The sequence below is a fragment of the Melanerpes formicivorus genome, unplaced genomic scaffold (genome assembly GCF_026170545.1).
Source record: "Melanerpes formicivorus ecotype bairdi unplaced genomic scaffold, bMelFor1.0.p_v2 SCAF_12, whole genome shotgun sequence".
Taxonomy (NCBI): domain Eukaryota; kingdom Metazoa; phylum Chordata; class Aves; order Piciformes; family Picidae; genus Melanerpes; species Melanerpes formicivorus.
Window position 1 is genome coordinate 15,977,752 of NW_027142364.1, and position 144,179 is coordinate 16,121,930.

At 44.2% G+C, this 144,179-nt stretch overlaps 1 protein-coding gene across 1 annotated transcript; it reads right to left on the reverse strand.

Moving 5' to 3' along the window:
- Positions 1-880: 880 nt before the first annotated feature.
- EPHA4 (EPH receptor A4) lies at positions 881-120,179 on the reverse strand. The gene is made up of 18 exons (XM_068145474.1): positions 120,063-120,179; positions 119,100-119,167; positions 114,134-114,797; positions 75,319-75,474; positions 59,327-59,665; positions 33,139-33,263; positions 31,788-31,947; positions 30,471-30,582; positions 23,701-23,759; positions 22,806-22,919; positions 22,090-22,275; positions 18,112-18,173; positions 17,363-17,572; positions 14,745-14,894; positions 10,891-11,084; positions 7,454-7,609; positions 6,166-7,167; positions 881-2,959 (listed from the first exon to the last, which is right to left on the reverse strand). Exons 1-17 carry the CDS (start codon positions 120,151-120,153, stop codon positions 7,053-7,055), a joined length of 2,961 nt encoding a protein of 986 aa, XP_068001575.1. The 5' UTR covers positions 120,154-120,179; the 3' UTR covers positions 881-2,959; positions 6,166-7,052.
- Positions 120,180-144,179: the final 24,000 nt, after the last annotated feature.

Genomic DNA, 144,179 nt, shown 5'->3' on the forward strand with positions numbered 1-144,179 from the left:
GCCTATGGTGCAGGCCTGTAGTGCAAGTATAGCACAGTAAAGTGTAGAAGAGGAGAAAGGAAAGGCAGAAGTGCGTAGCAAGGGAACTTCTACAACTTATATAGACTCGGAGTGCCTTGTTGGCATGGCTTCATTGGTTCCCTATGAGTGACCATACATCGCACTATTATAGTTTATTGGTCCAACTACTAATGGCACAACGAGGTTTGTTGATGCAGGTGCATGTCCTGTTGTCCCAAGATAACTTTCCATGTTTATAGCTACCAGTGCCTTGTTTTAGTTACATGCTGCAGGCACAGCACTGTTTTGCTACACTGCTAGCTGGCTCTGCACTTATGCTGAGCATGGCCTACCACCATGTCAGGCTCTAGGCCTGCACTGCCAGATTGCTCACACTGCTCGTTGCTGGCATTGCCACGGGTAAACACCAAGTTAATAGAACATCAATAATAGAAACAGCCCCGTTTCAGGTTTGTACAGCAACTACTTTATTATTTTCAAATGCAAATGTTTGCATCGTTTGCTATTTTACAATTTTACAAACTAGGTATAAAAGACCATAAATAAATGACATAAGTTATGTGTACCTAAAATTCATGGAAAGGGGGGGGGAGTGGGGGGTGGGGTGGGGGGAGGGGGTGGAAATTACAAATTAAACCAAAATAGAAAACAAAAAAAAATCTATTTATCTAACCCAGAGATCATTCAAATGCACGAACCAAGAAATGCTGTTAGATTGTTTTTTGTTTTTCTCTCAGTATGAACTAAGGTATAATATGCCTCATACATTCTAGTTTTAACCACAGTCCTTGCATATTCCAACATACTTGCAGTGATACAAAAAAATAAATGCACTCTCTCTTTATTTGTCAGATTAGTATTTCAGATTATTAATTTTTTTTGTCTTTTGTTGTTTTTTTTTTTTCTTTCTTTCTTCTGGTTATGAAAATGTCACGTGAAAGAAAAATACTGCTTCTCAAGTCCTGCTTGCTGGTGACTTACCAGCTTTTTGTTATTTTATACATATATATTTTTAATACATCAGGTCCATCACAAAATCGGTACAGCGAGAAACCCAGACAAACATCAACCAGTGGTGTGTGAACAGGACAATTGCTCAACAAACAGAGGTGTAGCGTGTGAGGAACTCCTGGTGATGACCTCTTCCCAAATAGGAAGCAGCGCTGTAGCGTTCACTTCCCTTCCATCTCCAGCTCCATCTGGAGCAGCCTTCATTGTTGGCACCTCGCTCAACATGACCGGGCTTGGCCTTGGCCAACGATGTGGTTGTCCTCATGTCCCTTCAACTGACCCTGCCAGAGTGGGCAGGAGTATGGTTAACGATGGGCTTGGAGGGTCAGTGAGGAAGGACAAGAGGACGAAGTAGGAGCACCTTTGGGACGCCACTTCACAGCTCTCTCTGAATGCATCCAGTCTCCCCAGGTCTGGAGGAGCTGTCCTGTGGGAGTTTGCTGCAGTGGGTAGCATGGCCAATGCCAGGCCCCGTGGCCAGGAAGAAAGCAGGGAGCCTGACCAGCCCCCTCCAAATACCCAGCACCATATGTTCCCCGGGGTCTAGCGCACAGCTACACTCAAACCAGCTTACGCTACATTAACAGGGAATTCTCCAATCAGAGAAAGCTTTTCTGGATAGTACCAGGAAATTCCAGCACTGCTCCTTGGGTCACGGAAGAAAGTGTCTCCTACGGCACTTCACCAGCTCCTCATTACCCACATGAGGAACAGGACACATGTCATAACCCTCTCACTGACTACTGTAACCTTACAGGTCTCATTGCATTTTTGTTCCTTATCTGTGCTGGGAGCAAACCAAGTGTTTGGGTTATTACAGGTTAATCACAGCTTGCACAGAACGAGGTGCTTCTGCAAATGGCAGAATTGCATATATTTGTTCTCATTCAACAAGTCTTCAAAAAAAGGCTACTGAAGAATTCAGTTTGGAGGTTACCAGGGGATGGATGCACGGGTGTTGTCTCCATCACCTTGCCATTGAGGACCTGGTTGCTTATGATCGTGAACAGGGCATCAGGATGAATAAATGTTACTTGGGAAAGTCTTTAGCACCCTTATGAATCCCCTAATCCACAACTCCAAAACTAACTGAAATTGCCCATCTCAGGCTGCAGAACCACTCATTAAGGTTAGTGTGACAGCTAAAAAGTACAATTCCAGGTCCAGAAATTTAAACATCTTTTAAGGTGTGTGTTCTGGCTACTGTTGGAGACATGAGCTACTGGCCTGCTCTCACATGAGAGGGGACTCCTGCACTTCCAGGGATGTTCTCAGCACATTCAGAGGCAGTTCTGCACAGGAGGTGAATGGCAGGCAAACGCATGCACACAAGCACAGGTACACACCCTTCCGAGGAGACAATCAGCCATTACCCATTCACAGGAAAACCCAAACCATTCATATCATGGCAGGTTTTGTGTGAAAAGCCACTTCAGCAAGGGGTACAGGCAGTTCACAGGACCTGGGTTCTTTGCTGCGGCACCTGGCCTGGCGTCCATGGCAAGATGTGTAGTGCTCCGTCACCTGCATTCATCCAAGACACAGCAGTGACAGCAGGATGAGGAAAGAAAAGAACAAAATATATAAATAAAACCCAAGGTAGGAAAGAAAGCAGAAGGGGAAGAAAAAAACTCAATCCAGAAGTCTGCAGGGCTTTGACACAGTACATTCCTCAAATGACAGCTGGGTGCTGAGTCTCAACAAGTTCATTAGCTCACAATGAAGATAAAAAATGGAGTGGTGGCACACAAAAAAAAAAGTACAAGTCACTTTCTCTTCAGGGACTGGTGAGTGTTCAGTCTGTGGTTTCCAGAATCAGTGCTATGGAAGACACAACTGTGGATCCAGAAGGCTTTATATCTAGTCTATGTTCCTTCATGGTCAATATGGTCAATAGGATGCGCCATGAAATCAAAATCCAATTTCCCTGCACAGAAAGAAAACACAAACATATTAAACAACAAGCAGGCAGCCAGACACACATCTTTCTGAATGGCTACTCTTGGAAGTCCCAGCAGAAATGCTGCTGGGTGTAGCCAGCCCCTTCTTGGCTGGTGCAATTGCTGCTTCACATGAAAATGAAAAGCTTGAATTCATCTCTGCACCAGTGAAGAGGTGACATGGAATTAAACCTCTCCCCACAGAGTAGAGGAAGACTTCCTAAAGCTACAGGAGCTGGCTTGGGACAGTGAGACAAACACAACCAACAGCTGTCAATGAGTAAGAACATGTTGGCCTTCCTTGCCCCTTTTCCTTCTTTTCTTTGCCTCACTCTATTTCAAAGTCTTGCTCCCATTCCTATAAACAAATATGTAGCCTACATATCTGTACTAAGGGACCCAGGGCTGCTCAGCCTGGAGAGAAGGAGGCTTAGGCGAAGACCTCCTTGCTTTCTAAAACTGCCTGAAAAGAGATTGGGGCAAGATGAAGGTCAGAATCCTCTCCCAAGCAACAAGCAATAGAACAAGAGGAAATGGCCTCAAGTTGGGCCAGGGGAGGTTTAGGTTGGACATTAGGAACAATTTCTTTACTGAAAGGGTTGTCAAGCCCTGGAACAGACTGCCCAGGAGAGTGGTGGAATCTCCATCCATGGGTGGATTTAAAAGCCATACAGATGTGGTGTTGAGGGACACAGTTTAGTGGTGAACTTGTCAGAATTGGGTTAATGATTGGATTTGATGGATCTTAAAGGTCTCTTCCAACCAAAAAGATTCTATGATTTCTATGTGCCACCTAATTTTTGTAACCTTCTCTCCCCTAGCAAACATCCCACTCCAGTGGCTGTCCCCTCACTGGCCATATTTTACCACAGGGAACACAACCATCAACAGAAGTTCTGAGAACCTGCTGTCAGAGCTGCCATCATCATCTTCACTCTATAGGGACCCAGTTTTCCATTTTGCATGGAGTTTTGAATTACAGTTACTAGGCTCCAAGAAAGGAATTGACAGAGTGGCCAGAAAACTGACTGGTTTATTTTCATGTCAAAAGGCGATCTCAACAGAACACAACGGATTTATGGGAAGAGGAAACCTGAATTATCTCTGCCCTTAAGAAGCAAAATAATTTGTGCTGCTGAAAGTCCAAGTGTCAGGTCTTTAAAATGAATGACTGCTTCTGATGTTGCCTGGCAAAATGACACTAAAACCTGCTGGTTTAAGGAGTTTTTCAGAAGAAATCTTAAATTTCATGAAATGGAAAAGCTTTTATAAGTAATGCCGCAGAACAGTTTTTACTGAGCTGTCACGACTTGACAGGATCCAAATTTAGCATCTCATATTCTGAACAAAACTCGTTTGCTGAGAAAGTTGGGGGTGAGGGAGAGTTAGTGGTTAAACTCAGCCACTTATTGTTGAAAGTGACAAAGAGTGACATGAGTGACAACAAAGTAACTGTGACTTGTCTAACTGAGTGAGCTGGCTTGGATTTAGAACAAACGCAATTATTATTGACATATAAAGCCACCAAATCGTTTCTGAATTTGCTGTCAGGCACAGAGTGGGACCCAAATATTACAGATCAAAGAATCAGCCTTAGCACCATCCAAACATAAATGTCATCTTTCTGATGCCGTGCCTGGCTCAGCTAAAACATAATGTCTGTTCTACAGGATGTGTCATGAAAATCCTCCTCCTACCCAGCACAGCACAAGTGGGCCTGATGCTGCCTCTTTTCTAAGGTCACCTCATCACTTTGGTCCTTGAAACGCCTCCAAAAGGCATCCAATTTATAGACTCTGTTCAAAAGGCACAATAAGTCTTCAAAATCATACAATCATAGAATCACTTTGGTTGGAAGAAAACTTTAAGATTAACACTGGGTTACCAGCATTGTCAGGTCATCACTAAACCATGTCCCTCAGCACCACATCTGCAAGGCTTTTAAATCCCACCAAGGCTGGGGACTCCAATATTTCCACGGGCAGCCCGTTCTAGGCTATGAGAACCCCTTTGGGGAAGAAATTATTCCGGATGTCCAATCTAAATCTCCCCTGGCACAACTCAAAACTATTTCCTCTTGCCCTATTGCTTGCTACTTGGGAGAAGAGACTGACTTCCACCTGACTGCAACCTCCTTTCAGGGAGTTGTGGAGAATGAGGTGGTCCTTTCTCAGCCTCCTCTCTATGCTGAACAACTCCAGATTCCTCAGGCACTCCTCACAGGACTTGTTTTCTAGACCCTTTACTAGCTTCATTGCCCTTCTTTGGACACGGGACATGCTTCAGCACTTACATCACTGTCCTTCAAGCCTAAGTGTGTTCAGAGATTTATTACATGAAGCTTCACCCTATGTAACTTAATGAGGATAACCACATTTTGCAACAGTCATCTCCTCTCAGTGGATGCTTTCACTTACTCAACTTTCCATCCATTTATCAAAGGAGTTGGATGGCAGCTTTTCAGGCACCTTGTGTGCCACACTTGCAAGGGGGTGCTTAGACTTTTGCCAAGCCGGCTACACCTGGTCCTCACACCCTGATAATCCAGCATGTGGGGCTGGTTTCAGAAGTGAACTTGGTTCCCACAGCTGATGAGGCTGGATCACTGTGTCTGAGGCATAACACTGCTGCATAACAGATCCATAACCATGCCTGAGACTGATATTGGGCCAAGCCAACAAGGCGTCATGCACAATCCCACTTCAGTCTGCTCCCCTTCCCATAAAACCCCTGACAGCCACTGATACTGATCCTTCCAAAACACAAATAGAGGTTCGTCTGTTGTTCATGAGAGGACAGGAAAAGTTCCTTGTTCTTCTTGGTGTATTTATGAGTATCTGAACTTTATAAAGTTATTCTCGGTTTCAATGGGATCCATATGTGGGGGTTTTTACCCAAAAAATAAGGGCATTCCTCCTACTCTCAGTGTGAATTACCTCCAAGCACTTAGGTCAAGCTCTTAGCACTGAACTGAGTGAGCCACAAGACATACTCCTACAACTTGTCCGCTCATCCTAACATGCAACATCTTGAGAGCAAAACCAGGTTTTGAAACAGTGCAATTTTTACTATCATCAAATAGAGCAAACAATGTGAAACACCAAACAATTAGTATGGGAAACCAGCACAGGTTCACAGAAACCAACTAGGAACTCAAAATCCTACACAAACTGCACTTTTGGGGTTTTCTTACCTCAATGGTGATGAAATCCCAGCACAGTTTAAGGAATAAAGCACCATGAACATGTTGGGCTCTGTACTTCCACTGACCTTCTTCCTGTGGCAAAGGGAGCCTCTTCTTGAAAGAGAAAACAAGTCTGAAGGCTCCACAGCCACGATTGTCACCGCTGACTACTGCCATGATGTTCACAACGTGTCTTTAAGCAGTAGGCTTCAGCACAGCACACCACCAGCCAACAAGCTCCCCAGAAGTCCAGTTTTGCCCAGTAATCCACAAGGTGGGTCCTTTCATTTCTCAAGCCCAAAAGTGGGCACATCACTAATCGGCAGGCACTAATGAGCCACACAATGTTCTCGTTCTCACTGAGGTTTCTGCAAGGTATCAGTGATGCATTGAGTCTGCAAATAATATCCTAGGGCAAATTCTTCATTCCAGTGAACGATGCACAACGGTGGTTTCACCCACAAAGAAAACACTATGGTTGTAATCCTACAGGTCACAGGGAGAAGGGAAGTCATTCTGGTTTGGGGTTTGTTTTTTTTTTGTTGGTTTTTTTTTTGTTTTAAGCACAGTATCTGGCAGCAAACATAGCATCAAAACTTGAACGTGACTTTATATTTATATAGATACACGTATTTTACATATCGTCGATCAACAGAGAAGCGTGTTCCAAGAAACAATTTGTTCCAGGTCTGGTTGAAAATGACGGCTTGTCATTCTCTGGAGGCCCCCCGCTCCCGACACACATGCTCGCTTTCCCACAATCTGTACATCAAGCAATGCTGCAGATCTTGATTTCGACGGGCGAGGAGACGAAGTAAGAAAAGTGCAGTTCTTCAATTAAAGTGCATGGATGAGGTAAACTAATTTCAAGAGTTTTGAGTTTATTCAGTGCTGGCTCAGACGGGAACCATCCTGCCATGCATCTGTTGCATTTGGGTGCGCATCGCTTGAACGCTGCTCAGGATCTTGTTCTGGTGCGCGATGGCAGTGATGCCGATCCTTGCCAGGTCTCTGTGGAAAGCAAGAGAAACGGCAGGGGGCTGAGAAACGTGGATCAGACACTGGTGTGGGGAAAAAAATGTTAAGTCAGCCACAAGCAACATAGCAAAAGCAAGGCAGATGTACAGAAATGTTTAATTAAATAAGCAAAGGCATTGTGGAGGCATTTGAAAGCTCTCCTCCATCCAAATGAAAGGCATTCCAATCCTTTAATGAGTGCAACGATATGCAGCACAAAGCAAAAGAGGCTGATTAAATCCAGATTTACCAGTTTTTTGTTATATCGCTGAGTACTTACTCCTGGTTCATGTGCACCACAGCCTCTAGGGTGGTATAGCCGGCAGCTGTGAAGTTATCCTTGTATCGCTCCATTTTGATGGCTTGGAGCCAGTCACCAACAGAAACAACCGCCGAGAACTCTGGGGAGCTGGGATCCAGGAGGGCTGTGCTGGGTCTGGGTGTCAAACAGGAAAAGGAGAGAAAAATGGTGTCAGCTGGATCAGGAGTCACAAATCAATGTTTGGTTGTCGCAACAGCTATCCTCAATGATTAGGCAACATAGAGGTGAGATGTTGTGCCCAGTGAAACTGGTGGCTCAGCACAGCAGTGCAGATCACTGCAACAAACTAAATAAAACCACAGAATCCCAGAAGGATGGAGGTTGGAAGTGACAGCAGAGTCAACCAGAGCAGCTTGCCCAGGATTGCAAGGTCCAGACAAGCTGGGAATCTCTCCAGAGAATGAGAGTCCACCACCTCTCTGGGCAACCCTATTCCAGATTGTGCATGTTGTCCCTTGTCCAGTTTTTGGGCACCACTGAAAAGGGGCTGGCTCCATCCTCTGGACCCCTACCCTTTAGATATTGATATGCATTGAGATGCACCCCCAGTCTCCCCTTCTCCAGGCTAAAGATGCCTAGGTCTCTCAGCCCTTACTCATCAAAGAGATGCTTAACACCCCTCAGCATCTTCGTAGGACCCACCAGACTCTCTACCATTTCCCTGTCTCTCTTGAACTGGGGAACCCAAGAACAGGATTCAGTACTCCAGACATGGCCTTACTAGGGCAGAGTAGAGGGGGAGGCTCTCCTCCCCCAAATACCAAGTAATAGACCAATTTCTGCTAAGAATTAATTTGACCTTAGGTTTCTCTTTTTGCTTTCAGATCTAATTTGAACCACAATGCCGCTTACAATTTCCACCTCAGACAGAACCAAGTTCACAGAAAGCCCTTTTACTTCATGAGACAAAGAGGATGGCAGAGCTGGAAGGCGTTCAGCCAGCTGGGTCTGTATCTCACCGGCAGCAATGCAAGACCTTGCCAATCCCGCATGTGTCAGACCTCAGCTCAGCAGCTATAGAAACACCACTGAAGCCTGTGCCAAGGAGCTGGGAGCTCACAACCTGCCAGACTGGTTTGGAGGGCAAAACTCAGGGCGGGTTCAGATAAATCCTGTTTCTAGCCAGGTTTGCAGGCAAGCTCAGTGCATTTAATCAAACCCAGGACAGCAGGGAGTTAATCCTCTCTTTAATCAATCCATTCCTGACCCGTGCGTGCGCCAGGAGTGGCAGGAATCAGGCGAGCTTTGATCTTTGTTTGCACCATGGAATGTGCTTCTCATTTTCCCTTACACAGATCTGCGAATAATTATTTGCACAGAATTTGCTCCTCTTATTAATATCTCAGTTTATGATTTCATGTATATTGTAAATCACAGGTGCATGAAGCCATTGTAAATCACTACTGCCTAACCAAACCAATTATCATTTAGCAATTTATTTGAGAGCGCACATCATCAAAGATTAGGTGTGCAACAGCATCGTTATGTCTTGCCTAAGGCACGGAGTACGTGCTGCTAATACTTGGTACAACTCTTTTACTGCGTTATCTAACGCAAGACCAATGATGGCAACCTAATTATAGACAATTATGCTTCACCTATAAAGTCACATAATGCATTCATAATGCTATAAGCAGATTTGAAATTCATATTCCAAAGAGAAGAAAAATAAAGATCTATAAATACCCGTGAACATGAAATGACCTTGAACAGGCTATTAACTCACACACATACAGAGAGAGAGAGAAAAATGACCTTGGAGAGGCTATCAACTTCTGTAAAATCTATGTATTTTAAAAGAACACCTGTAAATTGGAAACAAAGCAAGATGGAGGACTTCATACTGTGATCCTGAAATCAAATTATCACAGCAGATCGTATTGTGATTCTCACCATGCAAATTATTTAAGCCTCAAGGGTAGATACATTTTTGCCAGGTTATCAGTGTGATTAAGGCAATCTAGGAGATATCACAGAATCCCAGCATTTGTGGGGGTTGGAAGGGACCTCCAGAGATCATCTAGTCCAAGTGCCCTGCTAAAACAGGGCCACCCACAGTAGGTTGCCCAGGATCACATTCAGGTAGGTTTGGAATCCCTTCAGAGAAGGCAGCCTGGTTCAGGGCTCCAGCACACTGATAGGGAAGTTTTTCCTCATGTTCAGACGGAACTTCCAGCATTCCAGTTTGTGCCTGTTGCCCCTTGTCCTGTTGCTGGGTACCACTGAAAAGAGTCTGGCTCTTGCCCCCCATCCCTTAAATATTGATAAGCATTGAGAAGATCCACTCTCAGTCTTCTCTTCTCCAGGCTAAACAACCTCAGGGCTCTCCTTTCTTTCTTGTCAGAGAGATGCTCCAGCTCCCTCATCATCTTTGTAGGATACACTGGACACTGTCCAGTAGTTCCCTGTCTTGAACTGGGGAGCCCAGAACTAGACACCATACTCCATACATGGCCTTCGAGGGAAGAGTAAAGGAGGAACCTCGTACCTTCCCTTTTCTTGAAACATAATTTCCCATTATCTTCCCTTTGTTTCTTTTCTTTTCATCTTTTTTCCATATTCACTGTAAGCAAATGTACCTGACAAAGCACAGTACGCTTGGAAAAAACCGAACAAACCCGGTGTAAATTAGTAAAGCTCCTCTTACTTCAGCAGTGTTTCACCACCTGAAACAAACCGCTGATCTGTCCCAACAGAGACAGCTCGGTTTTACCCTGCAACTCTGGGAGTTTCCTTCCTACCACACTTCTTTTGCACGTACCAGGTACACCACACTCAGCAAACAAAACAAAACACAGATGTAATGCGGGATCGGTGGAGACATGAACCTGGCTTTCCACAAAATTAAATTCAAATTCACATAAAAATTAATCCACACCTCCCCAATGCCTGCCAGGCATTGGCTCTAATCCCGTAACGCTCATTTGCAAATCCTACACAAATCTAGTGTTTATAAAACCTGATGATGTACTTTTCCTGCATCAAACCACACCACTCCTCTCAGCCACACTGCATCAAGGCTGCCCGTTCAAGCCCTTTCACGAGGGGAGAGAGGGAAAAGAGGCAGCAAACTTTGCCGTCTAACAGAGCTTGCCTGCAGCAGAACTTCTTTGAGATGTGCTTAAGGCCATGCTGTAAGGGTGCTCGGCATTGGTGTGCTACAGCAACAGCTCTGATTGTTCAGTTTTACTTTCTCACAGAGCCAGGAGAGCCTGGGGGGGTTGAGTACTGTCCCAGCATGACCCCATTGCTCTCCTGTACAGTGCAATATCTGCTGTGCGACCTGGCTCTGCAAGCTTTAATCCCACTGCCACAGAGCTTTAGGTGACTTGCAGCTCTTCCTGTCACCTCCGCTGCACTCCCTCATATATCACCATTACAGAAGCCCAGCTGACCTGGAGCTCTCACTGCCTGTCCTCTTCAAGCTGTTGGGGTTGCGGATGAGTTTGTCCAGCATGTTGACGATCTGTCCAAATTTGGGCCTGTCACTGCGTTCCTTCTGCCAGCAGTCTAACATCAGCTGATGGAGAGCAATGGGGCAGTCCATCGGAGGTGGCAGCCGGTACCCTTCCTCGATGGCTTTAATAACCTATAAATGGCACAATTAGGAAGGCATTAGAGAACATTGGACACTACTCACATCTACCATCTGAGTATCATTTATCCTAGGGCAATCCAAAGTATGGAAACAAATCCACAATTAAGTGAAACAACATGGAAAATTGCACTCAGACTCAGGCAGCTGGTGGTCTCAGAAGTGTCATTTCTCCTCAGCAATTCAAAAAGTGAAAGGGTACGGCATCCAAAGCCAGCATCAGACGCAGCAGGGCAATGCATCACAAAAGAACGCATGGCACACGGGGATGGCAAAATAGCCCAGGCTAGAATTAAGCAACTCTTCTTGCTAGACTGAGGATTAGAGAAACAATAGCTCCCACAGCTCTACAGCCAGCCTTTAATACCTGTCAGTCTGGGAGGCGATATTTTGAAGTTGAATTTTTCTCTGTTATTTTTAGGGTACAGCCGATCATCTCCACCTGGCCTAGCTCATCTCTGGCAGTACTAAAGGCTTTGTAGAGAACCTGTTCTTTTACCATTGTATGCTCTGAACTAAGAAATGCAGCAATGGGAACCCTTCTCTGCAGCTTTATATCAAGGAAGTTACAGAAGTCCAGCACACCAGCTTAAGTATGAACTTCATATTTAACAGAAACCAGCAAAATTCATAAACTGAAGTCATTTCAAGCCCTCCAAGAAGGACTCCAGAGCTGTGATGATTTCTTAGAGACCTCAGGAGAACAGGACATGGCCAGGACTCAACTCTGATATGACAGGGACATGACCCAGAAGACTTCAGATCTTAATTAATCGATATGACTTTGCTGGCAGGATTCACTATGAGACTAGAGACCAGGAGTGCACAGAGACTGAATTGTGCTACATTCCCTCATTCTGGTCTTGTCCAATTAGTGGCTAAAATCCCCTGGGATGACGGGGCAAGGGATATGCTTGTGCTATTCAGTGGCTCTCACCACTCCAGAAAGTAAGAAGAACCTTTTCTTTCTTTTGATTTAATAGACACTGAGAATAATCTGAACTTCACTTCTGAAGCACTGCGAAAAGCACTGCTCTTAACATCGCTAAAGTGGAGAAAAAGCCTTGTCTATGCCATGTACTAAAGAGAGGCTGCAAAGAGAGGGATGTTGGCTTTCACTGTCCAGTTCAAGTCAGCTTTGAGATGGTGCAGCACCACCCATCAGCAGTATACACAGGCCCAACATGCACTCTCTGCACTCATTGCATTGAGCTCTGCTGTGCTGTGTAGACACGTCTGATATAACTGAGACACATCTGGTGTTTTATTTTCTTGCAAAGTCTTGATGACTTCCTGTTAGCAGAGGAAGGCAAGACTGGGTGCCAGAAGAGACATTTCACATCAGAAGGAAATTAAAATTACATCCCTCACTTAGATTAAATGCCATCCACATCCAGACAGTCTTTGAAAACATTCAGCTCCACATAAGGAAGCAGATGACTGGTAAAATGACTTAACCACTCCCATGACCATATATTCAGATTCACATTTTCTTCTGCCTTTATGTTTGCCAATCCCCTGGGAAAAGAATTATGGATAATCTATGTCTCATTTTCACTATAATTCTTTTTTTTTTTTTTTCCCCCATTTAATAAAAATTCTATTAGCAAAAGCTCTTATTAGCATTATTATTAAATACTCTTCTGGAAGAGCAGCCATTGTGCATGCTCCCTCTTGGAATCCACCGAAGTAGTCCAGATGGTACGGTTAAACAGGACATGCATAATTTAAGAATGGTCATTTAGCAAAGCTGCTTTTTAATGTCCTCAGGAGGCAGCAATGCAATTGTCACTAGGATGCTCTGACTGGTACACAGAATTGGATTTCACATAGAATCATAGAAGCATTTAGGCTGGAAAAGACCTTTAAGACCATCAAGTCTAATCATTAACCTGACACTACCAAGTCCGCTGCAAAACCATGTCCCTCAGCACCACATCTTTTAAATCCCTCCAGGGATGACGACTCCAGCACTTCTCTGGGCAGCCTGATCCAGGGCTTCAAAATCCTTTCAAGGAAGAAACTTTCCCTAATGTCAAACCTAAACCTCTCCTGGTACAATTTGAAGCCATTTCCTCTCATCCTGTGACTTGCTACTTGGGAGAACAGACAAACTCTCACATCACTCCAGTCTCCCTTCAGGGAGTTACAGAGAGTGAGAAGGTTTCCCCTGAGTTTCCTTTTCTCTAAGCTGAATGTACCACCAGTTTCCTTAGCTGCTCCTCACAGGACTTGCTTTCTAGACCCTTTACCAGCTTTATTGCCCCAATACCTCAATGTCCTGTACTGAGGGGCCCAAAACTGAACAAAGTATATACCTTATTCTAGATATCCTATGAGACATAAAATCATATATAAGAATTACAAGCATACTGGGGGTTGAGAAATTAACTACTAGGAAGTCCCATTAAATTCAAGTGGGTTTTTTTTAAAGACTTTCTATAAAGTTGATATTTAGTATCAACATTCAAATCTTTCCTGTCCTGACAGGATTACAACCTGACAGTTTAAACAGATTAATCTCCCTTTTTTCCCATTCTTCTTCTTACTTGAATAGTTTACAGTATTTTTCCTAAACTTAAAAGAAAAAAAAAGAAAGGAAAAGTTATAGATCCTAAGTGGAGAATCACTGACCACAATCCAGAATTGATGACTTCACAGTCATAGAATCCCAGCATGGTAGGGGTTGGAAAGGACCTCTAAAGATTATCTAGTCCAACTCTCCTGCTAAAGCATGGTCAACCAGAACAGGTTGCCCAGGATTGCATTATCCATGTGGGTTTGGAATCTCTCCAGAGAAGGAGAGACTCCACAAACTCTCTGGGCCAGCCTGGTCCAGGGCTCCAGCACCCTCACAGAAAAGAAGTTTTTTCCTCATGTTCAGATTGAACCTCTTGTTTTCAAATTGTGCCCTTTGTGCTGTCACTGGGCACCACTGAAAGGTACCTGGACCGCATCCTCTTCACCCTCACCCTTTAGATATCAGCACTGGTAAGATTTTCTGCTCTCAGCCTTCTCCAGCATAAATAGCCCTAGGTCTCCCAGCCTCTCCTCCTCACAGAGATATTTAAGTCCCCTTGGCATCTTTGTAGCATCCACTGGACTCTCTCCAGTAGTTCCCTGTATCTTTTCAACTGCAGAGTCCAGACCTGGACACAATACTCCAGATGTGGCCTCACTAGAGCAGAGGGGAAGAAGAATGTTCCATGACCTGCTGGTCACTCTCTTTTTAATGTCTCTCAGGATACCATTGGCTTTCCTGGCCACAAATGCACACTGATGGGTCATGATGAACTAGCACTTCCAGGGCCTTCTCTGCCAAGCTGCTTTCCAGCAGGTCAGCCCCTAACCTATAGTGGTGCATGGGGTCATTCCTCTCTAGCTGCAGGACTCTGCACTTGCCCTTGTTCAACTTCATGAGGTTCCTCTCTGCCCAGTCTGTCCAGGTCATCTGGAAGACTTCAAGGAAATCTTAGTTCCATAAATGTTCCCTGAGAAAACAGGACTCTACCACCCATATTAACATTTTAAAATCATGGAGCAAATATCTTACAACTACACAGCAACTGGCACAGAAACACATCAGCAGACATCTAAGGACTAAGATAAAAGCATGGGGGGAAAGGGAGAGAAAAAGAAGCTCAGGAGACTCACATCTTGATTGGACATATCCCAGTAAGGTCTTTCTCCGTAGGACATCACTTCCCACATGACGATGCCATAGCTCCACACATCACTAGCTGATGTAAATTTTCGGTAGGCAATTGCCTCTGGTGCAGTCCATCTGATGGGGATCTTGCCACCCTGTCACAAGTAAAAGAAACCACAGGCTCGTGAGTCATTGACCCAGTAACCTGTGCGGCTGTCACTGTCCTTACTCTGCCATTACAAACGGAAAATGGCTTGCTGCATGCAGTCCCAGAATCCTTCAAAAGGCACCCAGTTTCTCTTTTTTCTTGCCACAAACTTGTCAGATCCAACCAGGAGGCAAAACTGCCCATCTGTTTTCTTTAGTCACAAGGAGGAGAAGCTACAAACTGTTAAACGTATTTTTACCAGCCCTCTAACAGAGCTCTGCTCAGAGCTCTGCTGAAGCATGAGAACAAGCTGGGGTTCTACAAAGCCTATATTACAGATTTAGTTGACAAAACAAATAAGTACATGCCATTAATTACTATTTCCTTGCCTGCCTGTCTGACCTGTTTAGCCTGTTTCAGAAAAATAGGATTACCAACATCTTGCTTTTCAAAAAGGTAAAATAAAGAGAGGATAAACTGGGAAGATTTCTGAATACTCTGTGGTGTTTTCCATGGGCAGTATCCCAACTTCTATCAGAGACGGGAGAAGGTGAGCAAGCCTCTGGGCTCTCCCAGTGCCTGGAGGAGCAGCTCAGCATCAGAGCAGGGTATGAGGCTGCTATGATACCTGTCAGAGAGCTGCCTCTTGCTACAAAACTTTCTAAACAAATAAAACCACTTGGGCATCTGTCCTGCACTGTTTCAAAAGGAACTCACTCCATCCTGTTTAGCTGATTTTGCCTTAGCTGAGCGATCCCAGGCCTGAGATTTTGCCTTTTGTTTATGCTAATATGCAAGGTGTTTTTAATTGAGCTTTTGGTTTCCTGCAGTTCCATCTGGGGAACAACTTCAGCTGAACAAAGCTTTTAGGGTTTTTTCATTTTCTTTTATGCTTTTTTGATTAAGTTTATTTTGGTAGGTTTTTTCTCAGCAATCTTCTGGATAGTTTTTATCCCTAAGTGAGTGCAGCGTGTGCATACTTAATGGTTTATTGTTCTAATCTCTCTCTCAAGTGTTTAATATGGACTGATTCCAAAGGCAAGTGAAATCAAAGGGTCCTTCTCCTGGCTTCTTGGGCCTTTGCATCAGGCCCTTTGTGAGTCAGGTTATGGCAGTATGTGCCTGTGTGGCTATAGGGTGCTCTCACTTCAAAGAGTTATACTGGGAGCAGAATATATAATTTACTTTAAGACGGATGCCTTAAAAACTGCATTCTATTGTATCATCTCTGGTTATGAAAAAGCTCTGTTCTCCTTTCAGACAGAGGTGCATGGACATTGTTTATATGTGGTTGTCATTCTAAAAATTGTCAATAAGCTCTTGTATTTAGCTGCTCAAGTACGGTGGAGTTCATCCAAATTTTCCTGATCCTTCATTACTGATACCAGAGGAAGACAATGTGCTGTAAAGCAAATGTCATTGATTCCCTGCAGTTTACTCTTGAGAGCAAACATAATACTATATCTCCACTCACTAAATTCAAAAGGAAGCTTTTCAATCATGTCTGTCTTGCCCTTGGGTGTTTGTCTAAACTTTGATTTCCCTGACTACAGCTTTTCAAACCTCTGCTTCTGCTCCTTCCACTTGCCACCCTGATGAGAAACTCCAAGGCTGGCCAGCATTTAATACTACACAAGTCTATCCTGCCCTGTAATAAACTGTGAATCCATTAAAGGATGAGTGTCAGGATTAAACTGCAAGATCTGAGTGCTGCAAACAAACTCTGCACTAGGGAGAACAGATGGAGAATGGCAGATATTTAAAAACAAAGAAAATAAGCAATTAAAAAAGGAGACTTTAGAAACTTCAACTTTTTTTTCCTTGTCTGCATATTAATTACAGAGGTGTTGGTACAAAGGCTGGTGTGATGGTGGGGATGTTGTTTTGTGGCCAGAAGTACCTGCATTAGTACTATTCCCCATGTAGCATGTTAAAATGGCTTTACCAAAACTAGTTAACAGTGGGGTGCTAAAATATAGATGCAGCAGAAAAGAAATGGGAATGCAGACCTCAAACTTATCCCAGTCCAAACTGTTTAGGTCAAATTTGCTTTGTGAGGGGCAAAAGTGGATTTAGCCTTGATTTTTGTTGTGGTGTATCTACACTTGCATCCTCAGTGGGAGTTGTCACTTGTAAATCATTAAGCATTTCTGTAGACAGCAGAAGGAATAGAAGCCTAAACTCTAATATCTGGCATCAGATTCCTGTCATGGACTCCAAGACACTGAAGGAAACAGAGGAATACCTGGGTCACATCCTCAAAGAAATACTGATGCAGTCACTGGCATAGCAATAGCATTACATCAATTTATAGCAGCTATGAAGGTGAGGCCATTGTTTATTATTCAGTAGAGATAGCAGTCTTCACTTAGGACTGAGATTGGTTTAAAACAAACCATTGTCACCTCCCACACAGTCAGACAAACCCAGCAATTAGGCAAGAAAACCCACTGGACATTTTCTTCCCCTCCTTACCCGTGTGGTATAAGCTGCTTCAGGGTCATCCTCCAGGACCCGGGACATGCCGAAGTCAGACACTTTGCAGACCAGGTTGCTGTTGACCAGTATGTTTCGAGCAGCTAGATCCCGATGCACATAGCTCATGTCAGACAGGTACTTCATTCCCGAACCAATGCCACGAAGCATCCCTACCAACTGGATGACTGTAAATCTGCCATCATTCTTCTGCATATGGGGAAAGGAAGAAAATCACAGAGCATTAAGCTGAAAGCTGCATTATTGCCATCGCTGGAACTGGCAAAAAGCATATCTCTGGATTGCCATCTTCTCTCAAATAAAATGAGATGTTATTTCCTCGCTTTCCTGACTAGTGCCTATAATTCAGCAGCAAAGTAAAAACCCAGAGGTTCTGTCACAGCTCCCAGTGATGCTGTATCCAGTTTGCAATGCATCTGCTTTTAATGAGCCTGTAGCACTGCGATGCTTCAAAAGTGGAGCAAATCAAAACTGTTTCCATTAAACGTGGATTATTTAAGACCTTGCTATTTTAAACATCACATTTAATCCATATCCCTTCACATTTATTTTGGGTTTCAAGAGGAGCAACGCTAGAAAACAGAATTTCCCAAGCACAAACATAATTTCCTTAAAAATGCTGAATTTTCAGTCTCACTCTGCAAAAAAAATAAAAGAGCCAGACTAAAAATGAAAAAAGTGCTTCCCAGTATAAAATCTCTTTAGCTTATCATGAAGAAACCACCTACCCTGAGGAAGGCATCCAAGGAGCCGTTCTCCATGTACTCAGTTATGATCATTACCGGTTTACCTAGAGTTCGCGGAAAGAAAAACACAATTCCTTGATGAACAGCGATGTTAATGGGATAAAAATGGGCTGCACATGATTTCACTGCCAAGACACCTGGCTTACACAATCTAATTTAATTTGAAAAGCACCGAGCTTATGCCTCAGCTGTGGGGAGCAAGAGAAGAAATATTATAGGACAGGAACATTTCAAGGGCTCCATCTGGAAGGTTAACCCTTTGGTTGACTCATTGACAAGGTCTTTAACTAAAGTGGCTCCAGGTCTCTAGGGAATACACCAATTGATAATTGAGAGCAAAGAAACAAAGATCTGTTCAAACTTGACAAAAATCTTTAGGGTAATTAAATTGCTTGCAGACTAGAAAGGCTTCTTCTTTCCAAATGGAATTTCAGAGTGCTTTGGTCTCTCTGCCTCCTTTGAATGATCAACGCTTTAGGCGAATTAGAAACTGTCAGCAGCTACAAGGTATTCCAAGACAATTGGATTCAAGGATGTAAAATCCAAGCTGTTCCTCTCAACTTTCTCTGTCCTGAATTTGTATCCTGTGTCTCTAGTTATTTATAAATGAGCCAAAGCTATTTGCCTTGTGAAGTCAACCAGAGGATAAATGATGCAATGAATGGTGTCATATGTGGGGCACAGCGCTTCAGCAGCACTCAGCTTTCATGCTGCAATGCCTAGAGCCAAGCTGGGCATTCTGAAGAGAAATGTGATGGTATCAACATGGGGATGCTTTCTAGGCACTCTTATGCCTAAACAAGAGCAAATACATAAATAATGGTTAATGCTGTCTTTAAGAGCTTTACAAAGTAATATGACACTGAAACTGAAAACATTTAGGTATATACAAATAAAATCCTTTGTTTCATGAGGTTAAATCATGTTGGATATTCAGCATCTAGATATTTTCAGAAACAGGTCCAATATCATCTCCATTCTACAATATCACCTCAATTCCACAATATCATCACCATTCTACAAATTAACAACAAAAGATGCAGAGAAGTGACTTATCAAAGGTCAAATGGCAAAAGCCCAATCCCAAGATGAATACTGTTAAGACCACCTGAAAGCAAGGGAGCCCCTGATGATCAGCACCAGGCTGGCATAGTAACCCTTCCTCCCAGTTCTGCTTCAGCTACAGGAGCTATAAAGCTTCTTCCTAAATTAATGGCAGGGTGCCAGAGAAACTCTGCTTTTGTGCTTCCTGGAGGAGCTCTGAATAAGGGAATGTTACAGGGGAAGAAGGGTTCAGTGGACATGTCATATAGACTGTAGATAGTTCAGTTCTGTTTTGGCATCAGAGTTACTCAACTTTGTTTCTGTTACCAGTCTGCTCCAGAACAATCAGCTATCAAAATTACCCTACCATGCTGCAGCACTGGGAGTTCCCCGAGTCATTTCTACCTCAATGTTTTTTGACCAAGATGCTTTTCTCTTCCTTTGGCAGGGATTTCTGGTTTTGAAGCAACCTTTTTATTAGAAAACAACATTCTGTGAGGACTGACTGTACTAAAAAATTTATATCATTTCACTTAGGCCAACACCCATGTGTGATACATCACTCATTACTTGTTTCACCCAACCTACCCCTTGCAGGCCCTTTACTATTCCTGCTTCTCCCCCTCTTCCCAACTGATAAAAAAAACCATCTTCCCATTTTGGTCCCATGCAAACTGACATACACATGAAATGCCTGTCTGGCATGTGGGCCCTTGCTGATCTGCATGTGATGGTATTACACAAAGCAAACCGCTCTGGATGAAGGACTGAATGACCTTGGCTGAGTATATGCACCCTTAAGGAAAGGGATGTGATAAAACATCATTCTCCCTCTAATTCACCTTTGCAAGCATTCTTCGGTAGGAAGAGGAAAAACTCCAACCAAATCTGCATGTCACTGTTTCATTTATCCTTTGCAGCCATGACTGGAACCTTTCCACTGAACAAATACAGCTAAATGAGTTTTAATTAACCTTCCTCAATCAAAAGATACTATGTCAACGTAGAAAGGAGGGAAGGGAGACTCTTTCAGTGCATTAACATGTAATTTCATTACTCAGGCACTTCTTTAGCAGGGGAGGGAGATAGAGAGAGAAGTTACCATCAGTGAGTCAATTATTAAAGTACTTGACTAGCAGCCAATAATCTATTCATGGCTTTTTGCTGCCTCTCTCAACCCCCATCTCCACCACTATTTATCTCACGTTTTAATTTTCAGTTTATTAAATGCATTCATTTATCACAGCACTCAGAAAACCTATGGAGAAATTAAGATAAATGCCTTCTTAAGTAGCCCTGTTTACCAAACACACCAGCTCAGAGGTAATGCAGCCAGCTTGCTGTGGAAGCGTCACCGACTGTGAGCCCGGCAATGAAACGCTCTTGGGTCAGGCTACCACCCCCTCGGTGAACATTTCCAAACATTCTCATTTAGTGACAACTGCATTATGCAAATGCAGACAGTCATTTGTAACTGCTCGAGCTGGCAAGAGGGGATCCAGCTTCAGTGGGATTTCAACACAAAGATTCCTGACCATAGCTTCCCCCTCTCTCTTTGTAACAATAATAAAAAGAGAGAATTAGACCTACGAAACACCTCTTAATTTAAGTTTTGAGGCAGGTCCTCAGTAGATGGTAGGCAAAATTACTCCAAATCTTTGTTTTCTCTAGTGGAATTTGTCTTTCAATCAAACATCAACAGACTCTATGAGCCATTTTCAGTGACTGTGGTAGAAAGCACAGACTAGGAGAGGGGAACACAAATGAGCATAGGTAAGATTTCCAGAAACACAAGTGCCAGAGGAAGCATCCAGTTCCCACCAAGCCCAGTCGGGGCGAGGGGGGCTAGGTTTTGTAGTGGTACTGGTGGCTTTGACAACCCTCTGCAGGATATATTTTGTTCTAGCAATATTTTCTTTTTTTACCTTTTCATCCATACCTAATTTTAATTCCTTACTTGATTAATACCCTGCATTCATGTTTATCTTGCACATCATCAGCTGCAGAAGGTCATCTCTGCAAATTCTTCCCTGTAACAGCAGCTTACAAGATCACTGTCTGCTTTCTTTGCTACCCTGAGCATGAGCCCCTGTGTCTAAAGGGGCTTTTGGGAGCCGGCTTTGCCAACATCCTACCTAGGGCAGACAGAGCTGGGACAACATCCACACCATCATGGTGGTCCCCTAACAAGTCAGACCCAAGCATGTCTGTCTTGCAGGTGTATTTTGAGTTCCAGCCCTACAAACAGCAGGCAGCAAGCACTGTTATTCTCTTTCTAAGGTGGGGTTCATGGCACAGTGAGCACAAACAGAATTAACACAAAACCCAAAACCAAACAAACAAAGATCAGCCAGGTACATTCAGCAGAGTGAAGTTATCACACCTGTAAGTCAGAGAAAACAAATAACCAAGTTTCACACTGTAATAGTCCATTTCATTTCAAAGGCTTGCTCCTAACATCTGTGCTTTGTACCTTAAACACACGACTCTCTAGTTTTGTTTTGGTATTTTTTTCCCCCCAACCATTTGAAATTCTTTGCTCACCATCTGCTTTGGCCTATCCTATAACAATCATCTCAGTCTAACATAGATGTGAAAGATGCTGCTTGGCACAGCAAGAAGCATGGGGATGGGGGAAGGGAAGCTAACCCTCGCAGTATTAATTCCCCCTACAAAATCTTGTACAAGCTGCCTACAGATAGAGTATCAGTTGAAACCATAAACCCACTTATAGCTGACAGCAAGATTAATGACTTGTCCTGCACTGATTTCCTCCTATTAGCTATCAGTGGATCTGTTCCATCTGTCATTTCACAGGAGAGAGGGTAAAAAGAAAAAAACCTCAGCACACACCAGCAGAGCCTTAATTTTTCAGTGACTTCTAAATTGGCCTTGTCATGAAAATATCCTACTTACATTTAGTAACTACACCTTCCAAGTGGATGATATTGGGGTGGTCAAATTGTCCCATGATGCTGGCCTCACTCAGGAAGTCTCTCCTTTGTTTATCAGTATATCCAGCTTTTAGAGTCTTGATAGCAACACAGATCTCTCTTTTTCCTGGTACTTTGAGTCGCCCACTGCATACTTCACCAAACTCTCCTTAAGGTAAAAGGCACAAGAATCCATGGTCATAAACATGAAACACAAACTCATGTTGTCAAACTGTTATGTAAGCTCATCTGTGTCATACAAAGCTCAGAGGATCAGGCTGAGAGTCAGCGTTGTTCAGCCTGAAGAAGGCTCCCTTCTGGTGTTTGAAGGGAGCCTGCAGGATAGCTGGAGCAGGACTTGTTACAGGGGCACATAGTGACAAGGTGAGGGGTAATGGCTTCAAACCTGAAAAAGCCAGATTTAGATTGGCTATTAGGAAGGAAGAATTTTTTCCCTATGATGGTGGTGAGGCATGGGAACAAGTTGCCCAGACAAGTTGTGGAGGCTCCAAGACTGGCCTTGACCAACCTGGTCTAGTAGGAAGTGTCTCTGACCATCACATGGGGTTGGAACTACATCTTTAGAGTCCCTTTTAACCCAAACCATTCTGTGATTCTATGATTCTCCGACGTCATGTATTCTAGAAGCAAATTTAAACCTATACTTAGAAACAAAAATGCAAAAGTACTGGCACTTACCCACACCAATAACTTTTTCAATCTTTATGCAGGAAGCATCAATTTCTTTGGCAAATTCCCTCACAGCTTGGTTCGGATCCTCATATGTAAAAGGATCTACATATGTTCTAACACCTGCAAGGCAGAAATGTTTGATTTGAAGTCGCTGATCTACATGCTGCTGAACACAGAACATATGAGACTGAAGCCTTAATGATATACAACAGCAAAGAAAGTGTACAATAAAGATGCACTGTAAGCCAGCAATGACTTGATGAAGAAAGGAAGGACTTGATGTATTTCTCCTCTGATGCAGTATTTTTAATGGAAAAGTTTAATATTTCCCAATAGTGATGTAAGGAACCAGGCTTTTGCCAACAAATGAGCTTCACAAATCACTGCCATCACTAAGAGGCCAACAGCCTGTTTATGGACCTGTGAGACTAAACCACATCCCATTTTCCTTTGGAGAGCCAAGAAATTCTGAGCTCAGGCCCCAGGTTTGGTGCCTAGATGACTCAGTAGGATTCAATCTGAGGAAAAGGGCAGTAAAGTTCACATCCCCTTTCCTTCAGGATTGACTCCAGCCCATCCAAAACCTGATTTATCAGGGTATTGTGGGGAAAAAATCATTCTGAGATATCATGAGCCAACAACAGATGTCTTTCAGTGGAAAGGAACAGTAAAAAAATCTGATGAACCTTTCTCCTGCCTGTCCCCTTGAAACTTTTTACCCAGATGCTTCTATTCTCCTAGTTACTAAAGTACATAGTATTGAAGAAGGATGTTTGCAAGAGAGAAAACCAGAGATATATTCATCTCAAGAGGAATGTCATCCCTGATTCCCCAAGCATCACAACATGGGACATGTTTTATGAAGCAAATCAAAGAATCCAAGTACTGCTGTCTTTTTTACCTTGGTTCAAATGTTTCTCTTCATCTGCCTCTTGCTTAGCCTTGCTGTACTTACTGCGCCTGTCAGAACAAAAAAGAGCATTTCAGTTCAGAACAAGTATCTTTTGAGACAAGCTAAATCTTCTTGACCTGCTCAGACTTGAGCTGCTTGCACCTGCCATGACCTGTGCTCCGCAGCTTCCCTCCAACAGCCCGTGACACACCATACACCTACCAGTGGGGCAGGAGACTCCTCGACTACTCTTAAGTGTTACTGGCGTCAACAAAGCACTGAGAAAAACACAAATCTATTTGCATCTCAGCATTTAAAGAAAGGCAGCTTGTGTTTTGGCTACTTTGCCTTCAAATGAGTACTTGCAATCCTGTGCAAAAGAGGGCCAGATTGATTTTTTACCCCAATTTTATATATGGAATTAAATACTATGAGAGAGGTGTGCTGCTAGATTGATTTTCAAACACAATTAGGAAATGCCAACACCAACCCACTTATGGAACTGTAAATTTAAAATGCAAGCAAGTCTATTAATCCAGAAATCAGGATGGCAGCAAAAAAAACCCAAACCAAACCAAACCAAATCAAACCAAACACCCTTGATCTTCAAAAATGCAGATCCAGATGATTTTATTTTATTTAATCATTGTACAATTGAAGGGAGTGAAGAACTCCTGACAGCAGAGCTCTTCTACTAACCCTCTCAGCTAGAGACTATATAGCATGTTAACTCTATAGATGACTATTTCTACACCTGAAGACACAATATTGGGGTTGTTCAGCCTGGAGAAGAGAGGGTTCCAGGAAGACATTCCTGTGGCCTTTCAGCACTTAAAGGCATCAGTCAGAAAGATGTGGACAGACTTTTTAGCAGGGCTCGTTGCAACAGGATACAGTGTGATGGTTTTAAACTAAAAGAGAGAAGGTAGATGTCCCATCCACTGAAACATTCCAGGTCAGGTGGGACAGGGCTCTAAGCAATCCGGTCTAGTTGAATATGCCCCTGCTCACTACAAGGAGGTCGAACTAGATGACCTTTAAAGGCTCCTTTCCACCCAATTCATTCAATGATGCTGTGATATTGTACCCAGTTATGTATTGAATTAGTTCAGTAGGATTCAAAGTTCCCCATTATCTAATGGTATGAAGATGCAGATTTGATTTGGGCTTTTACCCATCAGTCATTGAGAGTTCAGAACCATACACAAGAACAGATGCTGCTGAAGAGAAGGGCTTGGTGATCTTTGCTCCTCAGTTTGCCTGTTCCTATGGAATTCCAAGTCTCCCAGTGAGTCAGACCCACATTAGCTAACTGGCTGGAGTCTGGGTTGGAGTGAAGAAGAGAGAAGGCAGAAGGAGATATCAATCGTGGAGAACAAAATTCAAGATTGGCATTGCCTGTAGCATGAAACCACTATGTGGAGTGGGGCAGGAGATGCCCACACTGCCAGGGACACTGGGCTGAGACTCAGAAAATGGTGCATGGGTAATGGAGGAAAAAGAGTGGGTGAGAGAAAGACCTGCTGGGAAATGTGAGTTAAAAGGGCTCAAAAACTCAGACAACAGGAAGAGAACTTATGACTGAGAGCCTTGCTTGCAGCAAATCTGCCTGAGTCTCTCCATCCCCCTCCCTCCAGCAGAACCCTTCTGCCCTTTAGCAAAAAAGCATCCAGCTTCCCACTCTGTGCCTGGGGAATGGCAGCTTCCCATTGATGTCAATGGCTGTTTCCCAGCCTCTGTCTTTGCAGTCTGTTAGTGCTGGTGTTAGAAGTATTAGGCTAATAATAAAAACTATAAATTAACCATGAAACAGGGGGAAAATAAATCTTGTTTGACCTGTGAAGACTACCAGATCTTTGAACCAAACCCCACAGCTACCAACAACACCAACAGAACTTGAATTTAGACATAAAAAGCAGGTATACGTCCAACCATAAATGGTTGGGAGCTTCTTCTCTTGATGAAAGTCAATTAAACACAACTGGCTCCAAATCACAAGAAGAGCATTATTAAAAACTACACTGGATCCAAACACCCATTTAAAATGTTTGCTTGCCCGAGGCCTTACAGCCCTGGTATAATACAGCTAAATAACATCTCTCTGACAAGGAAAAAGCCACAAGATCTGAGACTGTTTAGTCTGCAGAAGAGCACACTGAGAATCACAGAACAGAAGAGAATCACAGAACTGTTTTGGTTAGAAAAGACCTAGAAGATCATTGAGTCCAACCATCAACCCACCACCACCATGGCCATTAAAGTATGCCCCAGTGTGTCCACACGTTGCTTGAAGACCTCCAGGGATGGTGACTGCACCAACTCCCTGGGCAGCCTGCTCCAGTGCCTGACCACTCTTGCAGCAAAGAAATTTGTCCCAATCTCCAAATAAAACCTTCCCTGGCACAATTCCAGGCCATTTCCTCTCCTTATATCACTTGATAGTAGGGAGAAGAGACCAATCCTCACCTCACCCCAACCTCGCCCTCTACAGGGAGCTGTAGAGAGCAATGAGGTCTCCTCTCAGCCTCCCCCTCTCCACACCAACCAACCCCGGCTCCCTCAGCTGCTCTGAGAGGGAATCTTCTCAATGCATATCAATAGCTAAAGGACAGGAAAGCAAGAGGATAGGGATCAGGCTTTTTTCAGTGGTGACCAGCAACAAGACAAGGGGCAACAGGCACAGACTGGAACTCGGAAGGTTCCATCTGAACATGCAGAAAAACTTCTTTCCTGTGAGAGTGCTGGAGCACTGGAGTGGGCTGCCCAGAGAGGTTTTGGAGTCTCCTTCTCTAGAGATATTCCAAACCCACCTGGACACTGTGATCCTGGGCAACCTGTGGATGACCCTGCTTCAGCAGCAGGGTGTGAATGGATAATCCACAGAGGTCCCTTCCAACACCTACCATGATGAGATTCCATGAAAAGAAGTATGTTCTGGGTGAGAAGGAAGAGGCAGCACAAATCCCACCCAGCACCATATGGGATCAAGTCAGCTACAGGAATACAGAGATGGTTTCAGGTGTTATACTTCTCTCAGAAGAAAGAGAAAAAACCCAAGATTCTTCATTTTAAACAGGACACCTTTAAATTGATTTTATTAAAGCCTGGCCACAGATGGGAAATGTGAAACACAAACAGGCTTTGCATGAAAGCACTTTAAGTATGAGAAAATGTTCTTTGTCTTAAAAGTACAAGCACCCTAACAACAGATAAAAAATTCACCTACCCCCACTAAAACCCAAAGACATGCAAAAAGCAAAGGGAAACAAGGGGATTACTGTTCAAGCAATATAATTGCAGCTTATTAAGTTTAAATAATACCTTCCCAACTAACTACCTACTTCCACTTCTCCCTGTGTCACCTGTTGACCTCTCTCCTTGGCTGGGGGTCGGACACTCCTGTCTCCTATTGTCCCCAAGCCCCGCACCATGGAGCACAGGGGGTGGGAGCTGCCTCCCGGGGCAGCTCACCTGAGGGGCAGAAGGAGCCTTTGTCACAGATCTGAACACTGTAATTACAGGGATTATGGTGGTGGTGATCAAATAGCCAGCATTTGGGAGAACACAGAGGCTTTCAGAAACTGCAGGGGTCAGGGGCACAGGCAGATCTATAGCTGGGGACTGGTGACAAAGAGGAGGGTATGAGCATGCAGCGTGAGGTGGAGTAGCTGCTGCTCCCACCTCACCACCTACTTTCCATGCAAAAGAGAGGCTGGGCATGCTGCAGGGCTCAGGCATCAGGCTGGCAGAGTACTCAGACACCACAAGCAGAAAAGTGGACCACATTTGTAGCGTTCTGTCCAGTTCTGAGCTCCCCAGTTCAAGAGAGAAAGGGAACTACTGTAGAGAGTCCAGATGAGGCTACAAAGATGATGAGGGGACAGGGGCATCTCTCTGACAAGGAAAGGCTGAGAGACCTTGGGGCTGTTTAGCCTGGAGAAGAGAATGACTGAGAGGGAATCTTCTCAATACTTATAAGTAACTGAAGTGTAGGGCATTAAGAGGATAAGGCCAGTGGCAGAAAAACAGGTAATGAGCACAAACTAGAACCCAGAAAGTTCCATCTGAACTATAAGGAAAATGTTCCTTCTTGTGAAGTTGCCAGAGCCCTGGACCAGGCTGCCCAGAGAGGTTGTGGAGTTTCCTTCTCTGTAGAGATAACAAATCTGCCTGGACATTTCAGTCCTGGGCAACCTGCTGTGTGTGACCCTGCTTTAACTTGGCTTGGACCAGACAATCTCGAGAGGTCCTTTCCACCCCCCACCACACCAGCATTCTGTGATTCTGGGAGATGCATTCAGCTGCTGATAGGAGCAGAAGACAAATCAATCTATCCCTTGGAAGAATTTGATAGACACTTTTTGATGACCAGAGGATTCTGTAGGACCATCTTACTCCACCCAGGCTGTCTTAGAAAGCTGCTCTTTTCTGGTTTAGACTTTGCCAAATCTTTTGCAACTCTACTTGAGACACTAGTTTTAGTCAGTGTTCCTGCAGTGCATGGTTTAGAAAAACACATGGTATCTCCTGGACTCTGCTCTATGGATACAATCTTAACCTCAGTAAGCTTAAACTGAGCTTTAGGCAGATCAGTTCTTATGTTAACACAAACACTGTGGTCACAGGCCAGAACCAAACAGCTTGAGCTGCCTGAAGACAAAGTCCTTTAACAAGTTCTGTTGTAAAGATGAATCTGGAGATATGAGCAATGAAAAAGTGTAGTGTTAAATCAGTAATAACAACCCAGGGTTCAGAAGTGGGCACCTAGAGCATACACCCCAGCTTCTACATTTGGCTCAGGGATACAGAGGGCATGTCTGCAGGCCAAAGCACAACTTTGATTCTACAAACATGACTTTCAGGTCATGGCTAGATTACAAAACCTCCTCCTGGGGACTGCATGGACAGAAAAAGCTTTTTCTCATCTGAAGTAATTTTGGAACAAAGTATAATTATTTTGCTATTAACTTCTGCTGGTGTAGGAACATCATGAAGCATCCCCAAAGCCCACACCTCTAAATGACATGAGTAAAGTGGTTAAAATGGTGAATATTAAAGTAGATTCTGTTTATTGAGAGCTACTGGAGGGCTGTGCATTGAGCAAGGATACTAATTAGCAAAGCACCATGCATTAGTATGCACAAAGCAGTTTCACTATCCTAGTATTTCATTCTTATTACTAAGTCTTTCCCCATTCACGGCTTCTCTGAGACCTACCAGTGCAGAGCTGCATGACACCTCTGAACCTATGTCCACCAAGAAATTTTCATCTTGACTCCCACCAGTGCTTGGACCAGGCTTTTGTCCCAAGTGCCCATATGCTCTTTGCCATGTCTTTGTCCAAGGTGAACACTTGTGGGCACATAACTGAGAAGACAGCCTGGGTGGTGAGAAGACCTGGCTGAGTGCAGACCCACATCAGCGAGTCTGTCAGATACCTGGCTCCAGGCAGCCTTTCCCCTGACAGCTTTATGGCTGATACTGAAGAGAATCAATATGAGGGCAAGGGGTTGACATTTCATTTTCTAAGGAGTGATACATTGAGGGCCAATCACCAAGCAGTGTTTATCAGCCTTGGGAAACGATGGGTTTTTATAGGGGGAGGAGAAGAAGGAATCATCTCAAAGCAACTCAACAGGCTCAATTCTCCAAGGTGGCGACTCATAATTAGAAAGCCAATGTATCCTGCTATCAATCCTGCCTTAAATAATAAAGTGATCAATAAAAGCAGAGAGGAGATTAAGTCATCAAGCTCAGTGGTGCTATTTGCTGTTGCAATGACTTTTAATAAAGCTGTCTCTCTGCATCACATTTTCATATGTTCTGCTCTCCTTTCCTCCTGTCAGCATTGAGAGCTGAACACCCACAGAAAGCTGCAACAATACATGTCTGCTTGCCAGATATTATAATCACAGTGACTTAACTTCTCTTTAAGACGATTTAAAGCAAGAGCAAATCAAGAGGAATTTCTACATGTTTATGGCTGATGCCATTAAGCTCATCAACAGCCTGACAAAATATGCATCTCTCAGACACCAGGCTTCAGATGCAGCAATGCTGTGTCCACTTTTATCTCAGAATTACACTGAAGCAAAATCGTGCTGACCTTTCAAAATGAGTCTGAACACAAAGATGAAGACAGAAGGCTCATGCTGTGCTTCTGCTACATTCTCCTGCAAGTCACAGGACTGTTTCTGATGCCTGGGTTGAATGCAGGAGATGGAACAAGTACTTTGGAGAAGATTATGGTCCCATTCTGATGAAATAGCCATCGATCCAGTCTGCTTGCCACTGTGTGTGATGCTGAGTGACTGTGACTTCTGTTTTACAGTCATATCCACTCACTCTGGAAGGACTAACCCAAAAGACTAACAAAGATTCATACAGACTAACACAAAAATCACAAGCAGTCTGATGGCTTAGCTGGTAACAGTGAAGCTGTTTATTCCCTGCCTATGAGGAGTCACTCCAAGAAAATCTTCTGTACCCATTAAACTTAACTTCAAGTTCCACTAACCACAAATCTCTAGCTGGCTTGCTCCTCAATACCCAGTTATTGCAATCAGTTTTGCATTTGAAGGGCAAACAGAGCTGGAACTATTGCCATTACATCACATGCTGCTTGGTACTAATGTTGAGAAGATCAAAGCTACATGTGAGAAGGCTTGTAATGCAAATTCACTGTTTATGATGCTAATCAAAGAATTTAGCTTTGTTTGGAGAAGACAAAAAACTCCTTCATGAAAGAGAGAAGGGGAGACAGAAGCTTAAGCTCTTACCTCCTGCTGATGACAAAGGCTGCAATGAGAATGACCACAAGAACAACACTGCCAGCCACTGAGACAAGCAGCACTGTGGGATTGGTACCATCGCCAATGATGGGGGAAGGAACTGGAAACAGAAAAAGGAGCATTAGTGTCAACCTAGGTAGCACTGAGGGAAGTTTTCTGGCTTGCAAAGGCAGTCTAGAGTAGCATTAAAATCTACTTTCAGGCCTTTATTATATAGTTATTCAACATACTTTTCCAGAAGGGCCCTAATTTGCTGAAGACATGGCGTTTGATAATGATTTGGTGAACATCAGTTCACTGGGAACAAGTGAACAATCCCCTGCTTGCTACCCTTCAGTGTTATTAAGAGGCTATAGTGGCTATTTTGGTTTTTTTATCTCTTTTCTAAAGGCTTTCCACTCTTCTTTCCTCCTCTTTTTTCTCTCTGTGGGGCCAGCTGATCACTTGCCAGCTGACACAAAGAGAACAAATTATTTTTAAATATCCACCCTCTTCCTGCTGAATTATCTTCATCTGAAGGATGTCTCTACTATTCTTCATGACCTTAGATTCATATAAGCAGACCTGTATGTCCAAAATAAAACAGACTTGGTCACATTGCCCTCCTGACACTGAAAAGCAAACATTGTGTGGGCTAAATTCGCATGTTTCCTCAAGCAAAGTGAAAAGCTCTACTGACAACATAATTGTTTTCAGGTTAGCTGTTATCAGTATCACTGAGATTGGAAGAGACCTCGAAGATCATCGAGTCCAACCTGTTACCACAGACCTCATGACTAGAATAGGGAGGACACTACTGCCCACTTCAGGCTTGAACTCATGACCATCCCATTAAGGGTCTTGTGCACTACCAACTGAGCCACATCAACTGCTTTCAAACATTCTGTCTTCATACTACTCACTAAGGAAAAGTGCAAATATGTGAGCTGATGCAGGACACTTAACTGATGTATTACAGGCTCTTGCAAAGAGGACTATCAGGGTTCTACTCTCCTGCAATGGAGATATTCCAAACACATGTGCAAAGTAGATATAAGCATCAATGGCTTCCAGGTGTTTATAGGATGCATGTCCTGACGCCACAATAAAGAATTTCCATTGCTAGAATCCAGAGTGTAGCACATCCAAAAAGAGGTCTCAGGTCAGATTCATGGCATCACCAGCAGTCATGGAAGAACAGCATCCTTGAACGTACACGCCAACATATAGTACAAGAAACCATTGGTAAACTCCCAACACACAGCTCAGTTACATCTGCACTCTTTACTTAGGGAAAGACAAAGAAATCAATGGGCATGTCATTACCTGTGTTAGTTGTGAACTCAAATGGCCCACTGAAGTCTCCATAGCCTGCTGCTGTCCTTGCCCGCACATGAAATACATATGAAGTCAGGGGGTTCAAGCCTTTGATGTCCGTGTTCCTGGAGGCTGTCTTCACAATGCGATAGCTGCGCTCATTTTGGTCCTACCAACAAAGAACAGGAGGGTGATCAAGTGAAAATGGCTCACTGCATGTGAACCATGGAACCCTGCTTCCTTGCCAAAACTGTCATAATGAAAGAAGGTGAGTAACAGGGTTGGAATTCTCAAAATACATCCTGAGGGCTCCTGCTGTCGGCCTTGCTCAATACCTCCTGAGCTGCCCGCTGCAGGGAGCTCTGAGCAGGTCAAAAAAGGAGTTGAGGAGGTAGGTCTGATGCTCATATATCACTGATTATTTAAGAAATCCTGTAATGTAATCCTTTGGAAAACAGCCAATCCTTCAAATAGAATCCTCTTGATGAACAAGCAATATTTCACTCACACATACTGGCACTTTCTTTTTCGTCCTACCAGGCAGAAGCTATTCAGAAAACCAAACCAAACCAAACCAGCCCACACCAAAACAAAACAAAATGCAAGGCCTATAAAATATCTTCCAGAAAGTCCAGTCTTAAACATTGCTCTATTTTTGGATGCAAAAACCCAGCAGAAAATGGAATAATCTAGCTTCCCTGCAAATCAGATGTTAGGGAAGCAAACAGGGATTATCTTTATCAAAACAATTCAGCAGCATGCATGCACACGTGAGAGAGTCTGGACACAAGCAAGACCAGGTAATTGTTCATTTCTGCAGAGAACCTTCAAATAAAATAGCTCTTTTCATAGTTCCATACCTGAGAACTCATTTGTAGGAATAACATCTCCCTCTACCTTGGAAAAGATGAAGAATGTAATTTTCTTTCCTCATTCTCTATTTGCAGCCATCCAGCCCACACTATTGCTCTGAGCAGAAGCTATCGGCAAACATATCTAATTATTATTACTGTGTTAGATACTTCATTATTATACTTCTGTCTATGAAGTAAAGCTAATGTCTCACTTCTGCCCAACATTATTGATTCTCATTATTAATCTGCTTGCTACAAAAGATGAGTTCCTAGGCAGGAAAAAAATAACAAAATAAACTCATACCATGCAGCTGGAACAGCCTGTGAATCTTATTCTTTCAAGGAACCATTCAAGTGCATGAAATCCTTAATTGGATTTTATGAAACTGAATCTATTTGCTTTCAAATGATGGAATTCTATCTGGAAGTAAAGTGTGCTGGAATAAAGTAAAAAGCCCTTCCCAAGCCCAAGTAAAACTCCTGACTTGTCCATTTCTGAATGGTACCTTTTCATAGTATTTGACTTCATACTCCAAGATGACTCCGTTTGGCCTGTCAGGTTCCAGCCAAGCCAAGGCAACGCTGTGCCTGGTTATCTCCTTAGCCTGGATCAAAGCAATGGGGGATGGAGCTGCCAGAAAGAGAAAATAAATAAATATAAGCAATATTTTAATGAGGAATGTGTATTGTGAATCAGAGCTTTTGCAACATGAGCACTACCAAAACCTGTGTTTTTCTTGGTGGGGGGGGGAAGGAGGTCAGAAGCATTAAACCTTTTTCCTGTCGTCTCTCACAAAAATACATTTAGTCCCCTCTAATAAAGCTTGTACTGGAGCAATACTAAATTGGTGCATTCTGAAGTAACAATTACACTTGTCTAAACAATGCTACTTTCATGATGCTCAGATATAAACCTCCATAAGAGGTGACAGTACTAAAAGGGTCTGCCTTATTTTTGTCCTTTGTTAGGCACAGCGCATGCAGACTTCTGTTTTGCTCTTCTTCCATTGCTTGAAATGAACTGATGTTACTTCATCAACTATTTGCCTGAATTATGAAATTCCTGAGGGACCTATCTGCTTTTCCCTAAAGATGATAAAACATTGCCACTGAGTTAGAATAGAATTGTTAGGGTTGGAAGGGATATCAAGGACCATCTAGTTCCAGCCTCCCTGCTATTGCCAGGGACACTTACACAAGATCAGGTTGCCCAAAGCCCCATCCAGCCTGGCCTTAAAAACCTCTAGGGGTGGGGCTTCTACCACCTCCCTGGTGCAACCTGTTCCAGTGCCTAACCACCCTCATGGGGAAGAACTTCTTCCTAACATCTAATCTCAATCCACCCATTTCTAGTTTTGTTCCATTCCCCCTAGTCCTATCATTACCTGACACTCTAAAAAGTCCCTCACCAGCTTTCTTGCAGGTGCCATTCAGAAACTGGAAGGCCACAATAAGGTCTCCTCAGAACCTTCTCTTCTCCAGACTGAATAGCCCCAACTCCCTCAGTCTGTCCTCATAGGAGAGGTGCTCCAGCCCTCTGATCATCCTCGTGGCCCTTCTCTGGACACGCTCCAGCACCTCTAGATCCTTCCTGTAATAGGGCCTCCAGAACTGGATGCAGTACTCCAAGTGGGGTCTCACCAGAGCTGAGTAGAGGGGGAGAATCACCTCCCTCAACCTGCTGACTACGCTTCTCTTGATGCAGCCCTGGATGTGATTGGCTTTCTGGGCTGCAAGTGCACACTGCTGGCTGATGTTGAGCTTCTCATCCACCAGCATCCCCCAGTCCTTTTCTTCAGGGCTGTTCTCAAGCCAGTCGCTGCCCAGCCTATATCAGTGCTTGGGATTACCCTGGCCAAGATGCTTTGCTCAGGTCCAGGTAAATGATGTCAGTTGCTCAGCCTTCATCTATTAATGTTGTGACCTTGTCATAAAAGGCCACCAGGTTTATCAGGCAGGACGTGCCCTTGGTGAAGCCTTGCTGCTTGTACCCAGTCACCTCTTTGTTATTCTTCTCCAGGAGGATCTGCTCCATGATCTTAGTGGGCACAGAGGTAATAGAAGATAACCAAGACTGGTCTACTGTCCACAAAAATGGCATCATCTGACCCATGTGTCATTATTATTGATGCAATGAATAAACCAAACAGGATTATGCTGCCCAGGGTAAGGGCTACCCAATCTCTGGGAAAACTCTTCCTAGCAACAAGATGAAACTCAAAGATCCTTTAAACTGTATCTGTGCACAATAATAAGGGCTGCAACGAAGATGATAATGGAAAACATCTCATTGTGTGCCCTACACTTTCAATAGAGCCCCTGCTAATGCTGAAGTTCAGGGTTTTGACTGGCTGGAGGACAAAGCGTTCTCCCTTTGACTATGATAGCAGAGATTCATGGCTGCGCTGGGGGAACGGGTTTTCTAAAGATTCATGAACCCGGCTGCCCCTTCCTTGCTGTTGTGTTGTTGTGTGGTCACGTCTCTAGCCAGCTGTTATCAAGCTCTTTTGATGCTGACAATAGCTGGTATAAATGGTGGAGTCTCCAGGGATAAAAAGGGACATTCATGAAATTTTTAATCTTATCTAACAAAGCTGTCCTGTATAACCAGAGATTAGAGGTCTTCCCAAATTGAATATATTTCTTCCTTTGTCCCCTGGAGCTGTAGCCATGTTGCTCTTTTTTTTTTCCCCCCTTTGCCTTTTTTTCCCCCCCTTTTTGTTTCTTTTCCTGCCCTTAACTTTGGGATGAATCTCCAGGAAAATATTAAGAGAGCAAAAAGTATCCTTGAAAACTACCAAGAAAGGCAAATAAATAAAAGAGTCACAATATATGAAAGGAAAATTGAACGTTGAAAACCTCAAACCTACTTGACCATATCAGACAGTTCTGATGGAAGGGAAAATCACCAGTAGACGCTGCACAGTCACAAAAGGGTGTCTCCTCTTGATGTGAAACCATCAGGGAGCTGCTTCCTGATTTACTGTTTGACAGTTTGGCATCTCTGTTAGAAATGCCTCCAGAATCTTTCTCTCTTTTCCCTTGTCTGTCTCCCACATGCAAAGGCAAATACTGGATGACAGAGGAGACTATATATGCAGCCAACAGGGAGGATCCTGGTGTGCTCCATCACATTAGATCCATGGCATGACTGAGAACCTGCTTAATAACCTCATGGGTCTTCACAACCTGACTTTTTTTTCCCCTTCCCATTTACAGCAAGAATACTGCTCAGCTAATAAATTACAAGTCAGATTTGTTACCTTAAAATGCACACACATTACTGATGAACCAACAGGAGGGAAACCTGCTTAGTTAATCAGTACCTCATACAGGGCAGACAGGCAATTCTTTTTACTGAGCATCTGTCACTTATGCTGGTCTGAACACAAGAATTGCAGAGAGAAAGTTCCCTTTCTTCCTTTTATCCTCTTTTCAACCTCCTTGGTTTCCCACTTTATTTCTGCAGGCATTTATATTGGAATTTATTGAGTCCCTCAATATTGGGCTGGTAAGTGCTGTATGAAAGTGCATTTCTTCTCTGTTGTAAAATGGCTGGTTGCAGCAGAAGAATATATATTAACTGCTCCTTTGGGTGAAAGACGCTTAGTTTTATACAGTTTAACAAGTGCTTTCTCATCTCTCTCAAAAAAGGACAGCACCACACGGCACTGGAATAAACAATGTGCTCCTGTCCTCCAGGACACAAACAGGACTTGTGTGTTAATTTCTCTGTCACAATTACAAGTCTGTGTCCCTATTTTTTTCCTTTCTGTCCTTTATATGCTAATTCAGCCTACTTAAATATTAATCTCTTTTGTCCTGCATTCTGTAGATGGAAAATTGGCTTCTGTGTCATTTTGTTCTGTCCATTCTGCCTTTTCACATGCTCTATAGAAATCCTTAGAGTGCCCAAGTCCAGCAACAGCATGAAATATCAGAACCGCAAGAGGCCTTCCAGAAGCTCTTTGACATCTCTGCATCACACATGGTCTGCATAATGGTCTGTGCAATAGGATACTGGGCTGCAGGTCTGCAGACCTGGAGGAACTGGGCTCAGTAACCACAAGATGTACCACAGATCTCACTGCATGGATAAGATACTACAAAAATTTCTCTTGCTTCTGCAAATAGTCCTAACAAGCAGGGCTTCCCCCCAACCGCTGTTTTCCAGGATCCACCAGCTGACTGAGTAGTTGAAAGACTGGACTTCTGGAAGAACCCCAGGTCTGAGTCTCCCGGGACATATATTACCAGAAAGATGTAAGAGTTTGGTCAGTGGAGTCTAGAACAAAGAAAACCACCACTGCCAGCTCCCCCTGGCAATTCAGGAGGCAGGCAGAGCCTTCTGGGTGAGCTTGTGCAAAATATTCACATTCTTTGTTCTTCTCCCTTATGCCTTTATATTGTCTCTTACAGGTGATGTGAAACTAAACACGTAACAGGTTGTAAAATGATGCTTTGATCATGAGCAGAATAAAAGACAGAATCTTCTTGTCTATGTGCGTGGGGTAACAGCTCATTATATACACACATTCCTACGCAAAACATACTGAAGACAGCTTGACCATGCACACAATTCAGATGTTCACAATAAAATCACACAATACTTCAGAAAGAAAGTAGGAGATTGCTTTTTCTTCTGCTTTTTGCACATTCCTCCTCCCCCCTATGTGGAAAGGAAAAACTTGTTTCTCAGTCACCACTGCTTAGGACAGCAAGTGATTCTACCACATGAAAAGATCCTACACCTCAAGCTCCAATTCCACCAGAACAGCCCATTTCACCAAGACAAATGACAAGGTATTTTGGTGTTTAAAAGAGGTCCCCTTGAACAAAAGCACCAAGTGTGACTTTCCCTAGTTCAAAGCTCAGCAGTTCCACTCCCTTACAAACCCCACTCTCTACTGATGTGAACGTTGCAATTTTCTTTTATCTACTTCCTCAATAACCTGCCATTAAACACCTACTAGTAGTTTTATTACTGTGGTTCAGAGCTTGCGGCCTACAAAGAGAGAAAGAGCACAGCTGTACTCCAAAAACTTCACCCAAATGCCATAAAGCCATGTCCCAAGGCTAATAAGTGCTGAATTGTAACAGTTTTGGGGCACTTTAAAGGATGGTAGAAGCAGAGTGTCAGCTTTTCATTACTGGTTCAAATTAGGAGAGGGAAAAAAGCAGGAAATAAATAGATGCAATAAAGTCCCTGCCATGTAGGCATCCGTGAGTGAAAACAGCCCTTTATGAAGCCACAACACATGAGCACTCAGATATCAAAGATACACAATGCCCAGTGTTTTAGTGAAGATGCCTTCTTAACCACAGCAGGGTTTACTTTCCACTCCCCATGATTTGAATTTAAATGGATCGTGTTTACTCAAGGGGTCCTTCACTGATTGAAAAATATACCCACAGTTTGTACATTATCTCAGCTAAATTCAAATAACATATTTAAATTTAATTACTTGAAGCTTAGGGGGTTTTCATGATTTGCTTCTTTTATTTCTCCCCCCCCCCCCCCCAATTGCACACAACACCACCACTTATTTGTTCTTATCAATGGCTGTGTGCTTTGTCAAGCATCAAAATTAAATGCTTGAAAGCGCTAATGATGTTACTGTGATTAAGGGGTTTTACCTTCCAGGGTAGATACTAAAAGCCTGCTCCATTATTAATTACTTAAAAAAAAGAAAATATCCACCAAAAACCTGAAAATTTAACAGTGAAGAGAAGTCCTCTTAGAAATCAAAACAAGACAATAGAAGATATTCTCTTAATTGAGACAAAGCACACTTAAGGGAACCCAGCACATTTCAGCTTTTCTTTCTATTTACCTCATAATAGTGAATTTTACATGGGAGTCTCTAAATTATATTCTCAATTAATGTCCCAGCACAAAAAGGATGGACAACACAGAGAATCAAATATGGTTTTAATCATGTCTAAAGGCAACATCCTCTGGGCCAGATTCTGGCACTTTTATTCATGTAAGAGAACAACTTACTCTACTGCCTGCCACAGTGACTCAAATCAAGCTAAGGAGAAGTACCCAGCCCTGTTTAGTTACATTGTGGTGGGCTGAATAAATCAAAAAGAAAGCAGCTTTACTCTTTCCTAAATGGTTGGTGTTCATTTCCTCTTGTCCAGGCAGAAGGGCTCCTGTTTCTGAGCACCACCCCACTGTGCTCCGAGAAATGGCTTTGCAAACGAAGGAGAATGTATTTTGGCTTAACCAACTCTCTGAATGTATGTACAGCATATACACAAGTCATGTATGTACACAAGGATAAACCATGAAAGGCTGCTGCATGTGTGAATCTATGTGCATGCACAGACTAGATGCCTGTGCACGTCTGAAGAGCTGAGCTAGAGGCTGGCATCCCAGTTCTTCTCTGCCTGTATGACAGCTATGCCTTTCTCCTCAGGACCAGCAAATATGTGGGCTGGAGATTCACTTTAAAAACTAACCCCAAGCATATTTTAATTTCTTTTATTATTCCCTCTAAGTGGAGCAAACATTTGTACCAGTGACAATCGGGCCAGGTTTGGACTTAGACAAGGACCTAGAGGCTTGATTGCTCAACTGAGCCATTGGAAGCTTCCCAAGACATTCCCAATCCTCTGTCTTCCCACCGTCTGCCTCTCCCTCCCCCAGGAATGATGACTGGCAAGGAACACCTCCCAGCTTGGAAACTGAGACACGCCAAGATCCAGGCCAGCATTTCCAGGCTTTAGCATTCAAAGCAAAGACTTTAAATCTACACCAGTGGAGTAAAGTGCCCAAGGTTATCCACCCACACGTGAAAATCCTGGCCGAGGCAACGTGAAGCAGCATGACAGCTGAACTTGGCTTCTTTCTCTCAGTGCCTTCCATCAGCTGTAATACTGCTGCACTAACCCTTGCCTCCCCATTACTAGAAATTGTGCTGCTCAAGAAAAGCACTGGCTCAGCCACAAAATACTCATAGGACACTTTCATCCCAAAATGACAGGCACAAGGGATCTTCCCTTTCTTTCCAAGCTCCACTGCCAAATTGCTCCGAGAAAGAAAAGCGGCAAGCTCTCCAATCTAGGGACCAGCTCTCATCAGTTATGTTTGCAATGATGTGTTCATCAAGACAGGGGCTGGAAAATAAGCTTTTAGAAGGCTGTTAACACAACATTATTATATTTTAAACATTTCCTCCATTTTCAAGTTCTCATTTCTTGCCTCTCCCAAAAGAACCTGAGCTGCAAACCCTGCCAAACCACAAAAGCTGGCTTCAACTTGCATCAAATCAAAAGCTTGAAGGAAAACCCAGGCTGTTAGCAGCAACAAATAGTAGTAGCTGAGGATTGAGTGCTGTATTTTTGCCACCCTACTCCTGCTTCAGTTCTTGGAGACATGCAATGTCTGCTGAGTACCCACAAAGAGCCCGTGTGTTTTCTGAGTTGCCCATCCACTTCTGTGTCAGTTTTAACACAGACAGCTTCAGCATACCAGAAGCGCTCTAACTCAGGTAAAACCAATTACAGAAGCTGAGGTCTGACCACAGTTCCTTGTGGTTTACACCAGCAACTGCAATGAGACAAGGGATGATGAAGATGATTTTTGCACACCCAGGAGATGGCTCGTTCTGGCTGTTAATTTCCAAGGAGCAGCTCTTGACAGCAAGACATTATTTTGAAGTACTGGCCCTCCAGTTCCAAAGGCCAAATAACAGTATCAGCTGATGCAGTGCAAGTCTGGAATAACTCGAGAGACCTGAATCTGCAACCTGCAATCCCAAAGATTGCCTTAATCCCAGGGACTATTAGAATCTACATAGCATTTAGCAAGAGATCTGTATTACAACTCAAGCATGGGGGCTGTTTAGTCTGAGAACTGCTTGTTTTCTTTCTGCTAGCTTGCTAAGAAATCCTGTTGGCATGTTCAGACAAGGATAACTTCATAGCTGCCAACAGAAACATGGCAGAATATTGTGTTTCCTGTATGTATGAATGCCAGCTTAAAACAAACAGGAAAACAAGTCTTGGAGTTGGAAGGCAATTTATAAAAAGCTGTCTGAATGTTACAATCACTTAAAAACCCCAGCACTGAAACACTTCTAAATGCTTAAACTAGAATGATTAATGCAAGAAGGGTGAACATCCAGAGCCCTGTGAATTGCTCTAAGAAACTTTAGAGCAGTAAACAATTTGAGAAGATGGGGAATTAGTCAGCAGCTGTCTGACCTGAGCAGGTTTGGAGCTGCTGGTCACAAAGCAGGTCATGCTGCAGTTACTCTTCCCTGTAGTTGAGGTTAGAATCTGACCCAATATAAACAACAATAAATTTTGTAGCCTAAAGAAACCAGTGTTGATGCTCCACTGCATTATATTGGACTGAGAAACACAGAGACAATGGCCGTGCAGTCCAGACAGCCACAACTGAAGCCAGCAGGAACAGGGAAGTGATTGTGCCTCTGTACTCAACACTGGTGGGGCCACACTTCAAGTATTGTGTTCACTTCAGGGCCCCTCACTATAGGAAGGACACATTGAGGTGCAGGAGTATATCCAGAGAAGGGCAACAAGGCTAATGAAGGCCTTTGAGCACATGTCCTGTGAGCAGCTGCTGAGGGAGCTGGGGTTGTTCAGTCTGGTGATAAGGAGGTTGAGGTGAGACATCAGTCTCTACAAGTACCTGAAGGGAGATGGGAGAGTGGAGGGACCAGCCTCATCTCCTTGGTGGCAAGCAATGAGACCAGAAGAAATGGTTACAAGTAGCACCAGGAGAAGGTTAAGCCAGATATTAGGAAATGGTATTTTTATTGACAGGGTTATCAAATAGTGGAATGGTTCCCCCAGGTGGAGTCACCATTCCTGGAGTGTTTAAGCAGTTTTTGGAACTGGTGCTTGGGGACATGGCTTAGTCTTGAGCCTTCAGTGCTGGGTCAAAGGTTGGACTGGATGATCTTGAAGGTCTCCTTCAATCAGATATATTCTGCGATTCTATAACCCTCAGGAGTCCTCCTTTAGAGCCTGAACCAGCCACGCTTTGAGGCAGGATCCCAGGACACAAATTTGAGTTGGAATGCTTGTTGAACACACTACAATCATCCTCTTACTTCCCAGATGCTGGTCCAGCAAGCAAAGACCACCAGAACCCAGTGATGCTGGACACAACATAGAGCAGCCCCAGAGTATAGCGGCACTGAGGGAACAAGAATGAGAAACCAGAGAACATAGCCTCCAGTTATTAAAACAGGCAATAACATGGGAAATGAAGCATTCACCAATCACTCCAAATAAGTAGTCTGGAGCAATCTAACCCATTTACACCATCTCCTCAGGGTACCTACCTCATCACCACACCCTGCAGATTCCTCTTGGAAGCCTAAGGTAGCCATCAGAACTAATTCCTCCCCAGAAATATCCAATCCTTTGTAGTTTGCTGGAGTAGGTTCTGCCAACCTGCCTTAGCAAAACAAACTACCACTTCTCCTTCAGCTCTTTCCACAAGGACATTAAAGCTACATCAGATCCCCAAAATGAGATGAATACAGGGGGAAACACAGTGACTAAGGATGAGGTACTTAATGCCTTCTTTGCTTCAGTCTTTAGGAGCAGGACTAGCTGCCTTCTGGGTAGCCAGCCCCTTGAGTTGAAAGACAGGGATGGGAAACAGAACACAACCTCCATAATCCAGGAGGAAACAATGAGTGACCTGCTGAACCACCTAGATATACACAAGTCTATTGAGCTAGATAGGTTACACCCAATAGTGCTAAAGGAGTTGGCAGATGTGCTCACCAAGCCAGTCTTCATGATTTGTCAGCAGTCCTGACTAACCAGGGAGGTCCCAACTGACTGGAGACAAGCAAATGTGACACCTACCTACAAGAAGAGCCAGAAGAAAGATCTGTCTAACTACAGACCTGTCAGTGACCTTAGTGCCAGGGAAGGTCATGGAACAAACCAGCAGGAGTGCTATAAATACCATATACAAGAAAATCAGGCCTGTCAGTATGGGTTCATGAAGGACAGGCCCTACTTAATGAACCTCATCTCCTTCTACTGCAAGGTGACCCACTTGTTGGATAGGGAATGGCTGTGGATGCTGTTTACCTGGACTTCAATAAAGCCTTTGATACTGCCCCGCCCCCCCAAAGCATCCTCATGAAAAACTGGCTCCCTGGATGGGTGTCCACTCTGCTGGATCAAACACTGGCTGGATGGCTGGGCCCAGAGAGTGATGAGGAATGAAGCTAAATCCAATTGGCAGCCAGTCACAAGCGGTGTTCTCTCAGGGCTCAGTGCTGGGGCCAGTCCTGTTTGATATCTTTATCAACAGCCTTGATGAAGAGATTGAGAATACTCTCAGTCTGCAGATGACATCAAGTTAGGCAGGAGTTTGATCTGCTGGAGGGTATGAAGGCTCTTCAGAGGGATCTGGACAGTCTGGATCAATGGACTTCAGCCAAGCATAAGGGCTTCAACAAGCTCTGAGTCCTGCATTTGGATCACAGCAATGCAAAGCAGCTGTTAAGCTGTTCAGCAGAAAGGGACCTGGGAATGTTGAATGACAGCTGTCTGAATATGAGCCAGTGTGTATCCAGGTGGCCAAGGAAGCACACAGCATGCTGGCCTGCATCAGGAACAGTGTGGCCAGCAGGACCAGAAAAGTGCTTGTTCCCCTGTACTCAGCACTGGTGAGGCCACACATTGAATACCAGGTTCAGTTTCGGGCACCACAGTACCCAAGAGACATTGACATGCTGGAGCAGGTCCAGAGAAGGACAAGGAAGGTGATGAAGGGTCTTGAGAATAAGCTTTATGAGGATAGACTGTGGGAGCTGGGGGTGTTTGGTCTGAAGAAAAGAAGGCTCAGGGAAGAGCTTCTCACTCTCTTCAATTACCTAAAGGGAGATTGCAGAGAGGTGGTTGTTGGTCTCTTCTCACAAGTCACAACTGATAGGACAAGAGGAAATGGCATCAAGTTACACGAGGGGGCATTACATAGTGGGAAAAATATCTATAGCCAAAAAGGTTATCAAACACTGGAACAGGCTCCCCAGGAAAGTAGTTGAATACCCTGGAGGTATTTAAAAGCTGTCTAGGTATGGTGCAGTAGCAGCCCTGATAGAGTTAAGATAATGTTTGGAACTTGATGATCTGAAGCTCTTTTCCTACAGGCTGTGATTTTGTGAGATCCCTGTCCCATTCCTCAAGCCTTTCTTCACATGAAGCTTCACATCCAGCTACTCCTCCTCCTTTTCCCATCCTGCCCAGAGTTAAAGATACACACACCTACCACTGATGACTCAACAGACAAGAGAGGGTAGAGCTGTTCTTAAATTATCAATGACCAATAACTTGTGTACCTGTGCCTGAAAACCACTTCCATGCAGCTTTCCAACCACTTACAGTAGTGTATCATGACACATAAAACAATACTGAAAATACTGACCTTCTGTTAATATCCCCCAAAGTGCAACCCTTCGTCTCAGCTTGCAAAGGACAGTTTTTACCTGCTACCTCATGTCTATATCCGTCAGTGTAAAGTCTCACTTCTGCTCTTTGGTCCTTTCTAATAGGAACTCCTGGCCAACTCCTGGCCAAGCTGTCAGCCCATAGCTTGGATGGGAGCACACTGCACTGGGTTAGGAACTGGCTGGATGGCCGAGCCCAGAGAGTGGTGGCGAATGGTGCCACATCCAGCTGGCGGCCAGTCACCAGTGGTGTGTCCCAAGGATCAGTGCTGGGCCCTGTGCTCTTTAACATCTTTATTGATGATCTGGATGAGGGCACTAAGTCCATCATCAGAAAATTTGCTGACAACACCTAGCTGGGGGCAGGAGTTGATCTGCTGGAGGGTAGAGAGGCTTTGCAGAGGGACCTCGACAGGCTGGACAGATGGGCAGAGTCAAACAGCATGAGATTGAACACATCCAAGTGCCGGATTCTGCACATTGGCCACAACAACCCCATGCAGAGCTACAGGCTGGGGTCAGAGTGGCTGGAGAGTGGCCAGGCAGAGAGGGACCCGGGGGTATTGGTCGATGGCAGGCTGAACATGAGCCTGCAGTGTGGCCAGGCAGCCAAGAGGGCCAATGGCATCCTGGCCTGCATCAGGAACAGTGTGGCCAGCAGGAGCAGGGAGGTCATTCTGCCCCTGTACACTGCACTGGTTAGGCCACACCTCGAGTACTGTGTCCACTTCTGGGCTCCTCAGTTTAGGAAGGATGTTGACTTGCTGGAGCGCGTCCAGAGAAGGGCAACAAAGCTGGTGAGGGGTTTGGAACACAAGCCCTATGAGGAAAGACTGAGGGAGCTGGGATTGCTTAGCCTGGAGAAGAGGAGACTCAGGGGTGACCTTATCGCTCTCTACAACTACCTGAAGGGAGGTTGTAGACAAGCAGATGATGATCTCTTCTCCCAGGCAGCCAGCACCAGAACAAGAGGACACAGTCTCAGGCTGCACCAGGGGAAGTTTAGGTTGGATGTTAGGAAGAAGTTCTATACAGAGAGAGTGATTGCCCATTGGAATGGGCTGCCCAGGAAGGTGGTGGAATCGCCATCATTGGAGGCTTTCAGGAGGAGACTTGCTGGGGTGCTTGGTGCCATGGGTTAGCTGTTTGGGTGGGTTGGATTGGTGGATGGGTTGGACGCGATGATCTTGAAGGTCTCTTCCAACCTGGTTTGGTTTATTCTAAATAAAGTTTATTATTCTAAATAGTGAGAGGATGGGGGTTATCCCAGCAGTTATGGAATAAATGGGGCAACTCATCTCCTAATGCTGTTCTTGCTTCCTGCACAGTTACTTTTTATTTACTTGCAACACAAATGTCTAGATGATATATACATATATATATATATATGTGCTAAATAACTTCCTCTGTCACTTGCTTTTAGCATTAAGAATATTAGATTTTGTAAAAAGATCTGCTTAAGAGCCTTTTTGAAACCCAGACAAATACAAGCCTCTGCCCTATGCATGACTTAGTTGTTTTGGAAATAGTGAAGTATCTCCTAAACAAAATTAACAGATGCCTGTTATGACTCACTCTGCCAAGGCAGCATTGACTGCTAGTTTAATAAATAGATTGGGCTACATTGTCTCATCCTGGCTTCCGAAGTGCTACAGTAATAGCAAAGTTAGACTTTGCCATTTGGGTTCCTCAAATCAATCACCTGAAGTGAGAAATTGCAAGACTCTGGGAGGAAGAAAAACTAAATTAAAATTGTTTGTAATTTTATTAGCTGTGATACACAGCTCCAACAGCTACCTCAGGCTAGGTCTCAGACATGCCCTCCCGATCCCACGTCCTGCTTTGAGCTGGAAGAGAGCTAATTCAGTTCAGGGATTTGATTTCTCAGAGACAGCACTTTCTGAATTTCACAGCATGTTCTCACAGACAGAGACTGCTTCTAGCAGTGAGAGCACTGGTTGTTACAGTGCCTGCCCACAGCATCAGTGGTGAGGATGATGTCATTACCATCAGGGGGTTGGGTTTGAGGTTGGTTTGTATCTATTTGCATCCATTTTATTTTATTGGTGCTATTTCCATTAAAGCTGGTTCGGTTTTCTTTCCCAAGCCATCAGTCTCTCTCCCTTATTCTCTTTGGGAATGGAGAGGAATTCATAAAAAAGAGCATCTGTCACATACACAGTGGCCAACCCAGCCCTAAGCCTCAACCATCTTCACCACCCAGAAGAATCAAACCCCAGGAATAACCCAACAATATAAATTAAAAAAATACCACCATCACCACCCCACCCCCCAAAAAAAGTAAAATTATCACAATTACCATCTCAACACTTGACAACAATTGGTTTTGAAGCCACCAAAGTTAAGGAACTTCAGAATAGAATAGACCAGACCAGGTTGGAAGAGACCTTCAAGATCATCGCGTCCAACCCATCAACCAATCCAACCCACCTAAACAACTAACCCATGGCACCAAGCACCCCATCAAGTCTCCTCCTGAACACCTCCAATGATGGTGACTCCACCGCCTCCCCAGGCAGCCCATTCCAATGGGCAATCACTCTCTCTGTATAGAACTTCTTCCTAACATCCAACCTAAACCTCCCCTGGCGCAGCCTGAGACTGTGTCCTCTTGTTCTGGTAACTACTTTCAGCTCCATCAAACAAAAGAGGCTGGAGCGGAAAATGTGCATTTACACATGTACCTTTCAGCTGAAAGGCCTCTAAATTGTACTTGTAGTTGATATTCAAAGCATTCAGCTAAAACTCTGGCAAACTACCTGCTGCACAAAGGCTAGATGGACTCGACATGATATAATCTCTGCCATCAGGATGTTGAGGAACTCTTGAGACTGAATCAAGGCTTAGGTTTTCTGGGCCCAGATCAGTAGTACTTTGTGAAGGACACTGGTGTGATAGCACATGGGAGATCCTCAGGTCTTCCCAGATGCTGCAAGACATGCTGCCATACTGTCCATCAAAGGTCCTCTACTTCACTCTGTGCTTTTGGAAAAGCTGAACTGCAGCACACCTAAATCTTACACTTGGAGCTCCTCTGGCAAGTCCTCTCACTGGAACAGAATTAAGCTCCCTTTCCTTCATCTGCAAAAGGCAGATTTCTTCAGGAAATTAAAAAGCATTAATAGACCCAATGAGAGAGAAAACAACATTCTGCACACAGTGTGGCTGCAAAAGGCAAAACTACCTGAAGCTTGATAATAATGGGGGACAAACTGGGGAAGAGCCCTGAGCTTCCTGAAACACATAAACCTTAAAATTAAAGTCTTAGTTCATGATGTCAGCAACAGATTACATCATAGATGGCACATAATTAAACTTACAAAGGGGTTCCATTATTTCGCTCTTATGCCGGATACTGAGAACTAGTGCATTATTCATCTAAAAAACTGTGTCAATTAGGAAAAAAAACAAACCCAAATGGAATAAGCAATTAAATATTAAAGGTGGCTGCCTTGGTGGAACACAGTCAGAAAGATAATTGGCAGAGTTTCCTGTGCAGTGCAAGCGCCATTACACAGTAGGAACAACTTCAAATCCTAGAATAAGTAAAATAACAAAATCAAGCTCACGAGGTTGCAAAGAGTTGTACAAAGAACCCAGCCGTGTTCAGTTTCTGCAGGGGCACTGAGCTACGGGCTGGGGAAGCCTGGAAAAACAATAATCATAAAATCATGAACTCATTAAGGTTGGAAGAAACCTCCAAGATCATCAAGAGTCCAACTCTTAACCCAACCCTGCCCAGCTCACCACTAAACCATGTCCCTCAGCACCACATCTGTATGGTTTTTGAACACTTCCAGGGATGGTGATTCTACCACTTCCCTGGGCAGCCTGCTTCAGGGTTTAAGCACTCTTTCAGTGAAGAAATTTTTCCTAATATCCAACCTAAACCTCCCCTGATGGAACAGAGTGATTGCCCATTGGAATGGGCTGCCCAGGGAGGTGGTGGAGTCACCATCATTGGAGGTGTTTAGGAGAAGACTTGGTGGGGGGTGCTTGGTTACATGGTTTAGTTGGTTAGGTGGTGTTGGATGATAGGTTGGACGCAGTGATCTCAAAGGTATCTTCCAACCTGGTTTATTCTCTTCTATAAGGCCATTTAATTGTTTAGGTGGGTTGGATTGGTTGATGGGTTGGACACGATGATCTTGAAGATCTCTTCCAACCTGGTTTGGTTTATTCTAAATAATGGTTTATTCTAAATTTCCTCATACCCTGTTACCTGAGAGAAGAGATCAACTCCCAACCTCCTTTCAGGTAGTTGTAGAGAGCAATAAAGTCTCCCCTTAATCCCAAACTAGCTCAGCAATTGCAAAGGTGGGTCTGTATTCTGAGACATCCTTCATGATCAGCTCTAGATTGGCAAGAGGACATGGAGACCCCACAGCAGCTCCTGATGAGATCTCTGCAGCAGGTCATTCCTCCCCACCAAGACTAGGACCCCAGAGGGAACCCAGAAATGCATAGGCTGGGTACTGTAAGGAAAAATACAATCTTCATTCAAAACCTACAATCCAAGATTTATTCCTCATGAAAAGCATTATTTGATGCTGTCTCTCTCCTCACTGTAAGGTTCATAGGGTTGATGTTAATTCAATTTATTCATCAACTGATCCAAAACTTAAACTTTTCTCATTTGATCCAGACAAAGCTGGTCACTTCCATTAAGGATCAGACTGAAAACTAGGTAGGAAATTCGTGTGAAACAGCCCCTTCCAACACCTGATGTTCACAGCTTGTTGGGTTAACAAATATCAATACAAATATTCCCTGGTTAAAGACAAACCTTTGTGATTGAGCAGTGCTCAAGCCTCCCTTTGAGCCCAGTCCACCTCTTCAAATCAGTTCTTCCCAGCACTTCCCTAATTGCCATTTTAACCTTAACAAAGGCAGAGAGCTGCAACGCTCTTGGAAAGGCCCTGCCAGGTGTGCACATCACAGCTGAGTAACCCTGGAAAGCCCACAAACCTCTGTAGCTCCTGGAGGATTCCCCTTGGCTGCTCTGCCCCAGAGTGCCTGGGGAGCTAGAACACTGCAAGATTTAACACTCAGCCACTTCCATATTCTAGTCACTTTGTCTTATTGATGTGCACGCACAATACCCTGATAAACTAGAAGGGAGGCTGCAGCCATTCCATCTGCATTCCCTTTCATCCTAAGAAAGATAAATGGAGACTGATTCCGAGGACAGATTTAAGGAATGCAGTATGTTATCGAGACAAGCGCAATCTTCCCAGGGAGCCCTTGTAGTGGGTTGTCTTCAGATCATGCCTTTATTTGTTTGCTAAAATAAATAGACACCACACCAAACTCAATCTGTACATGACATCTCTCCCAGCATGCTCTACCTCCCTATATTTGGCTTAGGCAAAACTGTCCACTGCTATTATTTATTGACAGGACCATTTTAATGGCACAGAGAAAATTAAAGGTAACAAAAAGCTAATTAAAAACTTCAGTGCCTTCCTTCCAGTCTGGTGTGATCTATGGAACAGAGAGACATTTATATCCACAGATTGCAGTTTAAAGGTTCTTCTGTTTGTAATAATCCACGGCTCTTTTGAGTGGGTTTTAATGCAGGCAAAACCAAAAGAGATTTTATGGGAACTGTATAAGTATTCCATAAAAGAAAAAAAAAATATAAAAAGGAATCAGTCAATTGTCTTTTTAGGACCAGGCAATAGAATTTGATAGCAGAGATAAAAATTCTAATAAATTCTGCAGGAACAGTTCATACAGCTGAGACAAAAGGTATCATTTCCTTTAAATTAACAATAGGACTTTTCCATAAGGGATGATTTGACATATAAATGACCAGAAGAATAAAATGCTAATGTTTGAGGTTCTCATATCTCTCTAGATTAGATTTTAAAAGATAAATCCAAAATCATGATCAACTTCTGTTGTTGCCGGTTCGTAACTTTCAGTGAGCCCCAATGCGTTCTCAGAGCGCCTTACTAAGAGTTCTGGGACTCTGCTTCTTGAATTTAGTAGTGAAGGCAGATTACCTTAATTGAAGGTGACGCCATGAAATCCTTCAAGTAGATGCAGAGAGAAGCTATGCATTTGCCTGCTTTGTTTGGGAGGGGAAGCCCACTGGAGCCCTGCCATGATAATAAAGGGCTCCCTGCACACCCGTTCACACGTGGGGCTAAATGTGAAGTGACATTTCTCAATGAAAGGAGCAGTATTCACTCGTGTGCTCAGCATTCTGATGGCCACCAAAAGCTGGCAAACATGATTATAGAGATCCAGCAGGCATGCCACAGCTCTATTTAGCCCTCCTGGTTTACTGCAACACTAAAAAAAAAAAAACAAACCCAAAACAACACAACCAAAACTCAAACACCACACACCCCCACCACAAACAAAAAAACACCACACCAAAATAACAAAACACCTAACAAAAAGCCCCCAACAACAACATCACCACCCCCAACCAACCAACCAACACTAAAACCCCAACAAAACCAAAACCAGGCTGCCTTGAAATGGCATGACTTCATGTATATGGATGGACTTGACATACTTCGTCCCTGTATCAGGAGCTGTAAAACATCTGAAGCAAAGAGGGTTGCTTTACCCACCCTTGGGGTCAGTGCAGCATCCTGCCCCTGAACTACAAGCCAGTTCAAGGACTTTAGGCTTCAGGGACTAGTGATGTTTATTTGTGCTACTCTGTATGGCATTTTAATTAGTAACTGTACGGATTTCAAGCCTCTGAATGGACACACAGGGGCAGTTGTGCAGTCCAGCTTTTGTGTTTCCACTCCCTCAAAAAAATCTCATTTGAGGACATCAGCGGGGGGCTAATGGAAGCTTTGATAAAGTTCTCCGAAGCCTTTTATTGTTGCTCAACTCCAGACTGGACTCTGCTGTCTCTCTGGCTGCTTCCCAATTAATTTAGTTGGGCTGCAACAAGAAGAAAATTTAGAAGCCAATCTAAACATTTGATTGCCACAAACATTCTTGGGCAGAATCTCCTTCCGCATGACAGTATTTCCTTGCCAGCTGTTGAAGAAAGGGTTCAGACAGGACAGCAAGTTTCACGGATGTGAAATGTCAGTGAGGGGAAACGTGCAGTTAGTTCAGAGCACGAGTTCATCCACGAGGATGATCAGAGGGCTGGAGCACCTCTCCTATGAGGACAGACTGAAGGACAGACTGAAGGAGTTGGGGCTGTACAGTCTGCAGAAGAGAAGGCTCCGAGGTGACCTAATTGTCGCCTTCCAGTATCTGAAGGGGGCCTACAAGAAGGCTGGGGAAGGACTTCTCAGGATCTCAGGTAGTGATAGGACTAGGGGGAATGGAATGAAGCTGGAGGTGGGGAGATTCAGGCTGGATGTGAGGAGGAGGTTCTTCACCATGAGAGTGGTGAAACCCTGGAATGGGTTGTCCAGGGAGGTGGTCGAGGCCCCGTCCCTGGGGGTGTTTAAGAGCAGGCTGGATGAGGCTCTGTCCAGCCTGATCTAGTGTGGGGTGTCCCTGCCCATGGCAGGGGGGTTGGAACTAGATGATCCTTGTGGTCCCTTCCAACCCTGAATGAAACTATGAAACTATGAAAAAATGCAGGGCCTCTGCAGCTTCACCTCTGTCAGTTTGGTAACTATTCATCTGTACCAACATCATCGCTGAGACCAGAATTTGACCCATTTTGATGCCTCCTAAAAATAATTGTGTGTAACTTAAATATAGTCAAAGCTACTCAGTCCTGAAATAAAACACTTGGGTTTCCACACCCCTACCTCCCTCCCCACCCCCACCATTTTTCCTAGCAAACCATGAGACCTTTTAAAAAATGTGACCAAACTCTTACTTAAATGCTGCAATTATTTCTTGGCTCTGACAAGCAACTCGTCTAAGCTGTTCACTGAACCCTGAAGCTGATTATTTACTGAGGATCTTTAGAAAGCACTACTTTTTTTGGTCTCCCTTCCGACCAAGACTTGTATCCCCCACCTTGAATACAAATTCATGGAAATGGGTGGTGCAGGCAGCTTTGCCAGCAAGCAGTCAGTTGTTCATTTCATTATTATTTCTTTGTGGAAAGCTGTAGTTACCTTAAAATAAAATTTAATCCCTCCCAACAATAGTTTTCCCAGATTTGTTTGTAAGAAGGGAGCACGTATGCATGGGACGACTCATTTATTACAGACCATCAGATAAAGCCTGAGCAGGAACACAGAGTTGTTAATAAGAAACTCCCATTTGCATCTCCCACCTTGGAGAAGCTCCTTACTCCAAAAACATTATCTTACACAATTAAACGTGCAATAGAAGAAATCTGAAGCAGCCAACACACAGTTGAGGGTCTGAGAAACCTCACACTCAGCACTGAGATCTGCCCATCGAAAAGCATTCCCAAAGCATTTGCTCCCATGAAATTCCCAAATTTCTTGCACTGGAATCGCTTATCTCTATTTCCCACCGTGTTTCTGTTCAAAAGGCTCGTAGTTTCCCAAAAGTCATTATTTGGTTTGCTTCAGAAGTCCTCGCAGTAACTCCCTTCCATGTAAGCATTCAGACAGCAGAAGCCAAAACTCAACTCTTTTGGAGAAGCAAAGCGAGGAAAGAGCAAGACAGGTCCTTGTCCTGCACAACCTGGCAGGTCACCTCACTGACCAGGGCTGGGGAACAGCTGCAACAGCTGACAACGTTCCAACCCTTCTGTTTGAAAATGTGTGTACAGGGAGGTGGGAGGAACTGTTACTTGTATCTGGCAGATAAAGTGAAGCCTTAGAAACCACACTGATTTAGATTCAAAACGAGAAAGTTGCATATAATTAGCCTGGAATTCTGAAAGATGCTGCAACAAATCACTCGGAGTGTCACGCTCACTGATCACTCCTTGTTCAAGTCCCTGCTTACTAGTTCTGAATCTCTTTCCCTGTTGAATTCATGCCTGACAGTTCCATCTGAGGAACAAGGAGACTACTGATCCATCATCCTTAGCACAAATACCTTTAAAGCAAAATAAAACCACCCCTTTGCAACTCCCCTTTTCTATTACCCTACCATTCTGCAGGAAGGAAAAAAAAAAGGAATGCAACAGTGAGAAGCATCATATACACCCCTCCATGTTCTGGACATCTGGCACAGATCCAGATGTTTGCTAAGAGATTATTGTAAAGCAGCCTAGAGGAACTGGGTGGCCAGGGTTTTTTGAGTGTTTATACACACCCAGCTACGTGCACAAGTTTCCTCCTGGGTTCGTGTGCCTATAAAAGGACTCCTGGAATAGGGTATTTGTATCTTTTGGCCACAGGGAACAAGTAACTGGAAAGGGTGGGACGATGCTTATAGCAAGGACTTTGAAGAACAAAATTGAATTGACTCCTGGATATCTGGGAAGGCTACATGCAGGCATTGCTGTGTCCAGCATGCTTGGACAGAGACACAGGCTCAGCCACCTTCACAGCTTCCATGTTGGACCATCCAACTCACTGCAAACCTCATCACTTTCCAACTGGAACAAAACAGTCCCCTAGAAACAGCCTGTCCCAGCACCTTAAGCCTGCCCTCCACAACGCCCTAATCCTCACCAGCCACTACCCCATCCTCACATCATCCAAAGGACCCCAACAGAGAGCTGCATTGGAAAACCAGCAGCCGTGAACAGAAAACCTGTGTTGGCCTCCACATATCCTTAGCAGACACTAGAGAGAGTTGATGTTAGAACAGAAAATTTACTTATTTTGCCAGCTCATGCTATTTTAGAGAGCCTGTGAAACCATTTTGCGACTGTATGATGAATCTTGTCTCCAAGATCCCCAGCTATTTGGAGATGAGGTCTTCCTCGGGGTTATACAGCTTTTCAAAACCATGTTTCAAAACAACAGCTCACCATCAGGATTGCATTAAAAAAGAGCAGTCTGAACAGCTACAGATCACTTGAGAGCAACAGTAATTTCTTTTACCTATCAATAAGATTCTCAACGTGCACATAAATATCACCACATAAAGTCAAAAAATGTTACGTTCGCTCTCAGCCAACTGAAATGATTCACTGTTATTTATACTGAAACCAGGGCTAGACTCAAAGAACACGACAGAGTTCAGAGAATCAGATGGATCGATCGACCTTCAGAGTACCTGTTAATTTTATTTTGCAGTTGTAGTTTAAGGGTATTCATGCAGTCACCCAAGGAAAGCTCTGCGCCTGAAATCAGCTTAACAATATCTTTTGATGTTTCACCACCGAGCAACTCTTCATAGAGAGGTTATAAATATCCAGGGAAGCAGCGCATTAAAAAGAGAACAGTGAAAACCTTTGCTTTCCTGGACATGGCATGTGCTGCTTTTGATCTGCCTGAGCAACTATTACTTTGTCAATACGAGGAGGGCACACTGACCAAGGGCAATGTCTGCCCGGGAGTTTTTACTGCTTGCGCATCGAGCGCCGCACAGGCTTAAACCATGCCGGCAGAATGTGAGGCCTTATATGCATTTTCTGTGCTGTGCTGTACAACACGTGAGGAATGCTAATCAGCCTTTGAATGCAAACGTGGGCTTTCAAAGACGACCCACTGAAATGCAAAATGGGAATGTATATTCCCTTACCAAAAAGGCCAGAAGAACTTGTGAGTCATCCAGAAGCAAGTAATTCCCCATTTATTTCCTCCTCCTCACCATTTCTAACTTAAAACACAACAACACTCAAAGGATCTGGATGTTTCAGATTTTTTTTCCCCCCTTTCAGCAATGGAATTAAGCACACAGACAACAAACAAACGCAAAGGCTAAACAAAACCAAGCCGAGATTTTTCTTCCCTTCAGTGTATGTCAGTATTTCAGGTTCATCACAGTTTTGCCACCACACTCAGCCTGTCCCAGCTGAATACTGGATTCACGTGTGTCTTTTCAGCGCTGCTCAAGTCCTGGTGGCACCGTGACCCATTTTAGCTCCTGCCTGGCGATGGATGCTGAACTACCTCAGGGCTCTGAGTGATGCTGAGGGACCAGGGGAGCATACAAAAGAGGGGGGAGGATAGCAGCAGAGACAGCCACACTGCACTGTCTCCAAGATGAAGCAGCTCTGAGACAAGCGAACAGACAGGCAGACAGGCAAGGTGTGGGGATCAGAGACAAAGGAGTTGGGGAGAGAAGCAAAAAAAGAGTAAGGGGGGAAATGGGATTGAGAGCCTGAGATATTCATAAGGAAGATTAGTTCTTGATCCTGAATATAGGCACCTTGAAAACATTCAGCCTGATGCAATGGGAGAAAGAGTAAGTTTATTTATTTATACTGTATTTTCATCCTAATTGGCACATCCTCCCTCCACCTAGCTGTGCTGGCCCACTTAAGGCAACGCTGAGCCTGAGGTAACCTAACAAGGTAACAAATCAGCAGGCAGCCTGTTTACTCAGAAATACCAACCATTTCAACTCCAACAAAGCAAAGGAGCAAGGAGGACACCCACCCCTCACAAAACACCAAAAAAAAAGGAAGGAACCGAGCAAGCAGCATAACAAGTTTGGATTTTAAATCTCATTTAGAGCATGCATATGCTCTTCCCCTCCTCACACTGCCTCATAAACATCTTCAGAATCCACAGAAAGCATCAGTCCTTGTGGTACTTCCCCCTCAAACATGCATGTAGCAGTGAACCCGGCTGGCAGGCTAGAGATCAAAACAGCTCTATTGCAAGCGTTAATAAAACCACAAACTGTTCAGTGACTCTTCAGAACAACCCCAAAAGCTTCCTGCTTGCTGTGAACAAGGTCTTTTCATTGGGAGATTCAATTTTGAGCGGCTTCACAGCCTTATTTTTAGCAGAAAAATAAAAATAAAAGGGAGCCCAAGATTTTTTTTGAGCTGTTCATCTACCTGCTTGAGTTTCCCGCTGAAATGAGCTTCTGCCAGCAGCACTGCATGAGCATTGCCGGTTTGCATCTCTTCCACGAGTCATTTAACATTTTTAGAAGACAGACAAAGTGCTGATTTCAACTGAAAACCACGAAAGGCACCACTGCTGGTGGAGACCCTTGATATCAGCACTTCCCAGAGCTATGGGCACTAGCTTCAAGTTTCAACAGCTCACTATCCCACTCTTCATTGGCTTAATTTCTTTTGACTCTTATATGGCAAAACAGGGCAGGTTCTCATCTCAAAAAATTATTATAGTAAACATGTGGAAGAGTGAGCTGAATTCAACACTCAAAATTCTTACATCACAGCACTGAAGTATTTCACAGGGTTTTGATCCTGATTTGAATGGCAAAAGCTTATTTTCCTTTAACCATTTTTCTACAGTGCTGGAAGCTGAGGAGTTTCTACACAAAGGGGATAAACTGGCATCTTTCATTATCTCCAGGAATAAAATGGTAAAGGCAAACACAAACCCACCTGTGCTTTTCAACCACACCTTTTATGTCATTGCAATACATTGCTTCATTTTTGTGCTGGATATACCAGTAACTGATTTCTCATTGCTTTCTGTCCATCTCTGAACACACACTTTCTTCTAGAGGGGTTGGCCTCAAAGTGAGCAAACACACAAATATGATATCAAAAGCCATGCTCTACAATTTCTGTGTATTTCATTCTGATTATATGGTTGCATATTTGGAAGGTCGATTTAAGAGTGCTGCCAAAAGGAAGGATTCTCTGCTCCCTTGCACACTCAGCGCTGCTGAATTTAACTCAAAGATGCATCTCCTGCAAACAATTCCAGCAGACTCCCTAGGCAACGACCCAAAAGCACTTCTCATATCTAAAGAGCTACATTAACAGCACTTTTTTTTTTTCCCCCCTATCAAATACTGGAAAGCACAAGGATAGACAGCAAAGCCATAAAGTCATTCACACATTTTCAGTGTTGGCAGTTTCATTTTTATTAGAAAAAGAGGGGGGAAAAAAAGAGTGCTGTTAAAAGAGGAACTTGGCTCTAATCTGGATTAAGAAATTGCTGCAAAGACTCCAAAGTGCCTTTAAATTAGTGCAAGAAAAGTGGAGGATCAAACCCCAGCCTTGTGGCCATGGCCTGTTGCGACATGATTTCTTTCATTATAAAATGAAATATGGCAAAAGAAAACGAGTGGCACAAGGATTTAAATGCACCCCAGATGCACATTGACAATGATTAAACAGATCAGCACTTGTAAAACCCAAGGGTCCAACTTAACAAACCTTTACTCAGGCAAGCAGCTTCCCCGAAATCAATGGGGGTATTTGCATCTGTAAGGACTATTTATCTCAGCTGAGATCTGTAGGTTTAGGCCACACATTTCTAGTTAAACACTCGCTGCAGCAGAACGCACAAAGTCAAATGAAGAACGGAGAACACCGACACCTCAGAGTTAATTTCCATTTGTACCAGCAGAGTTTTTCTCCGGCCCTCTGAAGCATTTGATAGACTGGGCATGTTTCTAAATTGGAAATGTTGGCAAAAATACAAATTGCCTGACGTGAACGAACTGCTACTCATGGATAATAAACAAAATCAATTCTTATTTGCATATTCAATCAGATTTTGGTTTGCATATTAAAGCAGAAGATGGTAGAATTTTCACACGGTAGATGGATCCTACTCACTTATTCATGCATGTATGCATCCTCTAATCCTTACACATGCTAAAATGAGTCAGAAATACTCTTTGCTGGGCTTTCACAGCACAAAAACACTATCCCTGCTGCTGTTCTCAGCCTTCTCTTTTCATACAGTGTATGACAGCATTCTCCCAAGGCTCTGGAATAGCCCCTGCTCTCTATTAGTGGCCTTTTCACTAGGCAAAGTGATAGTTTGAATTTTTGAATCATAATTTAGAAGGGATGCTGTCAACCCTACATGTAAAGAACAAAACACACTGGAGCAGACTTTTAAAGGAGCTTCAGTGTAGATTTAACAATTCTGCTTGTAACTGTCACTGCAAAGTTGAATCTATCTCCCCCTGTTAATAGTGAAGTGCTCTGGATTGCAACTAAAAATGTGTACAGTTAGACTATGCATGCTGGGAATTCAAAACCAGTCAAATACCACAATTCAAGCTATTTATGTAGTCCAGTACTAACAAAATACACAGCGTTAATTGTGGAGATTGAAGAAAACGAGTTAATCACTTTTGAGTTTGAAACACTGCCACAATTAATATCATCCCATACACAACAAGTAGAAGGATAACTGATAAGCCTGTAAGCTACCCTCTGAAGTAGTGAATGCCCGCAGCATCTGTGGGACTTGAAGGCAATCAGCGCTGTGAGCAAGTCAACAACAGGTTTGACAGTCTTGGAGACAGTCTGACAGTCTGGGTATCTCATCTGCATGTAGAAGGGTGTCATATTCAAATGTATATAATTTTGTGCACTACGTTAAAAATTGCACTGGAACCCTGTGCTAGCTGCAAACAAGGAAGGTTTTCATGTAATTAAAGAATAAAATCATACAAACGATCAAAACTGAACTGCAGTATGCTGCGGCAGCCTGCACTAGATCAAGCACGACTGAAGAGCAGCACTGCCTAGGGTACGTGAAATAATCGGGTATGAAATAGTAATGCACTCTCCCAGATGAGTGGCATGCAAAAATCAGCCAGCAGGAAGATGAAAGCTCATCTTCATGCCAGCTCTGATCAATTGAAACGTAGTTAGTGGCAGTTAAGGAGGTGTTTATTTATCAGTGAGATAGGATCTGGACTCTCTCCTGCGCAATCTGCTCTGGGTGACCCTGCTTTAGCAAGGGAGCTGGATCTTCAGGTATTCCTCACAAACCCCATCGCTAACTCTTTGATTCTGTGAATGTGCAGAAGACAGCAAGCAGGCAGGCAAGCAAGCACCAACTCACTTTTCTTTCTGAACATTACACAGTGCTCTTCCGACAGAAACAAAACCCTGTGCTCCTCCAGTGAGTATTTTGCCCTCTGTAAACATCAAAGGTATCTTCATACCCTTGTGGAGGGTCTCCCCTGCAAAAGGCAGAATTGCTAGTGGCCCAGGCTCAGTCCTCACACATCAGCCAGGGCTGCTGTGCTGTTCTGCTTCTGCAGAATGCCTCCCAGTGTCCCTGCAGCGTGCTTTGCTCCCAGCCACAGGAATCAAACCCTCTGCTTTCCCAGCTTGCAAGAATTTAAACTATCCATACAAACAACCAGAAAACGAGGGTTTGACCCAGTTAAGCATCTAAGGGCTCTGTGCATTCATTTGCTAGTGCTAAATGCAACGGAAATCACAGATTTCCTAAAAACAAGCAGAGGAGAGGCAGAGTGTTTGTGCTTAGGTTCCTACCTGCTTGGTTAGTCGTCACAGTGACCGACACAGCTTGGTCCTGGCTAGGATTCTGTTTGGACACTCCATTCACCGCCCAGACTTCAAAGGTGTAGTTCGTGTGTGCCAGGAGGTCAGTGATGGAGACTTTGGTGGTCTTCAAGTCATTCTGCTGAGGGCTGAAGTGCACACCGCTGCCACAGGACCGGCAGCGGCTAAGGTCACCGGCACCGCACCTCTTGCATACCACGTTGTAGGAGATGTCCTCCCGACCACCTTTGTTCTGGGGGGCAGTCCACTCCAAGTTCACCGATGTCTCATTGACATTGGAAATCAGGTTCTGGGGAGCAGATGGAGGGCCTAGAAAGAAAAATTCCACGTGGTTTTAAGTAACTGGGAAAAGAAAACCAAAACCACAGCTTGACACTTACAGAGTCCTGGTTGATACTGCAAGTGTGCAGCTCCCACTCGAGTCAAGGACAGAGGGGACCACACAGAATTTTACTTCTCTTTGTCAAATGATGGTGAAGTATTAACAGGTAGATCAAACTTTGATATCTTTACTTGATAAATTGACAGTATTTTCCAACTCTAAAGGAACCTGAAAGCCCTGCACTGCAATTAAACAAGAGTGGGGTTTTTTCTTAATTATTATTTACATTTCTTATGAAAAACTTAAGATCTCTGCATTTTACATTTATTTCTCATTGTCTCCCAAGTAAAGCATCAAATGCACAAACTCATGCTTCACTTGAGACTTTTAAGGTCCCCCATTACCTACAGGCAGATTTTCCCTGGAATTGTTGATTTCCTGATATTTCTCTCTTAGTCATAGCAGCAAAACGTTTTCTGGCTATGACATCAGCTCACATACAGTGAACACTTGGGCCCATCACAAAGGGAGCTGAACATGATATTTTGGGATGCAGAAAGAAGATTTGAGTATAATGCTGGACACAGAACTAAGGCTTTGAAACAGGGAGAATAAAGGCCACGACAGGGGAGTGCTAGAGAATGTGAAAGAAGTCAGGAGGAAAATAGAGCAAGCAGCTGACAGAAGAACTGATGAAAGAAAACTGGTCAGGAACAAGAGACCCTACAGAAAGCTTGGAAACAAGACTGAATCACAGACACAAGGTCAGCTTTTGCACCATGGGGATGGGAGACTTTAAGACTCAAACATGCTGCCAAAACAGTTCCCAGCTGGCTCCAGCATGGGAACTACAGGATTTAGGAACAGAGACAAAGGCAGGCTGCGGAGGACCTCTCTGGGCAGAGCTGGGTGCAGAGAAGGGGTGACAGAGGTAAAGCAGGCAGCTCCTCCCAGCACTTTCAGCAACTTGCTGCAGGGACTGTGGTGGTTGTTCTGCCTCCAGTAGTGCCCTATGTTGCTCTGCAACCAAAACACAGGCAGAAATCTTATTTGCTTAAACTCCTGCAGGCCCCAAACCAATAAGCACACTGAAAATGCATAAGAGCTAAATCCTGTGACTCCATCTAATTTCAATAGAGTAGAGATGAGAATTTTTACTATCCTTAAATTTAACAAGGGTGATTCAAAGCAACCCCTTAAAGTAGATGGGTACTTTACACATCACAAAAAATTTCACTGAGCATTAAAAAGATGATCTCAAAGGTCTCTTCCAACCTGGTTAATTCTATTCTATTCTATTTTAAAAGGCAGCTTATTCTGGGGCAAAACACAAGGACTTCATATGCAATGCTTTAGGATTGGACATATGGTAAAAACTGCATTGAATAGAAAGGAAACAGTGAAAATGAAGCTTGAAAGATACAACAATCCAAACAGAAACACAGGAAAACCAGCATCCCTTTGTAATTAGTCATAATCAGAACTTTAAATACAAGTAACACTAGCAGAAAAATAGTGGAAATAATTCTGTAGGAAGTCACAAATTCAATTTTTATTCAAGACACAGGAGAGCTTGTGAAAGCTTCTTAAATCTGATCAAAGCATATCTGATGGCTGGAATTTGAAGGAGGTTCAACCAGACCTCCTAGCAGAAGAGGAAAGGAAAGAAAACCTGGCAAATTTCATTCCAGGTGTTCCATGTCTGTTACTTATAAAGCATTATGAAACTGGAAAAAGATTCATCCAGCACCAACAGTTTTGCTAAGTGTATAATTAATTTATTGATAATTTCTCATATGCCAAAGGTATCAAACCAGCCATCAGGCTGAGATGGGAACTGAACACCTTATGGTAATTTCAGCAGAATTTCACCAAGTGACTCAAATGCAGCAGTGAAAAGGTTGAGCCATTAAGAGATGACTATGTTGAAGATGAATTTTGGCTTCTGCAATCCATCAGGTGCATCTAAACAGCAGCCTGAGACCTGAGCACTCTGAGGATGACATGGTTTGGAGGACTGCATTGTGTCCCTTGGTTTGTGCTTGAAGTCACCAGAATCTAACACATTCAACAGGAGCAGAACTTATCTTTCAGGAGAGGCAGATAGGTTAGGAAGAGAGTCTTAAATTACACGGAGGTCAGATGTATTTACTTATCTTCAGTACCTCAATGAAATGACTTCTAGCTTGAGTCAGGATTGTTCCTCTGTGCTCACTTCAGAAAAAGGCAATTAATATATTCATTTGGAAAAGAGGGAAATCCTCCCTTCCTGCCAAACCTTTGAGTTAATCAGGGCTGACAGGTAGAATTACTGCAAGGAGAAGAGAGCCCAGGCAGCCCCTGTGCTGGGGGCCCTCCCGCCTGCTCCACCACAGCCCTGCCATTCCTGACTTTTATTTATCGACTGGCAACACTCAGGACAAAACCCTTTGAATCATAGATCAGTTACCAAACACAGCAAAAGCCATTTCCTGCTCAAAAAAATGCTTAAAGACCAGCAGAGAAAGAAAAGGGAAAGAAATGGCTTTTAATCTCTGTCCATCACATGGAAACTGAGGTGTAGAGAGGGGTGGTGAGACAACATGGGCATATAAGTCATACCCTGCACACCATGGCATCAATGACAGCTATTCCAAGTTTCAGCCCGGTACCTATGTCCCACAACCAGCTCTCTCTCACCCAAGAGGTAGGTTTGCCAGCTCCTCCGGGCAGCAGAAAGTGGTCTCTGTTTTGCCTACAAATACACAAACCTCCTTTGCAAAACTACACTGAGTGCAATAGGGTGGAAGACACTCCAGAAATCATCAGCTCAAGTGGCAAGACAGGAAATGCTGAACAGGAACTCATCTAAACCTTGTCTAACCAAAAACTCCTACCCAAGTGCCTTACTAAGGCTCTCTCTTCAGGACAAGTCAGTGCCCAAAGCTGGTAACATTTGTCCCTCTGCACTACCAAGGAGGCTGAACAAACAGCCTCTGGAGGAAACCAGCAGCCTCAAGAGACTGCAAGCCCAAGTCCACAGAGGTCTGGTCTCGCCAGAGCAGCTGTTGAAACCAGTGAGAGCTGAGGATGGCTGTCCTTCCAGAGTACCTGGCAGCAGCAAGCCCTGAACAGAGGCTGCTCCTGTGAGAAATGGCAAGAGCTTTACAACAAGAAAAGGAAAAGGCATTTTCTTATACTTGCTGCAATCACACCAGTAAGAGCACAGCCTCAGAGCACGGCCAGGAGAGCTGAGATAAGGCAGTGCCAGCACAAACACCGCCTGTCCCCGAGCAATGCCCACCCCTGCCAGGGCTGCCCACGTGTCGCGGATAGTTGTGAATCAAAGCACTCCTGGGGAGGAGGGCTCACACTGCCACACTCACAGCCTGAAAGAGGCGCCGTTTAGCTCAGATACAGCAGGCAGCTTGGGGTTAAACTCAGACTTGCTCTGATGTCCATTAAGATATTTTCCAAGGCTCTAGGTCCAGTTTCACATGGGAAAATGTGCCAGAATGAATCAAGCTCCCGAGAAGCCAGAAGTCAGTAATTAGTATGTGGGACAGGGCATTGCAGTGTCTAAACAGAGACGCAACCGAGCGGAAAACCAGGGAAGCAGATGCTTGCAGGTCACGGAGATGAGTGCAGCACCTCCAGCATGAAAAGGAAGATGCGGGGGAGTCTCCCAACACTGGGCTGACAAGCAAGGGGAAAAGCAATTTCTTTTCTTGCTGGAGCATAGTTATCAGTGGAGCTGTTGGCACGGGGAACAGGGAAGAGTTTCAGATTGATGGGCCTCGTTTCAAATGTTGAAACACAGGGCGTATCTGCTCTTTCAGCGGCCATCAGGATTTGCTTTTTTCTGACAGCAGAGCCACTGCCAATAGATGAGATGCAAACCCTTTCAGGGCCACGGCAGAGGCTGAAAATGCCGGCACGGTTTCAAGATGAACCCAACTAGCAGGATCCTGCAGGAACAGTGTCCTGCAGCCAGACCTGCTCCCTTACACAAACCTTTCTGTCGTCCTGCAAAAAAAACCCACCTATGGGGCAAGTGAGAGGGAAGACAGAGCTGTACCACTTAAACTGGTGCCAACATTTGTGATTTTGTTCTGAATCTCATGATTTATAGTATTTTTCTAAAACTCCTGCTGATGGAAGGATGCCGTTGCCTGATGCTGATGGAAGGATGCTGTTGGCTCTCTGGAAGCACAGATGCCCAGAAGAGCTTAGAAAACATGGCAATCCATACAGGAAAAAAAGAAAATAATCAAGAAGTTTGTAAAACAATGAAGTTCATTTTGTAAGGTTTGGAAGACAAGTGCTCTCACTTCCCTTGCTCAAGCAACAGACAATGAGAGATGGATCTGCAGAGCTGTTTGCACCTCTCACTGCAAAGAGGACACAGGGCCTGGAAGCTGGATCCCTCACCCAACCCCTTTACCAGGCCACAGGAGAGCTCCTCTGTGGGAACACAAGGATCGGAAGTTTTTCATTTGATTCCTTCCTGCAGGTCCATAAATCTTGCTTCACAATAAACTCATCAAAATCAACTGAGCCATGAAGCAAATGGAAAGGGCCTGGGTGGAGCAGTTCATTGTGTGTTAGGACTGAAAGAAACACTGAAAAGTCTGTTTAGCAACTAATAATCTTTGTCAAGCTAATCTTGCTACCTTCCTCAACCCTCCTATTAGGTTTACCTAAATGTATTGGGCAATGTAGGTTGTTTGCCATTCTGTTGCTGCAATAAGCTATAGCTGTGATAAGTCTGTCTCCTTGAGCCACAGACAGATGTCTGTCTTAAGGACACTGTTTGACCCCATGCCAATGAATTCTCAGGAAAACTAGAGCTTTTAGGAGGTTAATAGTACGAGTACACTAAAAGGACTGATGTGTTGTCGCACTCACCACCATCTCAGGCTGCATTTTAACTTTTTATCCATGAATATTTCTTTCCCTTCCTTCCCATGAAAGACTCCAGTCCCTCTCCAGTCAGAAGCCTCCCACACACCACTACCAGTCTGATAAGAGGCCTGATGAAGATCACGACAAGGACACATACTAATCTCTGATGAGCTTCCTCCTGCCTTCCAGAGCTCAGGACATCTCTGTGTGCTACACTACCCGTGTGCCAGCTTTCCATGGATTACAGGTCTCTGTGGGAAGAGTTAAGGACCCTCTGTGATTCATACCAGGGGCCAAGCTTGGTCTAAGCAGTAGACCGACTTACATAGCAAGTTCTTCGCCATGGAAGCTCTATGTGGGACTGAACCAGCATGTGTGGAGGTGCAGGTGGCAAGGGCCCATGGCTGCAAAGCAAAGTAGGCTGCAGACTAACCCTGGGCATAACAACATTTCATCAGCAAACCGTTCATTTGCAAGGAAAATAGTGTTTTGCATTTACATCAGCTGCCCTTCAACTAAGGGACTGCCAGAGGTTGTTGGCTCCAAGTTTGGCTGCTGTTCAGATGCCATCCTGCTGAGGAAGTTATCCCAAAGCTCTTTTCTTCCTGACACCAAATGATAAGTTACAGAAAATAGATTTAGATGTAAAGAAGCTTTTTACACTGAGGGTGGTGAAACACTGGCCCAGGTTGCCCAGGCACGTAGTACATGTCCCATCCCTAGAAACATTCTGAGTTAGGCTGGACTGGGCTCTGAACAACCTGTTCTAGCTGAAGATGACCCTGCTGACTGCAGGGGGTTTGGATTAGATGAATTTTAAAGGTCTCTTCAAACCCAAACTGTTCTGTGATTCTATGAACTGAAGGCGATTCAGGCTAGTGGAACTGGCAAAATCATTCTCCCAAGGACAAGGAAAGTCTATCCCAAATGCAAGGAACAATTTCAAAGGCAAACATCACAAAGATGATTAGATGCAGCCAAGTGAATATTCTTGCTGCCCTCAGGGGTCTGTTGAGCCCAGCCCTTCATGCATGCCAAAAGGAAACTGCAGGAACCAGGACCCTCATGTGCCCAGGGATGAGGTTTAACCAGGCTGCACTGGGATTGCAAGTTCTGTAACATTGCAAGAGGGCAGCCCTTCCCTGACAAACTCCATAGGCTACAAATCTGCGTCAAAGGGCCTGCTGGAGCTGGGCTCCAAAAGCTGGAGGAGCTCCAGCAAGACAGGCGCAATTTGTCAGGCATTCAGACAGACGCCAGCCAAGTCAACACCCCCCCCAACTTCTCCCTACAGCTGTACACCTGACCCATCTACACAACTGAGAAAAACCTCTGGAAACTAACCCTGGGAGCTTGGAGAAGAAATGCAAGCACAATGTGCTGGGGAGCTGTATTTAAATGGTAATGACAAGGGGTTTAATATCCCTGGTTTTACATCTTCCTTTTTTATTACTGATCTGCCCAGCAAGGTGCTGCTCTAGAAGTCTCCGTGGGTGTATGCAGTAAATTCAATTACAGTTCTCTACAGCTGGACCAGACAGACTTGTTTGACATAAAGAATACTGTCTTCACTAAACCAGTTAATTCAGTTCAGCAACAGTGTATGGTTAGGAGGCGTGGATTAAAGGACAGTGGAAAGAGAAGAGAAAGAAATTATTCCCAGCAAAACAGCTCCCGAGTGACTTTGTTGACCAATAAAATGCCAAGAAATAAGGCAGTTTGGCTCTCTGCTGCCCCACAATGCCAGAATCCCATGTTTAGACAACTAGCAACTCCAAATTTGGGGCCAACAGCTTTTGTTCACCAAACCTATGAGTAAAACAAAACCAAAACAAAAACAATTTCTCCTTTTGTCAGAAGCCCTGAGGGCAGAGCACTGAAGATAAAGTACTGGGCTTTAGTTTGGCCAGTTTTATCAGTATCCATTAATTTACTACTTCCTCAGGTTGAAAAAAAAAACCAACAAAGCAAACCCAACAACAACAAACCACCCCAAAAACCCAACCACCTCAGAACAGGGTTCTGATCCTTAATGCCTGTAGAGGGAATTTAGCAGTCATAAGAAACCCACTCTGATGACCCTCAAATGAAGCACACTCTAGCCCTGAGCAGCCACCTACCCACATTCTTCTGCCATAGCCTATCCCCTGGCAGCAGACTCCTGACCAGGAGCTCCTCTTTCTGTGCCAGCTCAGTCCTCAGCCATTAATAGTGGTAGCGGATGATTCTGGCAGCAACATCACCCATTAAGAACTAAACTGATGTTATCAGTGTTTGGACTGTAACCACATCTTTTTACTACTAACCTATGGTATGGTTAATATTTATTACCTTGAAAGGTCTGTCTGGGGAAGGAGAGCTATTAAAAATTCAAGCTGAAAGCCACACTCTCCATGGAAGTGCTAATGGAGATATTCCAAATACACACCCTTCAGAAGGCAAGCCTTCGTTACGTGCACCCTGCCAGTCAGTCAACAGACCAGTGCATTTATACCCTCTTTTAAAAGGAAGACCCTTTCAAAAGGTATGTGTGTGACTCAGTAAACAAGCAGGATGAAGCTTTCAAGCCCTGGAAGGAGAAAATTATGAAAAAAACAATTTACTCAGACTGTGTGTGCACACACGTGTAAAAGCACATTTATCAGGTACCGGATGTCTCTGCAGCCAGGGCAATGGATAATCATTCTCAAGCAGGTTGTCACCCTGCATTCGCTCTGTGTTTGCCTGACAGTGTGAAATCGGAAGGAAGCTTCATTGGCAATTCCCACCAGACATCAGAAAACCTCAAGCATGTAGAAAAGACTTTAATCTTCTTTAACCATTCCTGCACTCTCCTTGAGGAAAATATCACCTCTCTTTTCTGAGGCAATAAAAAAAAGAGTCGACCGTAGTTTGATAAGGATTAAAAATTATTCTAGGAAAAAGAAAATTATACAATAACCTTGGTTCACCCTCAGACTGAGAAAAACCCTATAAACACACTGTTAAATGCAGAAGAGTGCCAGCTCCGGGTGTTTGTTAATCCAAGTCAATCAAGGCAGACCAGCAGGCTTCAATGGGCTTGGGACCAGGGCTGACAAAAGGATCGTCTTTATGAGCCTGCTCCAAAGACGCTGACCCACTTCATCTCCAGCGCTTTCAAAGGGATCACAGGGTATTCAGAAATCTCGAGCTAATTTGCTACATAATAAACAAGATTCATACAAGAGGGAAGGCTGCTATGACTCACCGTCGTTTAAAAGGAGCCTGGTATGAACTGGCCTGTTTGGAATCGGCAGCTTGGCCTTGGCTATACTACAGAGGAGCAGTTAAGTCTTTGATAAGTTACGGCAGCAGCAGGCACCTGGGAATAAGCATCCAACTGCCTAATAGCAAGAAAACCTAATGAGAAATGCACTATTAGAAGCAGTGGAAAGTCAAGCACATCTGCTATATAGGATCTGAAAGGCAGCTTTTGTGTACAATGCAGCAGGAGGAAAGAGAACAAATAAAGAGGTGTGAAAAAAAGAAGAGAGCCTTATAATAACGAACTCTAAAGATCTTTGGGCGCATCTACAGAGAACAAGGAGATGTCACTGGAAGTCCTTCACTTGCCTTTGAGTGAGGCAGACTCTGTTGAGGCTTTCAGTTGTGTTGCCAGCCTTGCCAATGTGAGCACACTGCTCCTACTCTTTCAACGAGATGCCTTTACTGTACAGATCACCTTAAACAACTCTAATCAATACTCTCTAACTTGATCGTGATGCTAAAATTTGCCTCCCGGAAGGCCAGGCTGAGTGTGAAACAGAGTTTGCTATTTTCAGAGTGAATGCAAACAGTAATTATTAAAGAATCAATCTCTTTAAAGCCTGTAAGTTCCCCCACTAAAATGTCTGGCAAAGCAGTGCCAGGCACAGCCTTCAAGAAAAAAAACACTGTGGCGTCTCCTCTCCATCTCATAAAGCTTCATTAAACCTGTTCAACTGTGGAGCTGTCAATAATGCTTCAGGATGTGAGCTGTGAAGCCTTCGCATAAGCCTTCGCTGTTGATCTTTAACCATCTGAAAGGCAACTCATAACACTGAGTAAACACCTGGGCTGTGCAAGTTTAGGCTGAGAAATAAGGCCCATACTTTGCTGTGACAAATGTAGATGTTGCTGCCACTAATTGCTTCTTTAAGCAGTTGTGGATGGGGCTCCTGTTGCTGTGGGTTCGTTTACACAGGCACTGACAGTTCAGACAACCTCGCTTCTTGTCAGACTGGCTATTCATGACCATTTATCATTATAGATTATGCTTTTAACAACTGTTGAGACCAAAGTCAACAGACTGCAAGATGCAGCGGCCACTTAGAATATCAGTCATCTGCTCTACTTCCATCCCCTCCTCCTGTCTGCACATCACAACTGGATTTTAAATACAACAACTGATTTGGTAAACAATTCTTAAGTTACTCAGGCAGGACTCTTTTGACTTAATGGGTGAGAGCCAAGCTGGGGATCTTGGGCCAGTGCCAACAATAAAATGCCCATTTCACTGCCATGTGTGATTTCCTGTTTACATGCCAAAAGAACCATGCTTGCCAGCTTCACAATAGGCTTTGTCCCTTCCACAACCCAATTGATGTTTCCTCTTCTCTCCAAGTTAAGCAAAGAGGTCCAGTTACCGCTAGCAGAGCTGGGGGAAAACTGGTGTTTGCAGGTGCCACCCCACAGGACCTGGGTTTCTCTTCCAAAGACCATCACAAGAACAGTTTGGATCACCATATATGCTATGTCTATGGATCACCACACAGACAGCATCTACTCCAACATGCTGTGCTGTAGACAATACCACCTGTGCTCACTCACCCTCTTGACACAGAATTCCACTGTGGCTACCAGGTTATCTAACAGTCTGACAGGAAAGAAATCCTACCAGAAAAATAAGTTGTTCTGTCATTGGCCCAGCAGCTGAGCTTCTTATTCTGTTAGACCTCTAATTTACTTCAACAACTCTACAGAACAGGGTCTCGACTAACCAAATCAAAGCCCCCATGTAATTGAGTAAATGTCTCTGTTAATTTAAGGCTCTGGCCAGAAAATCAGAAGACAGCTAATAAACAGTCACTATTTAAAGAAGTGATGATTTTAAGTCTGCTGATTATAAACACACATTGTCAAATCACTCCTGTCTCTCCTCTCAAAGCCATAACCACTCCCCTTCTTACTCAACATCATCTCCATTCCTTCAGCCCATCACCCCAGATGAGGGGAGACAGCCCTCTCCTTTGAGATTCCCATCACTCACAATCCCTTTCTCTCGCTCTGGCAGCGATGGATGGTCTATTTTCCCAGCCTATGAGGGGAAGGAATGAACAAAAAAAAAACCCACAAACAACAACAAAAATAATTCTCTTCCTGTTACCTCCCCTTCCCCTCTCACAACTGCCATGTTGCACCTTAAAAGGCATTCTGACATCGAGTCACATAGTAAACAGCCTTATATGATGTTTTAACAATAATTTATATAAGGTGCAGACATATTACAAATTTGAAGAATTATGCTATAGATTTATCTTCTGAAGATCAGAGGCTGAATTGACATTTACTTTATGTTATAGAGAATGGGCTCCAAGAGCAGAGACGGGACTGAATTAGTGCCAGAGTAAGAGTGCAAACCTCAGGCAGGAAGCAGAGCAAACCCAGTACAAAGCTCCCTACAACAGGCTAGCCAGCGTGACAATGCTTCATACCTTGCTTTTTCACTCTTCTAAAAGCTAAACCAGTGATAATCAGCGTCTGTCTGGAAATTTAGAGGAGGCATGAGAAGCTAAGCTGAAGGAAAAAGAGCACATTTGTTTATTTAGAAGTCTAAGCAATCATAATAAACATATGCTCAAATAATCAGCTCCTGTGTAATGACTCATTTGCAGCCACAGTTATTAGGTAGGTAAATTCAGCCTTTTTTGAAAATGCAGGCCAAATATTTATCTCTGAGATATATTAAATGCAACACAAGATTGCACTAAGGGCATACATGGGGCTGCAATGCTCACAAAACTCAAGCCTTCAGATCTTTCAGACCTTTTTTAAGGCCTTGACCTTGGAAACAAACGAAGGACAGTGTTATTTTAATGCACATTCAAATTTTAACACCACAGTCACACAGCTCCAGTGGAATCCACGTTGGGTTTCCACTGTAGATTGCTCATCATTTCATTATGGTTCATTATGCTGATAACTGTCAGAAAGCATTAGAAGCAGGAGCCTTGAGTAATGGCACTGAAATGGTAATTTAAAAACAATATACTTTCTGGAGGAAATACAGCAGTGCACTAAATTCAATTAGAAGAGGCGAATATAAAGACAAGTAAGTGATGTTTGCTGTTTGAAGTCTGCCTCTTTGATTTCTCGATAACCTAGCGAAAGCCCTTTTAAAGCAAGCACTTTTCTCTTGCATCTCACTAAATTTGCTCTCATTATCTCTAAATTTCTCCAGTATAAGCCACCTTAAACACAACTGCCTTAGAAATATTTTGGGCCACGCCAAAATATCAATCAATCAGTCACCGTTGGGGTGGCACAACGGACTGAATTATTCAGGGTCATTTACTGAGACAGATTTCAAGCTGGACAGTCCATGCTGGTAATCTCTCTTTTGTAATGGGCTCCCAATTAAAAATCATTAATAATCTGGATCGAACAGACAATCTAAACACTACAAAACTGTCCTGTTCTCACTCATAATGCAGGCATTGTTTGCTAAGGAACAGTTAGAAATCCTAACTCATTAATGGTGAGGACCCAGGACCAACACCCATTAACTTGGGCGAGGACTGCACCTGCCCATACCAAACCACCATGCACAAAGCATCTCCTTACAGAGAAGGAAATCCAGGGATAAGGACCAGGATTGAGACTGATTGATTTCCAGCCTCTTGGATTTGTGTGTTGGTAAAGCAATTTATTCTCCATTAGACTGGTAATCTTGTGAAAGAGTCATTCTCTCAGCAAGTACTGAACTATAATGAAGGTCTTGAACCTTCTCTTGAACAGTTGCCTTAACATTATCTTTGCAATGCTTCCAGAAAGGAAACATGTCTGTGTTTTCCACAGTTTATGTTCAAGTGTTACAGGTCAATCACATCATCTCCATGCCCAAGCACACAGCTGACGAGCACTCTGTGCTTCACAGCAGAAAGCCTAAACTCTCAAGTGAGGCCTAAGAGGAAGATACCGTGCAGCTCTTCTCCTCAGAGGCCACAGACATGCAGATGTCTTCCCCATGAGGCAAGTCTAAGGGTAAAAATGCATAAGTAAACAGGTGTATGTCCATGCATCTGTGTCTGGCCTTCCAACACAGCCCACTCCATTGTATCCTATGCTCATATCCTGCCATGTTCTACCCCTATGTATATGTGCTTTAAACCAGATATAACTACTCACCATAGCAGAGCTAAAATAGAGCAGAATACTACAAGCAGAGTTTGAGTGATTTGTTTGGTAGGATGCCTGGTTCTTACAACTCCACAATGAATGGAGAGGTCAATGAGAAAACTGTGGAGAACCTCTCTTGACCAGCACATCAGTAAGTAGGTGTTGCTTTTATGATTTACCATGGGAATTGTGAGAAAGGAAAAAGAATGCTCCAATTTCCTTTCATCCATGAGCACAAACAGGCTAATGGAAAATCCTAACGGTCTTCCTCCCTCAACCTAGAAGGCAAAGTAAGTGATGAGGCCAGCTAGTTTATTACTAAAGGAAATCAATAACCAAGGGTCAAAGCTTTACAAAAACACATCCTATGAAGGCTGAAGTTCTTCCTCTCAAAAAGTGTTCAGAAATAATAAAGCAAGGATCAATCCCCAGTCCATTCCAGGTGTTGTCTCCAAATGACCCAATGTTGCATTTATTCACCCGGTCTAATAGTTCACCAAGTGAACAGAAACCTGATTTTACAAGCCAGTGGAGCAGAGTCTATCTGTTTGCTAGAAGAATGGATCTCAGATACTGTGTTTTATTTCTTCATTAGTGTGCCGTCACACTGAGTGATTACCAAATGCAGGGCTGAATGAGAATACCCAGGTTAAAGAGAGCATAATGAACAAAGAAGGTGCCTGATTACTATGGCTGTCAGCACAAGGGAATTGGGTTTGTCACCTGGTTTAACCAACTGGTAAGAACTGATTAGAGCCTGAATCTGTCTGAAGGAACCTTTGATGTTTACGCTCCCTTGTGTCTCCAGACCTTGTCAGGAAAGACAGACAAAAGGGAGGAGCTTCTTCCAAAGGGGCTTCCTTCAGCATAGGCCTAAACACTTTGTCACTCATCTTAAGCGCATGGGTAGAAGGCTACTCAATGGGGGGACCACAGCAAATCATTTGGGAGCCTCCTGCACCCCAATGCAGAGGTGCACCAAACGCAGGGCTGCATTTTGTGCACCCCAATGCAGAGGTGCACCAAACGCAGGGCTGCATTTTGTGCACCCCAATGCAGAGGTGCACCAAACGCAGGGCTGCGTTTTGTGCACCCCAATGCAGAGGTGCACCAAACGCAGGGCTGCATTTTGTGCACCCCAATGCAGAGGTGCACCAAACGCAGGGCTGCGTTTTGTGCACCCCAATGCAGAGGTGCACCAAACGCAGGGCTGCATTTTGTGCACCCCAATGCAGAGGTGCACCAAACGCAGGGCTGCATTTTGTGCACCCCAATGCAGAGGTGCACCAAACGCAGGGCTGCATTTTGTGCCTGTGCAGGTACCACCATCACAACAGCATTCAAACACTGCTAAGGTAAATCTCAAAGACGAGACATCAGTGAGCACAGCAGTAAGTGAGGGAATAAAGTGGCCCTAAAAGCTAGCTCAGAAATAACTTCCAAATATTCCTGCACCTTGAATCACAAAAAAAGAAGCCCTTAAGCTACAGGAAAACTCCAATCTGAAATGGGACTTCCAGAGACAGGACTGTGGATGAGATTCTGCACACCAAATCCTCCTAGAGTGATGCAGAGATAAAGACTGAAGCCAGCACCAAGGTCCCTGCCTTTTATTCCCTCTTTCTATTTTCAGGGTAAAAGATCAAGATCAGGGACTTCAGCTTTAAGTGGCCTCAAATAGCAGGAATGGGGAAGGGTGCCAGAAGCAGGCCCAGGACTTGACAAAAGAAGAGCTCATTTTGCAATATAAGCAAACATACATCTCATTTGCTCACAATTTCCCCATCTGGAAGTGTTTTGCTCTCTCCTCATACATTTACTCACTGCACATGTCTATTTAAATTCAACCAGTTGATCACTATTTTGATTTCAATTTGATCAGGATATCACTCACAGGGCTTTAAGAGAAACTTTTCCTGGTATAATGTTATTTAGGGTGCATCATCTGAACAATAGTTTTATAGTTGCAAAAAGACATTTTTTGAATCATAATGGTCAAGCTTTATGTCTCCTAGTGTAAACACACTTCAGCAAGGTTTCACAATACAGACCTTCATCCCCAGTCAGTTTTGGCAAAGGATATATGGACCCCTCTACTTTCCTGCTAAGCCAAAGCAGCTGCTCCTGGCTATGCCCAAACCTGCTTAACCACCACACAGCAAAACTCACAGCTGAAAAAGAGATCACTGAATAAAAGCTGGAATCAAGGGGCTATGCAGAAGGGATGAGTGCTGGCTTAGTTATAGACATACTTTGTTTCTGCCATGTAAGGGAGAAATTAAGATTTATTTAAATGTGAGTCATCTGTCCAAAATTAATTTGGAATATATTAAAATGTTACAAAAGAAATATCTCAGCCTTCCCTCACTCAGAGGCACACACACACACAGAGACTTTCTACATAAATATACAGCTGAACTCCCCACAACTGGAAGCATTTCCAATAGCTTTCAGGGAAAGCCACACATGGATATCCTCTGCTAAAACACAGCCCTTTCACTTACTGCCCCAAACCACTCTCCTGCTATAGACATGAAAACTATAGATGATCATGACTTAACACCAAGGCATGCCTGGAACCTCAGGTCTTTGGCTGTGTGAGCCATTAACCAAAACAGAGGACAAGGAGTTGTTCCAGCAACCCCATGCACGTGCTCAAGTGCACCGTCCTGCCTCTTCTCCCTGAAACTGAAGCAAATTCCATTTGCTGTACATTAAGTGTATTTATCAAGAGGATAAAATAAACCCTACTTGGGGGTTTTGATTCATTAAGGCTTAAGATTTTTTTATTACCACCCCTTTCAGAGGAACACTTTGATGTTCCTAAGGGTCAGCAGCTATATTTTGAACAAATTAGACAAATGAGATTATAAATACAACCAATTTACCCTAGGTCATACTACTAAGGGAATAGCTTTCACAATTTTGGTAACTGTCAAGCCTTAAAGAGACAAAAGGTGACGTGATGTACTGGACAGGTCCTCAGGCATGAACTTTGACTTGTATTTTATTTCCAACTCTGTTACTAAGGTGTGCAAGTCACTCCTCTTTTACAGTCCTGTCTCCTCCCAGTCTCCTGGTTTATTTAGGCCACAAGCTCTCAAGGGTTGGTGTAGCCATCTCACTGTTAGAAATTCAGTGCTGAGGACTAACACTTTCTCTCCCAGAAGTGTGAGCCATAAAACAAACTGCATCTGCAAAGGGCTGTAAGAGCTACTGAACATTGCTCTCAGAACAACATAGGACTCTTCTTAGAGACACACATCTCCAGGTAGTACTGCCTGCACACATACTCAAAGACAGACAAGAGAGGAAACGGTTGATTAAAGGGGAAGGGACTGTTCAAAGACCAACTTACGAGTGCAGGGCATGGAAGCAGCATCATTTTCAGCTCGGAAAAAGCCCCGATCGCAGGTGCAGGAGGTAGAGCCTTCCCAGATGGAGTAGCTGTGAGGCGGGCATTTGGCACAAGCCACATCTGTCGAGAGAGCCTTGTAGTATCCGATTTTGCAAGCTGGATGGAGAAACAGGAAGGGAGAGTGTTACTTGTCCAGGCTGTGGTGATAAATTGCTAGCTTACTTATTCAAAATCAAGGCAGGAGACATTTCAAAGAGATCTAATGATGTCCTCTTAGCCCCAGGTGAAGAATTAACAATCATCACATGCTTAATGAGTAATCCTGTGTCAGGGGATACTGATTCCTAATTCCAACAAGAGCCATTTCAAAAGCTGGCTTGGAGATTGCAAAAAATATAAAAATTATGCTCTTTTATTGACACTGCCAGAAAATCAGCTGCCTCTTTGTGCCTACTGTGAAGTTGCCTGTTGCTTAACCCATGTCCACCTGCATTTACACACACACACGGAGCATAACAAAAAGGGAGCAATTGGTTTATTCTATGACCACTTAAGGAATGGCAGCTGACAGTCAGACACTGCCAATTTTTAAGAGGAAGTGGGACAGGAACCCACTGGGATTGGCAGCAAGGCCCTCAGCCCAACATGCCCGGAAATGGCACATCTCCTCCTGGCAAGGCTGCATTTATTTGGCTGCTTCTTCCCAGGGGAGGAAATCAGCCATACTCTCTCCTCCTCAAAGCCAGGCACAGCAGTGATTACACCATTGCCACCAGTCCCATGTGCAGCTGGCAAGCTCTCAGTGACATCACCTTCAGAAACACCATGCTTACATGAATGGCTACTTTTACATCACTTGGAAAAAACTCAGTAGCATCATTAATAACACATTTTATTGGTGGCTAACAGGTATGTCATCCTAGAAATGTCTCCCTTGGCTAAACTACCAACATCACCACTGGCTTTCAGCACTTCACAGCACAGAGAAAACACCCAGGCAAAAAGGAAGTGTCGTTCCCAGTATTTACCATGTCTCACATCACATCATTTATCACCTACGCAGCTGTCAGGGTTTCCCTACTCTGCACAGGCTTCAGTACATGGGGTGCAAGCCTCACACAGATGGGGCTCATCCATTCAGTTGCAGAATCACAGACTGGTTTGGGTAGGAAGGGACCTCTAAAGGACCAATCCCCTTCCAGACAGCAGGAACATCTTCAACTAGATCAGGTTGCTCAGAGCCCCAGCCAACCTCACCTGGAATGTTTCCAGGGACAGGGCATTAGCATCTCTCTGGGCAAACTGAGCCAGTGTCTCACCACCCTTCTGTTAAGTCTAAGTCTCCTCTCATTCAGTTTAAAAAAATTACCCCTTGTCCTGTCCCAAGAGGCCCTGATATAAGGTCTGTCCCCATCTTTTTTGGAGACCCCCTTCAAGTCACCATCCCTGGAGGTATTCAAGAGAGGATTGGACGTGGCACTTGGTGCCATGGTCTAGTCATGGGTCTGTGTTGATAGGTTGGACTCAATGATCCTCGAGGTCCTTTCCAACCTAAGTTATACTGTGATACTGTGAAGTACTGAAAGGCTGCAAATAAGTCTCCATAATCTATTCTACCCTTCTCTTAATCCTCTCTTCTTTCCTTCTGTTATGAAGGCTCTCCAGTGGGAAAGGCAAAGGGATTTTGGCAACACATTCAATAAAACAGTAAGTTACTTCACTTTTATTAACCAGTATGGAATTTCCTAAATTTACAATGTGTACTGGGGAGTCTAGTCCACTGTTCCTGGACCAGAGGGTCTTAACACAAGCATTGCTCAACCAAGCAAGATTTATGCTTCCAGAGTTTACTAGCACCATGCTATTAGATAAGGTTCAACTTGCAAGGTGCTTTTTGGCCATGCTTCAAACCACCTTGGGGTTTCAATTAAAATCAGAAGCCACAGCTTTGGCAGGAAGAGTAAAGGAGGGTCAAACCCAGGGTCTCCCCACACTGGAGACAATTAGTCCCTGAACATGAACATGAACCCACCGCAGCCAAGCAGCCACACTAACTTGTGTGAAATAGCTTAGTCTGCTTGTGGTGTGAACTGCTCAGAGAAAAAAAAAAGAAGAAAAAAGAAAAAATATCCAGCATGGAAAACTACCTTTCATTTTTTGACACAATTTGCAATATCTGGTTGTACTATTGCTACACATCATCTTGTGCCTGGCTTAACAACAGCAGCAGTCAAGGGGCAGATGCTGATCTCAGATATTGTTCCTGGTTTCCTCTGTCACAGTTCAACTCAGCAATACAGATAAGCCTCTATGTGACCAGGAAAGATCCCAACAAGCAGAACCTTGCTGCCATAAAGACAAGGCATGAGAAAAGAGAATAAGGGGAGCCCAGGCTGTCTGGTCTTACCCACAAAATTCTTTCTATTATTCAGTGTTTTAAAATACAACACAGAACCTCTAATGTCACTGCTCACAGAAATTATTAAACAGATATCTGCCTTCAGCACCTCCCTGGTAATAAAACATGCAGATGATAAAACAATCCAGTACAAGGCTGAAGATCCTGATTGAGCTGTAACATACTGATGGAAAGGCAGGAAAATACCACAAGTTTTGTGACCATTCCTCCTCCTCACTGTCTTTTCAGGCTCAGTATTTTAAAAAGCAATAGATGGATTCAGTGGGTACTCCAAGGTCAAGAGTCTGTACTGCAAGGATATATTCCCCCCACCTTGGTTTAATTTGCTGTATTTTGTTTTCTACTATATTAAGCCAAGATCATTAATATTTCAAGCCCTGAATAAAGCTCTCCAAATGCAGTGGCTGTTCCTGAAGCACACACAGCCATTTTGCTTCAAAAAGCACCTACACCCAAACACTTCATTTTCTCCATTTCAGCGTGCTCCAAGATTCACCCACCACATTTCAGCACGTGGCATAAAAAGACATTAGAGAATGTGTTGTATTAAACCAGTAGCTCTTTGCCCTTAAGAGCTCTGGGGTGCTATGCCTTAAGAACTCACATCTAATCCTGTAAGTAAAAGCTGCTGGTTGCGTGAAGTCCTGCTGACACACCTATTACAGCCAGCAGTGTTACAGCTGCAGATGGGCTCTTTTGGAAAGTTGATTTAGTAGGCAAAGGAGAAGCTTGCACAGAACCTGTTCTCTGAAAGTCTTTATTGCTTGCTCATGACAAATCTTCCTGCGGCTGCTTTTCTAAGAAGGATTTGCTGGGTGAGACCTGGCATGAATGGGCTTCTTGCAGGGCTTTCGAAAGATACCATTGTCAAAAGATTGCTTCACATGTGCAATGCAAACTTGGAATTCAGTTCCTTAGCTTTGCCTTAATTAGTTCTGTTAGGTTGGTGGGCTCGGGGGGTGGGTGGGGTGGGTGTTATTGGCGGGTTTTGTTGGGTTGTTTTTGGGGGGGAAGGGCTTTTTTGGTTTGGGGTTTTTCTTTGTTTGGTTTTTTCACTATTTTTTAACTAAAATCTTTTCTCACATTCTGATCACCCACAAGATTACAATGAAAACTCAAAGAAACTATTTCCTGCTGGAAATACTTCATGATATCTTTGGTTTCTAATGTTAAAATCTATTTGGTTTCTGTTTCTCTCAGAAGGAGACAACATTTGTCAGATGCTGCTGGTCATTATTGTATACCTCTTTCTTTTTAGATTTACTACAATCATACATGTTAAAACTGCGAACTCTGCTCTGAAGAATCTTGGCACCTCAGTGTAATCTGGATAGCAGTTTCCCCCAAGCTGTTCTTCCAATTGTATTTTCTCATTAAAACCTGATTTTCAAACTTGAGGTTTGCTCAAAAAAGATCAACACATAAAACTAAAAGAATGCCTCTGTGGACTGCAAACTCTGCCTGCTTGGTTTCTCCAAATCATGATTTTTCTCTTAGAAACTTTCAGGAGGCAATTTCACTATTGAACAACTCATCTTAATGGAAGGGGCTCTACTCACACTCTATTTAGTCACAGCAAACTATATGGATTGAACTGGATTGAACTCATTTTTTGCAAGCTTTTCTCCCTTTTGTGTGTGTGTGTGAGGTGTTAAAAAATTACTCCTGCTAAATTGAAGTTGTTTAAAAAAAGATATCTTCCAATCCATGCTCTTGAAATCGTTCCTTCACCCTTGTTAAAACAGCAAGGCATCTTTCCATCAGTTTGGAAAAGGCTTGACCTGCTTAAGAGTTCCTCACACACACAAAGCATAAAGCTTTGCAAAAGCAAAATCATCCCAATCTCTGTTGATGAGTTCCTAAATCATTAAAACTACACTGCATAATAAAAACTGATAATAAAAATCTGTGAGCTCCAAACGCTCTTTCCTAGTCCCTGCTCCTCACCCACGACAAAAGGGAGGGAAGAGATTTAGAGTCAGGCAGGGCTGGCTGAGCTCTGAGCAGGAAGTCGAATGGGGACCGTCACAAAACTGCAGCATGGTAGGGGTTTGAAGGGACCTCGAGACCTAACCTCCCTGCTAAAGGCCTGTCACACACAGCAGGTTGCCCAGCATGCCATCCAGGCAGATTTGGAATCTTACTAAAGACGACTCCACAACCTTTCTGGGCAGCCAGGTCCTGGGCTTCAGCACCCTCAAAGGAAACCAGTTTTTCCCTCATGTTCAGGTGGAACCTTCTAGGTTCCAGTTTGTACCCATTCCTCCTTGTTCTGTCACCAGGCACTACTGAAAAGAGTCTGGCCCCATCCTATTGCCCTTCACCCTTTAGATAGTGATCAGTATTGAGAAGATGCCCTCTGAGTCTTTGCATCTCCAGGCTTAACAGATCCAAGTCTTTCAGCCTTTCCTCAGAAAGATGCTTCAAAAGGTCCAAGCAAACCAGCCCAAAGGTGGCAGCTGCTAGGAAGCAGCTCCTTCAGCAGCCCTGACAACCAGGGACCACAGCTGGGAGAAACAGGTCCTGCTTGCTGCCTCATCCTCTGACCAAGAAAAATACTGACTTCCAGATTGGGAGCTAATAAACAGGCAGAGAAACACAGTTTTTTCTCAAGTAAATGTAGTTAAGTCTATGAACTTAAAAGAAAATTGGACATAGATGTTCTAAGTGCTTATTTGCTGCAGCAGCAAACAGCAGTCATGTACAGAGGGGAGGTACAGAACAGGCAGGGGAAGAGAAGAGGCAAAACATTTTTAAAGCAATGATTGTAGCCAACTTTAACGAAAGCCCCTAGAACAGCATTCTTGGTGAAATGAAGAACAATGCCAAGAATTTAAGAAAAGATACTTCAGTGTCAGGTTTATAAATTCCAGGGAGCAAAAAAAAATGTGTTTAAAGACTTGGGCAAAAGAGATACTTTGATACCACATTTCATGGTTTTTCATCCCTGGTTACTTTTGCTACCGCTCCTCCTCCTCTGGAAATATTTTAAGCTCATGTTTTAACTGCACCCCCCCAGAACAAAAAGTTACTTTTAATTTCCCCCACCCCCCCTTATGTTCTTATGCTTGAAGAGGATGGATTTTCGTTCTCAGCTTGTAACAAAACCACATCTGCCAGCAGCATCTCCTCAGCTCTCTTTTACTGTTATTACCATTTCTGAGCAGATTCTTGTGTGTTAATTATAGAACGCAATTGTTTGGATAGTCTCTTTTGATGAGCTTTCTGCCCCGCACCATGAACCCCTCTGTTATTGTACAGCTGTTTTACTTCCAAATGCTCATCAGGGTTGTCTAATTGTCAAGCTGTCCCAGCAACTAGTTCTTTTGACCTAGAAGTCAAAGAAAGGGAGTCACCCTTGTCTCCCCGACATGAATACCGCAGGAGTCCCAGTGGCCCCCTCATACCGACAAGACAATGCCTTTCCAGATCATTGCCACTACAAGCATAATTGGGTTTGGGGTGAAATGAGAAGATTTTAAATAGGATGAATTAATGAGTTTCTTGTAAAATTAAGTCATTCTCCTAGTCCAATCTAATTACTCACTGTAAGGCCCCTGAGGGTGACAAATAAAGATCCTTAGAAGCCGGAGGGGGTGGGGGGGGGGGGAAAGAAAAAGGGGGAAAAAAGAAAAAGAAAAAAGGAAAATCTTTCTCTTGAGCCTTTCTTAAAAGTCAAGTTGTAGAATTGGATGTGATGCACCAAATGCTGTTTCCAAATAATGTCAGGCTCCTTTGATGTGCATATTGTAAGATCTTTGCCTCCTGCTAATGGCTGTGCGATTGCTACAAATTAAAAGGAGTTCCCCACATTTAACTCGTATCCCTGATGAGAAAAACCAGTATTTCTACACACTAAGAGTAAATTTCTGCTCATGAATGACAGGAGGAAACACAAACTAGGGACGGAGCCCAGACTGACTTTGGGGTGCTTCTGCTCCATGACTAAGTACAAACATAGGAAGTTCAAAACAGAAATAGAATAGAGTTAACCAGGTTGGAAGAGACCTTTGACATTGTGTCCAACCTATCATCCAACGCCATCAACTAAACCATGGCACCAAGCACCCCATCCAGTCTCTTCCTAAACACCTCCAGTGATGGTGACTCCACCACCTCCCTGGGCAGCCCATTCCAATGGCCAATAACTCTTTCTATGAAGAACTTCTTCCTAACAGGAAGCCTAAACCTTCCCTGAAATAAAAAAGGGCCTCAAGACCACAAATCTACTAGGGTGTGAAACCCAAACTCTGTTTAAGCCACTGACAGTGCACAGGGGTACCTACATTTGCAGGTATGCAGGCAGGCCTTCTGTGCAAAGCTGTAGTCCTTGGTCACTAGGTCTCCCTCACTGAGCAGTGGGACCACCTTTTTTTCCCCTCAGCAGCAATCTGCTCATGAGACAGCTACAGGCACAAGCAAAACCACAAGGTGTATGAATCATGGAGGCCCGGGGTGCCCAGGGATCATTATCTTAACAACCTTCCAAGTCAATTACCAGACATTTTCACCTGCACTTGGGCACCACATACTGTGTGCACAGACCTCTGGCACCACTGGCATCATTGCATCTCTGAATCCTTGCTGTAGAGGTAGCATTTTTTGGAGCAACACTGTGTCAGTTCTCCTGGGATTTACACAGAGAAATGCTACCGTTATCTGCTACAGAAACTTCTCAAGCCAACGTGTATCTCATACAAAGAGAAATAGAATTATGCTGATTAGCCCTTTAAAAAGCTGCAACCTATGTTATCAGTCACCCTTTTCTGAGGAAACTAAACAGTCAAAAGCATAAAAGAAAACATTAAACACATATCCAATTGCTATGTTAAATAAGTTCAACAGGTACGTGTGGGGGAAAAAGATGAAAAAATAGCTTTTATTCTTATAAAACAAGAATTGTTCTGAACTTCACTGCTTGGCTAATAGATCACAACTGCTGAAAAACTCCACCCTTTCAAAAAAATACATAAACTTCATCGCAGGTATATGAATTAATCGCTTTTGTATTCATCAGCCAGCTTCGCTATAGCTCTGGTATGGAGGGAAGAGGATATAGTTGGGGGCAGGTTTGACACATTCCACAGGCTGACTGCTGCTGATTTTTGACAGGTGCCTGATCGTGCATCTGTCAACACTGCTTGCATACACTGCTTCCTGCTCTGTGTTAGAAGGCAGCTGAAAAGTCTCAAGACACAGTAAAACTAAAGCTAGTCCCTGGACAGAATATTTGCTGCTCTGGGGTTTAAAGTGAATATTACGAAGCTAAAGATCGAGGGGCAGGGTGAAACAATTCCTGACTGCGGAAAGAAACAACCCACCGGAACTCCTTTCTCTGTGACAAGCCAGTGCTTTGAACAAGGAAGGAAAATCCCAACCTGCTCTGCTCTCTACAGGAAGATCTCTGCTAGGACTGGCAATCGCGAGCGAAGCGGCCGGCACAGGAAGGATTGTTTAGCCTTCAGCGTCCCCAGGACGTGTCCCTTCCCTTCCAGGGAGCTGTAGGCTCTAACTCAGCAATTAAAACAGACAAAACTCCACATTTCAGCGCTTTAGTACAGGGCAATTGACTGCTGAACAGGGGACTCAGCACCTCAATGGTTTGCATTGTATTTTTTTATGTATTTAAACAATACACAGATGCTCCGGGGTGATAAAGACCCCCTGCTCAGAGCCAGCAACTGTGGCTGCGTCCTTTTTCAGAGCGGAGAACTAACGTTGCCATCACACTTGTGCAAGTGCTAAAAAGGATCTTTTAAAATCCTCCCGCTGGAGCCAAGCATTTGGATGCTCTCCATGTCGTAGTACTCAAGCTGTCAACCGTGCCCTGTTGCAGACTTCATCTAACCTGGAAAGTTTAATCACCTTGAGACAAGCTGTGAGATTTAAGAGATGAGTCAACTAATCGGTTTCAAATAATTATTCCATTAGAAAGCACGAGCTGATGGGTTTCCCTCAAACAAAAGCAGCACCAGCAGTCAGAGATCCAACAGATTTGTAAACAAACTAAGAGGTTAAGTGTTGTTTCTAATAGATAAAATACAGAAAATCGTGGGAGTTGGTGTTTAAAATTTCTTTGTTTACGGGGTAGGGGGGGGAAGAGGAATCATTGCTGAAGTTTTACAACATACTCATGTGCAAGCCGATTAATTGGCCTGAATATCCACATTAACAAGCCCTAATCCTCCTGTCAGGAGACCTGCTCACAGGCTTCTCTCCCTAGCCCTGCAAAAGCACTGTTCGGAGGAGAGATCAGTATCTCAAAGCACTGTCCAGCCAGCAGGTGATTATCTCCCATCTCCTAAATCTTAACAGCTCTGTCAAAAGGCAATTAAACCTCCAAGGTGAGATGAAGCCAATGATAGAGCACAGTAGCAGCCTGAGCAGTTTGACATGGAAAGGTGTAACGCGTAATTGACATTGTTTAAAATGTTTATTTGCTCCTCCAACGAGCATCGGCTGAGCGGCTTGGGCTTGGAGCGTTCTGGTAGGGTATTAAAGAGCATCTTGTGGCCAAGAGCAAATGGTACTCCTGGGTACTCTGGGGTGCATTAAGGGGAGTGTGTCCAGCAGATCAAGGAAGGCTCTCCTCCCCCTCTACTCTGCCCTGATGAGACCTCACCTGGAACATTGCATCCAGTTTTGGGCTCCCTAGTTCAGGAGGGACAGAGCTCTAACTCAAGAGAGTCTGATGGAGGGCTACAAGAATGATTAAGGGACTGGAGCACTGCCTGATGAGGAAAGGCTGAGAGACATGGGGCTTTTTAGTCTAGAGAAAAGAAAAGTGAGAAGGGATTTAATAAATGCTTATAAATATCTGAGGGCTGGGTGTCAAGAGGGAGGGGACAGACTCTGTTCAGTTGCACCCTGGGACAGGACAAGGGGTAATGGATATAAACTACAGCACGGGAGGTTGCACCTGAGGACAAGCTTCTTCACTCTGAGGATCACAGAGCACTGGAACAGGGTCACCAGAGATATTGTGGAGGCTTTCTGGATGCATTCCTATGCAACCTGTGATAGATTCTATGATCCTGTTCTGGCAGGGGGGTTGAACTCGATCTCCTGAGGTCCCTTCCAACCCCTACAATCCTAAAACACGATCTAAACCATTATTTTCAGTTAGTTTAGAAACTCTTGTATTTTATCCATGCTGATGAGCCACTGTGAGTTGGCTGAAATAATTATTCCATTAATACCCTTTACAAATTGTCTCCTGTCAAGAATTTGTGGATTGATCCTGCACACAAATCCTTTAATGCTGTCTCCTTTGTGCAACAGAAATTTCACTTCACAGCAGAACTCGGCCTTGCTGCAATGTTTTCTGCTACTGTTTGAACGTGGATCACGACTGAGGGAGCCACGTCATGCCAGCAAACGAAAAAGTAAGGTTTTCGGGGATTTTCTTTCAGTCTTGGGTTAACTGTGAACAGCCCAAAACAAAGCTGAAGCTCCCATCTCCAGAGCTATAGAAAGATGCCTTAATATGGTTTAATCACCACATCCTCTCTAAATGGCTGTATAACATTATTTAAAAGGAAAAATAAATAAAGAAAAGCTATTTTGGTCTCCCCAGAGTGTTGCTTGACACAAAGGTTTTAGAAGATGCCTAAATATAGACAGTTCTAGGGAGATCTGGGTCTAGGCAAGATAACTCTGCACTATTTTTGACCATTTAACAAAGATGCTGGAAATACAATGGCTTCAAACACACACTGCTTTGGCTCCCCCCAGCATGGCAGAAAATACACAGAGGTGCTTCTGTGAGACTCCCATCAACACCACTGTGAAAAACCTATCAATCCTCTTGTAACTAGTACATCAATCAAAACAGTGGCATGCAAATCATGATCCATTAAGTGCTTCATACTTGATTACCCAGGACAGTTTAGAGAGGGTCATACATAGATGAGTCGCTTCTCTCTTCTTTGCCCTTTGCTATTTGGAGCATGTGGCCACTTTATTACCAAGGCAAAGTTTAGCAGGAAGCTAAGAAGAAAACAACAGCTCAGTCATTTGTCCTTTTCTCCTTAAATTTGCTCAGGGTCTATTTTCCTTTATCCTGCATGGATCACACTTTTCAGAAGACTCACAATATGGTAGGGATTTGGAAGGGACTTCTGGAGATCATTTAGTACCAACTCCCCTGCTAAAGCAGGGTCACACAGAGCAGGTTGCCCAGGATCTCTATGTCCCAGTTTGTGCCTGTTGTCCCTTGTCCTGTCACTAGGCACCACTGCAGAGAGTCAGGCCCCATCCTCCTGATCCCTTTCCCTTACATATGGATCTGCATTGGTAAATCTCCTCTCAGTCTTCTCCAGGCCAAACAGCCACAGGTCTCTCAGCCTTTCCTCGTCAGAGGGCTACTTCTGTCCCTTAATTGTCTCAGAGATGGGGCATGTGCAGGTGCACCCTTGTTTAAACACAGCGTCATTACCAAAGACATTCTGAAAGACTCAAACCACTCAGAATTTCTCTAGAAATTTTGTACTGTGCTGTGTAATAGAGATTTTTTTCCTTGATTCTTTCCTAGGTGTGATATTCAGGATGAATATTTATCTGCTCCTTGCTGGGCTCACCAAATCCCAAACATGCATCTGGAAGCTATCCTCCTACACTTGCTCTCGTTTATGGTCCGATATCTCCACAACAGGGCTCAGACCAAGAGGAGAGTCACCCAGGTCCAGCTCCTGGCTCTGAGGACAGCTTGCCTGACCTTCCTCTGCGTGTATCTCAGTATTAAGAGGAAAAATCATTCAATCCCTTCCAAGGAGGTCTGGTTTCACCCTCTGCTCATTAGCTTCCAGCTATTCAACTTCCATCTTACCTCCTTGTGGATCAGGAGAGGTTCTTGTGCATGGACAACCCTTTCTCACAGAAGTTAATGGCAAGAAAGAAGCAGGGAGCAGGGCAAGAGAGAAGGCTGTTCCTTCAGGCCCTTTTATTTGAAGGGTGTAACGAGAGACAGTGCATAAACTCCAATATCCCTGCCTCAGTTTACCCACTTAAAAAGTGGCAATAAAACTCACAATAGATACACCTAAAAGCTGTTGTGGGTTTAATTGAGCAATGAATGTGTACGGAGCACTGGGAAATCTCCAGATAACGAGGTGCCTGTGCAAGAGAGGAGGTGATTACTCCTGATCAAACAAAACCTCGTGGCAACAACCTGGCATGCTCAGCAGGGAATATCCAGGGCTGTCTCAACTCTCCTTTCACAGCCGCAGTAGAGGGAAGCTGGTGGAGACTGTTTACCTGCTCTTTTGCATTGCAGGCTTTGGCAGGATGTTGGAGAGGATGCAGAGAAATGCTTGCATGGGCCAAGTGCTCAGAGCTGTGAAATACAGTCCCTACTTAAAAATCAAAGAGCTGGGAAGCTGCCCCTGTCAACAAGCATTTTAATAGAAAAGAAAACTTTAGCAAGAATAGATGAAATCTCCCACCTTAGGGTGATCTGGGTGGCTGTGAGGAGAAACACCTTTTGGCAGTTCCCACATTCTTTTGTCAAACTTCTGTTGTCTGGGAAAGAGTGGAGTGCCAGAAGCCCTTGCAGGGGAATACCTTGGCTGTTTCAAGCTCACTTGATTCAGAGCAATAGCATGTTTATCTAGATGTTTGGAAAGTTATTAATGAGATCAGCAAATCCTTCCCATGTGTAAATTATAAATCACCTTCAGCAATGCCATGTAAATTATCAAGTCAAGTGAAAACATGCTCATTTATCTGTGACAGTCCTTTATCACCAATAAATAAAAGCAAGAGAGGGAGTTATCTGGGAAGAAGCATATCATTCATAGTGCTGAATCTACTGGGTCACAAAACTGTCAGGGGCATTAAGATGACCTCAGTGCCAGGGAAAGTGATGGAGCAGATTATCCTGGCAGCAATAACTGCGCACCTGAAGGATGGCCAAGGGCTCAGGTCCAGCCAACATGGATTCAGGAAGGGCAGATCCTGCCTCTCCAACCTGATCTCTTTCTATGATCAGGTGACCCGCCTGGTGGATGTGGGGAGGCCTGTGGATGTGGTCTACCTAGACTTCAGCAAGGCCTTTGACACCGTCCCCCACAGCAAACTGCTGACTAAGCTGTCAGCCTGTGGATTGGACCACTGCACTCTGTGCTGGGTTAGGAACTGGCTGGAGGGCCGGGCCCAGAGAGTGGTCGTGAACGGTGCCGCATCCAGCTGGAGGCCAGTCACCAGTGGTGTCCCCCAGGGATCAGTGCTGGGCCCTGTCCTCTTCAACATATTCGTTGATGATCTGGATGAAGGGGTAGAGTCAGTCATCAGCAAGTTTGCAGATGACACAAAGTTAGGGGCAGATGTTAGTCAATTAGAGGGTAGAAAGGCTCTGCAGAGGGACCTCGACCGACTGGAAAGATGGGCAGAGTCCAATGGGATGGCTTTCAACAAGTCCAAGTGCCGAGTGCTGCACTTTGGCTATGGCAATCCCATGCAGAGCTATAGGCTGGGGTCGGAGTGGCTGGAGAGCTCCCAGACAGAGAGGGACCTGGGTGTGCTGATCGACAGCCACCTGAATATGAGCCAGCAGTGTGCTCAGGTGGCCAGGAGGGCCAATAGCATTCTGGCCTGCATTAGGAATAGTGTGGCCAGCAGGAGCAGGGAGGTCATAGTGCCCCTGTACTCTGCTCTGGTTAGGCCGCACCTTGAGTACTGTGTCCAGTTCTGGGCCCCTCAGTTTAAGAAGGACATTGAGACACTTGAGCGTGTCCAGAGAAGGGCAACAAGGCTGGTGAGAGGCCTTGAACACAAGCCCTATGAGGAGAGGCTGAGGGAGCTGGGATTGTTTAGCCTGGAGAAGAGGAGGCTCAGGGGTGACCTTATTGCCCTCTACAACTACCTGAAGGGTGGTTGTAGCCAGGAGGGAGTTGGCCTCTTCTCCCAGGCAACCAGCACCAGAACAAGGGGACACAGTCTCAAGCTGCGCCAGGGGAGGTTCAGACTCGAGGTGAGGAGGAAGTTCTTCACCGAGCGAGTCATTCGGCATTGGAATGGGTTGCCCAGGGAGGTGGTTGAGTCATCGACCCTGGAGGCGTTCAAGGGGAGATTGGACGTGGCACTTGGTGCCATGGTCTAGTCATGGGGTCTGCGGTGTCAGGTTGGACTCGATGATCCTCGAGGTCCTTTCCAACCTGGGTGATACTGTGATACTGTGATACTGTGACTACTACCAGCAGGCCAAGGGAGTTTCTCATGCCCCTCTACTCTGCCCTAGGGAGGCTACCTCTGGAGTATTGTGCCCAATGCTGGGCTCCCCTGTTCAAGAGAGACAGGGAACTACTCAAGAGTCCAGGGGATTCTGTAAAGATGCTGAAGGGACTGGAGCATCCCTGGCTAGGGGAGGCTGGAACTGTTTAGCCTGCAGAGGATAAGATTGAGAAGGCATCTCATCAGTGCTTATCCATATCTAAAGGGTGGGCAAGAGGATGGGGCCAGAGTCTTTTCAGTGGTGCCCAGCCACAAGACAAGGGGCAATGGGCACAAACTGGAACACAGAAGATTCCATCTGAACATAAGGACAATCTTCTTTCCTCTGAGGGTGTCAGAGCCCTGGAAGAGGCTCCCCAGAGAGACTGTGGAGTCCCCCTCTCTGGAGACATTCCAAACCCACCTGGATACTGTGATCCTGGGCAACGTGCTGTGGGTGACTACTTAGCAAGGGGGGAGGGTTGGACTCAAAAAAATCCCCAAAGGTCCCTTCCAACTCCTGCCACATGGAATGCTGTGAACAGAAATAGGCAAATGAACAGCAGTGGTACTGCACTGCTATCTCAACATCCTGAAGGTGATGGCAGCAGTAGCATTCCACTAATCTAAGAGAAGGAAAGTTGCATGCTTGCTGTCCAGGCTGTGCTGATGAATGGTTTCCACCATGCTGACACTTCTGTGCTTGCTCTGCAAGGGGCAGAGATTTCCTCCAAGCCTGTACTCAGTGCCTCTTCTCATCAGCACATCTCCCTGAAAAGTGAAGTAAAGCACCAGATGGACAGAGGCTGGTCTGGGGAACCTGTTTTAGCAGGACCAGCAAGCAGGAGGTTCAGAATAAGAACACCCAGAGAAACACCAGTTCTGTGAGTAGCTGCTGTAAGTTCTGGATAAAAGGAATTACAATGTGAGCCAGACTTAGCTTTTAAATCCTCTCCTATCCTGTATGCACAAGACACATCATGCACCAATTCCTTTTAGCTGATGTATGGTATCTTTACATCACAGCTCTGCCCATCCATCTTCAGGGCCCAGATAACCCACAGATTTACAACACCCCTGCCCCTCTGATGGTACAGGATTTGGCCCAGTCATGCAATGAGACATCACCTGATAAGATTTGAAAGGAAGCTTGTTTCTAGAGGCAGGTATTTGATGAATGCTCTAAGCCAAGGTTTCCTTCCAAAGTGCCACAGAAAACATCCCTTTGCATGGGAATGTACAGTAAAAAAGAATACACAAAATTAAATAAAACCATGAAGAGCTGCAGAAAGTGATGTTAGGCATGAACAAGAATAGTTTTGGTAAGTGTCATCTTGCCCACCTGAGGTTTTGCCAGGCAGCTCCAGGGAGGCTCTGAGGCAGACACATCAGGGCAGTGATGGGCACAGTGAATTTGGAGAGGAGTGACAGAGACCCTCTGGCTCACCCCAGGTTAAAGATCCACAGTATGAATACATCCATACTAGAGCAAAACCACAGGGCCTGAAAGCTTACAGAGTGGAAGTACCTATTGCTCCCCCATGAGATGGGTGCTGCAGGGAGCACATGGATCTAGGCATGATAATGCAGCTCCAAGACAAGACAAGACCCAGCACGAAGAATGAGCCCATGGCCAATCCAATCACTAAAGCAAGTTAAGACTTCTCCAGTGGCTCCAGTAGCAAGCACTGATGTCCAAACAATGAGTTTCCTCCCTCTCTCCACTCAGATCACTGGAGGCCAGTCCCATACCCAGCAGGAGCAATAAGCTGTCCCCAGCAGGGCTGTCACATTACCTGAAGCCTTCTGAGCCCCTGGGTCACCAAAGCAGGTACCTAGAGGGGTCAGCACATGGCCTGGGACACAGACCAATCTCCAGAGCCTCTGCCCTGGCAGCAGTGAACACAGGAGAACAAAAACATCTTTTTAAATTCCTGCTGGATGTCACACAGCTGCTAATCAGGAGAAAGTGATAAAAGACACTTTTGCCTCTGATCTGGCATAGCATCCATCTCCAACAAAACTATTGGCAAGTAAAGCAAGCAACACTCCGTTTTGGCTCATGGGCCCTCATAGCTGACATGACAGAGCTACTTATTCAAATATCTACAGGATACAAATTAATGCAAGATAATAAGCAGAGAAGTTAATTGTGATAACCACAGAGCTATTTAGAAATGGCCAAAAGCACCACTGACTTCAGTCCAGGCCACAAAAATTCACTCTAGCAAAGGCATCAGGCAGTGAGGCTCACCAAGGCTTCACTCGCTCTGGCGCTGACATGTGACTCACATCCGCCTCCATCACCCTGGGCTGCTTCTGACATGAGTTATCAGTTCATGTTTCTTCACAGAGCTACTTCTATCTGCTCTCACTATACAATACTGAGACTTAATTTTGCCTCAATAATTAACAGGATGCTATCAGCAGCATCCAAATTGGATCTAGGATAGGTTTAGGAGATTGAGGTTTTAAAGGATTGTCAAGGAAGTGCTCTTATACCAGACCAACAACTGTACTTGGATAGGAAAGATCTCTAGTTTCAGCACACCTTTCAATTTCAGGGGAACCCAAATTCATATGGAGCAGTCTCCACTTCCAAGCTTCAGCCAAAAAGACCTGAGGCAGAAACATTCCCTTTTTCTCTCTGCCTTTGTCAACTATCAGCAAATTCATCCAAAACTAGAGAAAACCACTCTGCAGAACTAGACTGCTTTCTTGGTGCTTCTGTGACTGTCAGCTTTCAAGGCACCACACACTTGTGGTGCCTTGATGATCCTCAAGAGCAGCCCCAGCAGCCACCTACAACCAAATGAAACAACTTCTCCACGCTCACCTCACAAGGGCTATTTGCACTCTGCTTTTGACCACTCGAATGGAGTTCATCACAGATTTGTTAGACTTCCCCAGGCAGAAATCCTTTAAGGACCACCATTTGTTTGAGTGTGATTACCTAAAGCTTCATTAGCCTACCCAAAGTCACAGGAGAACCTGCTCTTTCCAAAACTAGCAACCAGATCAGCATATTCTTTGCAAGCAAGGAGTGTGGTAAATTACTTAACTCTTTTGCCTGCATCCAGTCATTAAGAAACACAGACCCACACAAACCCAGGATTCTAACAGAACCAAGACTTGGAATTTGCACATCAGAGCTTGAGGCAGTTAAGTAGAGCAGGAGGAAAAGTGCTGGTTGCAACAAATTGGTTATTGAGTGCCTGATGTGTCAAGTTTACTTTCTAGATGTATTTTCCCTTTACAAAGGTGCTTCCACTAATGGGTCAGTAAATTTGCACTGTGCCAAGCAGAGCCCTGAATACACAAGATCAGCAACCTACTAGGGGAGAGGGGAGATGGGGTTTTGGCTATATTTTATTCCTATGCATTTGCTTATATCTTGTGAATGTGCCACTTAATGGTTTGGGTTTTCTTTTTGCTTGTGTCCCATGATGACTTGAAGACAACCTGTCTTTAGAAAGACCCATATAAGTCACCTTGGCAACATTAAGTGGATTTTGACATTGCAAATGTTAGTGACTTTATCCTGGAATACACAAACAGCTCTGCTCATCCATACAGTGATTTTAGGGATTCAGAGGAACACAGGGTTTGAATAATTGACTAAAGGAGAGCAAATTCCAGGCCTGAATTAGATCTCCCCAAGTCAGAGTGCCTTAAAGCAACAAGGAAAGAAGGAAAGTCACTCTCACATGGGAACCTAACACTGGACTCATCCATGGCCTGCAATGCCATGACCACTGGTTAAAGGCTCCTTGGATATGGGAAAGTGACACCAGAAGGCCCCTGCTCAGCCTGTGTCCCAAAAAGCCAAAGGCATAGGAGTCCAGACCAGGCTCCTTCTCCACTGCACCCAGGACCCTCAGACAGGACCAAAAGATCCTGAGTCTAGAAGACAGAGCAGCTGCCCTGGTATATTAAAAAACGTCCTAGAACTGCTGTTCAGAAACAACTTTAGCACCCAAATACTTTCACAGTTACCTGAACGCTTGCAGAGCTGCTGCTGACTCATCAGCAAACTTCTGCAACCAGGGATGAAACGCAGTGCCCCAGAGCTTGTCTGCCTTGTTACACACACAGAGCCCAGGACAAGGAGCATTTGCAATTGAAAGCACTCCCAGATTCAAGGTCAGTTTTCCATTTTCAAGAATTCTTCATATATGCAAGTCTAAAGCACTGACAGCAACAGACTGATTTGCTAGCATCTGCCTCAAGAAAACAGAGATGAGAGCGAACCTTTCAGCTTCTTGAGGGGGACTTCCCTCTCAGTGCGAGTTACCCTCTTGTTAAACAAAGTGTTTTGCAGTAAATCACATGGAAATGTGAACTCAGCAAATGCCAGAGGCAATGACAGGCGGATATAAATGACAATTAGGAAGGTGTGTCCGGATGCTTGAGGTATGAGCCATGATAACATGCTTGCGAAATTTCACCTGCCCAGATCAGGACAGAGGTTGTGGCCTTCGGAAAAAAAAAACCTGAAACAAATCAGCTGTGCTAATTAAAAAGAAAACTGTCTGAAGAGACATTCAAATATTCCAGCCTCAGCAGGGAATAAAATCTACAGATTGTGGGAATTAGTCTGAATCAGACCTCATTAAATGGTCACAGCGAGGCCGGAGAAAGGCAGCACAAGCCAGTGGTTACCACAAGCACCTCTTTAGCTGGTAAGACAGATTTCTTTGCACATAATCATTCATTCGCACTCAGGGGCTGCTGTAATGGATTTATCTGTTCATCTCCTCTGAGCTGGTTTTGACTTCAGAAAATATATAGAACTGATAACAATCCTTCAAAACTCTGCGGAAGAAAAGCAGACAGACATATTTTAGCTGATTAAATGTTTAACGTTAACCGCATCCATTACCAGCGGCAGCAGCAGCTAAAGATGACTAACAAAGGAGAACACAAAATCACATTACTGCATTCAGCAAACCTTCAGAAAAATGCTGCTTTTCACAGTCAAAAATAGCATACCTTACCAGCCCAGATTTCATCAGCTCCTTCTGTCAGCAGTAAAAGCTGTTTTCTAGGCCACAGCGTTTTCCATTAATGCAATCTGATTTGCCACTGCCTTTTTAGAAAGCTAAGGTGAATGCGCGATAGGGAGAGAGGGCAGTCGGGAGTCTAGAAATGAAAGTCTGAAACTCCTCATGTAGGGCAAGGTCAAAGAGCTGCCTGTGGAAAACCCCACACAGAGGGACCTGCACACCATGTTCTTCTATCAGTGCATTCCCAGGAGCTTTACACTAACAGTATTTTAAAGAAACAGGAAGACATTTCTCAGCAGACGATTTTAAACCGTGGAGATAATGACTTCTCATATAGCTTTAGTACTGCTTATGCTTATAAATAAGCCACCTGGGTAGGTTTATCTCCCACATTATTTGGTCTTTAGAAGTTCTGATTGTTGCTCACATTGATCCAAGCATTATATCCATTTCCAGCCACAGAGAGAAGAAAACGAGCGGGTTTGGGGAAGGAAGTAACGAAGCAAACAAACTATACACCATACAACCACCTAATAGTATTCTTTAAGCTACAATATCACAGCTAACCAGGATAAAATCCTGCCTTCCCGTTCCTAAGAACTGTGGTACTATAGAAGAAGTGACAGAAGAGCTGGTGGAGGTTTTTCATAGAGACAACTATCATTCATGAGCTACTGGCAAACTAAACAAAAATTAACAAGCTCCATAAAGCAATTAAAATTCAAAGTGTAAAGCAGACATGACTCAGCAGCTGATCACTGCTCCCATAAAACCAGCCTAATAACACACATGGTCTGAGTCTCCTTGCATTGGCACCAACATAAATTTAAGCAGCAAATGGAAATTCTCATCATTAGTGGAGTTTCACTAGGAAAAATTATAAGGCAGGGGAAGCAAACCAAGTCACAAGGAAACAGATTTGTGCATGGCACCACGTACGGTTATGTGAGGTGTCCCTTGAAGGGCCAGAGAGCAGCTACCAGCAGTTTGTTGCACAATCTGTGCAGCGAGTGTTGGTTTACCAAAATCTCATTTTTTAAGGACAATTAAGTGAGCATATGTCTCCTTGCAGTAAAAAAAGAATACCAATACACCACACACCTGGAATGGTGGTCTAAATATTCTCCAGTGGGTTAAAAAATAAGCAAACAACCCCCTCCAAACAGCAGAAGAGAAAACGTGAAAACTCCCATTTTCTGGATTTGAATCCTGTCTTGTTACTGGGAGTACAGCCTCCATCCCCTTTCTGCATCAACAATACAACTTGCTTACAACTTGTTGTATGTGATTCAATCCTGGCAAAAAAGTCATTCTCATTCTAAACTTGTAGCCCGCTGAAAAGTTTCAGAGATGTTGTAAGACTCAGTACAATAAAACAACTGTCCCTGGTCTCCTAGATAACAAGCACGGCTTTTTTAGTGCTTAAAATAATTAATATGCATTCCATGCATATCTAAAGACATCTTTGTATCGTTTCTTTATAAAGACAACTTTGGCCCTCATAGAAGAGGCTGCTCGTAGTCTTAGGTAATGCAGAGGATATGAATTGGGCAATACCTCACACGTATTTCAGAATGCTAATTCAGATAGAACCCAGCTCTCCCCTCACTGCCTGGCCACTCTAGAGGGGGGCCACAACAGCATGTTCTGCCCTGAATTTCAAGCACCCTGTAATGTCACAGAGTGGCTCGAGTGTAGCCCCTGAACCACAACATCTGATGGGTTAAGTTTTAATAACCTAGTTTATGTGCCAGATGTCATTGACAGCTTGGGATTAGCTTTTAACTTTGGACGGAAGAAGAGAGTTCAAAAATTAACTAGACAGTCCCTGCCAATATCCATCACCGAGCCTCCGCCAGGAATGAAGCAGCTATCATTAATTGCTTATGCAGCTCATATCAAAGTTAGCCCTCAAAGCCATGGTATTAAAGAGTCTGTGCTACATAGTCAGCTGGGACACCACCTGCCTTCAGAAAACGCAAGCAGGATGTTTAAGCAAATGGAACAGCCTATGCATCAGAAACCTCTGCAGCTCAGGTTTGAGCAGAGGAGCTCAAAGCAGCCGAGGATTTGCATGACTGCCACTGCACCCTTTCCTCCCTTCTTCCCACCTGGAGCCCTCCCTGAGGCTGTGCCCTCAGCAATGCCTGAAGGACGGCTGAGGAGAAAAAGCCAAGCCTGGCTCCAGCACCACCCTGCAGCACAAGCAAGTGAAGGAAGCAGAGCAGCGGTCCCCCTCTGAAGTTGGAAGTTGCTCAAGGAGCCCAAGGCTCCTGGATCAAACAAGGCAGCCTCAGGCTTTTTCTGATGCGTGCTCGTTGGTACCAGGTTTTCAAGACGATAAAACCTATGGGCCTCCTTCCTTCAAGGGCCTTCTTCCTTACCATTGGGATTGCAGTGTTGAATCAGCAAGGCTTAGGGTGCTTCAGGCAAAGGAGAGCCCCGTGGGAAGAGGCATGATTTTATACCACTTCAAAACCCACATTTTAGCAACGTCTGGTCCGTAGTTCCACTCCTTCCCTTCAGCGTTTTCCAGACCAGGACCCAACAGTCAAATGCCAGTTTGAATACCTCTGTTTGCACTGCTTCTGTCGTCCCAGCACAGCCAGCAGCTCCTTAGTAATGCTTACAACATTACCACCCCTCATATATTCACCCTTACGCTGTCTTTCCTTTCTCAAAATGAAACTTGGTTAAATCACCACAAAATAAACACTAATGACCAGAGAGTCTTTTTTTCCTTTAAATATTTTCCACAGGCAAATATTTTTGGTGACTTCATTTTTCAGAGCAGAGCAATCACATGTCAGCCCACAAGAGACCACTTTCAGCTTTTATGTGCTTTTCTTACACGCACAAATAGATACACAGAAATTCAGACAGAATTCAGACCATCTTGGTGGCCCACAAGCTCCCTGCTTGTCCAGCACACACCTAGCAGCTCAGGTGAGGGCTTTTGGCACCTCCACTCTGCTGACACATCCTTTCGTCCTTTCTCACTGCTTAGCAACATCACTGTTGACCCCAACCCTCATTTCCTGCCTCTCCTTCCCTGTTGCAATGACATTCCCAGCAAGAGCTTTAAATAACAGCCTGGGGTACAAGCACAGTGACTAATTCTTTACATTGCCAGTCATACAGGGTGATCTCCTCACAGGCAACGGCACTGACAAGCCCTTCCCGCAATACCCTATTTAGCAGACATTTTTCTCCGGAAAGGTGTTCCTCAGCATATCTTAGGGCAATTAGAAACCCAAATTATCTTCTCCTTTCTCCTCCCAGTCAACAAATGGCTGTGCCCTTGAAGCAGAGCTAATCCAGCTTGCTGAGCAGCAGAACAAGTAGGGCCAGCTGCCCCACAAAGCAAGGAAGCACTAAAGGACCTTGGCAAATGTCCCCATGGGATTCAACTTCAGCTGAATCTGCCTGGATATGGCAGGATTGCCCTGCCAACAAGGTCAGGCAGAAGTTTCTCGGTCAGAAAAGCACAAAACTAGAGAACCAAGAAAGACTGAATTTTAAATGTGGAAGAATATCCCCATGGAATACGCAGCTGATGCCTCAAGATGTCACCCTGCTGTTCCCATAACTGTTCGGTGGTTTTCAGACAGGGTTAACTGGAGAGGCACTACAGAGTAAATCACCTTCAACCCACCTCACACAATAGAGTCAGATCCTAACACCAGGTAAACAGGGTCACTGTGAACTTGTCATATTTTACTGCCATATTTTATTACTTTGGTATTGCAGAACAACACGTTCAACCTCCCATGAGAGCACTACAATAGTCTTTATGAGTTAAGAAACTTTAAAGTGTTAATACTAAAATCAGTGGGATCTCTCAGCTGAAAAATACACTTCCAGTTTATTAAAAACTAAAGCCCTGTGATTTGGTAGCAGTCACATAATTCAAAGGAATAATCCGTCTCTGGCCCTTCACTAAGCTCAGGAGTTCGCACTAGCAAACAAAATGAGTGCTGTAGGTTGAAGCTACTCTTTGATCTGGTAAATACATCCATAGTGAATTCAGGTTCAATTACAGTATTTAAATTTATGACAGCTACAGTGCTCTAACAAGTTAGTGACAACTGCCAGTTTCATAGAGAAAACATGCATTAACACGCACAAGCTACAAAAAGAACAGTCAATTGGCTCTCTCTCTCTATATATATCTCAAGTATGCTTTGGCAGTTCTGTACAATCTTCTACATGTGTTTGTGGATACATTTGACTGTAGTTACTATGGCCAGCCCACTATTACCAGTCTAAAGTGCTGAAATGTATAAAATGAGCTTTACCAATACTTGTGCGTGCGCTTCCATGGGCGCTCAAATGCAGTCATCCTTACTGCTGAAATTTCATTTGCATGCAAAATACCTCTGGTGCAAATTACCAATAACATACGGGAGCCCATGAAATGTTAAAGACTTCAAAGGATGAGAGAAAACACTATTTGCATTTTGGGCCTGATCCAAAGCACATTAAAGTCAAGGGGAGTCTTTCCATTGGCCGCAACAGATGTTCTGACTTGAGGAAGTTTTGATGCAAGTTACTGACATAACAGTAGATCAACACAACCACAAAATCCACTTTCTGAAGCAACTGAAAGTTAACTTTGCTAAATGCTGATTTACTACTCATTGTCAGCCAGTTGTGTCTCAGCTGATCCTGGACAGCCTTTGCTCCTCTCCTGCAACACCCTTCTGTTTCATACCTCACATTCACTCAAATTTTTATAACACATTCTTCTCTTACTATGGTTTTTAAATTCTCACTCTGCAGATACTTTATAGTTGGCAATACTGTTATTTAATTCCATAAAAGTGACTTAAAACCATAAAGAACAGACAAGACCTCCAGGATCAGCAAATTTAATGATTAACCCAGCACTGTCAGGTCATCACTAAACCGTGTCCCTCAGCATCACATCTACACACCTTTTTAATCACTCCAGAGATTTGGACTCCACCACTTTCCTAGGCAGCTTGTTCTCTATGAGGAAAGGACTTAAAGGATACTATAAAAACTACCAAAATGTTTGGATAGATACTCCCCATAGAGAATATAGATATCAGCTGTTTTCAACCTTCAACCTCTGCCAAGATGCTAGTGGTTCTCCTCACAGGAGTAAACTGCTAGCTGAGAATAATCAATATTGCTTCAACAATCTCTGTTCTATTCTGTCAATGATTTAATTCAGCTTCTCATTTGGCCTGAGCATAACAGTGCCCTTTACACCAGGGCAGGAAGAAAAAAACCTGTCCATGTAAAGGACTGAAAACACAATGAGATAAAAGCAAGCAAGTGACTGGACTTGCAACGCTTCACGTACCAGGTTAAGAAGTAACACCAAGTTTATTTAAATAAGCCTGAATGATTTATTCCTTTTAGAGTGGAACATTTTTCCTTTCAAGTCCCCAAATGAAATGAACTAGTAAAAGGAGCATTTCTGTAGCACAAACATCATTAACAAAATACCATATCCATTCTCTACATGGCACCAGTAAGCAAAATCAAACCCACTGCAAGAGAACAAATAAAATGCACTAGGACTTAGTGTACATTTTTCTTCCTCTCCATACTTCAAAGCCATAAGCACTCCTCATATTTCACAGTAAAAGGTTTTATTTCTTGTTTCCCGCAGCTCAGGTAATGATATCGTAATTCAAAGGTGGTGCAAAGCTGCCTATAGCTCTGACCTCATAAACAATTTTAATATCCCTTCTCCACATCCCAACAGATATAGGACTGGCCCTGAGCAGCCAGCATCTCCTTGGTAGGTACCTGCTTATTCAACCGGTACGTAAGCACATACTCAGCACATTAAAACCAGCCTGGATGCAAAGAGCAGGTTTCCCTCTGCGTGAGGGAGGCCAGCTTTCAACAAGGTAAGATCAAATTTGCCAAATATCTGAGGTGTGTGGGAGGGAAAGGAAAATGAAGCCAAAACACAGCACAGGCTCACAAAGAAAGGTGCACAGCTCTCTGTCTGCCACACATCTATGCTGGGCTTCCTGAAGTGCCAGAGCTAGAGAGTTTCAGGATGATGAAAGCAGAACTGATGCAAACAGGGGTGGAGGAAGGATCCAGACAAGAGCAGCATTTTTCCTTGTCTTTCTTGCAAGCCTGTACCAGAGGCAGAGCTCCTTGAGAGTGCTCCACAGCAGGTCTGCCACACTGTATCATCACCACAGATAAGGAGAAGACACTAAAATTCATCTTAAAAACCTCTTATGCAGATCCACAGTCCTTTGAAAAAGCCAAAGTTGGTTCATGAAATCATATAAGCAACCCCTTCCAACCCAAAACATTCTAGGCCACCTAGTCCAAACCCCCATCAGTGACTAGGGACATCTTCAACTATAGCAGCTTGCTCAGAGCCCTGTCCAACCTGACCTTACATATTTCCAGAGTACATACCACACCTCTGGGCAACATGTGCCAGTATTTCACCACTCAGTGCAAACAAATTCTTCCTCATATCAAGCCTGAATCTCCCCTGCTAGAAATTTCACCCCTGTGCTATTACAACAGACCCTACTAAAAAGTTTGTCCCCATCTTTCTTACAGGCTCCAGTGCCAATCTGCAGGGACCGGAACAAGCTGATCAGGGATATGCAAGATGCTTAAAGAATCCACTGAAACTAGCTAGTCAGTTAACTGGGAAACTGAAATGCAGGTAAAGAGCTCTAGCAGCCAAGAGACCTCCTGGGGAAGTAAGAGGTCAGGAAACAGCACAATCAAGTCTCTATTTCTAGGTCAGTGCTCAAGAGCAATCTTTCAGTACGATGATGGTGATCCCATAGCAACTGTGCAAGAGCATTTACCACAGGAGATGAGGTTGGAGACTACCCCAGCTCATCTATTCCCCTGCCCCACAGGAAGATAACCTGTACTTAACCATGCTACTAGATGTCTAACTAACTATGAAAATTCTCCAGTGCAGAGATCCCCCCACATCCCTGGGCAACCTGCACTAGCGCTACAGATCTGTGATTTGCCCCCCCCACCTCCCCTTAAGGTCTAGCCTAATCTTCTCCTTTTGCAATTTCCTGCCATGGTGCCAGCTCCATCTTTATAACCACCTTCGACACACACTTTGGTTACACAAGCATGAGACATTTCAAGGTATCTCCAACACTAAGCAAGTTCAAACTTCCAACTCCTTTAAGACAGCTGGACAGTAAGTGCCAACATAAGCAGAAGGGAAGCCTCAGTCTGCATGAGGGCTACAAATCCATCAATCAAAGTTTGGACTACTTAAAAAGACACTGCCTAGTATTTCAATTATTTCCTTCTGGAATAAGGCCAAAACACACTAGTTGATGTCAGCAGGTAAGACAACCTACCACTTTCTCAAAACCCTCTGAGGAACCGATTGAAAAAAGTGCTCTCTAAGAAAATGTATTTCCCCTTATCACATGTACTTATTTGTTATTGAAGGTCTGTCTGCTTGCAAGATTCATGATGCTGAGCTCAAGGCAACAAACAGTTTATTCTGAAAAGTCACAGACTGAATGAAAATAGAGGAATTACAAGCTAATACAGAAAGAAAAGGCAAGTCAAATCAGCACTGGTGCATCTTAGTAGTATCTCTATAGAGCATCAACAAGGCTTAGTAAAGTTCATTTTATACCAGGATTCTGGTTCTTTAGACTTTAAAACAGAAACTAACAAGCAAACAGCTAAAATCTGCCTGCAAGAGGACAAGATTTATTCACCAAAACCAGCCGTGAGGCTTGATCTTCTGAGTCTTTGGCACAACTCACCCATAGCCTCACCTCCACAGCTGACAACTCCCTGTACAGAATCAGGGCAACAACCAATCCAAGCCTACAGACCATGGAAGGTCTGGGAAGCATCAAGAGCCTTTTTCCAACACAGTGGCAGGAAGAAGGAGGAACTTTCATCTTTTTCATCATAAGTTGCCAGAGCATCACGTCTGTATTTGCTTCAGATTATTCTATAATGGACAGATCCTGACCTTTGTTAGATTTCAGCAACCCATTTTACTCTGTTCAACTGATATGGGTACAGTATCTCATAGAATCATGGGTTGGGTTGGATGGGACCTTTAAAGGTCATTTAATTCAACCACCCCTGCAGTGAGCCGGGACACCAACGAGACCAGGCTGTGCAGAGCCTTGTCCCGTCACAACAGGCCCTGCTGAAAAGTCTGTCTTCTTTTTCACAGGCCCCATTTAAGTACTGAAAGGCCATAATAAGGTCTCCCAATTTGACCTAATTGCATGTTAAAGCCCAAATAAGTTTCTCACACCCTGAGCTGAGACAGGCATCTTTACCTTGCCCTACCCACAAGTCCCTGTGACAGGATACTTCTGACAGATAGCAAATTTCTGGAAAGTTATTCCTTCCAAACAAGCATCTTCCTTGTTATCTGGCTGGGCCGAAGGGCAGCTCGCAGTCATTTATGACAGAGGCGGGGAGACAAGCGAACTGCAATTACTCAGCAGTCGTTAAAATGAAAGCCTCACCTTTAATAATTGCACAGTCACATTTCTTTGCACAGGGTCAACCAGAACTCCGGAAGGGAGACTCACTGATTGACACAAATATGTTTGTATTTCAAAGGGCAAACTACAAAGTCAAATATAAGGCAGTGTTTGCACAAGAGTTAACTTGGCCACTTGGCATTCACTGAGAGCTCACCGATCCCACAGAAAAATGTCTCTCCTTCCCTGTGCTACACTGCGTTTCTAACTCAGACTTTAATACAGGTATACAGAGAGGTCAGATTACCACCATCCCTGCAGCAGGCTGAAGGCACAGCCACAAAAAAGAGGAGTTAGTGACCTTTGAAGAAGTAGAGCAATATGGTGGGCTGAGCTCCCTCACCCCAGCATCCCGAGTGAGCTGGCAGCTGGCAAGAACTCAGTGCACATCAGAGCTGCAGGAGTACTCTGATTGTGACAAAGGCCAAAGCAATGCCCAACCGAACAGGAAAGACAGACTTCCTTTCTCACACTTTCATACCACAATTACAGATCATTCTGAACTGCTGTGTTCCAGTGCAGCCTAAAGGGAAGATGATGTGATACTTAACAAGGTCACACACTGCTCTTAGGACTATACCACTCCTGATAAGACAAGGGCAGATCTCTGCAGTGCTGGGTAAGACCCACAGTGTTTCTCCTTCAGCCAGCACTGCTCTTTCACAGTGGACAAGGTCTCCTGCACTTTTCTGGAGCTACTTTCAGATGGGCCCATGCTCTTTCCTTCTGCTGCTGCTCCACACTACTGCAATGATGATAGGCAGATTTTCTTCTCTTTTCTCTCACAAATTAAAGCGTTCTATCCATCCTAAAGCCATAACTGGGTGCTTTCACAGTGCCCACAACCCTTTGAGCTTGCTTTCCCAAACTATTGGGTGTGTTGAATTCAAGGTTACCCAAGTACATTAATCGTGGATACATTAAAACTGGGTATCAAGTGCATGTCTTCAAAGAGCCAAAGAGAACTTGAAGGTGAACTAACTAAATAGGTAAAGAATTTGCACATGGGTAGATTCAGCCAAAAAAGGCTGGAAATAGTCTCAAGGGTGATTAATGAAGCACTTTAAGTTATGTACACTGACTTTACCTCCTTTCAACCTTCCTCCCCACACAGACAGGCCTTTGAACCTCAAAGCATTACGAACAATGTACATTATCAGCCATGTCTATACATATGCATGTGTGCCCAGTAACCAGTGATGGGTCATGTCCAGCCTAAAGCACTGGATCAAGCATTTTAACCTTGTATGGATTTCCAAGTAGTCCAAATTTGGGTCACCCTGACAGAATCACATCTGGGATTAGTACAGGAGCGTTTCTAATGTACCATGAGAATGACTTCAGCAACCAACCTGCACAGAAAGTTTTCACATTAAGTGTAACTATTGCCACTCTGAGATTAAATATTACCTGGAAAGCACTCTCATTAACTGCAGAGTCCTTGATTAATGAGCAGGTAGAACATGTACAGGGACCTGGTCCCAATTTTAGCTGTCTTATTAGCTCTACCCTGGGCACTTCTGATCACTACTGAAATGAGGAAATCCAAGAACTAATTATAAGTGGACAAAATGTGTCAACCTAGTAACTGTATTACGGTATTTCAGAGATTATGGGGAGGTTGGCAGGTGTGCAAGATGCAAACCAAAGCCACTACAACGAAGCTACAACACAACTCAGCTATCTTCTAGCATCTCTGGTGTGCAAGACCACAGGAAGCCTCTCAAGAAATAGCCTCTACTGCAGTAGTTGAAATTGCACTGAGCCATTCTGAAATTGTTTGTTCATTGTTTTAGTGTTGATGGACACAGGAGGAATCTGAAGGGATCACCCCACTCCCACGGAGGGGTGGAGGGGCTGTCTCACAGACATTGAGCAGTTCAGTATCCAGAAAGCCACAGACAAGGGAGAGTATCCCATTTGGAGCTCCTGGAGGGTACTGCTGCAGGTCTGCAGGGGCTGCTGACTACACACTGGGGAAACCAGAACCAGCTTCTTGGGTTTGTCAGCAAACAGTTGTATCTAAGCATCTCCTGCTTTACTTATCCAGCAGCCACTGCCCCCGAGCATTTCTGTGAAACAGCAGGGACTGCCCACACACCCTCTTTTTAATCTGTGTTTACTTGTCTCTCGAAAAAACCCAAAGGAATCCTTTACACACAGCAGCTAAGTACAGCAAAACTGAATGCTCCAGCATCTGAAGAGAAGTTCAGACAACTCCTGCCCTACCGTTGATCTCCTGCTTCTCCCTATGCTTCTCTTCTAATCATCTCCATAATTACACAAGCTGCCTGATCTTCCCAAACTATCAGTTCCTCCCAAATCCATCTCTAAAACTGCCATTCTTGAAAAAGCCTGGACACTGGATCAAGCCATCTCAGCTCAGTGTGACCCACATAACTGCTGATGGTTTCCCCAGAACACAAGGGTGCAGCTGGCCAGACCCCAAGCGAGGGCTACCTAGATCCAGTCACAGCCAAGAGAAGGAATGGGGAAGGTATTGATCCGTCCCTTTTAACATGCTAATTTGCCCAGCGGCTGCTTCGGTTATTGCCAGGCTGAACCCTTCAAAAGGAAACCATTTTCAAAGCAGTGATGTCTTTTTCAGCTGGGGAAAAACTCCTAAACCTGAAAACAAATGAATTCAAGCACCAAGTTCACAGGAGCACTGGCCACTACTCTCTATTTCCCCAGACAGAAATGTTTTATGTATGGAAAGACAGACTTCTTAATTAAGGCTATTAAAATGTGGCCTGGCTAAAATCCTCTGGGATTTAGCATAAGAAAACCCACACCCCTTCAGTGCACGCTATAATATATAGATTGGCTGTGTTAGTATGAAAAAATAGCAACAATTTGACTATAACCTATTGAAGTGCTCCACTGATTTCCTCCTCAAGCACTTCTCAGAAGAGTTAAACGTTTCTGTAATACGGTTTCTGTAATTCAGCATCGACAGTGGAGAACATGTTGGCCTTTCTTCACACTGCTAATGGGGAAAATAAAGCCAATTGTTCACTGCCTTCAGAGAGCCAAGAGCTCACGGCGAAGGCCAGACAAAACCCTCGCTGTGACAAAGGCATTATTAAAATATTTCAGAAAGTAGCAGTTTTATTGACCAACGCCTCTGCAACCACACACAGTCTTCAATCTCTGGCTAAGTACAATGCAAGGCCTGGATACAACGGCAGGATTTAATTAACGGTGTGTGGAAGCACCGAAACGCGTTACGTACACGCAGACAGAACAGAAATCGATTGAGTGCTGCGCATCCGTGTTTGTGGCTCGCATCACGCTGCTAGTAAAACTGGAGATGAGCTGTGAAAACCAGGAGAGCTCTCCAAGCTCAGGGAGAGAAGTTGTAGCTCTGCCCCACAGCATGTTACGCTGCTTTCAAAGATTAAAGGGCTGAAAACTCAAATTTTCCTTCAAGCATGTCACTACTTCCAAGACTAAAGTGAGCCTTGGTTAGCAAGGAAGAAGAGCTGAACCCACACGAAGCATAGCCTCAGCCACCAAGCTCAGGCTACTCTTCCAAACGGAGCCAAGACCCAGCTGCACCTGCAGCATTAACTAACCCCTCCATGATCATTTGCCCCACAGCTGGAGGGAATTTGGGATGCTGCTGACCTCTAAGTCCTGGCCACAGGGGATAAAAAGCCCATCAGAAGCCATGGGATAGTGTAAGCAAATGGAGGGAGACATCTGTCAACTTGATGCTGACTTCAGAGCAGGCGTCATTGGAGCAAACTTATTCACAGAAACAAGGCATGGAGAGATAACACCAAAACGTAGGAACAAAAAGGAACTTGTTTCCTTGCCACTGAATTGTTCACTTTATGGGACTTCATGCTGAACGGTATGAAAAAAATCCAATTTGCTTTGAAGCACATTAGTCTAACATCCTAATTACTGTTTACATTGCCATTTGCCTTCTATTAAGAATTGAATAATTACCCAGTGCTCCATAGTTTAAAAATACAAGCAAACAGGATTATCTGGGTAATTAAGACACTGTACTGCAGCTCCACAAAGTATTCACATCTACAAGCAGCAGCAATAGTTATCGATTGCCTTTGTTCAAATGATGTCCGATGTGCGAGAGAGGAACTCATTAGAGAAAGGTGACTGATGCCTTTTGACAAACATGGAGAAGGGAAAAGCCACCTTGAAGCTAGGACACTGGGCTGAGTCTTCCCTCTGGTCTCATCTGAGCCAGACATCCTGCGTGCCTCTAGGAAGTCACTTAGTCTTCCTCCCTTTATCCCCTAGCTGCCACAGCACAAGAGCATCGCTCTTCCTCCTCCTGTGCAGAGCTCCACCATAGCCCAGCCTGCCAAAACCATAGCCCCTCAGCAGCCTACAGGACACTGCACCCCCATAAACACAAACCTTGTTTCTGAGCCCACCTCCTCCAGTGGTTTTGTACAGGTTAATGCAACTGTACAGGTTGCTTTAATGAGCTTTAAACCCACACATCTAAGAAAAAAAAAAGTAGAGCAGCAAACCAAGTTTTCTCTAGGCACCCACCACTAAATGAGGCAAAGCAAATGCAACTGTACAGCATAGCTGCCCCCCAACCCTTAATAGCCCATCCATATTGTACTTTAAACAGCATGACCTCCCTTTCTCAGTGACTATTAGGACAAAAGCAAAGTTTCTGCACGTTCCTTTGTTGTTTTAAAGAGCCTTTCCTCCATTTAATTACAGCACCAGATTTCACACTGCGCAGTTTACTACCCCTGTGAAATTACCTTCAAGTTAAACACTAATTGGACATCCAACAAAAATGAAAACCCCCCACAATCTTGTTTTTCCTTCTGGTTTCTTATAGAACGGAGTCCAAACATGATCTGGGATCCCAACTTCATACCACTGATTTATAAAGACAAAATGAAAAGCAAGACTTTAAAGAAGTATAGTGCATTTCTGCAGCATGTGTTCTAACTTACATCAATAAACCTTTCAACAAATCTGTCCTGAGCAAGCCTGTGTTTTGGGAGCATTTAATGAGCTTCAGCTTTATTCCAAGCCAAAGGCAATTTTAAGTAAAGTTGAAATAAAGAAAGTTAAAAAGGAAAGAAAGCCACTAAAACCAAAAATAAAGCAAAATGTGGGTTCTTGTGTAATCATGAGGCTTAAGAAAGCAGAACTTTCCTTGCAGATTATTTTCTTTCAATAAATAAAGGCAGCAGATCATTTGTGCATGTTTACCCAAGTGCTACCAGCCCCACCGCACCAAACCACAAGCACAGGCCAAGTCCATTTTTGCTGCCCGCCCAGCAAAGCAGAGTCCTACACCAGGGCTGAGCAGGACACCTTAACAGAGAGAAAAGAACATAATGCAGCACTTTTTTCCATGTACACACCTTCATACACAGCAGAGAGGGATCCCACATCCCAAAGATGATCATTCTTCTGGTTCAGGCTGTAGCTACAGAAGGGCTTCAGGGTCAGAGAATCCCACCATGGTGTACATTGGAATGGACCTCTGGAGATCATCTAGTCCAACCTCCCTACTAAAGCAGAGTCATCCAGAGCAGACTGCCCAGGACTGCAAAATCCAGGTGGGTTTGGAATCTCTCCGGAGAAGGAGATTCTACAACCTCTCTTGGGTAGCCTGGTCCAGTGCTCCAGCACCCTCACAGGAAAGTTTTTCCCTAATGTTCAGACAGAGCCTCCTAGATTCCAGTTAGTTTCCACTGCCCCTTGTCCTGTCACTGGGCACCACTGAAAAGAGACTGGCCCCACCTGCCCTTTATATATTGGTAAGCGTTGAGAAGACCCTCCCTCTGTCTGCTCTTCTCCAGGCTGAATAGTATCAGGACTCTCAGCCTTTCCTCTTGAGAAATGCCTCAGGCCCTTCAGCATCTTTGTAGGGAATGGGCTCCCCACTGCACACTCTCCAACAGCTCCCTATCTCTCTTGACCTGGGAAGCCCAGAACTGGACACAACACACTAGATGTGACCTCACTAGGGCAGAGTACAGGGGGGTGAGTACATCCCTCAACCTGCTGGCCACATTTCTTAATGCACTTCAGATATTACAGGTGAACGTGCAGAGGCGTGACACCCAAGGCCTGCAGCCCCACCAGCAAGAGAAACGGCTCTCCCTGCACATCCAGCCATCATGTTACAGACAAGACCACTTCACACATCTGCTTGAAGCAAGCAAAGAGGCTGCAGAGATTGCATTACAAATGACAACTGGATATTGTCTGGAGGAGATCTCCAGACACCATGAGTGCACTGTGCAAATAGGACACTCTCTCTTAAACAAAATATTAAATAAATAAATGAAACCAGAAGCCATTTGCATAAAATCCAAATCTTTGAGCTCTGCATAAACAGAAGGAGATTCTGGCGGGCACTGCCAAAGGAAGCTCTTATCTCCTTTGTGAGATGGGGAAGTGGGTGTGCTGCTTTGCATGAGGGTGTATACAAAAGATGTTAATGAGGAATTTGCTGCATGCAAAAGGCGAAGCGGCAGACAGCTGCCAATCCCCTTTCACAGGGAGGGCTTCCTTAGTCTCCAGCAGGAGGAAAGAGAAGAGAACCAACATGTTTGCTTCCCAGGGAAGTGAAGCAGGCTCTGAATATTCATAAAAATGGCCATTTAGTCATGGGAGTGTTAATTGTCTCTGATTCACAAAACGGGGTGACCTCACCTGCTCCCCACAATGTATCGAAAGGATGTGGCATAATGGAACAAAGCCAGATAAGATATTTATCTCACAAATATGGGGGGCTTTTTGAGGCAGCCTTGAAAGACTCAAGTGTACTGCTGAGCATTTCTTTAATCACTTTTCACAAGGGCAATAAAGACCAAGCTCAGTGGAGCATATTATTAGAGAGATAATAACCCTCACCCAGACAAGACCTAAATACTGAAGTCACCACACAGAAGATATCTGAAAAGTTTTGCTTGTTGGTTTGGGTTTTTTTTTATGGTTGGTTGTGTTTTTATTTGGCTGGGGGGTTTTGGTCGGTTTCTGTTGTGGGTTTCTGGTGTGTTTGGGGTTTTTTGTTTGTTGTTTGTTTTGTTTTAAAATAAAGAACACACACACAGACAAAACCCAGAAGAGACTCTATATGCTCCACCAAATACTAAGAAATTCCTACCACCAGAAGAGCTCATCTGGCTTTGATTCTGAGGACTGCTTTTTTTACTAGCAACATGGAGAATAAGAAACAGATATTGCTCCCCTGTGCACCACGAATTCAGAAGGAAGCAATTCCAGCCCTTCTCCAAGGGATACACGAAGGGACAATTGCTTGACAACTGCAGCTTGGCTTCTGAGGGGGCCACAGAGGAGGAAAGCAACAGAGCCTGCAACGATGTTTAAATGGAGATTGTTTAAATGCACCAGGTGGTATAAAAATCATCAACCCTTGGAAGATCTATTGAGCTACACAAGAACATAACATAACCAAATCATTCCTTCGGCAGAGAACCAACTAAATTTGGTTCAGACAGACTGTTTCAGCACCACTCCCATGTCCCTCCTGGGAGCTTCCATTTTCTCAGCTCCTTTAAAAATGTAACATGTTGAGTCTGTACATTTTTTTTTTCCTCCCTGCCAAAAATAATCAACCTGGAAGAAAAAGAAAAAACCAACCCTTTCTGAAATCTCAGATCTGCACTGTCTTAGTCACCCTTCTGATTACCCTCTTGTGCAGACAGACTGCTCAATGTTATTCTGACAAAAAAACACACCACACCACACACACACCACAACTTGTCTAAGACTAAAATGGGAAAGCACACACAAATTACTTCACTTCCCCACCCCTACAAAACCCACCATCCAAAAATCTTATCACAGAAGAAAACATATAATTAGACTGCATCCTTCTGATGTAAACTGAACTGCTGCTCTCACTGATCACAGCCACTCTTCAAAGCAGCCGAGATAAGAAGGATCTTATCATTCAAATTACTACTTCTTAGGGATGCTCTTATCAAAGTTTGAAGGAAAATTCTAAAAACAGCAGTGATAGGAAACTAGGACTGAGCCATATTTTACAAGGCTCTGGATTTTCTGCCAATTGGCCAATTCACAACTCAAAAAAGCAAGTGTAGATGAAGACAAAGCTGTTGGCTCTCGTAACCTTTGCAATATCACAGTCAAAAATCTCAACTGTCTCACATATTTATACAAAATGGCAGGTCTAAAATTGAGATTTGTAACTTCACAGCAACAAAATCATCACAGATGGCTACAGTCTATTGCTTCTTTAATCCATCTTTTCTCTCTTCCTACTTGTTTCCCCCCCCCCCCTCCTCCTTTGAGTTCCAAAGATACGTGTTTTATCATAAGGAAATAGCAACTAACTCCAAACCACATCACATTAATGTGTAACAAAACAATTTACATAAGAAAGATGTATACAAGTGGAATTTAAAATTGCTTTGTCTCAAGTCTGCCCTAAAGCACTAATTACTTTCGCCTTGAGATGAGTATCCCAACTAGAGGCACATGTTCCACCAACAATATTTCACATTTATGCTCTCCTAAATAGACAGCCATTAACATGAGGAGTTGGGGGGAGGGAGAAAAAGAAAAAGACAGTATCAAGCTGTGGGGTTCTAGCATCAGTTCACAGTTACAAAGAATCAGCGCTCACCTAATATTTCCATTGATAAGGACTAAGTTTGTAGAACCACTTCTGAGAAGTTTCTCCAACAAGTCTGGATTAAATACTTGGCTCTTTTCTTTTCCTGCCCTGGGTTTTTGCACATATAGATGCACAGAGAGATGTTCAATAAGCCAATCAATAAAGTCAGATGGGGAAAATAAAGAATCACATAGCAGAGGAAGAACTGCTTTTGTCACCACATTTGAATACCTCTAACACCACTGGCACAATTCTTTAAGAATCCTGATCAAGGTCAGGGAGTCATTAACTTCCACTACAAGAATCACTTTAGACAAAGTGGCTTCCCATCAAGCTTCCCACATGCATCAGAAATTAAGCAAAAGCAGCTCAAGGAAAATGTGTTATTTACAAATCAGGAGGTTGAGAAAACCTGAAGCAGGTTTTAGGGCAAGCCAAGCAACAGCTTGTCTGTCCCAGGACTGTGTGGCAGTAAGCAGGTCCCAGCAGAGGACAGGGAGCTCTGAGGTCTCCCATGGATCTCCCAACAAGTGCAAAGTGATCCACTGGTCTAAACTATTCCTGCCTACTGAGCTTTTGTCCAACATTTAAGATCTTAATCAATCCTAACTCTGACCCTAAGATCACAAGGGAAGATGGATGAGGAAGCAGACAACCTCTGACCCTTCCTTGTATTTGTCCTGCCACAGTCAACTTATTGAAAAACAATTGAGGTGGAAACTGCTCACCAGCTCCAGCCAGCACCCTTTTACAGCCTTTCCCAACCCAGTCTCTCCCCCCGCCTCCAAATCCTCCGCACCAAAACCACAGGAATCTTCCTCACTTCATCCTCCTCCTTTCCTCTAAAAACCTGCTGGAGCAGAACATTTGCTGAACTATGAAGTGAAGTGGGGAAAGAAAAGGGGGAACCTCATTCAGCCATGTCAAAGGCCAAATTGCTTTAACAGCCTCACTGGAAACCAAAGGACAAGCTGCAGAGTTCTGTTAAACACGATGAATCCATGAAGAGGAGCTTCCCAGCAAACTGTTCTGGCTGGAGAAAGGCAAATGGAGAGAAGGAAACCACAACAAACCACTGATGAAATAGGTCTAATGCTTTTAAATTACATGCTGGCTGGAATCCTCTCAAAATGACTGGTACAAGCCAACTTCCCTCTGGACAGCTCAGGAAACAGAGCAGTTGCATCTCCTTTGTAAATGCAGCATCATCTGATCTTCGTTTTACTTGGGAAATGGAACTGGGCGTCCTGAGCCCAAACCTCCCCGGATACAGCTGAGAGCTGGTATGCAAGCTGATATTCAGCCTCAAGGTCTAGTCCAACACCATAAAAATAAATTAGAAAAGCAGACCACTATCACCACTGCCCACCAGCAAAACCTCAAGGGCTTTCCCCAAACAACACAGGATTTGTTAGGCAATTAGCTCATCATCTCTGGGCCACTGATGCTGAAAAACAGTAGATCTGTGTCAATCAGAGTGACCCAGAACTGACCTAATAGGCCTTTAGGAGGCAGAATAATCTCTCTGCAATAAACCACGATGCTTCCTCCCACCTCATTCACTTCCTCCTCTCACAAGCCCTTAAAGGTGTAAGATTTACCCACGAGTTAGAGCTATTAAGCAGTAACAGCATCTCCCCAGTAGTACCCAGTCAGCACCACAGCCCCAGTTTTGCATGTTTAACAATACACAGGGGGTTTTTTGAGTTCCCATCTCAGGAGGTTACAAGAAAAAGACAGAGTCATTTATCTCAGGCTGCCCTGTCATCATGCTGCTTGTCTTTCAGGTCTCTCTACAGCCCTCAGTAATATGGTGCTGATACGGCACACTTAAGTTTTTTTGCATGTAACAGAAGCACTAGAAATTGACGCTCAGGTTCACATTTAGCAGTTCTTTCCTGCTAAACCTTAATTTCCATGCATAAAAATGCAGTTCATATTAACAGCAAATTATCATTTAAAAGAAATGAAGGAGGACATTCAAGAGAGACTACTGAGTGTAGCACAAAAGCAGACAGCTACTTGTTCAGCGAGTTCTCCGTCTCGAGATGAAAAAAACACAACCTAGTGAAAAACGCACCAAGAAACCACAAAGAAAAGTTGTCTGCCTCCAAAGAACCACAACATAGTTCCAAACCCACTAAGGAGCCAAGCACCATCAATTCAGCACCCAGAAAAATTAAGACCACTGACCTGTGCAAGAATCCATTTAAGTTTGATTTTAATTTAAGTCTACATGAGCAAGAGTTTAGAATCCGAGGCTAAAGCTGTTTTATTTATAAACTCCCTTTTCTAACCTTTTACAACTTCTTTTTCCAGAAAGGGGAGGTGAAGAGAACGTAGTATTGAGGCTTTTTTCTTTTCAAGATAATCTCCCTTTTATAGGAACTTTAATCCCTAATTCCGTGGCACACAGGATAGTGTGTGTGGGAGGGTGGGGTGGAGACTTTTTAGCATTTCTAAGAGTATCCTAGCACCTCCATTATTAAACTGACAATAGAGACCCTCTGAGAAATGAAAATATTTAACAAAGGCAGCAGTGTCAAATATCAAAGGGTGTTTAGCACTAAAAATTTGCAACAAGTAAAACACCAAAGACTTCCCCTTCCCAAAGTGGGAAAATAATCCAGCTAAAACTTCAGCTCCCCCCTCCCGAACTGCTTCTTAGCCCGCTGCATTATCTAAAGGAGACTTCACCAGAATTTCCTGTGTTTTGCAAAAATTCACTTCAGCTGAAAGGTGAGAGGTTTGTCTCTGCACTGTTTCACAGCCATTCACATTTTAGTAACCACCGTGAGCCAATTCAAATTTAGGTGCCTGCTAGAAAATGTGTTTTGCCTTCTGCCCATCATGGCAGCAGCATTTGCTTTGCATTAGATAACTCTTGCCCTTGCCACCTGGACCCTTTGGACTACTTCATCAAATCCCTCTGTCCCACCACATCCCACAGGGACTGCTAATTACTGGCTTTACTCCATTAACTCTCATTGTCGATTCCATTACACATTCAACTAAGCCCTAACGAAGAGCACAATATGGCTTATCCTACCTTGGCATTCTCCATTGCGTTCTTCATAGCCAGCATTGCAGAGACAGTTGCCAATGGGCACCAGCCACTCGCCATCTGCCCCACAGTACATTTTTGGCACATCCTTCTCTTCAGAGTTGTTGACACAGGAGCCACGAACCTCCACTAGAGAGGAGGTATCAGCCCCAGTAATGGTGTCGGGAAATTGTGCCAGGTTTCGAACCGTCAACGGGCACTTCTTGTAGAAGACACGGACAGACACCAAAGCAATGCAGGCACCAACGTCCTGAAAAGCCAAGTAAAACCCTTTCTTGCTGAGTGGTCCCACATCTCTTATCTCCGTATTCAGCTTCATGATCCTGTCACCGATGTCCACCTGGGTGAAGCTCTCATCGGCAGCAATGGTGTCAATCTTGGCAAACTGGCTCTCTCGGATAAAACGCTCCTTATCGTTGTTGGATTCATAGTAATAAAGGTTGAAAGTCTCTTTGCAAGTTCCCATGACACCCGGCAGGCTGTTGCAGTCTCTTAGCGTGAACTTGATTTCGATATAAACCCTCTGAGCCCCCTCACGGGGAATCCAATCAGTTCGTAACCAGTTGTTCTGACTGGGCTCCATCACATTGCAGACTTGATAGGTGCGGATCGGAGTGTTCTTCTCATCCATAATGCTTACTTCCTCCCACTGCCAAGAGGGAAAGGGAAGGAAAAGCACATTGGTTTTAGAAGGAACAACGGAGCTTCAGAGCAAGTGACTTGTGTTTCCACAGCTCACATGGAAACCATTTTAAAAAGGGTAACAAACAACCACCACCCACCAACCCAGCAAGACCAAGCCATAGCCAAGACCTCAACTATGTGGACATTGAAAGAAGAATCCATTCAAGAGAATCAAACTTCAAATCAAGCAATACCTCAAGGAGCAAGAATGTGTTTTAAAGGCTCTCTGAACCAATTCACAATTGTTACATTGACCAAATATGTTTATTTGCACTGCAGTCCACTGAACCCTGCTGAGATCTGGGCTACATTCAACACTTCAGACTCATGGTGCAGCACCAACTCTGTGGTGCGTCCCCTATGGCAGACAAGGCAGGTAACACAGACCCCACCTGTGTGCTGAATTAACAGTTGGGCCTCAAACTTAAAGGTCTCACAACCAAAACAATTCTGTGATTTTAAGTGGAAATATCAGTGAGAACCCAAGGCTTAGTCATACAAACAGCCTGGAACAGAGAGTAACATCCAGGTTTCTGGCATCGTTACTATGAATTTTGTGCTCTTAAGGCGCTCCGCACTATTTCTCTAAGCTGCCAACTACTTCACTGGGCTGGCAATATCTCAGACACTCTGCAAGCTTTCCTTACTTTGGAGTTGGACAGAAATAGCTGCTTATAGAGACTTGGGTTCTTGACTCAGGTGGCACACAGAGATAGAACTGTCTACCACCAACCTTGCCATAACTCTGCTATACAAACAAAATATCAGTGGGAAGGTGGGAGAGAGGAGCATTACACACCTTGTCTTAGAGGAAACATCAGGAAATAGCTAAATTCATATTCCCCAAACCTCAAAAAGATCAGCAGAATAGGCGAGTGCTGAAATGTTAAGGCTTTAAAAACCTCTTACAATTCCTCAAACCAAGTTCAGGCATCTTCAAGAATGACAAACTAACAGGCAGTATAATTAATAATAAACAACCAGGTTGGAAGAGACCTTTGAGATCATCGTGTCCAACCCAAAGAAAGAACAATACATGCAGGCTAAGGAAAGTATGAAAAGACGAGACCTAATACAGCAGTTCCACACAATGCGCTTAGAAAAAGCAAAGCACACATAAGCACAACAGTTAGAAAATCATTCTAAGGTTTATCACAGACAGAAGAATGTTTTAGAGTGCTCTCAAGGCAAGTTATTTTGAGTGAAGTAAAAAAAAAAAGCAGCCCACAGTGCATCAAGGTCAGAAAAATCCTCCTTAAAAAAAATAATTAAGGACAATGAAACACTGTCTGAGTCTGCAGGCAATACAAAATTATCCTTGAAAACAGCAGTAACTTTAAAGTGCTTTGCAGAATTACTGATGCTGTAGCTTTGATAAACAGAAGTCTTCTTCATGTCAAGGGGCTTCTTGTATAGTATCCTGCATTCTCCTCCCAAGGCCTGCTCTTATGCAAGTGATTTTTACTTAAAAAGACTCAAACTTAGCTGAATCCATTTATAGAATGACAGTAGTTGGCACCATGAGTCACTAGGAGCAGAAAGAATAATATTTTATTTGCTGCCGAGAGAACTGCAAATTAAAATGAAGGAGCAGGAGGGGAAAAAAAAAGATTACCAAAAAAAACAAAATCAATACCCAGCACATCACTCTTTTGCACAGGAAGAGGAAAAAATGCACCTTAAAAAGTCATCTATCAATGTAAAGAGTAACATGGTGTTAGGAAGGAGACAGTTGTTTAATTTAAAGCTGCCATGGAGATAGTTTACTGTTACAATATTGCCTTTAAGATCCATCACTTTCCATTCAGCTTATCTTCAGTCTGTCTATGCTACCTGCATTGTGTGCTGCAAGAGAAAGGAAGAGGCAGGGGGAAATAATACTTGTTGATGGGATTTCCTTTAGTGCACTCAGACAATGGAGGATGCTGCTGGAGGCTTCAATAAGCAGAGCCCCGAGGTCAACGGGCTGACTGTGACTGAAATCAGAACGTTTGGATCAGGTTCTCAATGCACCATTACATAGAGCCGGGTGTTATCCCATGGACACATGCACGCAGAACAAACCTAACTGTGTCTTTCTGTCAGACCCAAGAACAATTACAGCCCAAATTTCCAGCCACTCATGATTTGTAGCTCCATGTATGTGGTCAAATCTTTACGCTTTCAAGCTGAGCTCAACTTGTATAACTCAACTCTTCCCACAGCGTAATGACGCAGACTAAAACATTCTGGGCACAAAACCTGCTTTTCGACTGTGAAATGCTACCATAAACCATTAATTACATTTATAATGCAGTTCATTAATTCCTCCAGGGCTACGATAGATTTGATTACTGCTAGTCACTGCTAATTGACTGTGTTTATCTCCAGTCCTCCTCATCCACACAACCCTCATGCTGTGTTATAGAAATAGCAAACTACCTTTTTTAACAAACAATAAGATACATATAGTTGAAGAAAAAGCAGCACTGAAGGGCAGAACCTTCCCAGGAAGCTAGAGGAGTTAATTTCTGCTGCTTCAAATAAATCTGCAGCATATGAAGTTGAAAGAAATGCTTTCCAAGCACTGTATCTCAGAAACAGACCATGTACTCTTAAATTTTTCACTAGTGGGCTTAAAAATAGAACACACGTATGTGGGCTTAGTGAAACCAGTCACGTCCACAATAAGCACACATTTCCTTCTCAAGCTCTCATGGTGCTTTCAGAGAACATGGTGGGGAAAGGGGGAATTCACCAGCCATTAATAATTATACAGCTATCCTCTGAGCAGCAATTCCACCACTGACTTGTATTTTAGGTTCTGTTTCATTACACAGTGTGGATATCCCTTGGAAAGCCATACAAAAGACCTCATCTCATTAACTGGCCTTTCCAGGGGATAGGATTATGAAGAAAACCAAATTTTCACCCAGATAGAGCTGTACCTTTCCACCCTGTCAAAAGATGAGGGCAATTGCTGCAATCAGCAGTGGACATGCACTGCCAGAGGCCTGCCAATCACCGTCCCACTCTGAAAAAGCGAGTTCTGGGGACAGCCCAGCATGCATAAGCCAGAGCCGTAGTCAAGTTCACCCAGACCAACAACGGGAGAGCAAAACAATTCCCCATTCTCCCATGTTAAGGTTATTCAGATCTTATGCATAATGCATCACCAGCCAGCGCAACCTCGGATTCCTTCCACTCGCTGCTGGTTCCTTAGCTCTGCTCCTCCTCATTCCAAGTGGGAACACATTAAAAAGTAAATTTGTAGGTTTCCTGGTGAATCCAGTGCTTTGTTGTGCCCAAGTCCTCATCGTCTATTTTTCAGTTTGGTTTAGGTCAAACACACTAAGTTGCTTTACTTACTAAAAAGATGGAGGCGAGTTTTTAATGTATATATGAATTTTGAGTGTGCATTGCTGGCATTTTTCTTACATTGTTCACTTTAAGAAAGAAAAAAGGCTTTCTAATTGCTTAGTTAACAAAAAAAAAAAAGCCTCAAGAGATCCCAGGAAATACAGCCTCCACCAACTCCAAAGTGCATTACTCAGAAGTTGCCCACAAAGGCCCTGGGCACACTGAAGGATGGGGCATGGAGGGAGCAGCAAGGTGCCCATTCACAAATACCAAGCTAAATTAGTAAAGATATCTTGCTTGCAGCTCACTAAGCAAAGTAGCTCTAAGCCCCACCAATGGATATGTGAACATCAAGACCATCACATCAGAATCAGTGAATTCAAACAATCTTCTCTTACAATTCTTTGAGTAGTACATGAAAAGAGAGACCAAGGAATCGCCGTCAAGCACTGGGTGCTTCAGTTTGTGCCCAGATGATGTTTACACCCTGAAGTAGGAAAACCATCCCGTCTCACCAAAAAGTCCACTGTGTATATCGATCCCGACTCCTTCATCCAGAAATAGAGCAGCAATTGCCCTGAACATCACCCAGCTCACAGATATAACAATTACAGTCAAGAATGCCAGTTCAGTCGCCAGATCACATTTCTTGTTGGTATTTCGGTTTTAAATAGGCATCTAAACCCGTGCCTCCACCAATCTCCTAATCCTGAAACCTCTTTTCTGCCCTTTTGGTTTCCACTTCTTCCATGACAGAGCTATCCGAAGGGAGTATAGAGTTTCTCCAACAAAGAGTAATTCACTCGGCAAGCCAGGGAAGAAATCTGACCTCCTCGGCACAATCAACAATAATCGAGCCATTAGGACTCTCTGAAAGTTACTAATCACCCCCTTTACCCTTTTGATCAGATAGCGGTTAAAAACTCACCCCTCCTTCCAGAGGACTTGCTATCCACCCCAGTTCTCCCTGAACTGATCTGGAATCCAGCAAGGTAACTGCAGAAAGAGACAAATAAAACGAGATTAAATTCCAGCTGCCAAAGGCAGTATTAAACTACATCGTTCACCTGAGCGTTTCCACATGCGAGGAGCGCGATGGCACCCACCCTCAATTCTAAACGAAATGTTATTTCCGACCCGAAACAACGTGAAACTCTGGATTCTATCTGAAGAATTGCACGTTCGCTCCTCGGCTGGTTCGAGCCGCTCTCGGGGCGCGAAAGGAGCGGTGAATCCCCCCGGCACATCTCGGGGGGTACCGAAGGCTCCCGCTTCCAAGAGAGTGGAGGCGGCAGCGCACAGCTGGCCGGAATCGGCGCGCTCCGCCGGGCAGCGCCCGGGACACCGGCAGTTCCGCCGGACAGTACAGGCGCAATCGAGAAGCAGAAAAGCATCACTTATCGGCACCTCGGGAGTTCGGCCGGACACCGGGAAAAGCTCCCCAACAGAGCCGGTGTTTCCTGCCCGCTTGGATGCAGTGCGGGCGTCCCCCGCGGAACTGCCGCCGAACCGTCCCGCAGCGCGGCTGCGGCACAGCCCCGGGGAACAGCGCATAGCTGCCGGGAGAACCGGTTTAATGAACCGCCCTCCCCAGTGCGGCGCTGCTTGGCCCGTCCCGGCCGAGGGCACTGGTAGCGATGGGACACTAGGGACAAGTGAGGACCTCGCCGCCCCGCGACACCTGTGCTGCTGTGAAGCGGGACCCCATAGCGCTGCCAGGGCAGCCCAGCGGCTGCCGAGCTCCCAGCCGGTGTCCAGGACAGTGAAGTCCCAGCTCCAAGGGGAGAGCGAGAAGCGAAGTGGCGAAGGGACCGTCGCTCGCCCTGGGGGGCACCGAACTTTTCCTGCCCGGCCGAGGGAACGCGGAGCCCGGCGGCGGGACGCGCCTCACCTTCGTTGGCGGGATAGACCCGGGAGCCGGTGACGGCCCCGCAGACGCCGACGAGGAGCGGGAGGAGGGCGCAGAACGGGACCCCGGCCATGCCGCTGCCACCGCCGCTCCGGCCGCTCTATCCCAGTGGAATAACTGCCTGCATGGGCGCGCGGCGGCGATAGACATTGCCGGGTGGGCGGGGCCGCGCTGCCCGTCACCGCGTGCCACCAATCGCCGCCCTCCCCGCTCCGCCCGCCGCGCCCTCGCCACGCCCCCGCCGCCGGAGCAGGGCCGGGTGGCGGCGGGGGCCTGGGGGATTCGCTGTGCCGGACGGGCGGCCACGGTCCGGCCGGGAGGAGGAGGGTCCCGCCGGGAAGTGGGCGCTCCGCCGGGAGATTTAACGTTAATGGCGTCCGAACCCAAACGAAAAAAAAAAAAAAAAAAAAAAGGCAGCGAAAATACCCAAAAGTTTGGAGCAGCCCTCCCCGTTCTGCCCCGGTGCTGCGGAACGGCGCGGGGGGGAGCAGCAGACGGACTTCGCGCTGTCTGAACCTGGGGCGACTACCGGCAACCTAGCCCGCTCTGCCCCCCTTCGCCGGCTGCGGCGCCACCGTTGAGCAACAGCGCCACCTGGCGGGGCGGCGAGGCCGGCTTGGTGCCCGCTGCCCCGGCGGCGGGAGGGGTAGGGGGATGACTGGGAGGGAGGGGAGCTTCAGTAGTCACAGGCTGAGACGGTGTTCCCGGTGTTCCGCTCAGTCGAACCTGCAGCAAGACTCGGCGGAGCTTCCCGGTCATGGCAGCAGTAGTTTACCGCGAACACGCAAACCGTTAATGCTTTGGGGCGAAATAACACCGGTATAGGTTAAATTCTCAGGTTTCAGCCCTCTCGGTTCTCGGCGTGTCAAGTAAACGCTGTCCTTTACACGGTTCCTTTTGACAGAGGTGCCCTCGGCCGCCTCTCGGTACAGTGCCGAGGGAATCCGGGGGTGACCGACTCCCGGCTCCGACCCGCTAAAGCTCCTCCTGGCCGCGAATTGCGGGCTCCGGCTCGGCCCTGCCGTAATCGGTGCGGCTGCCAGCAACAGCTTGCACGGCCGCTGTTCCAAAAACCTTCACAAACGGCAACCCCCTCGAGAGGGCAACCCCCTTCTGTTAACGGGGATCTGCTCACGCTGCCCTGGACAAATCCTTCGGGGCTGCATGTCTGTACCCTGCCTTCACCCAGTACTCCGGCTGCATGCCTGCACCCTGCTTTCCCCCCAGCATCTTGCTCCTTCCCACGATCCTGGCTTCGTCCTTGCACCACATTTCATCCCACTACCCCACTTCATCCCAGTAACCCATGTCATCCCAGAATGTTGATGTCACCCCAGAATGTTGACGTCATCCCAGTGTTTCCCAGCACCCTAACATCATCCCCACATCCCACGTCATCTCAGGATCCCACTTCATCCCTGCCTTCTGCTGCTTGCTGGCACCCCATCTGCATCCCAGAATCCCACTTCATCCCAGCACTCTGGTGTCTTTGCAGCATTCAATTTAATCCTAGTACACCAGCATTAATGCCAGCATCTCATGTCATTCCATCATTCCACTTCATGCCAGCACTCCAGCTTCATCCCAGCACCCTGCTTCATCCCAGTACCTCGCTTCATTCCAGCATCCTGACTTCAGGGCATCACACCCAGACCAATGTGGATGCTGGTCTCTCTCCTCTTCAGGCTAAGGGACTCAGTGCAGCTCAAGCACAGAAGTCCACACAGCTCCATTAGTTCAAACACTTTGAATCCATCTGAAAGTCTGAAACACGCCTGTCGTGGCTCCGCTGTTTGCTTTTTAACTCGCTCCACTTGTCCGAACTCAGACACACTTGCACATACACTCTCATTAGTACTTTTTCCTCCAAAACAGAGCATCCTTCACCTCCTTGAATCTTAGCTCAAGACCTAGTCAGGGTGTATTTTATTTGGGTTTTAAACTAGCTTAAAACAGTTTATGAATGCACCAGTTCCAGGGAGGTTTCCACACTCTGAGGCTCAGATTTATTTTCCTTTGCCTCAGAGGTTTATTTTGGAGCACCCACTGCCGAACCCTGAAGATAACTCCACGAAGATAGCCCCTGGATTTTCCTCTTTCTGTAGAAAATGAATCTTTCAAGTGGCTTCATGGATAACGGGGGTTAGGAAACAGTGCAGTCACCACAATTGTTAAAAATGGTACTTCCTGACTTTAATTGTGTACAGGAATTATTGGTTTAATGAGGAGGAAGAAAAGGATTAGTTCCTTTTTTTATTATTTACCCAAAAATATAGGCAGGCCACTATTAAAGCAACCTGAGTGTCCTTGGTTTTATGTCTTTGATGCACCCAACAGCTATTCTGTAGATTACGGGATAGTCTGTAAGCTAAAGAATATCAAAATGCTTTCTTGCTCTAATTGAAGTTACTTTTGGTGCAGTGCCAGAAAAGCCATTCATCATGAAAACTATTCAATACTTTGAAATATTTGAGATAAATATTTGTTTTAAAATATTAAATATTTTCAGTGTGACCAGAAGGTCTGTTCTGTCCTAGTGAGCCCACATATGGCTCCCATTTAAAGAGAGACATGGAACTACTGAAGAGAGTCCAGCAAAGAGTCCATCCTTTACAAAGATGCTGAGGGGACTGGAGCATCTCTGATAAGGAAAGTCTGAGACCTGGGGCTGTTTAGCCTGGAGAAGAAAAGACTCAAGAGAGGGTCAGATCAATGCTTATCCACATTTAAAGGGCAGGGGGAGAGAGGATGGGGCCAGATTCTTCAGTGATGCCCAGCAGCAGGACAAGGGGAAATGGGTGCAAACTGGAATACAGGAGGTTCCATTTGAACATGAGGAGAAATTTCTTTCCTGTGAGAGTGCCAGAGCCCTGGAAAAGGCTGCCCAGGGAGGTTGTGGAGTCTGTTTCTCTGGAGAGATTTGAAAACCCTCCTGGACCTTATAATGCTGGGCAACCTCCTCTGGGTGACCCTTCTTTAGCATGGGCATTGGACTAGATGATCTCCAGAGGTCTCTTCCAACCCATGCTGGGTTTCTGTGAAACCTTAAAAATATTCCTATTAATGTGATTTCATGTTTTTTAAAAAGACATTTTACCTAAAATAAACAGAGCCAATGTAAAAGGGGCCTGAAAATGTCATAAACTAAACTGTCCACAACTCCACCCAATCCACTCTCCGGTTTGGCTCCAAGAAAAGGGGTATTTTTAGGAAGCCTTGCCAAAACAATCACAATTTCCTTACTTGGTGTCATTTCAACTGATTGTAAAAGCCCAGTTTGGTTTTAACAGATGTCATTGATACTCGGGATTTAACTCTGTCCTCAGCTCCAGCAAGTAACTCACCTCGCAGCACAGTACCCAACATCCAAATTTATTCCTTCAGATCTCGTTACAGCTGTTGGGTCCGTTACATTTTCTAGCGCCCATTAACAGAGCAGCCCACACCACTGCCAACCCACTGGCTCCTCTTATCCTAACCCAGCATCAGAAGTGATTTCCCTGTGATGGGGACTCACCAAGTCTGCACCTTAATCAAGTTTACACCATTTAAATGCTCCATTTAATGCATCCCAGAAAAGGAGAGACAGCCCTGCCAATATTAGTCTCAGCTCCTCGGTGAACCCACCCTGACTTCCAGCAGATGCTGTAATAATCGTGACAACATGTGAAATGTTTGATCCTGTCTGCCTGAGAGAGGTCAGTTATTTAGGGAACTGTTTATAGAACAGGAATGGTGTGGACAAACAGGCACATGAACACGCAGACATGAAGGGCTCAGAAACTACACATCACCTTGAAAGGAATCAACTGAAAAATTGATCCAATTGTTGTCTCCTATTCATCCACAATTTGTATTCCCCTTCTTAGTAGGAATCTATTAGTGTACAAACAGTCAGGCGCTGGCACACGTGGTTTATCTGGGGTGCGTTTTTGTCATTAATATCTTTCCTGAATGGATTTAAGTACCTCTCAGACACACATCCCCTTACAGACAAAGAGTTGTTTGACATTTTTCCCAATTACACACAAAACATCCATAAGTTAAATCCATTCTGGGCCCCACAAGGGCTCTGATTTTGGGGCAAATGTTCTGTTCTATTTTTACTTCATCTTTTCGTTCGCCATTTTTCTATGTCCACCTACTCCTGCTCGTCCATCTCCCCAGAAGCTTTTTACTGTCAGTCAAGTGACAGCCTCGGTAGGAAGCTCTGTGTGTTCATGAGCCTCCTGAGGCCCAGCACTACATTTAGACAGGGAAAAGAAAAAAGAAGAAGAAGGGGGGGGAAGGAAAAAGAAGAAAGCAGGGGGAGGGAAGAAGCCCAAGCTCGTCCTTTAGTATGCAATTCACTGCCTGCAGGAAAAAAATCACCAGGCTCCTCTGAAAAATGCCTTTTCCCACAAAAATGCAATCCCAGTTTACTCCACTCCCACACAACTTCCACACTATGCGGCTATTTGCAAAGGAGTGTAAAATAACCCCAGGAAGTTTCACACAGAGTCGCATTGTCAAAGGGATAACGCCCCAAAGGTGCACCTTCAGCAGGCTTGGCACTGGGAGCAATGGTCGACTGCTGCCCAGGGCGATGCTCAGATGCGCCCAGCCTCTCCTTCCCTGGAATTACTGATTCTTAACGGACCTGTGGGTATGAAACATTTGCCGATAAACTACTCAACAAATTGATGGTCAGCTCTCTGAGAATAACAGCTTTATATTTGCTGCGAGGAAGGTTTCGTTCCTCAGGTCGTGTTTAGCCGCAGCTGCAGCCTGTAGCACAGAAGCCGTAGCAGGAGCACAGCCACGTGAAGGTAATATCCATCTCTACCAACATCAAGCTGGCAGAATGATTTTGTTTCAGCTGGGATTAGCAGGAGTTTCGCTGCTGACCTCGATAAGAAAACGATCAGGTTTAGAGCTCATTTGCAAATCCACTCTGCAAGAAAGGCAGCTTCAGGCACCGCAGATGATTTGCATTGCATTTTCTTACTTGTGATCATCTGCACAGGAGTTTCCTATTTATTACCACCTTGGTGCTGAGCACTGTTGTGTTTATCTGGACTGGCAACTCGGCAATGTACAGACAGATGGATGGATGTGTAGATGTTTTGCCTTTTCTAACCAACAGTTGCAAGGGAAACATAGCAGGATTTTAATGGCAATTAAGTTGTCACTCTTACTGCGCCGCTCCTGACCACACAACCCAAAAAAAAAGCCGGGTCTCAGTTTATAATACATGATTAGCAGCTCTCCAGCTCTCGGGAAGAAAAGCTTGTCACCAAAACTAGTTACAAACTGGGAGTGGTTACAATGCAGTTTATGCTTCCTAAAATAACCAAACATTAAAACGCACTGGCAAAAGGGAAAATCTGTAAAGCAGCACAGACAGAGCAGAGCAAAGAGAAAGGAACAGCCTGGGGTGTCAAAGTAGGAATCACCCATCCTTTGAGTAGATCAAATGTGATAAATTCAAGTGCCCACCCCTGCAGTGCATATGCCAGTTTAGCCCATCCTGGCTCTCCCCCTCGGTAAGACCAAGGGCAAGCAGCAACCTGAGCTTTTTCTCCATGAAAGTGTGACCAATAAACCAGCACAAATAACTGTGTGAGGCTGCAGGTCGTTTGCAGTGCTAGCACAGATGCTTGGCAACCCGGAGAGAGAGGAATGTGCCTGCCCACGTTTCACTGAAAGGTTATTGGAAGCGGTGGAGGTTAACAGACACCTTAATTATTACAAACTGCTTTCGAATATCGCTGGCTTTGTACGGCCAGTCCTCAGCAGCTGGGCTTCTGACTCATTCAGGATCATCTGGGAGTAGTGTCAGCTTCCAGAAAAGAAAAGTTCCTGGGATGAAGATGTAGGACTGGCAAGCGGCGGTGCTGGGAGGAGAGCGGCCAGGGCCAGCAGCCAGCGGGGAGACTGCCCAGCCTCCTCCTCAGCACTCCATGGAGCGGCTGCAAGAGCACGGGCTACGTTAACAACGAACCGAGTGGAAGCAAATGAGCCTCGCCAAAAATTGCGGGGAATCTGTTTGTGGCAATTTCAGAGGAGCCTTGGTTGAATTGGAAGGGTAAAGCAAAAGTCTAGGCAGAGAGCCGTGCAAACTATAGCCAGACTGTTTTAAAAGCACACACCCATTTTTCTGCAGGGGAAGAAAAAAACCCATTCAGTTGGACAGATTTAGTTTTTTCCTTAGAGAACAGGGTCTCAGTTTAATATTTCTGAACTAGATTCTGGCCTGTCCTGAAGCAAAGCTGAAATTTTAGCAGCAGCTTAGCTACTCAACATCAATTGATAGGTAGACTCAGGCTCTTCGTGTGAAACAGAATAAACCTAAAATCAATAGGGGGAGGGAGAGGGGGGGAGGAAATTCCAGATCCATTTTCACAGTGAATTTTAGGTTTTCTGCCATAATTTACTGCAGGTAGTATTGGAAATACAAAGGACACAGGGTTAGTTTTATTGCACCACTAAATGTTCTGTATAAATAAAGGTAATTTCTGTGCGGTCTCTGAACTGTCTGTTTAGGTCAAATAATCGAAAGACCAGTGGCAGAGCTCTAATTCTCTTTTATTCAGTGTGTTCGGAGACAGTGATCTCTTCAGACATTATTTATGCAACGATGGTACCAATCAAACCGCACCACAGGCAGGATCCCTGCCGAGCACCCAAGATTTCTGGCACTTCTAATAGAGAGTAAATCCTAATTAGCTCAGATTAAACTGTCCTACCCGAGATAGTCCCCCCTGTATTATGAACAAAATGTTTGCCACCATATAGAAGAAAATTGTTTCTTTTTAAAATCAGGGGGGAAAAGCAACCCTTCCTTTTATTTCTTTTCCTTTTTTTTCTGTTTTAAATATGTTTTGTTTTGTTTTGTTTTGTTTTTAATATTAGGGCATGAAATAGGGTATAAAATCATTGAGTTTTGTTCTAGGAAGTGGAAAACATTTGTTTTGTTTTGTTTTGTTTTTCTGGGTATGACTGGTAATATTCACAGGATAGGAGAGAGATTAAGACTGGGATTTGACATCTGGGAGAAGGGCTCTGCTCCGAGTTCTGCACAGGCATCCTTAAACAGCTACTGCAGCAAAACTTTTGAGGCTGGATATAAGTGATTAACTCAAATACTCGCTTAAAACAAGGATGCTAAATAAATATGAAGTTACAGAGATCTGCAGGCATCCAATGCCTGCTGCTCCAGTCATGCAAAGAACATGGAGCTGTGATAACATTTAAAAGGCAGCGTGGGATATGTGGTCTATAGGCTGGCCAGCCTTAAAGTGATAACGATGAGCTTACCTCAAAAGCTGAAGCATTGCTTTTGTTTCTCTGTCCTGATTTCAGAGCAGCTATAGACAGCAAAGAAAGGTCATTTATTATCGAAGAAATTCTTTGCAGGGAGCTACTAACTGGGGGAAGTGAGGATATGCCTATGCATGTGTTCTAGCTCAGTATTCACACTGATTTTGTAGCAGAATATGACACATCCTGGATGAACTTCATATAAGCAAAATTAAACTCATGTAAGCAAAATAAATTAAAGTTAACAAAAAGGACAATGAAAAAACCACCCCTTGTTTTATGTTAGAAATGTGGCAGCCATCATTTTCCCCAGTTTTGTGACTGATCTGGGAAGAGTTCAGAGAATAAGGTAGTTTGTTGTGCTGGGCAATGCAGCCACTGGATTTCCTTGTTCTCTTTTTAGGTATAGCCATCACATGCTGATGTATTTCTGTATTGATTCTAGCACAGCCAGATCTCAATCTACTCTCAGGTATCTGAGCACCACTGCTGAACTAGAACAATTGATGTGTGCAGGTCTGTACCCCCATCCTACAGGGGCATGAACCTCTTTGTAAGAATCTCTTTCATTCATGACAGACAAATCAGGTCCTCTTATTTCCACTGATGGCACCAAGAAACCATCTTTCTTCAGCTGCAGTCATTCTTAGTCAAATCCCATTCCCCTCTGAGTTTTCCTCCAGCAGTAACCATCTCATTCCATTAATGGAAATCAGCCCCAAAACTGAGTGTGTTTTCTTGTACATAGGTCCATAGTGACAGCAAAGAGCAGGAAACCTTACAGCAAGGTTTCCATCAGCAATGACTCATTGGTATTGCTTTATTGAGACAATCAACTGTATGACCAACATTTTCAACAATATTTTCATCCCAAACATTTTCTCTTGCAGTATCCCAAGGTAAGCTGCAAAAATATTGTGTACAGGAAGAAATGTACAACCACTACAGCTTGTGTGGGTACAAAAATGCCACTCTTCTCAGCTGTCTTTCCTCTCCTATCACCACTATTAACCCTTACTCACATTACCACCCTGGCCACAGTTTTGACCAGGACAGTCAGGTAGAACTTTGTTATCCTGCTTGAACAGCAGCTCAATTTGGAGGAAGAGTGCAACTCTTTGCCTTCACAAGTTGCCATCTTTTGTCCCCCATTTTAAGGGCTTGTGCAGCACCAGGAAAACAGAAAAGAGCCATTTGCAATATGCTGGAAACAAAACAAAGGGGTTACTGGTAAATTTTTGCCCACTCCCATCTGCTCAGAGAGAACACACATGGCAAAATGCATGGATTTTCTCTACCCCTGACTATCTGTAACATCCATCAAAATATATCTTTGGGAGAGATCAAAGTAAAAGACAATGTAGGTTTGTTTGAGTTTCCACCACCATACCAAAATATCCCCAAATACCAGCAAGATATTCAAATAAAGTGCTGGAAAAGTAAAACAGAATCCCAGTGGTGACATCTGTTAGTATATGAATTGTTCAAACATCTTCAAAGTTTTCCAAAGAAATGCCAGGATGGCTTCCCACCAAAAGGCAGCTTGCTGTAATATCCCCCTCGGATGACTCAATGTACAAACCACGCTTCTATATTGTGTTGGCACTCCAAAACCCACACGTCTGTCTTGACATGCAACTAAAAAGAATCTAAAAATGTCTGTACCAGGGAACCAGTTTCAGCTGACCTTGGATGAGATAAACAACGTTTTGTGAAGCTAAACACAATTGTCAATGCATGGTTCAACAGAAAAACACACTTCTGCTGGAAGCAGCTCTCTCATTTGCTGCAAGAGTTTCAGTTTAATAGGACACCAGTGTGGTCAAGAGGTCTGCAAAGGAATAACTTCTGTCTGGTTTGGATAAAATGACTGCCAGGCACATCATCAGAAGAAACACCAAGGCCCTGTAGAAATCATCCTCTAAACAGAAAAAGAAGCCGTAAAGCTACTCCAAAGTTCACAGCGTCCTAGGATGGTGGGTGCTGGAAGTGATCTCTGGAGATCATCTATTCCAACCCCTCTGCTAAAGCAGGGTCACCCAGAGTGGGTTGCCCAGGATCACAATGTCCAGGTGGGTTTGGAATCTCTCCAGGGAAACAGACTCCACAACTTCCCTGGGCAGCCTGTGCCCCAGCACCCTCAGATGGAACTTCATGGTTTTCAGTTTGTGCCTGTTGCCCTTTGTCCTATTACTGGGCACCACTGAAAAGAGTCTGTTCCAATCCTTTTGAATCCCACCCCTTAGACATTGAGAAGTTGTTCCCAGCCATGTCATTCTCCATCCTCCTCACACATCTCAGGTGGCCTATGCAGCCCACCTACAAGGTGAGCCTCACTAAAAGCATTACACACTGGTTATGGGTATTATTCCATTTGTATTAGGTTAAGAAGCCAGCTCATGCCAGTGGAATTACATCAGTACCAATGTAAGGGTTAACACCAGCAGCTCCACACCTCACATGGAAATACCACAATGGTTTTCCTACTCTGGGAATTTCCTAGAGTCCATAAACTGGTGAATAAACTTCACCTGAGGATTGCAACCGTATTCATAGCATTGAGAGTGCATCCATTAGTACTCCATGTTTCCAAAGCTGGAGTATAGTTATGAAGAAACTTAATTTGGGAGACATTTACCAATATATCAATGAAATTAAATGCAAGATGACAGCATTTACCCTGATTCCAACACACCACGTTTGCAAGTGATAATTACCTTCCCCCCCCCCTTTAATTAAAATCCCCTTTAAAGTGTTCTCTAAATAAAACATTGCTTAAAATGCATCATCCCCTTATGAGTCTATCACTCACACAAAGCTTTCAGAAACACTCGTGGCAGCTTAAAAGGCACTATAGGATATTTAGACTGGAGTTATCTCACAACATGTTCCCTGGCTGCTTTGTTATTTGAGCTCTAAATGTTAAACACGTGGAAGCAACATGAAAGGCTCCTCGCTGCAAAGCACATTTTCCAAATTCTCTCTATCTGTTATTTAGGCCCCCGTAAAGATCCGTGTATGTCGACCCATCTGCAGCCACATTTATTTTTACATGGTTTTGAGTGCATATCTCTCAGTGTCATAAGGTCTTCATAAATAAATCAACCTACTTAGATCTGCATGCTTTGAATCACAAGCCAGCCACCAACCCAGCAGATGGATACATTTTTAATTAGGTAAGCACTCGGTGCCTTTTGGTTTGAAAACTCCCTTCTTTTTCTTGAAAAGATGGAAAGTAACCAAATTAAATCCAAAATTGCAGCGGGACAGCGTCGTGGGTTTAATCTGCATGTAGCTGCAAATCAGCTCGGAGCCCAGCCTGTGTGACAGCTTGAACAAATGCAATATTTTATATCAAGCAAGCCTCAAAGTGAAATATTTAAGGATCTTGCAAGAATAGGTTGTAAACAATATGTATTTTTCAATAACACATGCGGTTACTTATGCAATCTTCTCACTTGAGCGAGGCTTTCTGATCTTAATTCATTTACTGTGTTGCCTTTGCAATCTCTCAAGCAAAATATTTTTAAGCAGCAACTTTTAATTTACATAATCAGACATACTTTTCTGAATAACATGGAAGAAATTCAGAATTAATGACATCTTGTACTGCTTAAATAATCCATGAAAAGGAACTTCAGCAGTTCCAGTTAGCTTCTTCCCCCAAAAAGGTTTTCTGTTTTGGACTTGGAACAAAATTCGGCATGATGGATAAACATCTTATCCACACAGAGCTTTCCACACTCTTCCGAACTTCCCCTGCTCTGGGAAGTCCAGGTAAATACTCCAGAGCACACCAGCCCCCATGGGTGAAGTCTGCCCATGCTGGAGAGCCCCAGAGGAGACTTCCAGGTGTGAGGCATTCCAGGGCACTGTGCCGCCCACAGGGAATGGGACAGCCTGGGGCCTCCTTGATATGTTTTTCCTGTTGGTTTCCATTCCCCAAAACAAAGTCTTTTCACACAATTTCCTCATGGTGGGGTTGGAAGGGACCTTTGGAAATCATCTAGTCAAATCCCTTGCTAAAGCAGGGTCACCCAGAACAGGGTGCCCAGGACTGCAGTGTCCCAGGAGGGTTTGGAATCTCTCTGGAGGAGACTCCACAACTTCTCTGGGCCAGTGCTCTGGCCTCACAGAGAGGGTTTTCCTCAATATTCAGGTGGAATCTCTTCTGTGTGACCATTTAATTCTCTTTCCCATAGATTTCTGGAAGTTTCCTGTGGCTTCCCAAGTGGTCTTCTCTCACTCTTCTGAACCAGTGAGATCAAAGAAAAGGACCAGCAGCCGGGAGAACAAAGCAGCCCTGTCCATCACACCGCTTCCCCAGCTGGTACAACAGTCTGTGGCTTCATGGGATAAGAGGAGACCTGCTGGCAACTCTGACTCTCCAGACAATGCTAGCAATCCCATTTCTCCTTTCAGGAAAGCAGAATGACCAAGAGGTAGTGTTAGCTAACACAGCATGAAGATTGTCTCAACATGACCAAGAACTCCAGAAGTTTCTCCTTTGAATAAAAAGGCTTCTCTGCAACAGAAGAGATGTGAGTGCTCCATGGGCAAACCACTGCGTTCTGCTTGGCCAAAGCCACTAGTGCACCACACCTGGGGTTCATACTGACCACAGTTTGCAGCTTTCCATGTGCAACGCCCAAAGCTGTCAAAAGAATTTGACTGCCCAATATGAGGGGATGATGGTGGTACTGAGGTGATAGGAAAAAAATTAATTCTTTTTGCTCTTTATTCAGTTTTATGCTTAAAAATAAAATAGATTCAAAAATTCACAGGGCAGAGAAAAGCTCCAGGTGTAAAATCCCATACTCAAACAAAATAGCTTAAAAATAAATGGACCAAGCTTAATCTTTGGTGTCACTTCCTTGGATTTCATGATACAACACCTGAGGTGAATTCTTTCCATTTTACTTCAGCAGGCTCTTTTTTTTTTTGTTTTTACCTCCCTATGCTTATGGCAAAAAAAAAACCCCAAGTTTCCCATATGTTAAATTATAAAATTGAGTCCTATCATTCCTTTCTAGCCCTTTTCAATTAAGTGAATGGAAAATCCTATATCTCTAGAGCTGGCTGGAAAAGAAATAACGGCCTGACTCTCATCCCACCTTTATGGGGTCTGTGCTGACGTCATTGTACTGATTTCAAGGAAATTGCTTCAGATTTGTGCCATTAGTTAGATCCGAATCTAGATGTCAGTGCATCCTGAAAATACCCAGCTCTGCTAAAAGGTTCAGGATTACCCTCAGAGTTTTACATCCTGAAGTCTAATTGCCCAGTGTAAAATAACGTTTATGAAAGATCAGATATGAAGCATAAAGATGGCAATTATCTGAAACCTTAGGATATAATATTTGCCCACTGCTCTAGATGGGCCATTATGCTTAAAAACTGTGGTTGTACAGGAAATAAAACTTCTCTTATATATGGTATGGCTTTAGTTCCTCACTTGAAATGAAAATATTGTATGATGGAGAACATTAGTAGGGCAAGTTGAAGCCAACTTCTATTGCTTAGACATTCTTTTTAGCTTATAATTACTGTCCTGTACTGCAGTTTTTCTTGTGCCTAGTTTGAGAGATGTATTGCAGCGCACAATAGAGAGGGAAGGAAAATGGGACGTAAAAACATCTGGAGTATTGTGTCCAGTTCTGCGCTCCCCAGTTCAAGAGAGACAGAGAACTACCAGAGATCGTCCAAAGGAAGATACAAAGATGGTGAGGGTACTGAAGCATCTCTCTGAAGAGAAAAGGCTGAGAGACCTGGGGCTGTTTAGCCTGGAGAAGAAAAGATTGAGAAGACATCTCATCAGTGCTTCTCAATACCTAAAAGGTGGGAGTCAAGATGACTGGGCCAAACCCTTTTCAGTGGTGCCCAGTGACAGGACAAGGGGCAATGGGCACAAACTGGAATCTAGGAGGTTCTGTCTGAACATGAGGAAAAACTTATTTGCTATGACGATGCTGGAGCGCTGGAGGAGGCTGCCAAGCGTAATTGTGGAGTCTCGCCTGGAGAGATTCCAACCCATCTGGACATTGTGATCCCACACAACCTACTGCGGGTGACCCTGCTTTAGCAGCGAGGTTGCACTATACCTTCCAACACTCACTATGCAGGGATTCTGTGATTCTATGACAATGCTATATTTCAGCCCTCGGTGGGAAAATGACAGATCAATATGACACTGTGTAGGATTCAATGATCTTAAAGGCCTTTCCAACCAAAATGATTCTATGGTTCCGTGACGAAGAATAATGCAGCTTGAGTCATGTGAATCCAGTATTTTTTTTACTGGAACTCGGAGCCTTGTGCTCAGACTGCCCTGCAGACCATCCATACGGCACTGCTCTAACTCAAAGGGACAGACCCCCATCAGACAATACCACTGTCAATGGCTTCCTGCTTTGTACTGTTTCTTGGTAGGGCTTATACAGCCAGGGGTTCATGTTTCACTTTATAGCAGCAGGAAGAGGGAGCCTTGCTATTGGAACAGAGATTCAGGATTTATACTGATCTGACAATCAGTGTTGGAATAAGTTAAAGGAGGATTACGCTTGCCCCATTTAGCAGGACTTCATGCTTTGAACCACAAGAAGTGGAGTGAATTTCCAAATGGTTTTTGTGCTTATCCTCCAACTCTGTTCTGATCTCCTCTGTTAGATCCTCTTTTAAGTAAAAGTGTGCAAGAGCCCGAGGAACACAAATACTATTGCTTAATTTTGTCTGCCTTTCATTAACATTTCTATGAGTTTATGCCATGCCTTTTACTGTTTTCCAGCTGATAAATGTTTTTTTAATATTGGGCACAGATCATTTCGCTTATAATCAAGGCTGGGAAATTAAGTTTAACATCTGAGAGCTCTAGGCAGAAATGTCAGGCGTGGACCAGATGACCACATGAGAGCCTCAGCCTCCCTTTGTGCCCCAGATTGGCTGGTATTGTTTTGATGCCGCGGCGCTGGAGCAAGAGCACTAACGTAATTATGAGATCAAGCAACATCTGGTGGCTTTGGCACCCAGCTCACAATTGGTGGTTCGGGTGGGTCAAAGGATGAATGCGGCTGAAGCGCACGTTAGGGTGCGCAATCATAAAGCTTGCATTAGCGGGGAAAGAGGAAGAGTGGCATTCTTGGCCTTCATCACCCAACAAAATTGATGGCCCACAAAAGAGCAGTGGCACGACACACAAAAGTGATGATGCTGGAGAGACTGACGCGCTGCGGGCGGTATTTGACATCTTCTGGCTGTGGGCTGCTCTGTGTTGTGATTTATGTCACCGTAATGATTGATTACTTTCAGATCATTCCTATTCTACCATATCTCTGAGAATTTCCTCCTTCTTCAAACATCTTTTTGTTCCACAAGCCCTAGGCTGCAGATGGCATCAACCCACGCATCTCCATTGTTTGAAGCCTGCAAGAACTTCTCCATTCTTTGAGGGAATGCTCGTAGCTGAGTAGCTACTGTCCAGTTAAGTCCTGAAACTGTGACTGTGGGCACTTTAACCTTTTTTATCTCCTTGTTCTTTTAGGAATTTCATTGCATGCAATGGTTGCAGCTCAACAATGCCTAAAAAAGTCATCAAGAAAGAAAATCAAAAGGAGTTACATTTTTCAGGTTATGGGAAAGTGCTTCAAGTGATGGCTACAGCTGCATCTGTCACACCTCTGTAAAGGTTCTTCTGATCATCTTTCACAGAATGAATTACCATCTCTGGCATGCAGCATTAGAGCAGAGTCTGTGTAAAGGCAACAGGCTAAAGCTTCTGCATGCTGGGAAGCCAAAAATGCCTCTGGGACGTTTATGCAAATCATTGGTTTTCTCTGATATCTCAACCATTCTGTGACACATAAAATATCAATGACTCAATATTCATATGATGGGAAAAACAAGAATTCTGGGCTCATATCAAGAAAACAGTGAATTTTTTAGTATCTTTTTTATTTGGGCAGATCTAACATGGCGTGGTGTCAGGGGAATTAGCAGGGTGGAGAGTGAGTATCTTCTTCAAACCACAACAAGCCACTACAACAGACTTTATTCTTTTCTATTTTCTTCTTCATTAGGAAGCAACAACAGCAAGAAGAACATATTTGATACTGCTTTAATCACTGGCAACAAGACAGCCAAAAGAACTCCAGAGGCTGCATACTAGCCCACCTAACAATGACTGTTTTCACAAAGGGTTTTTTTCTGCCACTGTGTACATGCAGTGCTGCTGCCCACTGCTCTCTGGAGGTCTGCACTCTCTCCTTCCCTTCTGGAAGGTCTGAGATGTGCAAGAGAATCACAGCCCCCAAGAAATCCTTCCAGATGCATATTCCTCAAGTAACATCAAATACCATTACTCAGATACAACATTGAGAACTACCAGAAAAAGCTGTATCTTCCCTCAAAACACACACTGATAGGATTTTTAGGTAGGATGTAACAAAGCCTATAAAACATTTCCTATATCAACAATATCTGTTCCGAGTCAAATAGGCAGAGGAATGAGCTCCTCTGAATATCTAGTAAAGACTGAAGATATAGGGCAAGCTGGGGGCCATCAGTGCTGCTCACCAACCACATAAAGACATTCAAAGTTATCTGGTAAGAGTCCAGTAAGCACCACACTCACTGTACGTGCACCATGGTGGCTCTACCTACTGTCAAAAGCCAGGCAAGCTCCTATCTGGACTCAAGGAGCTCTGGTAATACCAGTCAAAATACCCAAAGTACTCACACTGTGCCAAAAAAAGGAGAAAAAATCAGTGGAGAAGGAGGATGAGCAATAGGTCAGCTTGTGCTGGCTGAAGTTACAACTGGTTGTCCTATTGCTGAGAAACAGAATGGTCTTAAACAATGTTATTTAATACTGACATGGATAGAGTTAACTTCTCAGTTCTTGTGATGATCACCTCTTGCTTTCTTTAATTTTCCTACAGGTAGCTAGGGATGCAAGATATCTATCAGTGGCTCCAAGCCTGAATGTGTCCACAGAGTAAAAATCAGAAGCACTTGTCTCTGGTTTTCTTTTTTATATATATAGTTTTTATCAGTATCTGAGGAGTTCCTGTGAAAGCATTTAATTTAAGTGGGTCACAAAGAATGAAAGCTGTCCTTGGGCAGCCTTTGAACAGGCACAAATATGTTTTCCTCCTTATTTCCTTTCTTTTTTTTTTCAGCAGAACAGAAAACATAAGCCCCTTTCTGTATGCAGTATTTCATTTTTAACAGGCTCTACAACTCCTCAGAAACCGTAAACAGTGCTGAATGTAATTCAAATCGCCTTTGATACACACACTCTGGGCCTGATTCCCACTTAAACTGAAGTCTGCATTATCTTTATGCCCACTGTAAAACAGTTTGCGCTACTGAAACTGTGAGGAAGGCTTCAGCCTTGTGGAGAAGGCAGACCAAAAGACTTTGAGAGGGGAGGAAAATATCTGACTTTGCCAATTCAATGGGAGGCAGCATGTAGCAGGGAATGTGCTACCCACAAAATGGAAGGTTTCACCCTAACTGGTATGAAAGCCCCATATTGACCTTACTGTGCCAAAACCCATCTCCTTTCAATTTACTTTACTTAAATAACTTCTTAGATTGTACCTGGAGTAAAGACAGTGAAAGCGATTCTGTGAGGAGGCAGATGAGCTCATGTAACCCTGCCAGGATGAGCAGTCACAGTCCTGGCAACCCTTCTGCAGGGAAGGATGAGCCCCCAGCGTTCCACAACCTTCTGTGGTGAGCCAGCTCTTTGGCACAATAATCTTCACCCTACAGTTCAGATAAATTAAATATAATGTGGCTTAAGTGAATCAAGAAAAAAAGGAGATCTATTTAGAAAACATACCTATGGCTTTCTTTTGCTGTACTGTCTTTTAGCTGCCTTCTGAGCCTTTGAGGCTGCTCACACATGCCATGAGTTACAGCAGCTCTTGGGTAACAATAAATTAATTTAATTTACTGAGTACTTGTGTTGTTGGATGAAGCACTGGGAGGAGAGTCACTCTTCAGTCCTTATTGGCCCAGAAAATAGGTTGGACAGCTCAATCTTACCAACAAAAAACCTGAATAACTGTTTGATTATTGGGCAAGATGATGTTTACTCCATTGCTAAGAAATTAATTGTGTTTTCAGAGCCAACACTGCACCTTTCACCAATGCTTACAACTAAGCATCCAGATTTCAAAGACTATGTGAAAGGTGGAGATTCGCATGCGAGGCGTGTCCTCTGTGCTCTGCTACATGCTCTGCTCAGTGCTCTTCTAAGGAAAATCATGAGCACAGCTCTTATTCAGCCAAGCACTTCAGCTGAAGTATTCCCTACAAAAGCACCTCTCTTGACTTCCTCAGGATGACTCGCGTGCCTGCCTATGGTGTTCAAGCACTTGTTGAACCAAAGTCTACAGCACTGTCTAATGAAAATAACTGCATACATTAGACATCTGCACAATTTGTGGTGACCATTCCATGGAGCTGATTTTGTGGAATGGATCCCACCTGTAATGTTAAACAGGACCAAGTTACGTATTGTTCTATCATCTGAATCAAAAGAACAAGAACAAGGGGACACAGTCTCAAGCTGCGCCAGGGGAGGTTTAGACTCGAGGTGAGGAGAAAGTTCTTCACTGAGCGAGTCATTCGTCATTGGAACGGGTTGCCCAGGGAGGTGGTTGAGTCATCGACCCTGGAGGCGTTCAAGAGGAGATTGGACGTGGCACTTGGTGCCATGGTCTAGTCATGGGGTCTGTGTTGATAGGTTGGACTCGATGATCCTCGAGGTCCTTTCCAACCTAAGTGATACTGTGATACTGTGAAAAGGTAGAGCATGAGGACATACAGAGTCACTGACTGGATGAGGTTGGCAGAGACCTCCAGAGTCATCTTACCCAACTCAGTCACCTACAGTAGGCTGCCCAGGACCATGAGCTCAATGGTTATTTTGAAAGCATCTGTGAGTAGCAGCAGCACCTTCAAGCTAGAAACAACACTGATTTTATTCCTTCTATGAATGAGTTTATGGATTCCTGATAGCACAGAAGTCAAAGCAAAGGCTTGCAGGAGAGCAGAAAGAGTAGTGGCCATCACAGAATAAACCCAGTCTCTAATCTGACAGCATCTGATAATCTTAAAATGATAAATCACAAATTACATTGTTCTAAGGACTTGACAGGGCACTTTTTGTGAAGGAATATCTTCCACAAAAGGACAAAACCTTCTCTCAATCCAATCTATGTACCTCTATTTGAGAACAATTGGGGGAACAGGACAGAAGATAAAATTTGGTCTACTCTTTTGAAGAGAACAGAAGCATCTGTGCAATATTTTTTTTCCTAAGCAAACTAATTTTTTGCCACTATAAATTATACATTTTAAAATGTATTATTATACCACAAAAAAATCTACAGTACCTGCAAAATGCTTGCATGCAGCAGAATCAGCCCACATCTTTGTCATGGAAGAAGGAAATGTGCTTCATGCAGAAATGCCCCTTTGAAGGTCTTATCTTTAGCATCTATGTGCTAAACCCAGTTCCAGTATTATCTCTGTGAAAACAGGTCTTGACAGTAGGCTCAGCATCCATGCTTTCCTTTTAGTCCCCTCTTCCCAGTGGAAATAAGCCTGGTGTGTAGACTTGTGTCTGCATTCCTGGTCCATGCTGACAGAAAGGGAGAGATACCAGATAAAAATCACCTTCGGGGTTTCTTTGCTCCCACCATGTCAGAGAGATTCTTGGAGAAGGCACATCATACCTGGAAGCACAGCAAGCATTGATCAGTGTCCAGAGTGTGTTCTGAGGGAAAGAAGAAGAAATCTGGAGAAACTCAACTAAAAATCAAACTATATTCTTTTTATATATATAGATATAGATATAGATATAGATATAGATATAGATATAGATATATAGATATAGATATATAGATATAGATATAGATATATAGATATAGATATATATAGATATATATAGATATATAAAGAAAGAGAGAGAGGTAATGTTTTAGATATATAACAATGTATATATATATATTTATATATTTTTATACATATATTTATGTGTGTGTGTGTGTATATATATATATATGCTGGGTAGAATCATCATTTTGCAGCCTCAGCTCAGCTTTCCCTCTAGACAACTTGTTTATTTATGCCATTTTTAGGGACGCTCAGTTAGGGCCTGCGGATACACGTGCACAAGAGCCATAAAAATCACAAGCACATTCACTACCTCTGACTGAGCAGAGTGAGTGAAACGAAATTCTTCACGTCCTGTACAATTCCTCTCTGCGCTAAGGCGCTCTAACAGCAGCAATTGTTTTTCTGCCAGCTGCACCTGTAACAATCACTACATTTATTCTTGAAAACATCTGCCTGAAAACTACATGTGTCCCAGGGCTAAAGAGCTGGGCTTGTGGGTTTTTCTCCCCCCCTGGATCAGAAGCTTTCTAACCAAAAAGGTTCAGAGATTTTCTTTGAGCTACTTGGATGGCTGCAGCCCTGTGTGGGGTCAGGCAGCTATAAGCAGCCCTGCTGTAATGGTAGGGTCTCTGCTGTCCCCCTCTGATGAAGAATAAACGTCCTTCCCTCGCTCTGCAAGCGCTCAATTTCCCACACAACAGTTTCTTTCTGCAGAATTCTCCAAGCGCATGAACCGTTCTGTTCTGGTGAGCTCTGCACGTCTTACTCATGGTAATTATGCTCCCATCTTTGATCTCAGATGAGATCTCTTGTGCATATTTTGTTCTATTTATGTCTTTGATCTTGTTACTTGTTTTCCCCCATATTTTTTTTTCCAGTCGCTGTCTTTTCATTTGAAAGACATTCATCCTGCATCCCTTTAAAGACAAAAGGTGAGACACTGGCACACGTATCCTGAGTAACCTTGCAGAACACACGGTAGCAGCGAGCAGTTTTTCTGAGCGGAGCACATCTGGGTGTAAACGAGCTGCAGCACATCACACTGCTAATGTCAAGAAGGCACCTAGGCAGCCGAAAGCGATACGTGCTGCTGAGAGGAGTATATTAAAAACAAAAGCTGCCGGGTGGCTGTGATGACCACAGTGACAGCAGATTACCCTGGCAGAGAGGAGACGTGCTGGACCCACTAGTGTGCATGACAAAATCTGCTCTCCATGGCAACAGGAGAGTGGCAGGGGGAGCATGGCAAGAGCTGTCCCACAGCCCTCCCCGCTGCCACAGCCAGGCCTTGCAGCTGCGGCCATGGCCAAAGTTTCAGCCTCCAAAGCACCTTCACAGCAGAGCTGCCCCACAGCAGGCATTTACAAATCTATCCACAACAACAATAAATATTTGTGACAAAGATGTGAGGGGACTGGAGCATCTCACTGACCCAGAGAGGCTGAGACCTGATGTTGTTTAGCTTGGAGATGAAAAGAATGAGAGGGGAACTTAGCAATGTTTATCAATATCTGTATGTGAGGCAAGAGGATGGTGCCAGACCCTTTTCAGTGGTGCCCAGTGACAGGACAAGGGGCAACAGGCTAAAACTGAAACACAGGAGTTTCCATCTGAACATGAGAACAAATTTTTTCCTGTGAGGATGACCAAGCATTTCCCCAGGGTGCCCAGAAAGGTTATGAAGTCTCTGTCTCTGGAAAGATTCCAAACCCACCTGGATGCCATCCTGGGCACCCTGCTCTGGATAACTTTGTTTTAGCAGGGAAGCTGCACTAGATGATCTCCAGAGGTCCCTTCCAACACCCACCATTCTGAGATACTGTGACATCTCAGATGCTTGTATTGTTAATACTAATATACCAAAAGCATAATGGTTGTCCTGCCAGTGTTCTGTATGCTGCTGGCTCCAGAGCTTAACATGGAGCTCCTCTGTGGGCCCATAAGCATGTGCCAGCTCTAGCACTTGAATTCAGCAAGGTTTTGATTTACAACTAGGAGTAAAAACACAAGAGTGTTTGCTAAAGCTGGTTCTTCATGAGCTATCAAAGCAGAACTGAGAAGCAAACTTTCCAGGGCTCAGAACTGATATAGTAAATGACCTAAATTTACTACGATGCTTCATATATATTAGGATGAAAGACCTTGATAGATCTTAAGTTATGAGACAAAAAGCATGGAGAGGTAAGAGCTACATACAGTGACAGTCTCAACCCCCAAATTCAGTCCAAAACCACAAACACTACTGTGAAACTATTGACATTTATCACTCCCCTCCACTGTACTGGCTTGGCTAAAATCACATAGGGCTGACAGTAGATCTACACAGCACAACCATGACGAGTACCCTTCGCTCTCCTTGAAAACCTCAAAGGCAACAGCTTGTATTAATAATAAATACAGAGTCATGACATAAGTCTACAGGGTTGGTTTAGGAAGAATCACAGTTCCCACAGGAGAATTTGTATGTATTATCAACACTTTTGCACTAGAAGTCACCAAGCTGTGATTTACCTATGGATGAGGTGCAAGACAGTGGTCTCTAAAAGCCCGAGTTTATCAGTGCAACTCAAGCAACCATTTATGTGTCCACTATGAGCCAGCACTGAAAGGCTCACAAACTCAGCTCAAAGCATTCTATGACTCTATAAATTCCCTGTTTGGCTTTGTTAGAAGCACACGGAAGTTATGGTTAAGCCACTACACTATGGTAACATAAACTGCCTTAGCCTGTGCTTACAACCTATGTGTAATTATTTTCTCTGAGGTCTCAGTTACCTCTCTCCTCATCATGGCATGAAAGTGAAGTTATTATCTCAGCAGGAAATAGTGTCACATTGCTTTCTTCGCGCAGGTTCCTCTCCACAGGACTAATCCTTCACCCACAGATATAAAGGTTGCAGGGGTTTGGTTGCTAAAAGGCCCATGAAAACAGCAGGCAGAAGCTGTTAACTCCCAGGTCACCCCTAATCTAAGAGAGGTGTCACAAAATGTACCAAGTAAAATCCGTTCTTTGGGTTTTTTTTTTAGTTATATTTAAACAGAAATTCATTAAATGATTAAGATGGTGCTCAAATTTTTAAAAGAATAGAGTGAAAAATGCACAATGTTATTACAATATCACTATTTGGAAATAGAGAAGACAGACTCCTAGAGCAATTCCAGTTTCTAGTTGCCTTAATTCCAGCAACAAAGAGCAAGTCTCTTTGCTTTGTGCTGGAACTCATCCTGCCCTCCTCAGAAGAAGTGCTCATATATTCTCCTGCCGTCCACGAGCATCTCAGAAATCTCCCTTTCTTATTGAGGATGAGCATTTTCCAGGCTACTTTCATCTCTTTTTAAAGCAGAACCAGTGGATGTTCTGCAGCCAACGCCTTTCTGCTGGGAGGATCCCTCCCCCTGCAATTTCTGGAAATTGCTGTACCTGAGCTGCAAATTGTGCAGCAATTATACCATTCGTTGGCTTTGATGATGCTCAGACACCCCGGATCTTTCGCAACCCAACACACAATACTCCATGGGAAAATCCTTCCTGGTTTAAAGAGAAGATAAATGGAAAGAAACCTCCATGTGTGTAATCCCATTTGAAAAATAATTCTATGGCATGGGAGCCTGTAAATCCTTAGTTGAGTTTAAATTAAAAGAAAAAAAACCAAACAGAACAAAGATCTTTTAAATCCTCCCATCCATGTTTTTCCATCATCCCAGGAATACGGGTAACGCTACCACATTTCAGAGATTCGTATTAGTCACTGCTTGGTGACTGAAAAAAAACAATCTATTGCCCCATTTTTTTGGATAGAACAAGAGGAAACTGTCTCAAATTGTACTCATGGAAGTTTAGGTTGGAGATTAGGAGCAATTTCTTCCCAGAAAGGGTCGTTAAGCCATGGAACAGGCTGCTGGCTGCCCAGGGATGTGGTGGAGTCACCGCTCCTGGGGGAGTTTAAAAGCCATGTAGATGCAGTGATGAAAGGAGTTACCTGGCAGTGCCGGGTTAACAGTAGTAGAAGTTAGTGATCTTAAAGTTCTCACAACCAAAATGATTCTATGACTCTAATAGGACAAATGAGGTCTCAAGAAATCTAAATTGGCATCTCTGTTCCATATCAGGACACAGTTCTGGACAGGTGTGTGTGAGCCTTTGCTTAGGAAGATCTGCATCACCTGCATGAAGTACTGTTTTAACACCACTGCCATTTCCTCTCCCCTCAGTTCTGACACCTCCCCACTGTAGGTCATATTCTCCACCAGGCCTTTATCCCACATTCTTAGCAGCTGAGGAGAACGACCTCCCAGCTCCAGACAAGCATTTCTTGCTCTTCTGCAGACCTCTCCTAGAGCTTGGGTAGTAACCAGAGACCACCCAAGCAACAGCAGCCCCATACAGGGTGCCCAGACCCCAGAGTGCCAGGGTGTGAAGGGTGCCAGCACTGGGGACTCACTTCACTTTAGCCTGGGGTGCTGAGCCTCAGCCCCTCTGAGCCTCAGCCCCTCTGAGCCTCTGGCAGCTTCACTAACTCAGGTTCGAGAGAGAGCTTAGACAACACAATCAGGTCGTAAAACTCCCAGCTATAACATTTCCTGCAGTCAGTAGCATTCGTTGTGAAAAATGAGGTGGTTTGTGTCTAGAAGTGGAAATAACACATCACTGCATCTGTGCCCGGGCTGCACCGAGGCAGAAGCGATGCCAGCAAGAACTCCCAGGGATGGGAGCAGGGAATGCTGGGCAGGTTTGGGAGAATATGAGGGCAGGAGCATGACAGCAGGGATAAGAATAGCTAGGATTTGGAAAATTGCATACCACACTTTTTATTTAACTAATTCTGTGTGTGTGTGTGCATGAGGACCAACTCGCTCTTCCAGTTGAGCGTATTTTGACTTTTAATCATT

Bases quoted from the DNA above. Each gene is read 5' to 3' on its own strand.
- EPHA4 (XM_068145474.1), bottom strand. From the start codon at position 120,153: ATGGCCGGGGTCCCGTTCTGCGCCCTCCTCCCGCTCCTCGTCGGCGTC. The intron at 59,666-75,318 runs GTAAGTTGGTCT...TTTTCTTTCTAG, and splicing joins TGCTTCCATGCCCTGCACTC to GCCCTCCATCTGCTCCCCAG. The intron at 14,895-17,362 runs GTAAGGAGGGGA...TACTTGTGACAG, and splicing joins AAGCAGCTTATACCACACGG to GGTGGCAAGATCCCCATCAG.